General features: G+C 34.9%; 2 protein-coding genes across 9 annotated transcripts in view; one reads left to right on the top strand and one right to left on the bottom strand.

Annotated features, from left to right (window-relative positions):
* Positions 1–50,234: 50,234 nt before the first annotated feature.
* Positions 50,235–124,538, top strand: LOC145688116 (solute carrier family 41 member 1-like). Of its 5 annotated transcripts, none has more exons than XM_081761874.1 (11): positions 50,243–50,391; positions 71,623–71,673; positions 80,077–80,371; positions 83,759–83,938; positions 89,971–90,115; positions 91,450–91,596; positions 92,384–92,531; positions 97,296–97,501; positions 98,231–98,391; positions 102,522–102,712; positions 120,802–124,538. In XM_081761874.1, the coding sequence occupies exons 2-10, from the start codon at positions 71,627–71,629 to the stop codon at positions 102,702–102,704; spliced, it is 1,512 nt and encodes a 503-aa protein (XP_081618000.1). In that variant the 5' UTR covers positions 50,243–50,391; positions 71,623–71,626; the 3' UTR covers positions 102,705–102,712; positions 120,802–124,538. The 5 variants fall into 5 exon arrangements, with proteins under 5 accessions (XP_081618001.1, XP_081618000.1, XP_081617999.1 ...); XM_081761873.1 differs by having other exon boundaries at positions 120,799–124,538; XM_081761875.1 differs by lacking the exon at positions 71,623–71,673 and having other exon boundaries at positions 50,235–50,391; positions 120,799–124,538.
* Positions 124,539–138,936: 14,398 nt separating this feature from the next.
* Positions 138,937–144,179, bottom strand: part of LOC145688115 (solute carrier family 41 member 1) — a 227,352-nt gene continuing 222,109 nt past the window's right edge. For all 4 annotated transcript variants that reach the window (XM_081761870.1, XM_081761869.1, XM_081761872.1 and 1 more), the window contains 2 exons: positions 142,076–142,224; positions 138,937–139,436 (listed from right to left, as the gene is read on the bottom strand). In XM_081761870.1, coding sequence (XP_081617996.1) covers positions 139,257–139,436; positions 142,076–142,224 — 329 coding nt within the window. In that variant the 3' untranslated portion in view covers positions 138,937–139,256. The remainder of the gene's footprint in view (positions 139,437–142,075; positions 142,225–144,179) is intronic.

Below are 144,179 nucleotides of genomic sequence, written 5' to 3'. Positions count from 1 at the left end.
CTATCACTTAACTCAGTATGATGTGGTTATTCCGTAAATAGTACGAAAACTCGATTTAGGGACCTGCAAATCTTCTATGGCCCCTGATCCAAAAAACACCGATATATTTCAATCAAAAATTTTCTTGTACGCCTTATATCTGGACAACTACATACTGTATAGCCAAACTCAAACTATCACTTAACTCCGTTGGATGTGCTTATTCCGTAGAAAAAAGAAAATTCGATTTGGGAACCATTCAAAAAAATGTTTGACCCCTGATCCAAAATCTAGTTATTGGCAAAGATCTTAATCTTTTGATGCATTTTTTTGGGATCATTCCTAAAATTCATGGCCAAGTTCGCAATCTTTTGATCCATTTTTTTTATCATTCCTAAAATTCTTGTTTCTTTCCTTCTATGAGAATACTTATAAAAAGAAACGCTGAAGCACGTCTTTAATTCTTTTAAATGAAGATTCTAAACACCAAATTTCATGTCTCTAACCTTAAAGGATTTCGAGATATTGTCATCCCGTAATTACAATTGTTATCCCACCAATTTTTTCTTCCCCCTAGGAAAGAAACAATTATAAATGTGCCAAATTGTTTTAAATGGGTAGTCCATATACCAAATTTCATGTCTCTACCGTTCAGAGATTTGGAGATATGGACATATTACTATAACAATTACTATTCCCATTTTACCGTTCCTTAATGGTACCTTACGTCACAAATCCTGTGCACTTTCAAAATTTCAAATGTCTAGCTTAAGCGGTTTGACCTGGGCATTGATCTTGTCAGTTAGTCAATCGGCTAGTCGCTCACTCACTCAGGACCTCTTTTATGTAAAGAGATGAACCATAAAAGAGAAAATAATTCCAAGAAATATAAAAGGTACGGGACACCACACTAAACTTTTTCATTCAACTTTCTTGAACTAAACCATGTTGTGTTGCAGTCATTAATGTTACATTTTTTTGTCAAATAGCTACAAACAAAATTGTAAGGTATTTTTGAAAAAAAAATTGCCCAACTGTAGATTTTCTATAAGAAAATTAATTATCGAAGAAGTCATATTTCACAAAGCAATCAAAATTCTCAGCCAAGATAAACTACCCCTTGTGGATATTTTCATGGAAGTTATTCTAACAACATTATAGGGATATTAACGAAATATTTATTTATAAAGTATGAACAAAATTGCCGAAGTCATTTTTGAGAAAATTGTACGAGAAAAACTCACCCCCAAGAATAAACTACTTCTTATACACTTTTCAGAACAAATGGGTTATGCCATATTGGTGGTTATTAATGAAATATTTATTTATGAAATATGAATAATATCACCTGATCCATTTTTTTAGAAATCGTCCGAAAAAACTCATTCCAAAAATATCTACACCTCGCATTTTTTTTTTTTTTTTTTTTTTTTTGCAAGGCAAATAAGTTATGACGTATTATCAGAATATTAATGAAATATTTGTTTATGAAATATGGATAAAATCGGTTGTGTCGTTTTCGCGAAAATCGTACAAAAAACTTACCCCTAAGTATAAACTACATCTCGTATATTTTTTCAGGACAACCAAGTTATCCCATTCCTAAGGTTGCTAATGACGTATTAATTTATGAAATATGAACAAAATCACCTGAGTCCTTTCTGAGAAAATCGTTCGAAAATATCACCTTCAAGAATAAAGTACATTTTTTTTCATTTTTTCAGAACAAATTAGCTATGTCATATAGTCAGATAATTAATGAAATATTTATTTAGGAAATATGAACATAATCGTCTGAGTCGATTTCGAGAAAATGGCATCCATAAGAGTAAACTATCCCTTCTCTATTTTTCCCAGGAAAATGACTTATACCCCAGTAGGGGGTTGTTATTGAAAAATTGATTTATAAAATATGAGCAAAATTGTTAAAGCCATTTTTGAGAAAATCGCAAATTTTCATTTTCACCCTTCAGTAAACTATCCTTATTTTTTAGGGGTAGGAAGAAAATTCTTTTTTAAAAAAAACATGGAAAATTACATAAAACCTTGAGTTTAAAATTTGGTCTCGATACATTCAATGGTATCGTCTCTAGGAGAATGTAATACATCAGGACAAACGGACGAACAGATTAAAGGACAAACGGTCGATGTCGAAAAATCACTTTTTCGGTATATATAGGCTGTGTAAATCTGTTGAATTCTCGAATTTGATTTTTTTCATGATCACCATGTTTCCTTCTCTTCTCTCGTCGCTCAAAAGTAAAAATAAGGATGAACTCAGAAAATGCTCTGTCAAATTCTAGTAATAAATTCCCAGTTGTTCATTAACAGCATAAACTCTCTTTAAGGTTTTATTAGGGGATTTTTAGGATTTATATTTATGGGCTTTCGGCATCTAGGCCATTTAGCTCTTCACGATTTGAGGGATGACAACCCTCGGCGAGCAGACAATCCGGGGAAAGGGAAGGAAGAAAGGATTGGGGAAGGAAGGAAGCGGCCTGGGACCTATAAGTTAGGTACCACCCCGGCATTTGCCTGGTGTGAATGAGGAAAACCCAGGAAACCCTCATTCAGGGTAGCTGGCTTGAGTTTAGCCGGGCACGCTTTGTGTTACACTTTTTCGACCGAGTGACCCCACCGGGAATCGAACCCGGGACCGCTCTTAATGTTTTATTGTTCAATGTGTATTTCATGAGACTCATTATTTTTGAATAGTTTTATTTTATTTAGCTACATTTTGTTTACATTAGCTAATTGGAATGACAAAACAAAGATTACGTCTATTTAATGATACAAATTCCTAATGTATAAAATGTCCAAATGTTCACATATCTAATAGAAATAAATTCATTATTTACTAGATTATATATATCGTATAAGATATATCGCAAAATCAATAAGGAAAAAGTATGTTTGGAAATTAGACAACCCTAATGCGAAATAAGAAAGGACAACTGCGAAATTAGGACTTACTGCAGTCTGAATTTCAAGGCAAAATTATTCAATTTCTAAAAGAAAAAATCTATTCATATTAGAATGGACCTATAAAATAAGCTGGTCTCTTATTATTTGCTCATATTATTGTTTGTAATATATGGCAAAACATATTACAATGTGCTGTATAATTGATCATACTTACCCTATTTTTTTCTCGTTTTCTATTACTGTATAATCATTCTTCATTTACTGTGTTTAGTGAATTCAGTAAACACATATAAGAGACGAACCCCATCTAGGAGATCAGGATATTCATTTGGTGGGCCGGGCCCACACTTGCCATCTCCCTCCGTGGCTATACCCCTGTCTCTGGATGATGATACATAAAATTTTCTCTTCCTATAGTCGTCCCTATGTTGCTTGTGGTTAGTTGAAAATAATTTCTTCAAGTTCATTATAATCAACTCCTTACCTTGACTTTGTAGTGTAACAGTGCACAACGGCTTCTAAAGGAAAATAATGGCGTTTGCAAGATTGTTTCAAAAAGGATTTTAAAATTAAACGAGTGTATCAAGAACGTTTTTTTCTTTTTTCTTTTTTTTCTTTTTTTTGTTTTGTTTTGTTTTGTTTTGTTTTGTTCCCGACGCCCTCTTTCAACGCAAAGCGATGACACAGCCACAATTCAGTCACAACACCTGACTGATAGCAAGTTCGAAGTCGGCTATCGAATGCTTTTATTTTTTCCTTGTTTTGAGATAACCGCGTAAGAACGCGTGACGTCTTTTAAGATTTTCTTCTTCTTTCAGCTTCTTCTTCTTCCTCAAACATTATTGCATAACCTCCGTGCATACTAAAAACACGTAAAGGAGTCTGTTTACATTTTACTTCTTTCCAAAGAACATACTACAGAATTGGAATATGAAAAGAAGAAAGAGCAATGTATTTTAGCAGTGCTCAGTGTTAGAGTGCTAATCTCTGATATGAAAGGTCTTCCATTCGATCCCAGCTGGTGAGAAGTTTGTGATGACGAGCATCCTTTGTGTGGGATTTTCCATGTTCTGCAGTGTCATTTTTACTACGGTCATTCTGGTAGTTGTTTTATAGGCATGGGCCGCGGTGGTTCAATGGTAGACCATTCACCTCTGATGCGCGTGGTCCTTGGTTTGATCCTAGTTCGAGCCAAGGTAACTTTATGGTGGACAAACGCCATGCGCGTGAGTTTCCTCGGGCTTCTCCCGTTCCCTCCCACTTTCTTCATTCCACCATTTCATTCATTTATTATCATCACCGTCTCCTATAGTCTAACCGGCATAACCGTGGGGCTTAAAACTCGAAGATTTCATTTTTATAAACATTCAGTACTCTTACTATTAGGCGTTCAACTAAAGATTTTATTTTATAACTATGAACAAAACTTCAACTTATTTCTTAATATAATTACTACCTTATTTAAATTGTCATATAGCAAAATAAGCTGAGTTTAATACTTATAAGAACCTGCTGACATCTCGTCAGTTCATTAAATCTAAACGTTAGCTAAAGTTTAGGTCTGGATTGAGAAAACTCATTACATTTTCTTTCATAATAATAGAGTGACCACAGTTTGAAACTATTGACTTGCAAGCAACATTGACTTTGAAGCATATTTAAAATACGTTGACGTGATTTTAATGAAACAACAAAACATATTGGTCATATTTGTCCATCCATCTGTAACTTTAGATACGAGAAGAGTTAAAGAGAAGCAAATTCTGATTGGAAATTCAACAGGTCGTCCGAGACTCAAGGGATTACCGAGAACGTATTTTTAAAATCCATTATTATCCGTTACTTCCGTGAAAAAAGGAGTATTTTGTTCAAATTTTACGTTTTAACTATAAGTAGTTATTTAGCATGGATGTTAATGAGTAAATAGACGGGTCACTTTAGCTGCTTATATAATAGTATAGGTTAGTGATGTATTTCCCTTATTAGACCTACCACATTGTGTAATTCTTTTGTTTTGCCGAGTTTTGATAGGTCACAAAGTCAACTTTAAAAACTATGTTTTACGCAGAACAATGTGTTGTATGACCTCATCGGTACATCAGTGTCCACTTTGTGTTCTGTTTGTATATAGAAATAAAGATGAAATTCTAGTTTTACGTCACTGAATTATTCTCTATAGGATAAAACAAACAGGCAGCTATACATAGGTACAAGAGTTCAAAGTCGAGACACATACCAATTAATAGATCACATTGGGTGAACAAAGTGATATGGGTGAGTATCAACCCTGATGTGCAGTTTTTGAAAAATAATTTTTACAAACGTAGAAATTGATGATGTGCGATTACCATGCCATCTACTTAGATAAAATTGATAATGAAGTCAAGGGCGCCCATGTTGTGGTTTCCAAGGGGGGCAAGTATAAGCGACGTTTCAAAAATAGTTTCAAATTTTGCTGTAACTAATGTAAAAATTCTATTGGATTTTCGATATTCTGAAGTACAATTTCCTCTAGGGGGGAGCAAGCGCCCCACCTTGCCCCCCTGATGGGCGCCCTTGAATGAAGTATGTAATACACCCTCATCAAGTTTTTTTCATGACACTCTGAAGAGACAGGATATATGATTAACGAGATATAGCTCAAAATTATCAACGTTAACAAATTATTAATGCTAACTTTTAAACATTAATTTTTGTTTATCTATATTGCCCAGAAATTATATATATATAAGTATATCAATTAAAAGATCATATCCAGCTGAAATAAATGTGTTTTCAAACTTTTCAAGAAGATTGAGAAAAATGAATTTTTATAGCGCTGAAAGGGATGTTGTTCGTTGCCAATAATAAATGAACAAATTATTTATCTATCTATTAATTTAGTTCTTTGTGATGTACAACAGGGTAACAAAATTCTTTAGTTTTGAGGTCTATCTTTCATAAATCACCGGCGGTCAACTTACCTGTTCACTAGCTCGCTACAGGAAATCATAAAAATAATAACAGTAATACAGACAGTATGACCCATGTCATCACGGGCTACCTGTCGTGACTTGTCGATCGATTAGTAGACTGCGGTCGCCGCATTGCCTACCACTAGTATACAGTACGTCAGAAAACAAAATGTTAAGTAGTTGAAGATATCTTCATATATACCATGTAGGGAATGCCTTGCATACCCATTGCGCATTGATGAAATAAGTACTTTTAGATTGTGCATATATGACTTCATTTACGCTGAGATCGGCTGCCAGCCCACGGTTTCTCGAACCCGAAATAGTGCGTGTTGAAATTCAAGTTTTCCACGGTTTTGGACAGCCCTAGCTCAAAAACTATGCACTTCATTCCACAGGTCCATAAAAACTTTTTGTCTTACTTTGATGTGAGGTATTACCGATTTCAGTTTGGCTCTATAATTCATTAACACATTGTGTGTGTATATATTAGGGTGTCGCTTATTTTTTTATTTATTTTTTAAGTATTTATTTATTTATTTTGACTTATTTTACATGTCGAGGTTAAGGCTATATGTAGCCTTATCTACCACCTAAACATGACACAAAATTGAAAAATCAAAGGATATAGCTAACAATAGCAAAAGAAAAAAGTTAGAAAGTAAAAAAAACACACAAGAAATAGACTGTCACTTGGACACACAGACACACACACACACACACACACACACACACACACACACACACACACACACACACACACACACAAATATAATATAGTGCTACACGAAAGTACATACATGTTATAATATGTAATAAGTGTTGAGTTTCATATCTTTATGACAGGCTTCTCTATTGGCTCTTCTGTCTCTGTGTCCATTCAACCCTGCTTCGATAACAATAAATTATAAACTGCTCTTTTAAAAGATGCTAAAGATTTTGACTCACGTACTGAGGTTGGCAAAGTATTCCAAACACGACACGTTGAAATTATATATGATTTGGATGAATAAGTTGATCTATGAATAGGAATTGCAAGTTGGCTATTAAAACGTGATCTTGTGTCCCTCTCATGGAAATCGCTTAAAAAGTTAAGATGTTTTAGAAGATAGGAAGATTCTGTAAAAGTAAGTGTTTTATACAGCAGTACCAACGAGTGCAATTTTCGCCGTTGCTGCATCTTCAGCCATTGCAGCTTTTTAAAGAACATGATTTGAGACTTTTAAGTTAAAAATAAAACGTATACAAGCATTTTGTACTCGCTGCAAACGCTTTTGTAAATGTATATCAGCGTCAGTTAAGGCGGTGTCAATTTCGTGTTGCGATACCCCCCAAATGTATTCTATGTGACCATAAACACGCATTAGTGAAATAGCAGCTCTCTACGAGAACGTTAACCCGTGCCGACTTGACGACAAAGTCATGAAATGATGTTGTCTTGTCTTAGGATGGCAACACTGTTCATCCGGTGATGTTCATCAATACACGGGCAGATGTCGTCCTTTCTCTAGTAGCTTCGTGCAAAGTTTCGTTTCTCTGTCTCTTTTGATTTCTCCGTTATCACGGTTGGACATTCTAAATTATATTATATTGTGGAAATGTCATTTCATGGCTTTGTCGTCAAGTCGGCACGGGTTAACGTTCTCGTAGAGAGCTGCTATTTCACTAATGTTTGTTTACGGTCACATAGAATACATTTCGCGAGTATGCGTGACAAAACACGAAATTACCCTAAATAAGGGACACCTCAATATATGTATATCTTCTCCTAACGTTGGTGCACCACACACTCCTAACAGTGACACGTATTTTCAACAGTGACGTTCAAGCTACTTGTAAATTGTGAGGAACGATATTTAGGAATTAGTAGAATGAAGATGGTTTACATGGCCTAGGATGAAAACAAAAATCCTTGAGATCAAAGTTATGTACTCCTGTATATTCTATACTAGGTCTATGAACACTTTCCACTAGTTTCTATATACAGGCTATATATATATATTTTAAAATTGTTCTAATGTACACACTTGTTTTAAAATAAATCTAATTACCTACGTTTCTTGAAAATAGTTGTACTCTTATACAAAACCGGAACTAAACAGATAAAACGCAAATTTTCTTTAGCTACCTTGAATCTTTATAGCAAAATATGGATATACTACAACTTGGGTGAGTATAGAACTTTTAAAACAAAAGTGAGTGTCTAAGATTTTATTTATTTATTTTTGAAATTCGGTTGTACTTAAATGTTTAGTTAGTGCTACAAATATATAAAGGAATGCGTGTATCTGTGTGCCTGTCGCAAGATTTTCCTAAAGAAGGAGGAACCTAGAGCCACCAAATTTTGTATGCACATAGATTTTCAAGATGTCTAATCGCGTACCAAGCCTTTTTTCGATTTCCTATTTGAGGAATATTTGGAGGCCCAAAATTTATGTAAAAATTAAATAGTGCCTGTGACGTGGGCAACCCAAGCAATTTTCCTGTGGTCCACCTTGCACACATTTCGAATCTTTGAATTCTCTTGCATTAACCATATTCTTCGCATGCAAAAAATGCGCACGTCGGCTGATCCGAAAATACATAAGGGCATTGTTCGTCGTTATATATTTCAAGCATTTCTTTATTTTCAAAGAGTCTGCATAAACATTATTCTTCCCGTGTGGCGAACGGGTACTTCTGCTAGTCAGAAAATAAAATCCAACTTTCATTGATACTGGAGAACGGAAAACTTTAATTTAAAATTTTAAATTTTTTAAAAATATGTCAACTGCTTAGACTCTTTTGACGGGAGATTGTTTTCTTGTGGTAAAATAGTTAATGTTTCTAACTTTCATATGGGACACCCGATAGAAGATCTGTGGTTAAATTACAGGTCAATGCCTCATGTAGCCTTGTTTTGACAAAGAGCACAAATGACAACTAAACATTTCCAACAGAGCAAAATACATATTTAACAATTTGTTGGCTCTTACTTTAAAGAAAAATTATAATTATACTTCTACGAAATGTTTACTTATCACAAAATGTTCGTCGAAAGTGCTCACCCGATGTCCCCATTTCATATCTAACATTGGATCTCTTCCTGAACATTATAAAATACGTTGTGATTTTTCGTAAATTATATTACGTATTAATAATTTAAGAGTTGAATGATTCCCTAATTGAGAACAAACAAGTTAAAATTTTCGTGACTAATTACCAAGCAAGAATCGTAACATTGATTCACCATGTGTAACTAATGAATGCAACGTTAGTGGCAACCATGAAAGTGCGCAAGCCGAGGAAATTTATCCGTAAGCGAAGGCTTCCTGAATTTCTAAATCCATTTGTTTGACCTTCTGTGGTACGTAAATTTTGTCTTACGGAATCAGGAAAAGAACAGGAAATGACAAATAAGGAAGCATACAATTAATCGAATTTGAATTACGGCTTTGTTGCTTTAAGATAAAATTGTTGTCGTGTTTTAAATAATGGAATATTTCATTATAAAAGATACACTTATGTCCAGCTTTGGAGTAGGAATTAATTTTAAAAAGTATATTTCCACGTTACAACTGCATAACATACACGAGGTTTAGCTTGAAAGTGAATGAATTATTTTCTTCGTTTTAATAAATTATTTTCTTCAAACCTTATCAAATAAGTCTATTGTTCGTTTAAGGTTGATATTCGTCTAGAGTAAGGCCATACACGTACGTAATGTAACAATGAAATAATAATCAAGGATAACTTACGTAAAATAGTACCGATTTTCATACAATATGATGTGTATATATTATTTAAGCTTTTTCAATTATCTCTGTGGCTTGTGATTCAAATTGGTGAAGGGTAAGAGTTAAAAAGGGTAAATTTCACCCTAAGATTGAAACTTTTACATTTATATAATAATTTCTGCAATGTTGTTGTTGGATATCCAGTGTAAAATGACCTCTGAGCTGTATCTGGTGACTGTTAAATAAATAAATAAATAAATAAATATATATCAAATATGAACTCCATTTTCATTTTCATACTCCATTTTCAAAATTATGCACGGCAAATTTCGCCAAAAAGAGAAAAAAAACTTCTATTATCATGAAACAAAGTAACTTTGAGGTCTTAAGACACTTTTATTGTGATATTCATGAAACATGGGGCGTGCTTTCTTTCTAGCTTCCGAAAGGGACCGACTGCTTGGTGTTGAAATCACTCGAGAGATTTTACTCCCAACTTAAAGAAATGTTTCAAGGTAATTTTCGTTTTTTTTTTTTTTTTTTTGATCCATTATTCATGAAACAGTATGTGCATTTTCTTTCTAGCTTAAAAATTACTCTTATTTGTTGGGGCTGAAATTGATCAAGGTTAAGATGATAAAAGTCCTCTAACTTAACAAATAATCTTTCGATTGCTTCTACTGTGCCCGGCACCACTAGCACAAAAATAATTATTGCATGAGTGAACTTTAAGCTTTCTTCTCCGATCTGATATACAACAGCTAACATATTCCATTACGTAGAATCGATAAAAGTCCATTTACCATTTAGTTTCTCAATTTTTCCTCGACATCAAGAGTAATGTAACAGATGTGGCGTATGAATGCTATTGACTGAAAAGTATTTATATTGTCCATATGTCGATCCATTTCCTTTATTGAACTTGAAATTGCTTGGACTGAGTATCACGATTCAATCACACATGTTGAGAAAGGACAGAGTGACCTTACTCTCCATTAGCTGATAGGTTAGAGTGAAACACGCAGAAACTAATAGGTCAAAATGTGACAACAAAGGAAATAAAGAAACCAATAAATCTATAGTTCTCTGCAATGCAATAAAATTAAAACAGTTAAAATTGTAGTACTCTATCAGTCACTGCTACAGCAGAGGATTTTGAAGTAATAATAATAATAATAATAATAATAATAATAATAATAATAATAATAATAATAATAATAATAATAATGCAGTATCAGATTAAATTATAATTCCTTATCAAATTAATGCCAAATCTTTTTATTCTCAAAATAGACACATCGTCCAAAATACTACAAATAATATTTGTCAAACATTAAAATTTATGCTTCTGTACTGATAAAAAATATATATTTCAAATTAGATTGAAAGAATATTCCATTCTTCTTAAAATTACAGATTTTGGATTCAAGGGAACTAATGTTGATCCACTTCTCATATTATACATTGAAACACTTACACCTATATTATGTAAGCAGTATTCAACTATGATATATGTTGTCTAGTATTTTCTGAATAAAATCTCATTCAATAAGTTCTCTCCTGTTAGTATGACCCTGAAAGACTCTTGACGGATAAGACTACAAAACATCGTCATAACGTTATACGACGTGGAGGACATGTAAAGCGTGTCCCATACAGAATGTAACTTTTGAAATGTCGGCCATTTCTGTTACAGTAAGTTAACAACATTGAACATTACACGATTTTCATGTATTGTCTTTGTGGTTAGTAGTCACGAAGCACCGAATATTGAATGATCGTCATCTGTTTTCCGTACGAGTAGGAATGGAGAGCTTCACTACCGAATAGAGTGTTGTCATAGTGAAAACTTATTGCAAATGTGACGAATGTTGTGCAGAGGTTGTTCACAAACTCCGTGAAATGTTTGGTGAATGTAATGCACTGTACAAGTTCACTATGATGACGTTGACCAAATGTATGTTTCAGCTGCTCCCAAGTCATCTGGTCTGTCTGGGATTCCGTGTCAGATCGGGTATAAAAAGCGAAACCCAACCCCAGACGAAACTCTTGACCCAAATGACAGAAGTGACCCTGTGACATGTAGTCCTTCTCATAAGTGACACTTTATAACACAGGCTTACTGCAGTCTTCAGTCTTATAGCTACAACACTCAACTTTGCTGTGTGCGATCCCGAGTTGAATTCCTAAAAAGGTTACATTCGAACTCTGATATCTCTCGTGATTCGGATCCCACTTTAAATATAGGTCTACGATATTCCGTTTCTTATACTAATTTATAAGGTTGTATACTACATATAGATATCCTGATTTTCTTCTTTCACTTAATGATATGAATAGTTCCAAATTGCCGTATGCTTTCGTGCATAAAGTTTTCTCGACTCATAATTCTCTTTTGTACATCTCTCTTCTCGTTTCCATACTTCGGAAGCTTATATCATATCGTTTTATTTTGTATATTTATGTATAAAATGTATGCCCTGATTTTTTTCTCTTAACTTCATATAGAAGTTATTAGAATCCTTCTGTTTCACTAGAAGTCTACGAAGGGTGTGGTATAACTTACTGGGAATATTTTGTAATTAACTTGCATATCCTTAAACGTTGCTGAATCCTCTTCTTTATGTTTGTATAATCAGTTATCGATTTAAACTTTTTATACTATGAATCATGTCTACGAGACTCGATAAATTTATTGTCTCGTCTCCATTCCGATATCGAAAACGACCCGAGAATTGTCATGTTTGTCTCATGTCGAATTTAAAACTTTACTTCTCTCCTCGACTGTCGTTGAATTTTGAAGACGAGAATGGAGACAACACATTAAAAATTCTCGCCTTGTGAGCAACACTAATTGCACTGATATAGTGTGCTTTCGAGTTCTATGTTCTACCATTCAGTCCTTTAGGCTAAAGTAAATGATAAGAAATGATTATAACGTAAGATGAAAGTAAAATACGTAACACCATACTCTGAGCCCGCGACAGACAGGTTTTGTGGTCTTCAATCTTGTGCGTTAGATCGCTAGACCATGTCAGTAGTGATCCGTATATTATTTAGAACAAAAATAGAATTGATACTGACATTGAGAAAAATCCTCTTGCTCTATCTGTAGTAATCAAGATCTCATAAATTATTTGTTGGGCTGAAAGTATGTTCGGTTTGCCTTACGATAGCTTTAGTAATGCTTAATTGTCTCTAACTTTATTCCAACCAATTTTGAAATGAAGCAAAATGAAATTTTAAATTTTAAGTCCCACGCTTATGCCGGCTATGCTAAAGGAGATGGTGATGATGAGAAATGAACTAAATGGTGGAATGAAGAAAGTGGGAAGAAACAGGAGAACCCTGAGAAAACCCACGCACATAGTGATTGTCCACCCCAAATTTCGCTTGGCGCGAGCTGGGATCGAACCAAGGATCCTATGCAGCAGAGATGAACGCTTTACCACTGAGCCATCGCGGCCCTCAAATCAATATCGTTAATTTTTATTATGACAGCTGTAATATCGTGAACGTTTATAAGATCTTGTCCAAACTGTTTCAGTTTTGTATAGCTCCATTACTATTAAAGTTGGAAGAAAATAAGCCACATTTCCATCATATCCTGCTTTATTATTATTAAAAAAAAAAGATTTAAGACGCAACTAAGAAACATACACACACTAAAACAGAAACTTCAATTCTTCCCATACGATCATTTCCAAGAATGTAACCAGGAGCTAAAGGTGTGGTTTATACGAATAAAAGATAAAAAGTATGTATTATACAGCCTGGAATTCAAACAAAAGATAATAAAATTTGTAGAAACTCACATGATCTGGAATTGAACTTGTGACCTCTCGAACAAGAAATAAGCGCTCTACCACTGAATATTGTGCCCTCCACATCTTGTAATACAGTAATATTTACTTGCTACATGTACTTGAAGTCTGAATCATTTTTGTTGTTGAATTAATGCTGCCTGGCAGTAGTAGCGTTATTTCAGGTTTTGATAAGGAAGGGGACACGATTATCCACTGACATAAGAGTTACACGTTTTTAATTAGTATATTAATATAGAGTTTATTAAAAAGCATGTACTTCTCAAATTCAGGGTGACAATTACTCTCTGCCTTCTCAAATGAAGCACTAAGAACTTGCTTGGGAGTCAGTTTCAGTGGGAATAGTTAGCAGGCGTATGGTTGTACGTACAACCAACTTTCTTTTTATTTCAAGTGTTTCTGAAGAGTATTTCTTTTAGTAAAAATAAAACTTTCCTCCTCAGCGCAACACAATATTGATGTATCTCTCAAGAAGCATATTTAGAAATCTTAGAAGAAGCGGAATGACTTACATTTATAATTGGATGAGTGCAGCAACTATATCCAGGAAGACTGAGCACTTGGCAAGGAGTTACGATTTCTTAACGCCCAAAAAATACTTTGACATCTACATCGCTTCTATTTACCTGTATTGTCGACAAGTGATTGCAGTCACTTGACAACTGCCAATCTATTTCCATAATAGTTTCAAATTTCTCCACCTTGCAGTGCTTCAATCAACCCTTTTTATCCCTTGTTGGCATGTAACAGAAGAGTGGGAAACAAAAATAGAATTAATGGTAGACAAAACGCATACTCCCTAAAACGAACAACTCTGATTGCAGTGGTGCTTGTAATTAAATTCGAGTTATTTTCACAAGGTCAGAGAGACATGGTTTAGAAGGTCTCAAGTGTGTTTTAAAACCATCCTATCAAAAGTTGAGTACAATGCATTGTTATTGTTCAATTTTATTGTATGTATGCCAGGAGAAGGGGAAGTTCCTTTTTTTTTTAATTTCGTAAATGATGTTCAGTATGTGTGAAAGTGAATAATATCATTACTGAATATTATAGTAATGAAAGCGAATGTAAACTTAAACCAACAAAAATGAAAATAAGGAAGGTATTTTCTAAATATAAATGTATTAGGTAGGTGTGAATGAAATGTTTGCCTTGATATCTTGAAGAAAACTGATCTCAACAATACAACGCTGTGATGTACTAAGATTACGCGACTAAAGTCACAAACTCAGTACACGTCCAGCAAACAGCTGATGCACCAAGATATTTAACAAGCAGTAAGTTGTACAAGGATCGTATGAAAAAGCGTCAATTAGAACATACAATTGCTATTATATATATATTTTTTTATTGCGAACTGAAACTGTGACACTCCGAACAGCAAACCGAAGAAAAACCCAGGAATGGCGAATGAGCGCACTATTCGCCATTGTTTGTCAAATTTCGTGCCTACGACACAACATTGCAAACTGAGCCCCGCGGGGACAGAAAAATATCATGTTCGGATGAGGTCCTGAGGAACACTGTGCAAGTATACTCTCAGAAAAGTCTTCGTGCAATTGCAGAGGAATCAGGCATACACCATACCACTGTCGTTTGGTGGCTCCCTCCAATCGGTGAAATGAAAGATTTGATTCATGGGTGTCACATAAGTTGAGGCTGGCAAACAGAAGACGCCGTCTGGAAGTGAGACCGGCCGTTTGTTGACCATAGGACAATAGAGCGGAGCCGAGGTTCAGTACGGTGAGCAACGCAACAAAGCCTTCATATTCACTAAGCACGTGGTAGACAAAGGCCTCTTGAAAGTTGTAACTGACACACACAATCAAAGCACTCAAGCTTCTTTCTCACCTCCCCCCCCCCTGTGGCCAATATGCAGCCGGCCTAAAGAATAATGGGAAAGTTTCGTACATTGGATTATCACCTTAGATGAAAAATGCTTCTGCCATTACAATCATAAACGTCAGGACAGTGATTGGATCGTGACCAACGTCCGGGATCACCTCTCCGTCCACAGAAGGTGTTGCTGCTATGATGTTGTATGGTGAGTGTGATCCAGCATTTCTATTGCAGGAAAGGGTTTGATGTTTATAGTGCTGAACTCCGTGAAATGTACTGCAAACGTGTCCGCAAGCATTCAGCAATAGTCAACAGGCATAGTGTTGTCTTACTGCACAACACTGCTCTCCAACATGTCTCGCAAAGGACGATGCAGTGTTCTCCATGCAGTATGAAACTCTTCCTCACGCACCGTATTCCTCCGATATTTCTCCCACTGACTACCACCTTGTTCGTCATCTCGATCACTTCTTGGGAGGAAAGAACTTCTCTGATGATTGGGCGGTGCAACATGCGGCTGAGGACTTCTTCGCATCACAGACTCCAAACTTCTTTCGCCACGGAATCTAATTGTTGTCTAAGCAATGGAAAAGGTATGTAGTTTTCAGATGGTGATTATTTTAATTATCCAAGTTTTGAAGTTTTTTTTTTCTTTTTTGTTTTAACCTTTGAAAATGACGTGCCTGGGAGGACATTTCATTTGCACCAACACAATACAACAACACTCGGGAGTAAGAAATGCACCTGAGTGAACACACGTGTCTTTGATATTGCAGCTACTACTTCCAGGCCACCTAGGCAGCAGTTGGCACTATTTTTGATCCTTTTAAGACGAAATCGTTTTGCTAAAATAAAGTTTCGTGCAAGTCAAGAAGAAGTATTTTTATTCTCAAGTGTTTCCACGGAGGTAAGACTTGTAAATACTTTTTAAATACTGCAATAATAATTTCTAAAAATATATTGAAACCATGAAACTGTAGCTAAGGTTGCTCAAAAAATTATATTCACATATCTACAAACCCAGTTTAAATATTCATTTAGCAGAATAGTGTGGTCCATGCGTAGTGAATTTTCGATTAAGGGAAAGAGATTTGTAAGGATTGTCAGCAATTACTCAACTCGCAATTATTTGTTAAGTGGGTACTCCAAGATTCACAAATATAGATAAATTGTAAATGTAAACAATTTCGTATACCACGTTATTCATAATTAATAGAAATGATCGAGCAAGATTTTGTAGTTTTCAAGCTATGGCAACTCAGAATCTATGTTTTGATACTTTCGGATACTTTGAGAGGACTTTATATATATATATATATATATATATATATATATATATATATATATATATATATATATATAAATGTTGTATAAGGTGATGCTATTTTTCCTCATTCCATACATGGAAGGAAAAGTCATTTCACAACTCTCTACGTATCGTGTTATTAGCAGTTTCTTGTATAGTACGTGTGACCATCTTCATGATGTGTTACACCACAGTAACCAAAAGTGCATTTGTGTTTATCATTACTAATTTATGTTGATAACTCTAAAATTAACCTATAGTATATCGAACACATGTTTCATAAGGTTTCCTTAGCTTATCTTAGAAATTTTGTGTACTCCAAAAGGATTGGCTTGTGTTAAAACATCATGTCTATAAAAAAAAGCGCCTGAATCATCAAAATGTTATGCATGTCTGTTATTTCAAGGTTAATGAGATCACTCTTAACTCTGTTTTTTTAAATGCTATTCTTCAAATATCAATTTTTCAAAAAACATTTTACTTTCTTTATCTCACCCAACTTCAAGTACAAGTTAAACTTTGGTCGTATGACGAGAAAACCTTTACTTTTGTTAAAAAAAAGAAAAGTGAACTTGACATTGGACAAAGATAAAACACTTGGAAAATTCCCTGAACTAAGGTATATGTATTATGTGTATGTGTTCGATGCAAAGTTTAGCAAAATGTTAAAAAATTATTATCAAGTCCTAGTGACGGCGGATTTGTTTGTAACACCTTTTATCATCCAACACGCTAATTAAAAGTAATAGGAAAAGCATACACTGCTGTAACACTAACTTATCCATTAAAACTTTTCCAAATACTGTATCAGTTAAAACACTGTGACGTGGTATGTTGATGTTTTGATTGAAAGAAATGATTCACACTTCGTTGTTGCATATCTACTAATTTTCGCTTTTCTGAAATAACCAGGTTCAAGGACGAAGAGAAAATGAGCTTTTCCATAAAGAGAAAAAACTAGTTGTTGGACAGATAGGAAATGCATTTGTACTAAAGGACCTCTTCTTTCTCTCAGACTTGTTTGTGGTACTTTGATGAACAATAATTACAAAACATGATTATGTTTTGGTAATATAGTACCTTAACAAGTTTTGTAGTGTCACGTATATTAATATTCATCAGCATGTCACACGTACTCCAAAAATATATAGGGACTCCAAAAATATATAGTAAAAGTACATAAATGGATCTTTGATTTGTAGATAAAAAAGTCAATATCTTTCTTTCCGAGGTATGAAATCTCCCAACATTGAGTTATTGTAAGAAATCACAGCCAACATTTACACAGTTCTGCATAGCTTAAGTCGCTTGGAATGTGTAAAATCTAGGGAATGTTTGCAACATTAGCTAATCGATGTTTTTATATATATATATATAAAACTCTAACGTAAAGTTTCATTGTTTGCAATTAGTAATTTTATTATTAACTTCATGACTCAATCATTTTATCATTTTATGCTTTATTTGAAAGCTTATATTATAATCCACAGATTCAGAGAACGTATTACATTTCATTATGTGACATATGAATCTTATCAATCTTGAAAAATTGAACGTCAGATGAAACGAATTTCACTTACGAAATTACTTGCGTGTTTTCTGCGAGTCAATCATCATTGTGCAAGTAAATTTATACACATTTTCATTCCTTTGTTATAAACATGAAATACATTATTCGTTGGATATTCGGTGAGCTAGAACTTGTGTGAAATTTCACACTGTTTAACTTTTGCTTTTATTCACGTGTTTGGTAGTCTCTTTTCGGGTCATTTTCTAAATCATTGGTTTGGAAGCGCTCTGTGTGAAGCAGATACCAAAGTTTAATCCATACAATAAAACGGGTGGAATTAAGATTTGAGGAGCGTTTTTTTTTAAACTAGAAAGAGCACAAATTTTTTTGAAACGGAGGTATATATGGAATATGTGTGCCTTTTATGCTGCCAATCGAGCTGTGAAATCAGAATTGACAAATCTCATTATGTGCCGTGTGTATATAGCATACTAAATCATGAACATTTTGTCAGAATTCGATAGAGCGGATGCACAGCGATTTCTCAAAATTCGCTACAGCACATAGCCGAAACATCGACCCGACAACATGGTCTTGCACGCCTGTCACTAGTGTTACATAGAATGAATCAGTCTCTCGAAAGCACAACCAAAGTAATGGATGAACGTACAGGATTGTATCTGCTTTGTTGCATTTTCTGTTAGACCTTCAAAGAAAAATGGAAACATGTCCATCCACTATTTATCTTTTCTCAGATTTATGTCCAGGTCAAAATAAGAACAGCGCAGTAATGACCATGCTTATTGCCTTTTTCAAAAGAAGTGCAAAATTTACGTTTATACGTTATTTCTTACCCATCTGAGGACACAGTTACATGGGTCCTGATCGTATGTTCGGTAGGGTTGAGCAGGAGTACAGAAGAAAGGAAGTTATTTTGTCACCCAATAAATACTACCGAATCCTGTAATCCCATGCAGTTGTCAAAGTTCTCAACAGGGACTGGCAAATCAAAACACTGAAGAAGACTTGTCGGAAGATTTTGAAAGCAAAGTTCCAATTTCACATAAAGATGCAACGTGTCATATCGTACAAAAAGTCTTCTACAGAAGTATGTACTGTTTCTGTAAGTGTACTGAAAACTTACACTGGGTTGCCTGTGAAGGTTTCTATTTCAAATCTGAAATTAGAACAGGCAAAAAAGAAATCCTCATGCTTACAGAAGTTGAGCATAGTGCCCAGTGAGAAGAAGGACGTAAAGAAACTCATGCACTTTTTTGAAATGCCAGAAGAAGCAAAAGGATTTTATGAAGATTTTCTCAGATACTACTAACTACAAAGCAAATGTACGCTGCATTACTTACTACTGTAATCACTTTGTATTCTTACATTTTGGTATTACGTTTTGAAATTTTCCATGTCTATTATTTTTTCATTCATGTAGTTATGTAGATGTAACCCATTGCACTATACACAAAAAACAATTCAATGAAACAAAATACTATGAAAAACTAAATAAAGAATACATCCTGATGAAATAAAAATAAAATCAGAACAGTAATAAAAACAATAATTCTAGCAGAAAATTCACATTCAGTCACATTACTTTGTTTCCCGTCCATGTTCTCTATCGAGTTTTGAAAAAAAAAAACTGCATTCTTTAAGTGGCCAATTCTATGACAAATATTTGTATCCTCTAGGAGATTCACGCTGTCTGAACTGGTTCCAGGATAATAACTAGTTTTACCTACAATTACATTTCTGTAATGAAAGATTATGTACAATAATAACAAAAATGTAATTCCTATAAAAATGATGTTTTGTGCTTTATCGAGTTTTGAAAAAAAACGCTACTCATTTCTTTTTTTTTAATTTTACGGTCCCACGGTTATGACGGCTAGGCTAAAGGAGACGGTGATGATGAGAAATGAATGAAATGGTGGAATGAAGAAAGTGGGAGGAAACGGGAGAACCCCGAGGAAACCCACGCACACAGTGTTTGTCCACCACAAAGTTCACTTGTAGGGATGAGCACGAGCGAGTTCGAGCGAGTTTTCTTTGAAAGTCGACTCGACTAGATACATACTCGACTAGAAACTAGAAACTCGAGAACTCGACTCGAAATATTTTCTCCAACTCAACTCGAAACTTAACTCGAATTTGTTTCGAGTTTCGAGTCGAGTCGAGCCAAAACGAGCCAAATCCTGCGTGTAGTTCTAAATAGTCTCTATTATTATTATTATTATTATTATTATTATTATTATTATTATTATTATTATTATTATTATTATTATTATTATTATTATAACAACACTATGTATAATCATGAAAGATGGGCGGTTTGTATATGAATACTAAAAACTAGTTGACTACCGATCTCGGTAGTCGTAAAGTCTAAGAGGCAAGAACATCGTTCACAAAGTTCCGGGTTTATATTCCGGAGGAGGTGATGGGGTCATACGTATATAGGACCCTCCAAATTAATTGCGCTAAGACATAAAGTACATTCCCAGGGGAAGTGCATATCTTGGCATCTCTTCACCCAGAAGCTCGTAGACCTCGGATCAGCTTAATTTCCTGCGTAATGATTGTAGACAGTATAGTATTATACAATGAAAACTCTCTTCGGTGCAAGCGGTCCCGGGTTTCCCGGTGGGGTCACTCAGTCGAAAATATGTAAAAAGCTTTTTTAGGCCAACTATCCTGAATGAGGTTTCCCTCATTCGCACCAGGCCAATGCCGGGGTGGTACCTAATATATAGGTCCCATGCTGCTTCCTTCCTTCCCTTTCCCCGGACACTGTGCTCGTCGAGGAACGTCATGCCTCAAACGTGACGGGCTAAATGGCCATAGATGCCGAAAGCCCAGAAATCTAAAATCCATCCATTCATCCACAATGGAAATTCTGGCACCTTTTCTGTTTCTAACTGTTCACTCTCCCTTATACTAATAGCTTAGATAGCAGAATAGATTTAAAATAAAAGAATGTTTAATTGTTTAAAGAGATCTAATGTCATGTGCATTGTTGTTCTGCGTTCCCCTCTCTACTTCCACAATATGCACTGACTGAAATTTCACCGAGAAGCATTCAAAAGACTGATAGCTCTAGATCATGACAAATCTATTACACGAGATTTCTTTGCGTAAGACAATTGGAAGTTACTTTTAATTTCAGAACTATAATTTGTGATGCTTTTGATCTTCACTTAATTTATAACTTCAATGATATTTTCCTCGAAAAACTGGGGGTGCGGAGAGTCACTCAGGGCAACCACTATTTCGGGGCAAAATTTGAGAAACTTAAATAAAAAACACTTCTAGTGTCCTTTTGTGTTATAAAGAATCATTTTATCAATATATTTTTACAGCTTTCAGACTATAAAACTTCCTCATTCCACACAATCTATTGGATTATTCAATATTTTAATGTTCGTGGCAAACGCTACGTATTATTACCAGAAAAATAATATAGTGATGTCCTTTGGACAAACCATCTAGGTGGGCCGCGGTGGCTCAGTAGTAGAGCGTTCATCTCTGGTGCATGGTGGTCCGTGGATCGATCCCAGCTCGCGCCAAGTTAACTTTGTAGTGGCAAACACTGTGTACGTGGGTTTTCTCGGGGTTCTCCCGTTTCCTCCCACTTTCCTCATTCTCCCATTTCCTTCATTTCTCATTATCACTGTCTCCTTTAGCCTAGTTGGCATAATCGTGGAACGTAAAACTTAAATATTAAATTTCATTTCCTTTCAAATCAGTTAGGCCGCTACTTAGACAAGCTTCTAAGTATTTTCTTTCCGCATCTTTCTGTTAATTGTTTGTGGCCCAATCCTTTCACTATCTAGAAGTTGGGAGGTTTTACCGCTTCAAACAAATGTACAGGGCACACAAAAAAGAAAGAGCATTTTGTCCGATTTACCGATGGTAGATTCATAAAGTACGAAACAAATGAGCAAATACATTGTTCCAAACAGCATATTGTAAATCATAACCAGTCGGTCTCCAGAGAAAGAGTTTTTTCCCCTTCCAATCGCGTATAACAGTGCTCGTCAAAATACTCAGGAACACAGATAAAATATATAACCGCTGTTTGCAGAAGCGGATATAACAGATTGCCAGATCTACATATTTATCTTTAGATCTAGAGATTTTTCGTCGCAATGCGGAAAACCAGATTTTTTAAGTATGGTTTACAGATTTTCTGCAGTGTAGGAGAATATACTCAAAAATATTGTGTAGCACATAGTTTTTTTTTCTCTGAGGTCAATGAACTACAGTATACAGGGTCTATATTTTACTCCTTGAAAGTATCTCGCTAGGGAGAAAATGCTAGGACGGACTATTGTCAAAAGAATGTTTCGCTGTCTTCTCCTATTCTTCGCGGTCTCTTCTATCCTACAAGAGATTGTTCATAAATAGAAAATAATGACCGTAGATCAAACTCGACCTTGGTTTCACATTATGTAGATGTCAACTGTTGAACCTGCCGCTATTCTAACATTATTACATTGCTGCACGAAGCATTGTTGTTAGCAGATGAGTGACAAACAGTTAAACCTAAGATCTATAGAGTCTCTCCTATAGGTTTCTCTATTATTATTGCATTGACTTAATTTCTTGATGAATGCATTTCCTACCTATATATGCGTTCGTTTGCTACCTATATATGCGTTCGTTTGCTACTTATATGTGCGTTCGTTTGCTACCTATATATGCGTTTGTATCTATAATTGAGTATTGTATACAGATCTAAAGTGAAAATTAATTGTTACGTTAAGAAACTTTTTAAGAACAGTTTTGTTGCTACCCCTTCCCCGCCAAGTAACGAAAATACTTGCCTTCTATGTGTGCGGTCCCGGCTCTATTCTTGACAAGTTTGCTTGCCTCGGTTTCAACAAGCGGTAGAAGCAAATTTATTATTCTTTTCCAGTTGATTTTGTGTATGCGCAGAAAACTCTCAAAGTTAAGGAGACGATTTAGAGTACCAGAGTCATACAGAAAGAGAGGGCAAGGGGCACATGGGTCACCCAACTGAATCAACGTAAACTACTAATCACTGCTTATATCTATTAATTCTTCAAGATTGCTTACAAGAAATTTATCTAGTTGGAAATTTACACCTGACTGTACAAGAACTTAGTTTCGTAATAGTCTTCTTCACAGCCGAACCAATAATTTCTTTAAACGAAGGCCCAGATGCAAGATATATTGAGCCAGATATACAGTTACTTCAATAAAAGCGACATCTGACTTCTAGCGAACAAACAACTCAATCCATTTGATCATGTTGAATCATTTGTGCCAACTTTAATGAAGCAATTGGTTTAAATGGGTCGGCTCACGGCTTGTTCACCACAGAGCGGAGCTCAGAAAAAACGTTAACATGTCATGTCTACTGAGCCGATGGCTAACTTCAAGCAAGCCGGCTCGAGCTGATGGCTCACCTGAGCCGAACCGAACCGAGCTTATGGATCATCCAACCGAGCCGGCTCGAGCCATCGGTTCAGTTGAGCCGAGTCTATGGCTCATCCCAACCAAACCGGCTTAAGCTATCGACTTAATTGAACCGAGCCGATGGATCTTCCCAACCGAGCCGGCTCAGCTCAATTGAACCGAGCTGAGCCAGTTGACATCACTGCCAGGGTTGGGCTTCTGCTTGGGCTCAAACATTCGACCGTATAGTTCTCAGCCGTGATAATGAGAACTACAGTATAAACTTATATTGGTGCTCACGACATTTGAGACTGTCACATTATAAAAATCTATTGTTGTCTCGTTATTGAGACGAGACAAGACGTGAGCAATGTCCCCTCTCGTGAGCAACATTAAAAGTAATCCACATTACTACGTATATTTCTCATGGCTTTCCATTCTAGTCAGGCCATGATTTCAAAAAGAGCTAAAACGAGCTGAATGAGCGAGCCATGTATCAAACTCAACTCGACCTTTAAACAGTGACTCGACTCGAGAAAATTACCTTTGACTCGACTCGCAACTCGACTCGAATCCGAGTTGAGTCGAGTTTTAGCTCGACTCGTGCCCATCCCTATTCACTTGGCGGGAGCAGGGTTTGAACCCGTGACCCCATGCACCAGAGGTGAACGCTCCACCACTGAGCCACCGGGCCCCCACTCATTTCTAAAGAGCATGTAGAAAATTCCATTAAAATCCTCCTGCAATAGGGAAACCGTGTTAGACATGGAGTTATTGGATGCGGGTGGTAGCGTTGGAAAGGTCCCGGGCGCAGCAGTGATGTCAGATATTGAGCCCTGGCCCCATAAATGAGGTTCCAAAGTTTTGGATACGGGACCTCCCTATTTGACTATTAAATATGGAGTTGTTGTACTACATTGGTAGCGTTGGAAAGGTCTTAGTCTTTTGAGCACTGTGGTGATGTCAGAAATTAGGTGCGGTCCCCAAAGTTCTGGGTTGTGTTGTAAACTGTTCCTTTGGCTCTGCAGAATCAGGTATTAAGATTAAGAGGGAATCGGCTCCATGACCTTTATACTTCTGTTTCTTTGATATTAAACGCAACAAGATGCAACTAAAGAAAGTTTGTAACAAAAGTCTGGGGTCATAATCCAATTATGTTATAAGTAAAGATACAAAAAAAAAAAAAAAAAAAAGGAAATTGGGAAGCTATTGGAAATTGGTTGTTTTAAACCTAAAATGATGGAATGTTTTTCAACCACACCAGTCATTTGGGGTTGAGCTGAAAAAGCGGCCTCTGTTAAATGAAGAAAAAAAGAAACGCAAGGGTACAGAAAAAGAACACTGCAAACTTGTACATTGTTATATGACGGAATCTAGAAGGCTTCAAATTCGTCTTTCAACAATATAATATTGTTGGTATGGTTAGGACCCAAGGGAACAGCCTGCTGGAACTGGTAGTCACTTTTTCATTTAACATTCGGCGTCTTAGCAGTGTACGGACCAAACGGTGGTGTGATTTAAAAAAATATATAGAAAATTTTCTATGTAAAATATCTTATTGTTCCACATTTTCACTCATAAAAGAATTCGCCTATAGTCCCGGAGTTTTGGTGCAATCTTGTCTCTTTAAATATGTTTTGTTTTGTTTTCTTTTCTTTTTTTTTTTTTTTTTTTTTGAGTGCTTTCACACTCTTCATGTGTACAGCTGAAAGTTTCAAATACATTTTTCCTCATATATTGGCAGTCCATAATGCAGGGATGTATAGCAATTTTACTATATATATATATACTCGCATAATTCCCTGCCCTTTTTTACTAATTTTACGACAAAAATTAGAACAAAAGTTAAACTGGAATTCCAAATCAGAAAGAAGACTTGGGGGAAGAATTTGGATAATCAATTAAGTCTATATCAAGAAATATCTCTACTGTATTATCTAATTAAAGAAAATTTACAGCCTGATATATGGTACTTGTCTCTCTTTCTACATTACTGTCTCTTTAAGGATGCCTTAAACCAAAATTACGCGAGTAACATTAAAAATACATTCTGCTAAAGACGATAAAGTGGATCAATCGAAGTTTCAATTTCATCTTGTAGATGTCAACCGCTGGAAAATGTTTGCTGCCGTCTAACAGCAAGATGTGTAACTCCTAGCATTCTACAATTAAACCTCCTTGCTTCAATAGTAGAAAATGAGACATGCATAGCCAATGTCAAGGTCACCTTTACCCGTGAAAATGTTAATAGATTAGTTGCGTTAACAAGCTCGACCGAGATAATTCCTTTGGCTATCTAAAGCAAACAACATAATTTAAAAATTTATTTTTGTTCCAGAATTATTGTGTGGAGTAACGGACGAACTAAGTCACTGTTACTCCAAAGATGTTGACTCTATTGACTTTATTAACGAACGAGGGTGAGATAATCGTTCTAACTATCTATTGCGAAGAACATAATTTAATAATTCTTTTTCATTCTGGTATTATCGAGTGGAGTAACGAACGTAAGGAAAACAAAGGAAAAGAAGCATATTAGAGTTGAATAAAAACTAGAATTAAGAAAGAAAAGAAAGCAACAATCGGCATTGAATAGCGACTTTTTCATGAGTACCCCCTATTTATATGCAGTAGTTGTATGTAGAGGTCCAACAATCACTTAAGATTATCAGCGAAAAATTTGGCTTTTTTTCTGTCGTTTTTAAATATAGCTTATTGTTCTTAGAATAACTATTCAAAAATTACCTTGCTATAAATATACTACTCCTACTACTACTAATACTACTGCTAATAATAATAATAATAATAATAAGTGAATTTCCTTTCATAATGTGAAACTACAGTAGACTTCCAAACAATGGGAATTCAATACTCAAAGTAGTACATCTAAAACTACTGGTTGCAATAGATTAATAAAATCAAAGATAGAACCTGCTCCTTAGATGCTCAATTCATATCAAAAAACTGAATGCTGAATGAATCCATATGCTGAATCCATCTTGAAGTATGTATCGATAAAAAGAGAGAGTTTGTTGAGAAATAAACACAGGTTATTTCCTTGTATTTCATTGTTCTTGGAAATCAGAACGAAACGACACTTACTTTTGGTGTGCACCTCGTACATGTCAAAACATACCAATTTGCTCTCACATACTATAATACTTAATATATTTATAGTAAATACTATAGTGCTACATATGGTTTAGTAGCTGTAGTTAATAAGTACAGGACATGATGTATTATGTGTACGCGTACATCAAAGTGTGTGTACTCCCGACTGTGCTTGTGTATTAGTCTTTTGCTCCCTGTTTTAATCGTTCTTTTGTCTGCTTGGAAAAAATAGTGCCGGTGTTCCTGCTATCAATATTTCCATTTCTAATTTCAATTTCATAAAATCGAACATGTTATAGAGCAATAAATGTTAAAATGTCTAGTAGAGCTTTCCAACTCGGGTGTCGCGACACCCTGGGGTGTTACTTGGTAATACCAAGGGTGAAGCGAGATCTTTTGTTATAAATTCAAACTTGTGTTCAAATAATATTAAATTTTCTTCTTTTCGTTAAACGTGCATGACCGGGACATTGATTTCTACAATTTTGTGTAACATTCAATGATGGTACTACAAATGTCTGTATTTTGATAATGTACACTGGTGCCATCAGTTAGTTTCTGTTTGAACTCTTCGAGTCTTAACATCTCAGCGAGCAGAAAGACTGCGAGATTGTAACACTTGCCAAGCCAATGCGAGTAATTGAACTAATACATAAAAATACAACTTCTGAACACTATTGTGAATGTGTAAACGCAAAGTTTTGTATCTGTGAAAATGGTGTTAGCTGCAGATCTCGTATAGGAATGAGCACTTCTTTCAAATTATCCACTTTTGCTCCAACATAATGTATGCGTCATTATAATTAATATTGGCAAATTAGTGTCGTGGGAAAATATGTATACTTAATATGGTGTCGCCTTAAGAAAAGGATTGTAAAAAAATGGTCTAGAATAATTAGCCTCAAGTTGAAATTTGATCCACTGCTAGATCACAGACAGAGAAGTATTTTCCTGCAAGTTCCTTGCCCTTCTTTTTCCCTTCATAAAGTTCGTACAAATTCAAGAATGTATAGATAATGATTATTTGCTATGTAACATCATAAGTTATACAGTATAAAGTTGTTTAATATGTAATCGATACGCAGAAATAACTGTTGTGAAATTCATTTGCTTTTAAGATGATATTGTTTAAGTGATCTGCATGTATTGCTATAACTTTTTCATTGTTGTTTCTACTGATATTTTTTACAATATCAGAAAGTTATGTCAGAATATAGCTGTAAAACCTCTTCCATTGCGCAAGTCTTAACGTGGCACCAATGAAACCTACAAACTATGTTGTAAACTATATCGTATGCATATTTCCCAGGACTTCTCTACTTGTTTTTCAGTTGCTACCCATATGATAGAAATAACAATTGCTTTAAACGGTCATTTAGTCGCATCTAAGTATCGAAAGAGGTTCATTGTCAAGATTTACATTAAAAAAAAATCGCAATATATACATACTTCTCTGTTTAGCCCCCCTTGAATCCTCTTCAGTTCAAATTCCTTATAACGAGATTTTATGCCTATCAATGCAAATGGAATTTTCACATCTCTCTTGGATATTCGTTTCAATATCATTATCATCTGTAAATTAAAATAGCTCACAGCATGGAATTCTGCAGCTTGCTTTAAGATCTCATGTCTTGTTATATATGATGTTTATATCTGAATCTTCTGTCAACCGATTTCTTGCTAGATCACATTAATTTTCATGAGTAAATGAGAATGTGCTCTGGAATACGCTTAGGTCACGTGTGTCTTTAAAAAAGATGGATAACTGCATCAACTCTTTTGGCATTTCGTTATCTTTAACTATTCACGTGTATGCAACAACACTTTTCAGTACGTAATAAAATCTGATAACAGATTTTGACAATTTTGACGTTAAGTATCACAATAAACGTCGAATAACACAACCATTTAACCACCAACAATTCAATTCTTTACGGGACTCCATGATTCATGGGTTAAGTATTTATATTGGTCATGTCTAGTACGGCCGGGTGATTATTCTTCAAATAAACTCTTTTAATTAAAATAACACATAAATTAAAATATTATTTCGAATACAAAACTATTTTCGAATAACGAATGCCTCACACAGTATTATTAATAAACTATTTAATACTACCGTAAGCACTCGTCGTTACCTTGTCTTAATAAAGAATCTGGATGAAACGAGTGAGCATAAGCACCCATTGCGTTGCCCAGCCTTAATTCAGAGACTGACAGGAAGAAGGATGTTTCCATAATCATTCCGTTACTTATGTGTTTATCCTTTTTCCCTATGTACGCCTGCAACTCCAAAAAGTTATGTTGGTTGCGTACAGGCCAGGCGTTCTTAGAAAAAGAGCAAAAATGTGGATACGTTTCCACCATTACTCCCGGATAACCTCACAAGCCGAAAGCAGAGAAAAAGATTCATATGAGATTGGAGTTGGAAAGGGCCCATCCGTGTTTCAAATTTGTTTGTATAGGTCACTCTTTTCTACACGAAAATCTGATGGCAGAAGGACACATTATTTTATTCATAATATTAAAGGTTGCTCTGGCATAATCTAGTAGGATCTGTAAGACAATGTGTTTCTGACATAATATCTTAAATGGTGTATTCTCTTGACAAGTTAGGTCATCTTATGGCCATTTCACTTTTTTTACTGTTCTGTTCGTACGTTTTATGATGGATTACCAGGAACGTAGACAGAGCTCTGAGTTTGAGGGGGCCATATTTGCAAATGGAATAACCCCCATATATATACAGTATGGGGATATGGGGGATATATAGTGTACTCCCGATAATTTGAGGACTCTTTCCCTCTCAGCCGCAGTGTTGCCAGCACAGATAAAGGTATAAATATTTGACATATTTTATTCTCTGTTTTGCCAGAATCGTTGTTGAACATAATAAAAATAAGGAAGTAAATCTACATTCAATACTTCTCGTAAAACAAAACATAAAGTACTATATTGCAAAACCCAGTAATGAGGAAGCATCCTCCTAGCCTCTGAGTCGAATCGACCTTTCAGTTGTGTCTTAGTCAGTTACAAAACGTGCATTCCCATAGATTTTTTAGCCCTTAGTACCTCAAGGCGACAATAAAGTTGGAATCACTCTAAGGGCTGGAAGACTCTCGCAATATTAACGAAGGTGACGCCCGGCCAACAAAGTTATTGATCTTATATTCTTATTGCTGTTCATTTAACGTTTAAGGAATAGCCTATAAATGGATTTAAAAAATAACTTTTTCTTACAAGGTACACCCATGTCCAAAATTATTGTCGCGTGTCTATAAATATATTGTTGTAGGAATATAATTTGATAACGAATTCGCCCGGTGTTTCTTAATGTTGCTATGAGTATAATCAGCAAAGACATGTATGTGGCAAATTTCATGTTAAAAGAGCAGTAAATAAGAACAATAAAACTAAAATAAAACTTTCTTGTCCATTTAGCAACATTTTGATTTACTCATTCTAATTTTCGTGTTTATAATTGTTTTCCTATGAAATTTACCACAAATATACAATTCTCGATTATACACATAGTATCAGTACTACAACTACCCTGCAAAATCATTATCAAATTATACTCTTACAAGAAGACAGTTATAGATATGCGACAATCATTTTGGACATGAGTGTATACTCCCCAAGTGTCCCCCCGGGATTCGTGTAAAATTGATTCAAATGCAAAGTTCTCCCCGACCCAATGTGAATTGTACTAATTTTACCCGCCATACTGGTAATTTCCATATTTATGGGCCTTCACATATCCAGAATTCAATCATACACTACAATAACGCTCGGACACAAAATTGCTTTTAGTTTCTTTAGATTAACTGGACATGAATGTGGGCATATGCAAAACAAATTGGATCAAGTACTCCTTTTTTTGACATATGTTACCCACCCCGGCCAACATATTAGATTCAACTTTCGGTTTTTCAAATGGGAATACGTGCAAGTGATTCATCAAATTCATGTATAATTTTCTTGGAAATTCACTGATGTGATGAATTTTACCGTAGCTTGTACCGTTTGCAAGGTATTGCATGTTAAATGTCAGGCACTTCACGAATATTGAACCACAATGGAAAGTTGTACAGAGCCCCGTGTGTATGTGTAATCTTTTAAGTGATTTATCATTGACGAAATATTCTTTGAACGTACATACAGACACCCAGACGTCAAAGCGGAAATGGTAGGTTTTCACCCAAATCTGGTACTATCTAGATCTACATTAAGAATTTTCACCGCAATACAATACTTCCTTGACATAGAATAACATCGAAGTAATATCAATCACTCACAGAAATGTAATAAGATTATGTCAAAAATGTTGTAAAGAGTTTTTTTCAGTTAGAAATTCTTTTGATTTTTCAACATCAAAAACGTAAGCGTAACTGATATTACTCTGTAATGTCTATTCACGAAGTGAGTGGAGGAATTTAATATGTAGTACCTTCCAAACGGTACAAGCTACGGTAAAATTCACTACATCAGTAAATTTCCGAGAAAATTGGACATCAATTTGATGTATCACTTGGACCTATTCCCATTTGAAAAATCGAAAGTTGAATCTAATATGGCGGATTCAAGATGGCGGCCGGAGTACGTAACATGTGTCAGAGAAGTAGTACTTGATCTAATTTGATTTCGCATATGCTCACATTCATTTCCAGTTACATCTAAAGAAACTAAAAACAATTTTGTGTCCGAGTGTTATAGTAGTATATGATTGAATTCCGGATATATGGAGACTCCTAAATATGCAAATTAACGGTATGGGCCGCTAAAATTAGTACAATACACATTGGATCGTGGAGAACTTTGCATTGCATTTGAATCGATTTTACACGAATTCGAGGTGACACTTCACGAATGTACCTTGTTAGAAGTATGAGTAATTTAAGTTTAGTGTGGGTGTTATTTTTTTATTTATTGTCGGATAAAAGTAATCTGTAACATGTAATTTTAGATAAATGTTTGAAGGGGCCAAGCCAAGATTTAGGAGACCGGTGCCCCCCCATGCCCCCCATAGCTACGTCCCTGCTGATTACGGTGAAGTGTGTTCTAAAGCAGTGGTTCATAATACACTTTACTGAAACTCTACGGCTTCGCGACACACTTACTTGATATTTTATTAATCTATATGCAAGGAAAATCGAAATAACTTTGAGCTTACTGATTTATTGCCAGATTACAAACTATAAACGAGGAACAAGGTATATATAATATTCTAAGCACATCTATCTATTTTCTCACACAACCATCACATCTGTTGAGGCACAATTCACTACACCACCGTACCACAATGTTCCTCGATGTCTGCTGCGTAGAGGAAGACCGGCTGATCATGGAACCAATGGGAACGAACAACGTTCTGCGCTTCGGTGTTCGTTCGTGAAGTTTTATCCTGCAAGAACTGCTTCAATGGACCAAAAAGATGGTAATCACTGGGGCAGGATCTGAAAGAGGTATTCTTCTTAATCTCCTACCCATTGTTTTATTTGTCACGTGCTGTTTGACGTTATCATAAAAAAATCACATCTTCAACATCTCGAATACCCTGATGTTTTTTATCCTAATAACTGCTTGCAGATGGAAGAGTGTGTTACAGTAGCATTCTATGTTAATAGTTTGGTTCTAGTTCTTTTCACGGGGAAATCCAGTAGAAGTGGTCCCTGACTGTCGTCTACCAGTCGATGGTGTTGTTCGGAATTTCTTCGTTACTGGAGGGCCGAGATGTTTCCACGCCAAACTCTGTTGTTTTGACTCGAAAGTGTAATGCATATCCATGTTTCGTCACTAGTGACAATCAGATCCAGGAAACTTCGCCCTCGACTTATATCTCGATTTTATATTAAAATGTATTACATGCTCAAAAAAAAAAAAAAAAAAAAAAAAAAAGGAGGCGCAAAGATTTTTAGATTTTTCTTGTATAGGGTGTTTCAAAACAATACCGACAACGTTTGAGAGATGATTCCTGACACCAAGATAAACAAAAAGTATAGACAAACCTGGGTGCACAAATGCTTCCTTTTGAAGTTATAGGCTGCCGAAAACATGAAAAAATAAACTTTAAAGGTCCTTAGCTCCAAAAGTATGGGACCTACCCCATGCTGTAAACGTCGCCAACATCTAGTGGCCCACCTGCCGGTGAATATCGATCGTCCATTTAGCGACATGTCTAAGGGTTAGTGCTGGTGTGCCACTGGCGGCAGAGTTTCGTCGAATCAAAATAGATATCTAGACCACAAATCCTCAGCGTATCACAAGTGTTACCGTTGATATACTGTAAAACTTCTTTAGTTGGATTTTTTATTATATCTAACACCCTTCATTACATATATACAAGTTGGTTTGAAACAAAAAGTGCTCTACCTGATGGTGTGTATTCATAAAGTTATCTGATCGTATGGACCACGAGATCGCTGAGATGAATGGATCGTATGGATCGTTGAGATGAACAGTGACAACCCCGATGCCGTTTAAGTGCATCAGCCATCAGTGAGGATAAGGCACCCCTAGCACTCCTAGAGATGTAAGTGATAAGGAGGTGACATGCAAAAATAATTGAAAACGACCGATATTAGTGTTGAACTTATAGGAACTTATGGTGTGATATTAGTGATGTTAGGAAGTAAAATGCTTTGCTTTGTTCTGATTTTTCCACAACGAAATGTCGAATGATTTTGTGCATGTCTTATTTAAACCAAGTGTGTGTATCTTTACTTGATCAGTTTCTGTTGCACATCAAGTACTTTGGTTATATTTGTAGCTGTATAAGGTTCAAGTTAGTTGATATTGGGTAAATGCATTGCAGATATTAAAAATGCAACATCAAAAAGGAGACATCGGATTGACTCTCATTCGCAGAATGAGTAGCTTAATAAATATTGCTGATGGCAATAAAAATCACAAACTTGAAGAAGTGTTTTAAGAGCGCAGTATCCACCCTGATCAATACGATCTGAAGTTCCTTTCAATGTTCCACTGTTTGACTAGTGTTCGTATACGGAACAGCCACCGCATAATCCTTAGCTTTACCATTCCAAAGTTCCAAACACCTACATGATATTTATTTATGAAGTTCACAAAACTGAAAATCATTATTCTTACTAAACTAGAAAAAAAAATCTGATGATGTCAGAAATGCACCTGTACTGCCAGATACATTAAGTCATAAACAACGATGACCACCCATGCTTCAAAACTAAGTTGATATTTTTCTGAAATAAAATTTATTAATACGTAACAAATGATTCTCGAGTACTAGACATTCCAAGATGCAAACTAAGAATAGCTGAGAAACCATTCTTTATTACTGATGTAAGAGCTTCGGAATTCATTACCTCTCGATATTATTGAGTCAGAGGTTTCTTGGTTATAGTTCTTTTTATTAGGCATGGTTCTTTTTATTGGTTGACTAGGCTTTTATCATCTTATGCGCTGTAACCGTGAATAAATCTGACATCATAGTCAATTCTTGCAAGACGTCATATACTGATATTATTCCTGGACCTAACAATTTTGGAATCGCAAATCTTTCTCTTAAACCACGAAATGATGCTTATTTTCCTATCTTGCAATGAGTGGATCGCGCTGATGATCCTGAAGTAGTTGCAATCCTACCAGAATAGCCAATAATTTGTTCTTTCAGAAACTGCATAATTAGACCTGATTCTTCTAATGGTCCACATTACTTAGGAGACAAACTGCTTTATTAGACAATTTGTTCATAAAAGCTTTGAAATCACCAGTTTCCCGGACACGATTATTAGCATCAGACATTTTGAGATCCAACATGTGGTTTAGACACAGTGCTATGAAAACAATTGAGGTTGGAACGAGCTTTTTCAATCAGATAAAGTAGAAGTTGAAATGAAATGATGCAACTTTTATTTTCGTGAGATCTATCCATTATTTTGATAAGTATCTGTACGTAGGTGACTGTATACTATTAGTAATTTGATTAGAGTATTTGGATTTTTGGAGGTAGTTTTCATAGAAAAAGTGAAGGGAAATATTGCTTTAAAAATGGTGAAAAGGGGGAGGTGCTATTTCCCTCAACAACTTTGACGATTACTCTTTTTTTTAATAGAAAACAAGTTAATAAAAAGAAACTGTGAACTATGTACGTTTCTCTAACATAGCTCCCCCTCTCTCTTTTTACACACACACACACACACACACACACACACACACATATATATATATATATATATATATATATATATATATATATATATATATAGAGAGAGAGAGAGAGAGAGAGAGAGAGTAGATTAGCCTAAAAAAGGAAAGAAGAATAAAGCTGTTGTACTTAACAACATTGAGCACTTTAGATGTTAAATGTTAAACGTATGTTTCTATTTAGAGATAAAACGTCTTTGTAGGTGCTAAAAAGCAGCTGGCCTGGGGCAATTTTAAATTGTGATCAACAAGGGTTAACAGTAGATTCACTGTACTACTTTAACCCCCTGCATACTGAAATCCCCCTGCGGGAGAAATTGTCTGTAAATTCGACAACGTGCGAATTTCTCTGATTAATTATCTCAAGTACTTCTTTTTCTTCCGCAAAACCATAAGATAAAGCACAAACTGCTTGATCTTATCAAAACTCTCAAACAGGAAGATAACACATTCAATCGATGATCCTCAGCGAGTAATGAACAAGAAATTTGAAAGGATCACTACTGCGGTTTCATTGCGGGTAACGATGAAATTTGAGTCATTCAGAAGAAATTTCTTTCGGGATAGAGATAAAGTGATTCGTGATATCATATTCGTTACTAATGGGATCTCAAACTCTATGACTTAAATATGTCGAACATGTTAAATTATTTAAATATAGAAACATAGGTTTCAGTTGGTACTTGGTCCATATCCATCAAGATACTTTTACGCACTTTACTTTGCATTGTACTGGCCTTAGGGTTCTCCATCCTATTCATACATCTTGCACCACATGGACTTCATTTCCTCACCTGTGAGGGGAACATCAAAACGCTCAAGACATACCTGTGCAATTGTGTCTGTAGTTTCATCTAGTGTGACTCCCATATCGAAGTGGCCGTATAATTCTTTGTACGGTTTCATGGCTTAATACAGTGTTTTCTTAAAGTACTCTCATCGGTACTGACATTCGTATATTTTTTTCGAGAAATTACGTACTTGAAGACAGGATAATTTGCCTTATTGAGTGGACACACAAATCAGTATTACATACTTATAAGTTTCGTCTTCAGAAAACAAGTTGTTTAAAGACAATTCATAACAGAATTGTCGAATTTTTCTTCTTGAAGACTTTAGAATGTAGCAGTGAAAAGGAGAGAAAAGTGGATGACGGGTAGATTAAGGGAAAAGGAAAAAAATTAAAATTTTCAGTTTAAAGATCCATGATTATGTCCTTTAGGCTAAGGGAGACGGGTGATTTAGGCGAGTGAATTATGATGGAAGAATTGGTGGAATGATAATGTGGATGGAAACTGGAGTACCCAGAGAAAACCCACGAACGCGATGTTAATGGGAAAAAGGTCGAAAATGGGAGGAAAGGAATAAAAGAAGATAAGGAGGCAGAAAAGCAGGAAAAAGGTATTAGAAAATCATCTATATTCTCATCTGGAGGCAACATTTGGTATAAGCTAATAGGTACTTCATGAGAACCCATTCTTGCCCTAAAAGCAAAAAGTTGCTTAGGCCCTACCTGAAAATCTAAACCTATTCATTACATTAGAGATTGATATTTGATTTTATTGATTGATTTTAACGTCCCTTTCAGCAGGGAATCCATATGAGACTTGGACCTACAGCTTAAAGTGGGATCCTAATCACATGAGACCGAATGGTACTTTAGACTGTCTAAAATGAATTTCTAATTGTTTATCGTATCTCTTAATTGATTCTATTCACAGTTATCGATTACATTATATTGCCATTTGTACCTCGTGTTTCTTTATAGTTTAATATCACACCAATATGTAGCTTGCTATTAGGTGAGTGTTTCTGCAAACATTATTGTTTTACTCACATAACACAAAGCTCATAAAATTAAATGTTTGTTATATTAAACGATTTCATTTTATATTTTGATTTTTACGCAGGATAACTTATCAATAGACTTATTAACACTCTTTAGGTATTCATCTCGTAAACTATATATTTTGTTAAAATTAATGTTTGATCTGAACAGAATACACAAAAGCTTTTAGTTTTCCTATATCTATTTCAGAAGGTGACTCTTGGGGGAAAGGGGCTGTATAACCAAGCCAAAATTCTCAAACTTATATTGAATGTAATAGTACAATTTCATTTACTTCTAATGAATGTTTTACTTTTTTTTAGATAGTCCAACCCTCCCGATATCTTCTGGATACGCCCTTGCGTTTGCATTTCTTTAGCTCTCTGTTATTGGAAAAGTAGACTGTATAAGAAGAATAAGCTAGACATTAACTTGGATTTCCGTATGTTGACCTTGGTGTAAAAATTTCCGCAAGGTATGCTGCTTATGTTACCTTACAAAATCATGCCTATTTTAATATTTTACTGCACTGTTCAGCTTGCTGTTTGCGCAAACATTCGAGATAAGTTAGTTAACACAGAGACTACGAGAAAATATTTGCATTGATGTCGATATTATGCTTATGCAAAATTGATCTCATTCTTTTCCCCCTCTTTGTCTTTCTCTCTCTCTCTCTCTCTCTCTCTCTCTCTATATATATATATATATATATATATATATATATATATATATATATATATCTTTATATGTCTACTCAATTTGTTTCAAGTGAATCGTAATGTTTGTTTTGTGATCGTTGTTATCAGATAGTCGAAGTAAATTTAAAAATCTTAAATAAGTAAATTTAACGGCAAAGTCAAAGGTTGATGAGACATCTGTTACGGGCGCGGCCAATTTGATTTGATTTATAAATTTCAATTGATGAAAACATTTGATGAAATTCAACTATCCCTGTTAACGAAGTCTACAGTTTCGTAACTAAAGATTATCTTATCTTTGTCGATTCTATGTAATGGAGAATTTTCATGTACACGCTAGTCGCAAGCAAAGAGACTGTTTTTTGAAATTAAATGAAATGGAATCTTCCAGTTTAACGTCCCACGATTATGCCCTTTGGGCTAAGAGTGACAATGATTAAGGCAGGCGAATGATCATGCTCGCTTCCGAGTTGCTATTAGTGCAACTCTAACCGGAAATGATACCGTGTGCTGTCAAAAACAACAAAATCGGTATCTGTATAGAAAATACCAAAATGGCAATATTACTAATACCGAATTATTGATGAGGGGAAATACCACATCATGCTGAACCCCGCCCCCTCCCCAAAAAAAAAACGAAATAGCGAACCATATCAAAGTAAAAACGATACTAAAATATTTAAGTTAGAAGGCAACTATTAGAATTTGGAGGAAGGAAAGATACCGATATTTGATTGATGTAGTTTTTCTCAATACAGAATAAACTCTCCGATTAATATCTGAAGTGAAAGGAAGTATAACGTTCCACAGTTATGTCATTTATGCTAATGAAGATGGATGTGGTAAATGAAAGATATTTATTGCAAAAGAATTCGTGGAATGATACTTTAGGAGAAGACGGGAAAACTCCGAGAAAACTCACGGATATGATGACATCTACCAACTTTCATGATCTGTGTGCGAATAAGGGACCTGTAACACCAAAAGATCACGCTCTATCACCGAGCTACGTGCCTCCACTTTGGAGGATGAACTGTAATTCCGATAGATATATGTGTCAAATATAAATACTATGTGTGATAAATTAATGCATAAAAAGTACTGACGCTGAAAATGTGAAATTCGTAGAATTTTCTTCGTCTGGAAACGGTAAGTAGGTTTTTCATGGTCATTGTTATTCTCAGCTCATGGGTCACTTTCCTCCAGAGATCGGGACAATTTGTCGGTGGGTTACCGTTAAGATTGGTTTTAATATATTTTATTATTGTTGTTATTATTTGTAAGGAAGAACGGGTAGTTGGTAGTTGGATTATAGTTTAGCTTCCCTTTCGGCAGCGAGGCTACATGAGACATGAACCTACAGCTTAAAGTGGAATCCGAACCATATGAGCTGCTCTCCCTAGGAGAAAAAGGAGTTGTATGAAGCTAGCAAAAAGGGGATCATAACGTTCAAAAGGCTGAAGATTGCAGTTTTTGGTCAATTGTAAGAAAATTCAAATTGCATGAACAGCGTAGAAAGACCTTAAGTAAATTCGATTTATGAGTCTTAAGCATTATTAGTCGTATCATGGATAACGAAGTGCTTCAGATAGTTTTATGATGGTGGAGAGACGGGAAAATAGAATTCCACGATGCCGAAATAAGGGACCTTGTAGCCATATGGTGGTGAAACACGTTGTAGTGGTAGAAGACTGCGTCAGGAAATAGTACAGGTATCTTCAATTCATATCTGATAAGATCTAGAAAGTTAATATGAGAATATTTACTGGGCGCCTTTCGTATTAACGTACTTCAAATTACGATGCACAACATTTTAAGATCAATTCTACAAGTCCTACATAGTTAAAAGTGGTAACCACAGTTCTATTGATTGCTTCATTAGTCACAATTACTATTTCTTAACCTGTAAAACAATCAGTGAAAAATATTTTAAATTCGTAAGAAATTAATACGGAAACACACTGAAAGATTCTTAACAGTGTTAACGCCAGTTATAATTTCTTAAATAAGGGGAAAGGACAAGTTCAGCCAGGGATTCTGTCTTGATTTCCTTTAAAACTGATATTGCATTGATTTGCCAAAAAGTACAAATTATGCAACCCAGCATATCACAAGTGTCGTTTTGGTTGCCTAACCATCTTATAAAGTGCCTGAAAGTTATACATCTTCATATATGTTTTTCACTTGTTTCCTAAGTTCAAACTGTTAGGAAAGAAGAACAGTACAATAAACCAAGTAACAGATACAAAATCATTTTTATTTTAGTATAAAATTTTGCTTACATCTTATTCTCCGTTCCGAAAACACCTTCTTCTAAGCTTCAGAATTGTATTAGAATATTTTATAAGTTCAAGTTACAAAATTAAATCAATAGATAGCTATTTTGTAATGTATTAATAAAATTAAGCTGATCAAAGCACTAATAAATATATTAACTACATTTGTGTAATAATGTAACATCGCCTTCATTCGATAAGTTACCATTACTACATGGGATTGAAGTTCCATTTGATCAGAACTATGCTAACCTTTATACGATCAAATTGGAGAATTGATATTATATCTTTTGTATGTATTTGGTACTGTTTTTACTTATTTTTTAAAAGTTTTATTTCATGATAATTTAAGGAATAGATTTAAAATAAGATCACTATCATTCCTTATGCAAATGGAGAATGTTATTCGCATTCTGATTTTATTGCTTCATAAAGTTGGTATTCCTTCTCCTTACAAATTATTCCTTATTATTTGCAAATGCTATTCCCAATTTAACTTAAATATTACCAGAAATATTAAATCTTCAAAACAAAACCAAAACAAAACAAAAATCTTCAAAACAAACAAATTCATCTGGTCGTTTCGGAACTTCCATTCGAAATCTGAACATCATTTCCTTTATTCACAAAAATTAGTATTTTCGAGAAGCATTTTACAATAAGTATACATTGCGCACCATAATAATGGGCGTAAATTTAATATTAGTTCGTAAGATTACGTTATATAATCGAGATGACCTTAAACATGTAACGTGAGGTTTCAAGAACTTAAATCTCTGCTTTCTATCAAATGAGAATCTGACAAAGGCGAGAATACTAACCAATAAGTCACTGTTATTAAAAAGTAATACTTTGTGCTTTTTCTTCTTCTTTCAACATACAAATGGTTAATGATTATCATCAGGGTAATGATGGATAATTAATTAAATCATATTTCAAACTCTGCTTTTAATAAAAGTCACAATGTAATGAACCGTTGTGAAAGAAAGGAACAAGTTTTATTTTATCACGTGACTGTTGTATGGGTGCTTACTTATTCTTGGGAAAGATGTGCAAAGGGAGACCAAACTTCAAGCAACTCTTTTCACAGTTTACATTTTACTTTCCCGAACACTTGCAGATAACACAAACAAATATTAACTCGAAGAAGTGAATTGTTCTTGAATGCAGCTTCGAGATAGGTGAACCTTGAAACAAGCAACTTCGCAGATAATAATCTGAGAAAAGACCGCAACACTATCGTTACTAAAAGAAATTAGTTATTTCTCGCGACAACAGGAGAAAACATGCATGGAAAATGATGATCCGTTTGATGCTGGGACGGGTAAATTTTATCAATTTTCATCTATATTTTTTGTTCTATTTAATTTTAATTTCTCAATACAATTTAAGATTACGCAATTTTGTTTTGGTTTCAAGCATACCTAAGTTATGTCTTATTAGTTTGATCCAATCTCAGAATTATTTTGCTTGAATATTATCTCTGCTACAGTGGTGTCAGCATGAATTTGCTTCAGAGGGAACTTGGCCAGAGGTGGTTCAGGTTCAAGTTGGGGTCAGTTTTGGAATACTCCAGGTTTGTTTATTTTTTCTTCAGTCTGTAGATTTTCCAATGTATCCTTTTTTAATGTTACCAATTGTTGTTTGCTAGCCCTTCATTGCACATTATGTTCCCGTGTGTATCTGTTTTAATAATTTATTAAAATGTTTTTTATTGTATTTAATTTTTAAGCCCCTTTGACAAGTTAGCAGTTCAAGTTATGAACATTTTTACTAATAAACATTTCCACCTGTGACTCTGACTAATGTGATATTATGATTTATATTTGATCACAAGATAGAAAGCTATGAATTTATTTCACAAATGTTACGATTTTCAATTCAGAAATGTCTTGCATAGAAATAAAATTATTTACTCTGGCCATTGTATGTCTAGATATTTAGAAGAAAGGGTGAAATGTATTTGAGGAAAAAGAGCCACACGATATAATTTATACACCCATATATACCCATCTCCGAGCAATGATTCTTATTCATTCCAAAGAAAACATGATTTTTATTCATTACTTTCTCTAGGCTGGGGACCCCATTCATGTTCCCGGTAAATCGCAAACTAAATAACCTTAAACATTGCAATTGGAAATTAACCCCTATCAAAAAATCTGACGATGCTATTATTATTATTATTATTATTATTATTATTATTATTATTATTATTATTATTATTATTATTATTATTATTATTATTATTATTATTATCTTTTACACTAACCGTTGCTTAATTTAGATTTTCCATCCAGACAATTTCACATTGTTTCGCAACTCCTACATTTCAAAGGTTGAAAATGAATGAGAAATCTTAGTATAGAAGGTCTCGTGTATACAATTTGAAGATAATAGCTATGACGAAGTTGTTCGTAATAGATACTCTTATTAATTCGTTAAGTACTTATTGAACTTTCAAGAATAAATATATATATATATATACCTAAACGTCAGAAACGTAGTAAGGTCGTATAGTCATACGGAAATACCGTGAATGTGCGCTGTGTGCACTGACGAATATCTCATACCGGCGTTACGATTGGTCGGCTTCTTGGCTTTTAGCGTGTACTTGGGGTTAGTGTTGCCAAATGAGAGTTGTTTCAACTAGTTTCAGATTTTGAAAAGCGTAAAAAACTAATTCGTCTAAAAGTTTACACATTTGGTCTTAAACATGTTTACTAATAACTTGATTTTCTTATTTCATTGAAGAGTGTCTTTTTCTAACACAAATAAAATTCAAATTAACGTTTTAAATTTGATTCACATAGAACTCACTCGTAGCTATAAAATTATCTCGAAGCTATGGTCAGAGCACGGTCCTTTGGCGCAAGAGACGCGGGTTTGATTGCCTGTGGGAGTTCCTCTGGTTTGAATTTCATGAGGTTAAGCTAAAGATCCACGTCATGTGTAATTTCGACCTAAAAACAGACATCCAACTAATCCAGAAATGTGTATATTTTCGCCCAACTTCAAGATTCAGTGTGTTTCGTAACGAATAAATCAATCTGAATGCAGTTCCTTGTGAATTAAAGAGGGAGTGATTTTTTGTATTCGGAGAATGTTTTAACAAGGTTGGCTGTTATAACAAGGTTCATTCGTTGAGAAAAAAATTAAGAATATTGGTCTTAATTTTTAGAAAATATTCAATTTTTGCTCAACTCCAATAATCTTTTCCTGTTAATATTGTTTTGTTTTGTTTATTTTGTTTGGTTTAACGTACTAGATTTATATCATATATGTTAGCAATAACCAGTGGTGCAACCAGCTATGATCTCGAGGGGCCCAGGGCTCTCCCGAAACTAATCTGGCCTATTCTATACAGCAGCACTGCAAACAAATTTTGGTGAAATTTCCTTTTTAAAAAATATCATTATTGCTTGTCATTTGTCCAGTATCTTTAAAAATATGCAAACTCTCTATCTCTCACACACACGCACCGTTCGTGAAGAGTGCTATTAAGTCTTAATGTGCATTGAAGCATGAGACATCACGTCCTTTTCGAATAACTGGACTTCCAAAGAAGCCAACGAGATTTGATATCAAACTGCAAATATGGAAAACTTCTCAAATTATGAATTAATTGTAGAATATTGTACTGAATAGCTTTGGGGGTCATTTAATAAGGCGTATTTCTTTGCTTAACAAGAATGTGCTATGTATGAATTTGTTAATCTGTCGAGGTATATGTGCCAAATGATAAGACATTTTTTTTTTTTACCTTTCTTATATAATTTTGTGAAGTTATATACATGAACAATAATTGAAATTGATAGCCTATATATTGTTCATAATATTGTAGTATTTAACGGTATTTTCATAGCTATTAAAGTGTTTGATCTTGGAAAGTACCTGCACCTGTATCACAAGGTTTGAAAATTTAGATTAGTTCACGGCTACATGCAAAAGTCCGTTGTTATAAAATTATAAAGTGTATTTTTTGTACATTTTATTCAGTAGTATCAATAAACCTAAAATAGATCAATGTATAAATGAATATTGAATTAAGTTCAAGCACTGTATAAAGGAAACAACAGTGAAAACCCTAAATTAATTTCTTAGAGCAATAAATGTTAGTAAAGAGCGCGTAATCACATGCAAAAAATAAAGATGTACAAAATAACAATTAGAGTGCAAGTTTTAAAAGTTGTAGTCGTTAATGATAGGGAATTTGTGAATTTGAATTTTTATTTTAAAGCTCTTTAGCATGTTAATAATACGGATAACTAAATTTCTTGTAGTGGAGAGAATTCTAACTTTCAATTTTGTCCATATCAGATGATGCAATACGTCGTTGGCAAACCACCGTACTAGGTAGTTTTGGCTCCTCCCGAAATAAAATCCTGATTGCGCCACTGGCAATAACCGGATTCCTAACGCGAATCAAACTCCACCAGTGAATCATGAGAGAGTGTGCTGATAACTTTCGGGTAATTTGTTGACATTTTCTTCTAACAAATTAATTAATCTATAATTGTCTGTATTTGAGAAAATTACGATGCATTCACTTCAAAGAAAACTCAAAAACATTTCTTAGTTGGCGTGATCTTGTTAAACTTACGTTGTCATGAATTAGGCAGTTTTGCTCTGTCATGCTCAACCGGAACAAAATGAAATATCTTACGCATTATTAAACAGTAAAACACTTTCAAACTTTACTGAGCATCTGGCTTTAATATAGTATGTTTTGATAACAGTGATCCGTTATTGAAGTAAACTTATTTCTAAAGTCTTCTCACGCTCCGTCTTCAACACATAGTCTTTCCTGGACTTAACACTAGGGATGTCTCATATAGGACATTAAACTCTAATCAATTTCTAGTTTATTTCCTCCCTCGTGTCATTCAATACTACATACCAGATAACGCATTAGGTTGCAACAAAACTATTTATTAGAATCGTAAAGCAAATTTTACGATTTTCATTTATGATCCATTACACATTTCTTTGACTGCTGTTGATCACAGAAAATCATGCTTATTGTCATGAATGGACATTATGTTTTATTTTAAGTGGCCAAAGTGGTTTATTATCGTTTTACTTTTTCGAGTTTAGTTGATATTTTATAAAACAAATTAATGGTAAACAAAATGAAAAATAAGAATATAAATACTAAAATCAATCATAGTAGACACAATATCCTGATGTTTGAATTTGATTTTCTTTTTCAATATTCTGTAAATGTATGTTTTCTCCCTGATTACATCTTAAATTAACAGCCTAGATTTTCCTCTTTTCCTGTACTAAAATAAATTACTTGAAACACTGGGCTAAATATGCATTAATAATTATCGTTAAAAGTTGTGTCAGAATGAGCACTTTAATCAGAGTAGGTTGATTACGCACCATACAATGTTCAACTCACCCTCATAATCCGTTAAAATGTTCACTTTCTGCAAATCTGTAAGAAGTAGGGGAGGGTTGGATAAACTGATCCCCTTAAGACTTATTGGCCTCCAGATCTTAGTTCTGATGATCAATATTGTGGTAATTTTGTCGATATTATAAAGTCTTATCTCAGGTTTCTAACGTGTAATTTTGAACATTGTCAATAAACATATTCGATATTATTTTGACACAAATTTGAACCTATTGCGAAAGGATAATTTTGCCTTAGGGAATAGGTAAAATGATACCTTCATTAAAAATAAGAGAAAAATCTTGTGAACTTACAAAATGATTATCTTTTTCTTTTTAAAAATGGAGTACAGAATGTAGTAATACTGTTAGTATTTATAGTTTGTTGAAGTAGGCTAATATATTGCTCAATATAGAAAACGTTTCTTGAACACCCCAGAAGGATTTCAAGGATACCCAAGGATTTCATTATTGTGCTCATCTGGATTACCTCGAGTCAAAATACATGCGTAAACAGAAACGGCAAAAATTATCCCTAAGCAAATGGAATAATCCTAAGATAAAATGTTATTCCCGGGATCGTTTTCCCTTTTCATATGACTTCCATTAAATACGTTCTTGTATAACAAAACATGGAGAAGACTTCCACCTGCATTGCTACATGTATAGCATTAAACACTGATTTTCCAACTCATTTACGTTCTAATTCATGCGTTAGTACGATTACAGCAAAAACTAGCATTTACTTCATAAACAATGTTATGAAAAAGTTATTTTTTTTCGTCTGGAAGACAAATAAAACGTTTCTCATTAAAAGATAACTTATGGACAAGAACAGCTTCTTTTGTGTGACGTAGCAACCACGTGATACTACAGGCAGCGCCACCAGCTTCCGCTGTAGGGGAGGGATCATTTAACCTGAAGGGACCATTTTACCCACCTTTCCCCTACTTTCTTTAAAAAATTAGAGATTCTACGGTTTGTTTAGTCGGTAAAGCGTCTAACTACCAACAGGACAGCCTAATTTTGATCTTTGATGTGGCGGGATTTATGCTTACGTTTTACCCTTGTTCAAACATGTCTCAGGGTTTACTCAGCTCTTTTAAATGGGCACCTGGGGTAAAATTGAGTTATAGGCGGCTGGAACGTGATGCTGAACACATCACCTCCTCTCAATATGGAGGTCAGAGAAGTGAAAAGTCGTATCTTCACACCACCCGTAGATCGTATTGGCCTGACGCGAATGGAGAGCATACATGCATTTTCTACTTCCATAAAAGTAACGTCCTTCATCATGTGTCTGATCTTCATACAACTGCCGAATTAAAGATGAATATTAAAGGTATCGCAGAGTAAGTAATCAGAAATACGTTTTATTATTTAATGGATGTAGAAACGTTCATTCTACAGTGAAATAACGTTAACAATTTGTAAACATTCGTTGAAATTCTACAATTTAAATCAATTTCTAATTATAGGAAAAAATTGACACCCAACTTAAAAGCAGTAAGATACAGAGCTGCTAGGAAACATGAATTCCCAATAATATAGCACATACTGTTCTGAGTTTTTATTAAACATTTAGAGAATTTAAGAAAAAGAGATGCAATGAGTTAACAACTCTCCTGGCTATCAGTCTAATACTATGGTTGGGACAAGTGTGGCCATATCTAGGCGAGAATTACATTTTTGTGTTTAAAAGAGTTTAAAAGTACCCCTAATTCTAATACAATTTTTAGGATTATATCTCAAAGTACAACCTGCAGAAGGAGAAAAAATCTTTTAGTACTCCTGTTAGAAATTGTTCTTTTAGAAATATTAATACACTTAGGGATTAAAAGTGATAACTGCCCCCCCCCCTCATTTTGCTTGTGTATAACTAGTATGATTATGGTCACCTAAATATAATCGTTCTATTACGTTGCATATTAGCTGACAAGGCAACAAATTTTGAGTAAAGGTGATTTCAATATATACTATATATATATTCAATATTGATTGAGCTTAGTTTAGTCTAGAACAGTTCTCGATATATTGAGTCTCGGTCTCGTCTCGATTTATAAAATATTCATCTGATTCGGTATCATTCCTACTTAACGCTGGGACGTTTTGTCTCCAAGATATTATGTGCCAGAAAATAATTGGAATACAATTAGGATCAGTCATACTATAAAATAGATATAAGATCTATTCTCTATTAATGAACTTTGTGATCTAAATTTAGGTATGAAACTGGAGCTACTTTGGAATTTGAGTTTATTGAAGTCTACTTTTGTGACCGAGTGTATAGAGCACACGTACACAAATTGTATTATTGAAGATTTGACGCATTGAAGATTTGACGCACTGTTATTCGTTAGTTGATATACTTATGTGTAAACAAGTTTTCTTTGACTCCATTGGCGAAATATATTTAGAGAGAACCAAGGCAAATGCAAGGAAACGCCTTTAATACAATCAGATAAAGTAGGTCTGCTTTTGTTACCTAAAGGAATATTACTAAGAAAAAAAATGCATTTGTAACTGTCACTAGGATAATAGCGAGTAAAGGAATTAATAATTAAATGGAAATAAAAAATTGAAATGAAATAAAATTAAATTTCTAGTTTTAAGTCTCTTGGTTATGCTCTTTAGGACAGAGAAGATAGATGGTTGATGAGGCGAATTAAAATGAAAAAGTTGGTGGAATGAGAATGTGGAAGGAAATGGGAGAACCTCGAGAAATCACATGGAAACGATGTTGCCCACTACAAACTCACTTGCCTGGGATCGAACTGGGGAACCCTTGCACTTGAATGTTCTACCCTTAGCCACTATGCTCTTTGTACATAAAAATTACATGCTGAAAAGTCAGAACTAAAGTTTATGTAAGCCAATGGGCGCCATTTTAGCATATACAGAAACGTTACAAAAATATATTGAACATGCAGACATAAATCTTCGCATAAAACAATATTAATTCATCTATAGCTATCTGATGAAAGTATTTATACATTGAAGTGATAAGACTGTTCTGAAAATCGAATTAAACAATAGAACGTGAATAACCTATATTCTGTAAAATGGGCATGGATATTCTTTATGTTATTTAAATGGGCCTATTTTTGTATCTATAATATCATATTTTAGATACTCGGAATTGGGATAAAAATTTGAAATTCGGTATGCTTATATGTTTAAGTTAGCATTAGCTAAGTAAATCACAAAAAGTAAAAATCTCCAACTTTAGAGTGGTTTTATGGGGAACTGAAAAATCTTGACCATGTTATTTATGTGAGACATCTTCTACACCCCAAAATATTTGGCACTCTTGGCAGGATTAAAACGATAGCATTTGGCATAATTGTAGCCTTCCTACACTAACCCACAGGAAAATTGCCAAAAGTGAATATTTTTAGTTTTGAAGGGGTCTCAAGGGGGGATGAAGAAATTCAGATGTTATTTAAGTGGACATTTTCATGGTATACAAAATATTATCTTTTAGATAGTTGAAATATGAAAAGAAACTTGAAATTTGATGAAATTGTGGGTTAAAGATGTGCGAGGCCGTAGCCCCGGGTTAACGCGGGGGTCAGGGGGCGTAGTCCCAGCTGGGTCAAATTCAGGACATGTAATTAAAGAACAAATGTACGAAATTCACTTTTGATACAAAGGCTGATAGACTAAATAAGAGATGCGAGGCCGTAGGCCGAGCAAACGCTGGGGCCTGGGGGCGGGGCCCCCAGCTAGTCCAAAGGTTAGTCATTATATATAACGTATTACTAGAGAAACTTCATTGCTATGGTATCAGAGGCTTAGCAAATAAACGGGTTGTATCATACCTTAAAGATTGGAGGTTCAAGATTAAAGATTTTTAAATTTTAGAAATTTTAGAATTTTAATAATAATTAGTTAAAATAGAGACAGACTGTACCAGTCAACACCTCCAGTGGTAGCAATAATGCTCAGTGAGAATCATATCAAAGAGAGGAGGAAGCGAAACTATATAGTCATTATAAAAAGTAATAGGTTTCACTATTATTATTATTATTATTATTATTATTATTATTATTATTATTATTATTATTATTATTATTATTATTATTATTGTTATTATTTATAATAAAAATATCAAACAAGTGTGTCACGATGTAATGGACGTTCAGCAGTAAAGTGTGACGTCAATCAAAATAGGTCGAGAACCAATGCACTATTATACAATGTGCTTCTACCATGTACATAAAAAAATCAAGTTTCTGTAAATAACTTCAGAATCAAACTTGAAAGGTATTTGATAGATCAATGGTTTTATTTTGTTGAAGAATATGTTTACAATAATTTGTATACGTAAAAATAAAATGTATAGTAAGGTATATTAGTGAATTTAGAATATTCTAAATTTAATAGTTGTATATATGTTTATGTATATATTTCAAACTGGCATGTCCAATTTTGTTGTATGGCGGTGAACGGATCCAATAAATGAATTAATACTCGACTGGTCCCTACAGATGTACCTCCGCAGGCCCAAAAACTTCACCCTGCCGTGACTCGGTTGGATAGCGTACGTGCTTTTGTGACCACCTAGCACAGGTTGGTTTGTGTTTGCGCTATAGGTTTTACGGCATATTTTCGGACTCTGTATTTATCATACTTTCGCACGCAAATCGTGAAAGAATTCTAGTTTTTCAGCAATTATTACTGGTCCCTTGAAAACCATCTATGCTCTGTGGGGTATTGTCATGTCGTCCAACACGAATATTTTGGAGGGCAATAAGAAATTAGTGAAAGAATTATAAATTTTCAACAACTGTTTTGAGTGATGTTCTTAAACGTAGGTTCCACGGGAAAGGTGCAATATCTTTAAGTAATAACTTCAAAAATAAACATTCAATATTAAGACCACATTTTTGAAATCAGGATAGGCTGGTATATATTTTAGAGCCATTGGGCCTTATGCAGAGTCATTTTGACGCATGATTAGTGCTATACTAAAGACTTTGACTAATGTAAGTGTCCTGCAGTAGTCAGGTCTTTAATAAGACGCTAATCACACTTCAAAACGACACTGCAAAAGGCGGATTAAGTTTTATTAGCCCTCTTCCATTTCTTTGATACCTTCATATTAAATATGATTCTGAACTTATTAAAAGAAGAACCAACTCTATTTTGATCTTGTTTCATTTACATCGGTTTAGGTTAACTTACATTTGTTAACATGTAGGAACGTTTCAATATTTATGGTTAGCACCACTGAAAGGTTTGCGATAGGTTTTGTAACGAAGACGAGGCGACCAGAAGAGCAGTATACAGCATGGTGCACACAGCCTTGCGGCTGCAGGTTGTGGATTAGTGTGTTGCGTAGTGTGATGTGAATAAGATGTTATTTAATCGTGTGCTAACTTATGATTTAAATTATTACTACTTATAAAAAGGTGAGTTTGAGTACACATCATCCAGTTGTCAAAACTGGAAGTTACTGTTAATAGCATAACCTGATCAGAGGTTCGTGACGAGTTTCCGAATTTAAATCATACGATCTTAAGATTTGTAATATCTAATATTGAAAGTTTTGGAAGTTAGTGATGTAGTTGTAACACCTTGTCAAGTAAGTCACTACTATTTCTTCCCTTCTGATATTTAGAAATAACCGCGATCGACGTAAAGGGAGATGGATGCAATCTTCGTCGATCCGTATGCGTAGGTGTTTAGCTCGTGAAATCGTTAGGTCCTCGCAATGATGCTGTCAATCACAGTGGTACATCTCGATTAACATCTAGCATCCCTTTGCTATCTATTTAGAATTACTAGCCAAGTAGGAGTAGCTGCCTGTCCAGGGTGTCGGAAGATACTGCGAACCGAATTCAAAATTCTCCGAATTGGCCATGCCTCTTAGAAATGTGGTTTTGCCTCTGAGTCAACGGAGCTGGAATTGTGTGATGCGAATTACTGAGAAAAACGTTTATCGAAAGTTTTTCTTCAGTGAGGGTTGCTGAAGGAACAGTTCGCATCTTATTAGAAATATGAGATAGAATACGGGAACAGTGGTAATTCGGCTAGTTTGTATTTCACAATAAAGCACAGGAACATTCAATAAACGTATGCGTTTGGTGAGTACTTAATAATCATAGCACTCGTGTTGTATTAAATATTGCAAAGAAATTGTTTACGGCGTTTCTTTTTACATCAGCAGTGGTAATACTGGATTTGTAATATTGATTTCTCTAAATACTTGGTTTGTAATGAGGTGTCAGGTTGTTACATTTGTGGAAATACACAGTCTGTTATTAGCTTAAGCTCCACAGATGGGAGCAGAATAGTAGGTTAGAAAAATATATAGGGATAGTTTTAGTGAATTTCAGTGCTTTCATAGCATATACACGTTCCGTGATATGGCATTTATTTTGTTAAACCCCGCCGGATTTTGAACATGGCAATGAATACTTGTAAATAGGTTAGGTTAGGTTTATGTAAGGTTAAGTTTTGTTCACTTTCCTTAGTACATTGGTTTGGCGTGACGGGACTTATTAAAAATCAACCCATACCAAATATTTATTCAATTGTATAATACAAGAGTCTTGTGTTATGGTTCTTTTTTAAAAAATCGTACGGAACAGTTAGTTACGTATTTCAAGTTGATCACAGTACATCTTTTTTTATTGATAATGATATGAATACAGATTTAAAAGTGAAATTTAAATAAAATCTGCAAAGTGAAAAGAATTATATAAATATATATAATTAACTTACGGGTAAAAGTTTACTGATATATGATCCTTGAATTTTAATGTATAAAAGAAGAGTGGTTAATGCAGAATACGTTCGTGGGGCAAAATCGTGAAATGAAACAGAACTAGTAAAATTAGTCACAGTCCCGTTGAGTTCTCTCGAATGTTTTCAATATCTACACATGAAACAAATATACAAGTGCTTAAACCCCCCTTTTTTTGGAGCGGGGGGGGGGGAGTTAATTTGCACATCAGATTGTTCATATTCTTACAACAAATCACATTGTAATAACGCCATTACTTGATTTTAGGAATGCAATGCAGGGATGTGATATATCTTACATTCATTTCTACTAAAATAATCTCTGTAATTGTTTTTGAACAGAACATAAAAGCAGATCATGTCCCATAAGGTTCATACACATTCCTGAAAGGTAAAATTATTTCTTTTTGCAAATTTATAGTTTTTTTTTCTTTTATTTATTTATTTATTTATTTATTCATTTTCTTTGAGGGACTCCTTTAGAATTGTTCTCGTGAAAGTTTCTGATGTAAATAGTTTTACTTTTAGGCTTAGGTAGCTTTAATGTGATAGAAATGGCAATATTGTTATTAGCACAAGTATAAACTATTTCTCTTTCTTTATTTATTGGCGTTTGAAAGATAAAAATTACCGTGCACTCTTGTATAGCAGTTACATCAGGATTGTATACGGCACAGATGACGAGTTTATTATATGAAAAATACAACTACAATAAAATTTTTCTGGTCTAAGTACAGTGGGGATTTAGATATGTATGCGAAAAGAAAAATTGATCTGTTTTCAAATGTTGTATTTGAGATATCTTTTCAACGAATCGGTAATAATATATATAATTTAATCGTTTTTTATTTTTCTGTGGTAAGGTTTTCTCTCAATGAGACATCTTTTCTACAATTTTAAAACTTATTGGCGTGCCTTATATTCTGACATTCGTTACTAATTGTAAATTGATCATATATTTTGACATAAAACACCAAGTTTTACTTTATGCCGAATCAGTTCTTTACATTTGCAGTAATTTGTAAAGGTCAGTATTGGGCGGGATTTATAATTTCCATGTTAACAGAAAGAAAAGGACTGATCAGAGTTATACTCTTTTAGTGTAAATCAGTAAGTGCACATCCGGAAAGTTTACTCGTTAATGATAGTTTTGTTATTATTAATTATTTCAAGTCACTGGTTTCACACAGCAAAAGCAATGAGCCAGCAAGTTTGCTTGTTTACTGATCTTGTTTACAAAGTCAAAACACGCTTTAGACTGTTATTGAATGGAGCTCCGTTATGACTGTATGGTTAACATACGTGCCTTCAGCCCCGGAGCCTCGGCTTTGATTCCCGGTTGGAGCATGTGTGGTACGGAACCTATGTTAAGCTGTAAGTTTACGTCTCATATAGCCTTGGTGCTGAACGGAACGCTGAACTCAAATTAAGCTACTATTATTGAAGGCTTTAATTACGTTGTCTTCCAGAGTTTCTCTTTTATTATAAATTTTATTTATTAATTACTGTTGCTAATTTTATAATTTGAAATAATATATGTCGTAGAATATAGTAAACCAAACATATATCAGAGCACGAAATTTCAGATCTGAATCCAGTAGCCAGATCAGAGAGTTTGGTTGTTTTTGGCATTGGCAAACAAAGTAATACCAAATGATTATTACCAACTAGAAATTCGCGCCCTGATATTATAATAATAATAATAATAATAATAATAATAATAATGTTTTCCACTTACCACTTTGATAGCGTGCATCTACCTTTTAACCAATAAATGCATACACATTGTTATTTTACAATTATTATTCATATTACTAATAATTTATTTGCTCTAATTAGTGCATTCGTCTTTCCCCTTGAACAATCTTAGACCAAACCACACCATTGAAAATCAATGGGGAGGGGCATAACCGTCTCTGGTATACTTAAGAAAAAGAAAAGATAAACCAAAGTAGATGTCTTCAGTCCAATATAGTAGATGTTTAGAGGAAACCAGTTAAAAGTACTTTAGTACTAACATAATAATAATACATGTATATTTAAAAAAAAAATAGTCTAATCAATTTCGTATTTGTCTGCAATTAATAACATAAAATATGTGAGCATTATTCGTATCAATTATACGTGGTAGAATGTTCTTGCATATCATAAGTACTCTTACTGGGTCGTACTAAGCTTAGATGATTAAATTTTCTTGACACTCATGGTATAAAATTTTCGGGTGTTTATTTTTTAATATTTTTTTCTGTTTATCAAATATTTTCGTCTATATTGTGTCACATATTTTATGGAATGTAGAAATAGTTGTTATGTTTAATACAACAACCACATAATTTATTCATATTCAGGATCGCATAAATGAAGTCTATTTTGAATAAATATCTTTATTTTTCCTATGTACTGATATACATATACGGTATATAGGGTGTTTCAACGATAACGTTTGGAAGGTGATTCCTGACAGCAAGATAAGACGAAAAGTATAGACTAACCTGGGTGCACAGATGCTTCCTTTCGGAGTTATAGGCTACCGAAAAAAATGAACTTTAAAGGTCCATAGCTCCAATACTATGAGACTAGCGGAGTCGGGTCAAGACTTTATTTAGGAACTAGTATGTGCCCTATCCAAATATCCATGTGTCAGAATAATGCGCTACTTTCGCAACAATTTTTATAGAGGTAGTTAGTGAGTACTTCAGATTATATGCCCGTAACCAAATTGCCTGTACAAAAATTGTTGCGTGAGTACCTTAGGATTCTGAAACATGTACTGTTGGATAGAGCACGTATTAGTTCCTAAGTAAAGTTTTGACCTGACTACGGTAGGTCCCATAGTTTTGGAGCTATGGACCTCTAAAGTTCATTTTTTCATGTTTTCGGCAGCCTATAACTCCGAAAGGAAGCATTTGTGCACCTAGGTTGGTCTATACTTTTCGTCTTATCTTAGTGTCAGGAATCACGACCCAAACGTTGTCGTGGTGTTGTTTTGAAACACCATATATATAATGAGTAATATATATAATGGAGTTGTCAAATGTTTATCTTCCCGATAACAAGTCTTCCACATTCACAGTAGCACACTCCTATTTGATCTATATAGTTAGTTTTCCCTTGCCGTTTTTTCTCTCTAGTTTAGGTTTGAAGTGCCGGCACAGTGAAACCTGTCAATTTGGCCACCTACTTATCTTGGCCTAGTTTGTCTTGAACCTGCATTTTCCCATAAGACATTCGTTACTTACTACTCTGTAAGTTGGCCACCTGTCTTGGGTCTATCTTGGAAGTTGGCCACACTGAAGCAATGTTTATCCTATGATGATAATGATAAGTTTACCTGCGTATCTTGGCCACGCAAAATACCGTACTGTTATTTTTCTTAACTCTTTCGTATTCCCATATGAGAGGCAGATGTTCTGTATTTTTAATTGGAGAAAAGAAGCAAGGATTCGCGCGATTTGCTCTTGGAAGTCAATGGCCAGAAGACTTCCCTGATAAAGGGGTGGTGAAGGAAGATGTGAATAAGAAAAAGCACGTACATGAATTCAGGAAATGGTTGTACGTATTTGTTTTCCCTGTCTGTTTTGGTAAAACCATTAGCTATATCAGCTCCTCTCATCAGTGGGGAGCTTTAGTAATGCCGGAAAATTCTCAAGGTTAAAACTAACCATCTCAATGGTCAACTATTGGCACCTGTCGGCTTGTCAAAAGATGGCGGAGTTTTTGAGATATGAATTCCCTCAAGATTTTCTCAAAACATCTTTTGCTCCGAGGGAAACACTTCTAGCTCATTAACAAAAGGTAGTTAACTACAATATTAGAATGTGCATATCTGCCAAAAAGAACAAAACAAATACGTCTAGAATGAACCACCGTTCAGTAACAACTGAAAAGAAGTCATATAAATTGCATATGAATTTCTCAATTTATAACAACTTTTCTTGTTTTCAATCTGAATAACTCAGTGTGCTATACTATCAATTTCAATAAACTGCGTACATACGCTTCTATTTCATGGTTGTTTGTTTTATTGTGTTTTCAATCCGAATAATCAAATGTGCCAGACTAGTTTTCAGGAAGAGAAAGATATACACATATATTAAATATAGTAATATTTTCTAGTACTATATATTTTTATGATTACTTTATATACATTATTTACAAGTAGCTGTCGTGCCACTGCTTATTAAAATTTTACAATCAAGTAATTCTAGAAATCCCATTCTAAAAATACACCAAACACACTTGTTTTCTGTAAGTTGGCCACTTTTCGATGGAACCGATGGTGGCCAACATACACAGGTTTCACTGTATATATATCTCTTTTGAATTTGTATACACTTTTAATTCTGGTAATAAGTCGTATCCATTGTATAAATGACTATTTTTAAAGATGCGCGCTTTCGAAACACATCACTTTGTCTTCATATCAATTTCTATATTCATAGTTATTTTCTTTAAATTGTGCGTCATATATACTCAAATAGGAAAATATCGGTCATACGTGCGCTGATCTAGGTAGATTTATGTAAATGGGTCTAGAAAAGACTTTATTGACATCAAATGTTACATGACTTTAAATAAGTTATCTTGTGTTACAGCAATTCTTTTTTTGTTTGTTCCTAAAAGTCAAGTGAAACGTGTTTATCAATTTACTCCGCATTTTTAGTACTATTCTATTCATATGTTCTTTTTGAGACATTTTCCATTCTCTTTGATCATATTTTTTCATCGGTACATTAAGAAATAAGGAAGGGAGTGGAGTTGAGTTGATTTTGAGTTTAACGTCCCGTTCAGCAGCTAGGCTATATGAGACGTGGACCTACTGATTAACGTGGAATCCGAACCACATGAGCTCCCGCCGGGAATCGAAAAGGAAGGGAGTGGGTCTGACTAATTATCCTAGCATGTTCCTTTCTGTCTAAAGCAGGTCAGTTAAAATTTGGGAAGATTATTTAGTGTTAATATCATTCCTCTTGATTAATGAAGCTACTTCACCTGTACTGAGCCATCTTGTTTACTTAACGAAGCGTAATTTATATACTTCCATTACTTTTTGCTGATAATACAGTAAAACCTGTCTTCAACGGACCCTTCATTAAACGGAAATATTTCATCGTCCCTTGAATTTAGGGGCGAAGAACTTCTTGAATTCCCACCATTAAACGGAAACTGTGGTACGCTGACAACGGAAATCAAAACAAGTCCTTTGACAGAAAATTTCAAGTTCCAGAATGCAGTTTGGAAAGTTTTTAAACATTCCGTTAGAAGTATGCATTACGTTGTCAGCAAAACAGATAATGATGAGCAAACCGAAGAGACACAACGGATATGGGTGCCTTAATTGAGAATTATACGGTAAGTCTGAAAAGAGGTCGTAGAGATTAGAGGAATATGGCATTGAATTGGGAGAAGAATGTAGACTAAAAACATATCCAAGATGCTGTCAGAAGTTTAGACGAACTGCAAGAAATTGCCTTACGTCGAAACAACACTGATATGCATACTGTGATTTCTCAAGCTAAAATGTTGATGAGCAGCCAAGCAGTAATGTGTAAAGGAGACCCTGCTCTAACTGCTGGAAGAAAATAAAGTTAATGTGTGTACAGTATTTTTTTTCTTTCCAGTGTAATTTTTGCATTATTAATTCGTAGTAGATATAAGTACTGTAAATTGACTAACATACGTACAGCATCTTATTTTATTTCAGCATGTCCATTATAAGCATGCACTTTTTCTGTGCATGGATATACATTCTTTAACCGGAAACTATTTTTAACAAAAATTTTTGAGAGACTCGTTCGGTTCCGGTAAAGGAAGGTTTTACTGTAGTTTTAACAGCTTTCTGGATGTAAACAGAAAACAGATCTATCATTATTCATTCAAGTGATGGCACACGACAGGCATACCAGTGTGGGTTGTTTGTTGCTGCGACGTGTAAGCAGAGTAACCTCAAAGTTCAGATTCAAAAAGAAACCGGCACTACATGACTGATGCCTTCTTTCTTTCTCTCTCTCTCTCTCTCTCCTTGCTACCTTTCTCATAGACTACTGCTGTTGATTTGGACTTTTAAAAGTCTTTATGATAGTTGGTTATATTTTTTTCCTTCCTTTTTCTTAAGAAAAGTTTAATTTTGTACGTCTGCTTTTCATTAACTTAAATGATCAACTTAATGCCCGATTAAGTTTAAACCTTGTATACATATGTAAGATGACAGTATTGAAATCATACATATGGTTTTAATTGTTGGTTAGATTCGAGTTTTGTGTCCCTTTCAGCTCCGAGGTCATGAGAGACTCAGTCCTGCAGCGTAACCTGGGATCCGAACAACATGAGCTCGCACCGGAAATCGAATCCGAGTCTCCCACGGCGAAGATGCCTACATAACTATATAGCCACGGGGAAGATATAGGATTTAATGTAGTCATATATACAAATGGTTATCAAAATAATGGTAACATCTGTTGTTTGCAACACGTAAGATGTATAAGGTGGTAACATTGAGGATGCGTTCTTAGCGGTGTTAGGCGTTCGTCTATAGTATGGCAGGCGGGATAGACCTGAAGCGTGCGCTGTAAGTGCACGTCTTATATGTCCTAGGTATTGAAAGAGATATTAAGCCCCGAATTAATAAACCAAATACCACATAGTAGAAATTATATGGTAGAATGAATCCTTATGTATACAAGGTGTTAATGAACTATACAGACAAACTGTTACAGATTATTCCTCACTTCAATATAAAATACGTTTATGTGGGAGAAAAGTGCATAGTTCCGAGCTAGAGCCGTCCAAAACGTAAAAAGTACATCGCAACACGCGTTATTTCGAAAACGAGCTACCATGAAGCCGGCGTCCCATGTACTTAAGACTTCCCACCTATGCATTCCGTGTTCACTGCTGGGGGTGCACGGTGGCTCAGTGGAAGAGCGCTTACCTCTGCCGCGTGGGATCCCTGGTTCGAGGGGGCGCGGTGGCTCAGTGGTAGAGCGTTCACCTCCGGTGCTTGGGGTCCCTGGTTCGATCCCAGCTCGCGCCGTGTGGACTTTGTGGTGGACAAACACCGTGCTCGTGGGTTTTCTCGGGGTTCTCCCGTTTCCTCCCACTTTCTTCAGTCCACAATTTCATTCATTTCTCATCATCACCGTCTCCTTTAGCCTAACCGGCATAACCGTGGGACGTAAAACTCAAAGATCTCATTTCAGTTCCCTGGTTCAATCCTCGGCTAAGTAAGTTTGTGATGGAAATATCGTGTCCATTGGTTTTGTCGGGTACTGCTGTTTCCTCCTATTTTCTCATTCCACCAATTCTTGCATCATCATTCCCGTACTTTAATCATCCTCTCCCTTAACCTAAAGGGCATAGTCGCGGGACTTTAAACTCAAAGATTTAATTACATTTTTTCCGTGTTCACTGCTATCAGGGCTTACTTTTTGCCTACTTTAGACCAAGATGGTTGGAAATTTCCTCACCTCGGCGAAACTTAAAATAATATATATAACTAAAATTATGTTTCAAAACGTGGATTGAAATGATAGCTTTGATGTGATCATAATTATTTTCTTCAATTGTGTTTCTCAGTACACGCCTACTTTCAGAATTAGCTTTAACTATGTATTTATCAAGGAAATATCCAGAACAAAGTACTATTGAGGAAAAGAAATACGTGTTTGGGAATCGTGCATTGCGATTTTAGTTCACGCTTTTTCAAAGTCGCTGTACCTGTGTTCATCTGTAATCTGAGGCAAAAAGCCATACAACAACATTCCCTTTGTCTTTGTAATATACACTAATAATGTCTTTCTTTATGTGTCAGTTAATTACAATTCGAAAATACTTTACTTGGCAAGGATTTCTCAACACTACAATTAGATAATTGTATATTAAGAAGAGTAAGAGTTAAATTAGAAAGGAAGTAAAACCTCTTATAATGATTACAAATGCACCGATCAGATTTTTGTTTGTTTCTTGTAATACCATAATTTTAATCAAAGACCATAAAGGCTTCTCTTTAAAAAAGAAATTACTAAACCTCTATTTTCTCAACTTTTCACCTTGATAATTACACACACAAAATCGGAAAATAAATGCGTTAATTACCCAAAATTAACCCTAAAGATGTTGATAAATCCTACTGGATCTTGGTTTTTCGAGTGTGAGAAGGCGATTTAGCTAGGTCTCGACACCAAACGAAGCTGTTGTTCACTTGACTTTTAATCACTTCATATTGTTCAATTGGGTTCCATAAGTATCACAGAAGCGTAGGATGCGAAATAAATAAATTAAAAAAAAAAAAAAAAAAAAAAAAAGATAGATAGAGAAGATGAAAACTTGAGATATAGAACTTTGTAGTGCATGGTAAAGTGAACTTTAGAAAAATGCCTGTATAGAACTTCTAAATTAATATAAACTTTTTTTCTTCTTTTTAAAGTGAACTAAAAAATAGAAAATGTACCAATATTTATGTAACTCAACTAAAATAAAAGCGTTAGGGGCTTGTGGAAAGTGTTGTTGCTGATGTTAAAAGTAGTTGCCTCCACTATTATTGATTCAGGAATTTAGAGATATATTTTCTAAGTAACGTAAACTGAAGTTTAACAAAATTAAGTGAAGTACACATAATGTTTACCTTATCAGAAGCGAGAATCCTCCAACAACTTACCATTTTGTTTCCTGGTTTCGTTTTTATGACGTCCATAAACTAAAGATAAATCCTCCACTAAGCAACACACACAAAAGCTGGTAATTGTCTGGCACTTTCTTTTGTTCATTTCTTGTTCATCATATTTCAAAACCATTTAATTGTTCTAGAAATATCAAATTGGTATAAGCATGATATAGTCAGCTGCTTATAATAGTATGAGTTACTTTGGACCACATGAAGTTTTGTGTTGAAATACCGTAGAATATAGCCATTATATGGAAAACGACGCTAAATTTATCGTCGAAATTTGTAGTCCACATCGGCACTGGAGACCCAGGTTCGATTTTCGGTGGGAGGTCATGTGGTTCGGATTTCACGTTAAGCTGTAGTTCCCTATCTGATATAGTCTCGCTGCTGAAAGGGACAATAAACAGCTAACAAGGACAAGAATGTTTTTAAATACCGATTTTTCGAGTTTTCTCTAATGTAATTTTAGTTCGATTTGTTGCAATATTCACCATGTTGGATCATAGGTAAGTTTCAAAGAGCTAAAAAATCTGTGTACCCACATGAATACCGCAGCTACGGGTAATTTTGTAAATATGTATGTAAATGTGTATTTGAGAATGAACACAATGTTATTCTGTGCTATGTTTATATTGGAAGTTGCTTCACATCGTTGTAGATTTTAATTATTTTCTGATAGAATATGGTTAGCACAACAATTTTTCATTAGCAACCAGTTGTAGAGTGGCACATTACAAAGATTTATAAATATGTAGTAAGGTGAAGTTAGATGCAGTTAGTTAGTTATATAATGAAATGATTGTCTATATTTAAAAAACTCTAAACTTGAAAAATAAGTTTGTTACTAATAAATTATTTAGAATGTGTTCTCCAAACTAGTTTTATCCAATTTTCTTCAATATTCTTTCCCGTGAAAGTGTTTTCTTGAATATCATTGAGAAAGAAGGTGGAAGTGGACAGAGACTATGAAGTTTAACAAATAACAAGTAATTTTCAAAGTAGTTCAGGAATTGTTGGTATGGGACGAATGCGAATTGTGAATGTGTGCAGTTTGTTGCGAATAGTAATTTGTAATGTGGATAGCGGTCCGATTCGATTGTATTGTATTTTGAGTTGTACGTTCTATTGTTCTATCCTTTAGGCTAAAGAAGACTTTGAGAAATAAATAGAAAATGGCAGTAATTCTTCGCGCCCTGATAGGGTTCGAACTTGAAACCGATAGGTCTTACGATCGCCAGCCTAATACCTTAGAGAGCTCGATGATGCCATCTGCCAGCGGTTCGGTTTCGGTACAGTGTAATACATATAGGTCAATGTGAATGCGAATATGTAAGATTTTACTCCTGTGTATTCGTCAGTGGACTTGTGCGGTCTGTTATCTTCTCCACATTCTCCTGTCACATTAATTAATCCCTTTGTTAGAACGAGGCAAGATCTGCATGCTGGATTTTTTTTTTTTTTTTTTTTTTTGTGACATGTATTTCACGCACGTTGTTCTGTAAATTAGCTAAATTTGAGTTTAGAGTCTTTTCAAAAGCGACGATATATGAGACGTGGACTTGCAGCTTTACGTGGGACCCCAATCACATGAACTCCAACCTGGAATTGAATTTGGGTGTCCTTCGCCAAAGGCACATATGCTATCCACTGAACTACGAGGGAGCTAAGTTCTGTAAATTTAAGCACCAAGTCAGACCATATCATTCTGAAATGATATGTTTGTTAAACAGTACGAGAAGTGAAGTAGTATGTTGTATAATACCTTGGAGACTTGATAGTTGTTTAAAGATAGGTTATGTAATAGAACTTTATAGCGTTTACTTTTAGACAAAGTGGTGTAGTGTAAAGATGTGTATAAGCACACTGTCCACTGTTCTTTGTAACTCTTAATGAAGTAAGCAATTAGAGAAATTACTTTTGGATCTATAATATACACAGATATACATGCATGCATACATATATATATTATATATATATATGTAGAGAGAGAGAGAAATATCATTATCGGTATGTAGCTCAAGGAAAATCGGAAGAGGATTTCATCATATAACTGGAAGAAGGAAGAAAACTATTGTCTCTACAATTTGGAGAGTATTAAAACTGTTTCAGTTGTACTTCTTCCCTCTATATGAGTCTAGACAAGTTTTTGTTCATTTTGTTTATTTTCAGTGGTATGCTTAATGTAGGTACGAAATCAGAACTTCGTAAGGTCTTTTGTGTTACACAGGCACCAGCGAAAGCTCATAGCTCCTATTCTATGTTCTCTTTAACAATATTGTCGGACCGATTTGAGCACAGATTGTAGTATTTAGAGAGGATTATGTCACCTCTACATGAAAGAAAACTGAAGTTCGGCCATTCACCTCGAAGTTATTAAGCGGAGAACATGTAGGAGGAGAACGTAGATACTTTTGCTGCCAATGTGCACACGCTTGTATTTCGAAGTCTCCATTTCTTTTAAAAAAAAAATCACTAGGAAATGTTTAAATTATTTGGTGTAGTTAATAGAGTGTATAAATAAAAACTTCATTAGTATAGCTGTCCTTTCATTTAGATTTTGTACACACCAAGAGAAAGGATTACATTGAAATATGAGAGACAGCTTATATGTTTGCGTTAAAAAGAAAAATAAATTGAACAGCAACTTTTCCTTTTAAAGTTTTTTTTCTATGTATACATTGGTAGGTTATTTCAACACATATTCTTACATATGTAAAAGTAAACAAGTGGTAGGGACGAGAGGGCTGAAAACTTCAAAATAGAATAAAGCACCTGGAAAATAGCTTCAAGAAAATAGTTTTGGCATCAAAGCGTTTGGAACATTTAGAAGTTTTGTGAGATACTAAAATATTGTAAACCTTGTCAAATTAAGGACTATTACTTGTATTTTATTTGCTAGTTTCATTGAATATGTGCATTATTTCTGATCATCTTCGTGAACATACACGTTGCTCATGTCGTTCCTTTGAGACGCCGAACCGTTTATGAATGTGTCGCACGTGCACGGTTTTGATTAATGTGAAGAACATAAGAGTCCCTTGTGCAGATGCAAGATCTGTGGTTTTAAAATGCTCGCATGTCGTGACCTTGACCCTGCATTCGTGATCAAGAGATACAACTTCCGTTGGTTGGAATAAACTCTTGACGAAAATATTTATTTTGTTTTCTTTTTATTTTATTTCTTTATCATTTTAAATAACTCAAAATGAAAACTACAAATATGAAATTAAACAACACATTGTTGACATTAATTATGTTTTATTTATTAAGTACTGCGAAACTACTGTATGAAGTATGTTTGGTGCACGTGTTCTCGGATTTAGTTCTTAATGAGAGTTCTGTGTGCATTATTTTATAGGATTGAAAGACGTAAAACTAAAATTGTGAGATGCTGCTTACTGCCGTAAATTTTGACTTTAAGCCTTTATTACGAAATTGGAATACAAATTTCTCAATCATAAATAAGATTTTGATAGGTTTAATTCATTGTACACATATATTTAAAAAAAATAGTTAAACGTGTATATCTGCCAGATATTTTAGATTGACGTGATTAAAAATTACGATTTCAACAGATTTAGACCTCTTTCTTTCATGCCTAGTATCAAATACGAGTGAGTGAGTAAAGTTTCTGAAAGAAGTGGGTGCTGGAATAAGTTGTGGTTTCTAATTATTATTATTATTATTATTATTATTATTATTATTATTATTATTATTATTATTATTATTATTATTATTACTAAGCTGTGGAAAAATGGTGTGGTAACTTGATCTGATCTTAAGTCAATATTTCCCTTGTTAGATCTGAAATGTTAAGGGTTTAGTAATATGTAGTTATGAAAATTGCTTTATTATGTAGTGAACTAACGTGGTGATAGATTTGTAAGTGTATAGGATTTGTATAGTACACTCTTCTATCACTGTTTTTTACTGAAGCCTTTGATAAAGTCAAAAGTGAATGCTTCAGATGGTTAGTTATCTTGTTTGGTATACGAGTGTATGGATGGTAATTTTTATGGTAGTTGGTCTCGTGTGTTTCATTTTTAATCAAAGATACCGAATAAATAATAATAATAATAATAATAATAATAAAAACAAGCTATTTAGCGATACTAATCTCGTTTTAACTAATGTAAGAGGGAAACCTTGTGATCGGTTTTATTAAATTTTGCACGTTGTTCAAAGCCATATTCCTACTTAAAATACCATATGAGCATTCATGTTTTATTGTACAAATGAAACTATGAAATTGCTCGTGGGGCCGCAGTGATTCACCTCTGGCGCGGGTTCCCAGTTCGATCCCAACTTTCGCCAAGTACGCTTTGTAGTGGACAAATACCGTGTGCATGGGTTTCCTCGGGGCTCACCCGTTCCGTCCCATTTTCCCTTATGCCATCATTATCATCCATCTCATCATCACAGTCTCCTTAGACTCGGTGCATAGTCATGGGATATTTACTAAACTTAAAAATAACAAAGAAAAATGTTGCGAAATCCGTGAAGCCAATCCACGTTTCGTGGAACACATCTTGCGCCACTAACACTCGCTTATATTTCTCAGTATGGACACTCGTTTGGAAGTATAAAAGCTAGTGTTGGAAAATTTCATGAAAAGTTTAAACATGAAAAGTTCGCGCGAAAGTTCGGCTCATTTTTTTTACATTGTCCATTTAAAAATCCCTGTAAAATTACAAACATTTTGGTATATAACATGGCTATATTACAAATCGAAGTAAATTTATTTTAGTTTCTTTTTTCTCTTTCTAATAGTACATAATTTTCACATTTTTTCAAAAGACGTTACAAGCATGTATTTCAAATTCCAAGCCTATATCATAAAGCAGTATGTTTTCGGCAGAAACCTTCAGTTTTACAAGATGCTGACAACCGTAAACTTAAATTTGACTTGCACAAACAAGTTTATATCATAAACTCACGCATTACCAATACAAAATTAATCATTTTATTTAATATTTTTTTTTTTTTTTTTTTCTGTGTGGAAAGCACTGATTCAGTTACAATGATGTGTTTTACGTGCTTATCCATCTAATGTATAATGTCAATGTTTAATATGTGTCAGTCTATCTTGTATCATTATGGTGCAAATAACTATACTGTATAACACATAGCTAGCTCACAGTCATCACACAATGTTCAGAATAAGTTATTATAGAAATGAGTGTCGCTAATTAGTAAATAAAAGAAAGCGAAAGTTCGGGAAAAGTTGCTTATGAAAAGTTCGGAAACGAACTTTCGAAAATGAAAGTTCGCCTGAAAAGTTCGCTCATTTACATCTCTAATAAAAGCTTTTTCAGGTCAACCATCCTGAGTGAGATTTGCCTGGGCTTTCCTCATTCACACCACGCAAGTACCGGGATTGTACCTAGCATATATGTCTCAACGCAACCCCAATCCTTTGTTCCTTTCCTTTCTTCGTATAGTGTGATCGGCTAGGGACATAATGCTCATACGTGACGGACTAAAACGGCCATAGATACCAAAAGCCCATAAATCTAAATCCTAATCTAACTCAGTTATATTTCGATTTCCTAGAAAGAAGGAAGTACACGATTTTTTGAGTAACAAAGTGGTGGGTAATTTTATGTAATACAGAATAGAAATAAAAATCCCCTCTTACACTCAGGATCCAAACCCTTGAGCCAGCCGTCCTGACTAAAGATTATTTTATTTTCCCTCAAAGCACGCCAGGCAAATACTGGGATAGTACCTCAAGTTCAGGAGTCAGAGATGAAAATGGCTCTATTGAATCGATGATGTTTTTCTAAAAGAAATAAAAAAGTGTTTGTTTAAGAACTGAAATCTTGGAAATGGATTTTTTCCCCCTAATTTTCAGTTCCAGATTTGCTTTCTTACAATAGATTTTACGATTGAGGGGCTTTTGCGATATACAATAATTACACTGTACTTCACATGCTCCACCAGATAAACTGGAAGAATTAGGAAGCTTCACGATCTGATTACCGTTAGTGTTGAAAAGATAGAGGTACATCTTTAGTAATTTCCTTTTTCAACTGAAAAGTTCACTATTTGTAATTAACTGACGTATGGAGGAAGACGTTTTATTATCTGTTTATGTTAAAACTTAATATTTTAGTATTAAGTTTTATATTAATACACAAGTGTACACTACAAAAACAAAGGAAATGTAGTCGCATTACTTCTTATTCTATACTAGCTGAAATGCCCATTCTTTGCACGGAGAGAATTACGTTCATGGGAAATATTTGACCCTCCCCTCCCCCTTACAATACGCATATCAAGGAAAGTATTGCAATAAAAAACTCCATAAGATATTCCATTTTTGGCATGAATTCTATATCCCTTTCTCCCTTGGCATAAGCTCTTTAAGAAAAGTTACATGAGAAAATCCGAGCTTGAGGTAGGTACTAACTATATTGAAAAACTCATTTCAAACTGTTCAACCATTTCCCTGTGACGCGATCACAAACTGGAATCGTCATTTTAAATATGAAAAAATAAATTGTAGAAAACGCTCTCTTTCTTTCCTTCAAAAACAGAAGTGGTATGCCCTTTTGTTTGTAGTGAGATGTTTCTATGCCGAATCTCATCTTCTAACATGACGTGCTCATGAGATACTATAATTTTGGTTGAAGTTTAGAACCTTCTCTACTTCCATTACCATGCGTTCTTTAAGCAAAATAACAAATATATAACAATAACTTATGTTCCATGATTCATTTCAAACTGTTCAAACGTTTCCCTTGTTGCGATCACAAACAACATGCAACATCGCTTTCAATGTAAACAGTGGAATAACAAAATCACTTCCTCTCCTTGAAACGAACATTTTCAAAAACGTTGGAACACATGCCCACTTTTTTAATGACCAGTTTTTATTCCGAGTTTCATCTTCCTAATTTGGCGGACTCGTGTCATACTATATTTTTTTTTTACATGAATTCTAAACCTCCTTCCCCCAGGATGCGCCCTTGAATAGAAATAATGTGATAAAGACCCAGCTCAGGGTAGGTACTAACTACTGTATGTTCAAAAGTTAATTTAAAACTGCTTAACCGTTTCCCCGTGATATGATCAGAAACAACAGGCAACATCGCTTTCAAATTATAGAAAGTGCTCCCCTTTCCCCACTTAAAATGGAAATTCTTAACGCTAGGACACGGGTTCACTTATTTTTAATGAGGAGTTTATATAAAAAGTTTTATCCTCCTAACTTGAAAAGACCGTGAGATGCAAGTTCCTCACATAGATTTTGACCCCCCCCCCCACTCCCTCGTAGAATATGATTAAAAACCCATTTCGAGGTACGTGGTAACTACATCCGAAAATTCCTTCCAAATAGTTAAGCCATTTCCCCATGATCTAAGCACAAAAGAAGAAGATTCCTTTCATTTTTATGTAATAGATTAAATTGAGCACTGTTACAGAGTACTTGATCGAGTGCAAACAAAATTTTATATACATGTTTCCCAAACCATTTTTGTTTTCAGGGAAACTCTGTTTTGTTGACAAAGACACATTTTAACCCAATTCTGATACTAGATGCATACTAATAAGTACGATTAAAAACAGTAATTATGATCACATTTAGGCTGTTATTCATTCATGTTTTGAAGTAAATCTTTTTGAGATGGGCTTTTTTTTTTTGAGTTTTATTGTGTTTTTTATGTGGTTTTACCCCCCCCTCCCCCCCAAAAACACTGGGGGAATTTTGGGCTGGGGAAAATTTCAACAACCCTGTAATGAAGAGAAGATTGACCATTACTTAATTCGTTTGATTATCAATGTCTCTTTTCATACTCCCCCAGAATAAAGAATAACTGTAAACTTGATATTTAAAATTTGAATACTTGATAGTAATTAATGCTTATAGAGGGAATCTTTTTCACTATCGCTTTGCATGTAGTTCTTTTTTATTTTGTTTTCGGTTGATTTGAAGTTTAGCGTTCCTCTCAGCACCAAGGCTATATGGCACGTGGAGTACAGTTTAACATGAAATTCGAACTACATTGAATTTTAATAAATAAACTCTTGCGGAAATGTTACAAAGGTCTACCTAAATCAAATTAAGTGTATTATTAGTTATTTCACAGGGTTGCCACAGACCTGGAAAGTCAGGGAAAGTCATGGAAATTGAAAGTGGTCAGGGAAAGTCATGGAAACAAGGTCAAAAGGGATAAAAGTCATGGAAAATTGTATGAAGATGTATGTTTTAAATTTTTTTTGCTGTTTTAATACTTTTTTTACAGACTAAGTGGGTATCTTAGTAACGATAGTAGTACAAAGTTTTTGTTTCTGTGACGACAATAAGTCTTCTTGAAATTACAACATACAAACAACCCAGTGGTGACAGAAGAAATAATAAAGCAAATGTTCTTAAGAGACTCTTGAGTTTAAACAGAATAAGTGGAAGTGTTGCAGAAAAGACAAAGCATCAATATTTTCAACTATGTTTTGAGACAAACGTTTTTTTGAAAAACATATTGGAGGAACATGCTAATAAACCACAGCGATTAGATTACTTCTATGTACGTATTCTTCAGAATAAAAAGTATGCTGAACTGTGGCAAGTTGTAAAGCTAGTGTTGATTGTTTCGCATTGTAATGAATCTGTGGAGTCTGGATTTTCGTTATCAACAAATACTTCATGGTTGAGAATCAGAGTGAGTTCAGCATCACAGCACAGAGAACTGTTTAAGAGGCCATCCAGTTTCACGGTGGTAGAGAACATGTAACCATTAGAAGTAAAATGTTGGGATCTGTTCGAGCAGCAAGACAGAGGTATGAAAGTTTTTTGGAAGAAGCACGAAAGCAGAAGACAGAGGAGAAGAAATAGAAAAATGATAAACTTAGGATTGCAAAGGAACTACAGAAACTGCAACAAGAGAGAAAGGTCATTAGGATGAAAGCCCGGATAGAAGAGGAAGCAGTTGCAGAGAAAATCCTACGGTTGGAGAATGAAGGGGAAAAGTGAACCACGGTTATTCATAACAGATCACTTGTTAACACATAACAAATCATTTAGACTTCATAGTGAGCATTCAAGACAAGAATTTTTCTTGCTCTCACACAAAACTTATTGTATCCAGAAAAGTGAATCATTGTTTTTCTTAAAACGCATGTTCAAACACATGCTTAACGAATCATTTAGACTGCATAGTGATCATTTTCTTTCTCTCATACAAAACATATTATATCCAAATGTTATATGCATGTAAATATATTTTGTAAAGTGTACAAAAGAAATAAAATAAATAAGGTGTCCGTTGGGCGCTATGGGAATGCTGGGGGCCGTAAAAAAAATGTATTATTTTAATTTTTCATCTAGCGATCATGGAAAATAAGTACAAAACAGCTGGAAAGTCATGGAAAATTATTTTAAAAATTTTGTGGCAACCTTGTTTGTTTCGTTTTCCAAAATTTCTTTTGCATGTAACGAAATGCTACAATTGCTTACAATTTTTAAGGTCGTCTTCACCTCGTGCAGGTGTGCACGTACCTATTACCTTCAAATATTTGAATTATGTTTGGTGTCATTAATTTTCGATTAACACCATAGCTCGGTGTTAACACTCTTAAGTTCAAGTAATTGCTATGACTGAGGGTTGCAAATTGAAGAATCCTATATTTATAAATAATGTGTGTATTGTAGTGGTATATTACAATTGGTGCTGACCTTGAATGTTCTGTTAATATTGAATGGATGTTTCTTAGAGCAATGCATTGTGTGAATTGATTTTGACAAACGTTTATTTTTTATATATATATATGTAAGACATATTATTAAAATTGTCCTTTAAGTTTATGTCGTGTTGCATTCAGCAATATAAGCAATGTGTTATTAGCAGTAAATGTGACAATACGTTGAGTCTTCAGTGTTTATGGTTTGATTCATTCTCCAGGAAATTTGAAGTATTTTATATTGTGATGATTTATGGAACGTGTATAAGGTAGAATACCGCTTAGTTGTGAGTTGTATTCCGTGTAATATAGGTCTAAAGGAAACTAAATGTTACCCGAGTAGATGGCGAAAGTAGTTTGGAGTTGATTGGATAATCACAAACTTGATCATCACTATTTAGATATAAAAAATTCATTGTTTATGTATTACAGAAGTTGGGCCGAAATAAGTGCACTCATCTGCAGTTATTGGCGTTAAACCATTTCGGAGAGGGATGTGTCTTTTGTACCCTTTTTATGTTAATTTGCATCTTCTAAGATCCATTAAGTTTAAAATCTTTTAATTTCATTAATCCATTAAGAACTATTAATTTCAGTTGTAACAGTGCAAAATATTTAAGATCATTTTGCAGTTCCGTCTGTGGATTCAAATTTTCATCGTCATCATGTTGGTTCTTCAAATTTTCTCTCTCTATTTCGTTACCACACTTTCATTGTGATACCTCATGTATTTTTTTTTTTTTTTAATGACTTAATAAGTGTAATTGAGTTTAGAATTTTCTAAAATTGTTGAATCAATTCAATTATTTGCTGTTTTACTTACCTGTCATACTTGTTTTCCATGAGTCGTGTTTTTTGTTATGGCTGACAATGGTAATTTCAGCTGTGACATTTCTTGTGAATTTCTATTTTCGAATAAATAAGAAGCATTTTAGGTATCAAATATCTAATATGATCCCCTCACCCATATTTTCTCTATCCAATACTTTTGGAGTGATTGGGCAGTCTCGGAAGAGTTTTCTGCTTCTTACGAAAAATATAGTTTAACACGTGAATTAGTTTAATTTTATTTAGTTGAATTAGTTCAGATAGTATTGACAAACTAATTATAACCAGAGGAATCTGCTTTTGAACGTGACAGCAAAAATAGAACTGATGCTGCAAAAATCTTAAGATGGAGTTATTTCTCTGTAATGAGAATGTAATTCTTAAATTTTCATAATTCTTCCTATTATTTCGTGTTTAGTTTATCTTCTACTCCAGATATTAAAAGTAGTTTTTTTTTTTTTTTTTTTTTTTATGTAAGTCCAACCGGGCTTTCTTTCTTTCTTTTCAGATACTTATTTATAAAATATGGTAAAAGGTAGTTATTTCAGCATTTCTTTCATTTATTTTTTAAACTTCACTATCATTATTACCCAGTCTAGGCATTTTTTCTTTATTATTCCGAATTTTGTAAACTTGATTGTAGTTATACAGGTGCATGGGAAATTTAGTTATTCTGATTTTTTCTTTCTTTAAATTTATTTTGTCTTTTCTGTTTTTGAAGCTCCATGTTTATGGTGCCTTCCGTGTTGATAAGCTTTCCAGGAAAAATGGAGTAAGTTTGTCTTTTTTTTCTTTTAGTGCTACAGTTTCTTAAAAAGCAATGCTTGTTAAATGCACGTTTAATTAGGCTTATAGTCAGCAATTTGCGTTATTTGTCGTTCTTACTTATGTGTTATGACTGAGAGAAAGACGATAAATCACAGAGAGAAATTTTCAATAGGACGAGGAAGTAGATGGTAAGAGATCAGTTGAACTAATGTGTTTTACGACATTGGTTCCTTGACCACTGATTCTGTAGTTTTTCTACGTGATTTTCATTTTTTGATACAACACTTTCTTGTTACCTTTCTTAACAGTGTTTATGCTTTTCATTAACGCGGCTTTTTGTTCTTCCTGCAGATGGGTTATAAAATCTACAGAGTCTTGGGGTATTATAACTAAGCATGAGTGGAATGAAAAAAGCTCCTTCATTTTTTCAAAAAATCCACCTAATTTTTTCTTACCTATTTACACATAAATTCCTCCACAAGAGATTTTAATACTAAAATGTGATTAAATGCTTCTTTATGTAAGTTTTGTTTTTCTCCTTGAAGCTTAAGTTTAACCCAGAATTCGTAATATACAGGGTGGATCGGAATTAACTCCCTACTGAAAATTGTATATATATATATATATATAATATTTAACCAGTTGTAATGAAACAAAAAGCATATCTTTTTTGTGTCATTGCAGGTATCATTTACGGACCATGATGCAATCTCTAATCTTGCGTGAGCGGGCTTAATTGGCATCCCGGTACGAAGTATGTCAGTCCGTCGTACAAGCAGAAAGAGGGTAGCGAAGTGTGAAAGGACCTTGTGCCTCGGTAGATACAAAGAAAGTAAAGAATTGGCATTCGAAGCTAATAGACACGGGTTCTGTAGGAGATAGAAGACGCGGTCGCCCTTTAACATCCAGGACAGAGAAAAATGCTCAAATGGTTCAGTAAATGTTCACTCGAAGTCCTCAGAAATCACAAAGACAAGCGTCTCGCGAAAGTGGTTTAATCTTACACACAACCCGAACTGTTCAGAAAGTAGAATTGAATTATTGTCCATGGAAACCGCATTATTGCCAGAAATTATGACCAGAAGAGTGATCATCGATTGGAGTACGAGATGATGATGCTTGTTTGATATGAAAACTGGTCCGATCTTTTTGGTAATACACTATGGTCAGATGAAGTCATATTTCATGTTGGGAGGTTTGCAACAGTTATTAGGAAGGAGAGTGTTCGGAGGGTGATTGTTGAAAAATGCGAACATCGCCTAAAGGTCACAGTGTGGTGCGGCATGGCATCTACGAAAATTATGGGTCCATACATCATTCGGGACACAATGAATGCAGAACGGTACCTTGCTATGCTTGAAGATTACATTCACTGTATTGTATCTACCTGGGACAATTACAACTAGCTAGTATTTATGCAAGATGGGGTCCCGCCTTATTTCGCACGTCCTGTCCGCGCGTGGCTCGACACCCATTTTCTAGGACGCTTGTTGGGACGACGTGGCACCCTTGATTGGCCAGCAAGGAACTGTGACCTAACGCCCTGCAACTTCTTCCTCTGGGGGCGGGTGAAAGAGGAGTTTTGTCGCACAAAATCAGTAAGCCTTTGGTTAATTGGAAGAGCAAATTCGCCAAATTCTTGCGAACGTACCACTGGAGTATCTACAGAAGTCTGTCGCAGACATTCCCAACTGTTTACGAAAACTGGTGGATAATAGTGGTATTTATGTGGAATTTTAGCAATACACAACAATTCTACTGCTGTAAAGAACAAAATGCTTTTTGTTTGATGAAAATTGGTTTAGTATTAAAAAAACGTATAGTTTTCGATAGTGAGTTAATTCCCGCTCACCCTGTACATGTCTCATCAAAAGTAGTGAACAATTTAATATCAATAAGAATTATGCAATTATTAGTTACTAATTTTTATAAAGTGAATATGCAGGACTTTGTTTCAAGGATTTTTTTTACATTACATATTCGTATTACTGCTAAATCTGTAAATACATTATGCCTACTATAACTAGCTACATTTTAAGTATATCTTATTACTACATAACATACATTTACTACTTCTAATAATTTGTATTAAGTGTTAGTGTTCATACTACCACGACAATTTCAATTCGTCACGAGAAACTTCGTTTATTTTCCTGATAGTACGTTCACAGCACGGCTTTTGGTTAATGTATTTTATCGGTAGAGATATTTGTCCCTTTTTTTTCTTTATTCATATTACATCTCATTATATGTAACGTACCACCAATTGATTGCTATAATTATTTGAGGAGGCTTTATTATTATTAACTAGCATATATTACTCGCTTCGCTGGGTTGAAATGAAAATTTAAATGCATAACTCCGTATCTCATGTGTTTAGTAATCGTGAAATATGCTGTTTTCGTTTTTAATGGCATCGATTTAAACAGCATCGAAAAGATCATTGATCATCTTGGCGACCCCGAAAAACATGGATTCGACACTAATATTGGCCATTTTGGATCATATATACTTTCCCCGTCCCCAAGTTACGGGGTTGAATTTGAATTTAAACGGGATCGAAAGTATCACTGTTCATCTAAGCGACCCAGAAAACTATAAATTCGACGCTGATACTAGCCATTTTCGATCATTTATATATATATATATATATATATATATATATATATATATATATATATATATATATATATATATATATATATATATATATATATATCTCCCCTCCCAAGAGGCGAGGTTGATTTTGAATTTAAACCAGATCAGAAATGTCACTGTTCATTTGAATGATCTCGAAAACTATGGATTAGACACTAATATTGGTCAATTTCGATTACTATTATTATATATAGCTCCCCCTCCTCCGTGCTGCGCACATGGCATCAGAATTGGCACTTTTAATCTCAGCTACTCCTAAAACTATGGATTCCACACTAATATTAGTCATTTTCGATCATTTTTAAATGTTTATCTCCCTCCCCTACGTTGTACTCTCCCCTCCCAACTATCAGCGCTGGATTTGGATTGAAACAGCATCAGAAGTGTCACTGTTTTTCACATCGACCCCAAATACTATGGATTCAACACTAATATCAGTCATTTTTTATCATTTTTAACTTTCTGTTCCCCTCCCCTACGTTGCATCGTCAAAGTGAATAGCCTAAAGTAATCCCTGTCCCTAAACTCATGAATGTTGAAAATTTCATTGAGATCGGTCGGGTGGTTCAAGAGTGAAGAAGTTCACAAAGGCAGTCATTTTAATTTTAATTTTTTTAACACATATATACATACATATATATATATATATATATATATATATATATATATATATATATATATATATATATATATATCCCCCTCCCCTAGGTTGGCTCGTCAAAGTGAAACGATAAAAAAAACACTCAAGGTCCGACCCTCATATATGTTGAAAATTTGATCGAAATTGGTTGGGTGGTTCAAAAGTTATTAGGTTTTATTAGTTTTTATTTATACGCCCCCCTCCCTAGGATCTACCGTTAAAATGAAATTACAAAAATGTTTCCAGATCCGAACCTCATGTATCTTGAAAATTTGATTGAGATCGTTCATATAGTTCAAAAGTTATTAAGTTACAAAAATAGTAACTTTCAGTCTTATATACACATTGATTTATATATATATATATATATATATATATATATATATATATATATCCCTCCTTCTCATCCACTACGTTGCTCTGTCAAATATAAATCATCAAAACGATCCCAGGCCTGAACCCCATCTAATTTGATCTGTTGAAAATTTGATAAAGATCGGTCGAGTTGTTCAGGAGTTATTAAGTTTTATTTATTTTTTAATACCCCCTCCCCCAACCCTCAGTTCTACCATCAAAGTGAATAGCCTAAAACCAGCCCAACCTCGAACCTCATTCATGTTACAAATTTGATCGAGATTGGTCGGGCCATTCAGGAGATTTAGAGTCACAAACATAGTGATTTTCAATTTTATATATATAGATTATTCGCTGACGTTTGATAAAAACATTGGTTGTCAGAATTTGTTCTTTAGTCCGAAGTTGAAGTAGAGATTTGTTATACGTATAAATGGCCCGTGACAAGACCAGTAGATATGCTTTGGTTTTGAGTTTTGTGACGTTTATTGAATGTTTTTATCCAACATGGTTCACATGTGATCTGTTTGGTTCTTATCCATTCTCTGTCTTCGCCATGTCAGTTTTCGTAATTTTTCATACTATGTTCAGGTCTATTTTGCACCGTGACATGGAACCTCATCATCCATGAACAAAAAAATAGTCTCGGACATCTGACTACTGGAAAATATTGGTAGGAGGCTCAGTGCAAGGATAGAAACAAACATTTTGGGCAGTGATTCAATGAGGTTCGAATAACTTGTTTTCCTTTGACTTTCCATACCATTGTATATGTATAAAACACGATGCACAGCTGCTGAGGATGATTCAAGCTAAATTCGCGGCTGGCAGTTACCACATGAATACCTTTCCACAGTCTAGAACCGTGCAAATCAGGAGTGAACGAAGAAAATGACAGTGTGGCAAAATGTCAAGGGTCTGTTAATCATGTCCGTGGCCCATGCTAATATGTGTTCAATAGTTGCTGCCCGGAGTAGATGATTTCGACGAGCCACCATCTAGCCCAATCGATGCAGATAGTTGACTACAGTCGTGGAACGCATCTGTAGCTATGCAACAGCGACAGACTTACGAAGATCAGTTCTCCAGCACGCTTGACAGTTCGAAGATGTATCTGGGACAGTCCAGGTTAACCCGAGTGTGGTTGTGATTCCTTGCAAGTCCTGAAGCTCACCGGCAACTGTGACAAGAGAAATGTGTGGATTTGCTGCACCTGATAATGACTGGCACTAAGATCTGCCTGGTTGATGATGCAGCCTCTCTGTATGTTGCTTAATCTCATAATCTCATAATTCAGTTCGATCGTGGCTTGTTTTTCCTCCCACTCTTAGTCTTCTTGCACCAGACAAGAAAAATTGTCAGCATAAATTGCATTCTGGACGTAATAACAAAACACATTTAGACAACTGTCGATGTAATTCTTGCATGTTTTTGTACAGACGACTAATACAGTACTTTTTTCTGTAAACAACTTCGAAGGGAGTGGCTGATTTGTAACTTCCTATAACTAAAGAAAAGTTTGATTTTCCTATAAACCGATGAGACGTAATTCTTAATTGATTGCATCAATTCACAATAATCACATTAACAAGAGAAATAGTATTGGGGAATACTCTTTCAGCCGATTGTACCAGGATTATTTTTGTTTCTTTGTTTGCATTTAAATCTTTTATTAATTGCAAATAATTGGTTTCTGTAACTAACAGTTTGTATTGTAACTTGTATGTGTGTGAGCTTGGAGGTTTAACATTGTTAAGCAATGAAGTTTATAACAATTAACTACGTGTGCAAACTGAGAATATTGCATATATATATTAATTCAGCTAATATAGAATATAATAAAAGTACCGAAGATACAGACGGAAGGGAAGTGTGACATGGGAATGTGCTGATAAGCTTGATTGTACGTTGTTTAGTACTCAGTCTGTAATGTGTGGTGAAAAAAAAAAAAATGTTAAGCAAGTCAGAAGTGATTAAATTGAACACTTGATACCGATAAAATCCTTAAACGCTTTTTATAGAGGACAAAGGTATCAGTGCGTCACGGTAGTTTTTAGTAGTTAACAGTCACACTAATAAGTGTCGCTGTTTGCTCTGCCTGGTGCCAATAGGTGTTGCTAGCGTTCAGGCAGTTTGTCGATTTAAAATTATTGTAACGATTAAATTGCAACTTAAAACCCACATTGTCTCAGTTTAATTATTTCTGGATAGAACAAGGGCCGTAATCATATTTAGATCTGAGTATTAATGTTTCTGTATTTGTACACTAATATTGTGATTTAATCGTAACTTTAACTGTATTGCTTCAGTTTAATTATTTCTAAGTGAATAGCGATGATATTGAATGTCAACGTGATTTTTAAATCTAAATATGATTAAGGTCCCTGTCTAAATAAGCATTTAGACAAGGACTATAATCATATTTAGATTTAAACAATAATATTTGTATAAGCGCATGTGGGTGGGAAAAAGTTAAATAATTAGATGTTTTAATTGAGTACGATTTTAACCTATAGTATAAAGCAGGCCGAAGACTTAGGCGCAACAATTACACTAGTGTGCAAAACTTAAGGACGAAAGTAAGTTTCGAATGCTGTCACTCTCAAGTAGCATACATGAAAAGTAGTGCCACAGTATGATAGAGTATGCAAGAAACAAAAACACCTGATTAGAGAAACAAAAATGATGCTTTTATACAGAAACAACTAATACATACTGAAGATACTGCGACACATGATGCCCCCCTCCCCCTCCTTGACATTACAGAACGAGCGAAATGGTCCTTAAAAGGGTGTGATCACCATGGACAGTAATACATGCTTTGTAATGTGCTCCTATGCTGCTCGAAAGGTTGATATGGAGTTATTGCGGTAAGGAGTTCCATTCCACCACCAGCGGTATTAACAACTGGTGGATATTTCGTGCTGGATCTGGACGTGCTGCAAGACACCTTCCTATAACATTCTACACGTGCTCGATGAGATTCAACTCGGAGGGGTCTGGCCAGTCTATCCGCCGAATATCCTCTTGTTCCAATGAACCTGCCACCTGTGTTGTTCAATGCTGTCGCACATTATCATCTATACAGATTAAGTCGTGGACGACTGCACCGCTGAAGAGAGACGCGTGGGGAAGGAGTACAGTGTCACAATAACGTTGGCCGGTGAGTGTACCGCGTTCAAAGATTTGGAAGTCGGTATGCCCTTTGCTCTCATCTGTAAAGACAATGGAACCCCACTTTACGGTCCAGTTATGATGTTCTTTGTACCACTGGAAGCGGTGCCACTGATACGCGGTCTCAACGTAACACAACATAATGACTGTCGGGCAAAGAGACCACGCCCATACCGCTATAAACCGTAAGATTGGGCGTTTTGCAGTCCTGCTAAATGTATTTTCAATTTCACCCATTGTTTGGCGTCGATAACTTCTTGCCTGTTGCATAATGTAGCGGTTGCTGTAGTTGACCGTGGTCGACCACCACCTCTTCTTCGCACAGCGTTGCCTGGGTTCGGAACGTTCCCCTTGCATGTGAAGCAATGCTATGGACAATACCATACCACTGGTACACTCGTCACACTTTGTCCTTCTTCTGGTTTCGTGATTCTTCCCCCGTGTTAAGTCATCCAAATATTGTCTCCGTGCCGTGTTGTTGTAACACAGCCACAATGCAGTTTAAAAGAGTATTGACTGGCATATGCTGTCTTAACTCTTTCATTCAACTCCTTGTTGGGCGAGCAGACCCACTCTGCTTTACAGTCACATTGGAAACGTCTAACTCCATGTGTACGTGTATGAGACCGCTGCTTATTCATTTCCACCGACTATGGAATGTTTTGTGTTAATTTATATATATCTCAACCTTAAGCTTTGCACACGAATGCAATATGACTTTTTTTTTTTCCATTTTAATGAGATGTCAGGTTCACAGCTGAGAAGTATTAATATGATTCATTGTCTTTGATGAAATACTACGTATGGTTACACTTTTTTTTTTCTAAGTTAGTATTCTCTCTTTTGACATGAAATGTATCCACTATAGTGAATTGGGGTCATTATTTGCTTAATCTAGACATACACAAAAGTACAGATTCAACGGCTGATTGACTTGATAATGATTCACTTGATAATAATATCTCCATTGTCTATATTAGTGCTTTTGATTATATTGATGGGTTCTGATTTTGTCTAGCTCCATATTTATTTAATTTCTTGTGTTTGCTTGAACAGTAGTGCGAAGAAGAACTTATGTTGAAAATTCAAGTTTGCCTTTATTGTTTCAGTATTTTTTATTTATTTATTTATTTTTACTTTCCATTTGGATCTTCTTTAAACTATTATTTTGCTTTCTTTTTACTTATTTGTTTATTAAAATATAGGGAACATATTATTTGTTATACAGAGGAATTATTGACTATCAGTGTATTAATGTGTAATAAAACTCTATTAGAGTATTCCGATATGCTGTAAATACTTTCTGGTGAGGTAACTGTTAGTTGCCTATGATACGAAGAGCTCCCTCGTGACTATATGTTTAGCGGTTGCAGGAGAACCGGGTTCAATTCCTGGCTGAAACTCATATGGTTCAGATTTCGCGTTAAGCTGTAGATCCACGTTTCATTGAGCCTTGCTACTCCAAAGGATGCCAAACTCAAATCAAACCAAATTATCTAAGTTAAGAAAGAATCATGAGGAATATTTTGCAGGTGAAATGTCTTAATATTTTTGTCTTATATTTCTGACTTTAATTTTCAGGCTCTTCAGAAGCCCAGGGAATGTGCGATCCCCAGCCTCCATAAAGTGCAAATATTTCAACATCAAAATGATAACGAAGCCTGACAATACCACGGCTGAGGAAGCCGTTGAACTGACATTGGTAGAAGAACCAGAGAATGGCCGTTTGCCTGATGTTGTCGTTGACTCCAAAATGTTTGACGAACATCATGAGATTAAGGAAACTTACTTATCCATTGCCCTGCAAGTATCCATCCCATTCCTTATTGCTGGTCTGGGAATGGTTGGTGCAGGGTTGGTTTTACATATAGTACAAGTAAGTACGTAATTTAGATTTTAATGTATGTTCAGATAGCAAAGAATTCTAGAAATGCTGATTAGATAATACATATTAGCTCAGTGGTAAAACGCTTACCTGTGATAAACGAGGGCACCGGATTTATCCCAGACCATGTGAGTTTGAGGTGGACGTCTTTTCTATCGAAAGCTTAGTTTTAAATAATGAAATAGATATTCCCTTTAGCAAATATGTATCAAATTCTTTTAAATGTTTCGGCATTTTTAGCTTTCAATTGATGTCCTTTCTTTGTTTTTGTTTATAGCTCCACTTAAGTTCATCTTTCTCTAGTAAGTGTTAGCAAATTCAATTTCTACACTCAGCTTTTCCTTAGAATCATACACACATAATAAACTTAAAATTCAAAAGTACGTTTGAACGTGGATATGGAAACAAAACATATAGGGGGAAAATATACTAGAGGAAATTTGTGAACAGATCACTTGATTGGATATATTATATTAAAAATTATTATAATATCCTTTAAAAAATGTCAATTTTTAAAATACTTTGCAGTTCGCTTGCCCAACGTTGAAGTGCAGTAGGCATTACCATTGATTATAGATGGGCGAAAGGGAAAAAAACAATGGGAGGGAAAATATATTTTGGGTTTAAACCCGGGTTTTAGCTTATGTTCATTGATTTTAATTTTCAGAATCTTTACCAGTGTAATCTGCGTCAATTTTAATCACAACTTTTTTTAATCAAGTGAGACTGGAAACGTTATTCACTTACGCAGACGCTGACAGTTTGTCTGGTTGTGTAGTCAGTGTCATTTTTATTGCTGGTATTTAATAAACGTTTAGCTCTGAGAACGGGACGGCATAAAAGTGATATCTGGAAAGTGTACACAGAGAAAGGAAATAAATCGGTGAAATGTCAATTTTGTTAAAAGACCCATAGAGCTGCAAATATGGAGAAAATGTCAGCCCACATATTAAGGTGCTATTCAGCCGGTTCCCCCGAACCGAATGTTAAAATTTCTCAGGTTCCCAGAACCGTCTCTTTACCTCTAGATTCAGCACTTACAAATAGTAATAGTAATTGTCTAGTAGTATTTCTTTTTCTGAAAATCAGTATACAAAACATGAATTTACAGATGCTATATGAATGAATGCTAGTCACTTGCTAGTATCATTTTAATAAATAATAATAATATAATCATATAGTAATAATATTAATACTAAGTTAATTACAGAACTGGTTGTTAAATGATTTGAATGACACCACTGGCTACAGGTGTTCATAAGATGTAAAAAGAAAAAAGCATCTGCAAACAAGCTGGAAGCGTACATCTCTTATTTAGTAGGATTATTCGGAACCAAGGAACAGATACAAATACTCGATCACCAAATTTATACCAATTTGTAGATTCTATTACATTCTCAACGTGTAGTTCGAGTGGAACTGCATCACCACAGCTAACTGAATTAGACTCACAACAACAATTAGAAACAACTCGGAAGAACATTTACAATCTTCTGTGAAGTCAAGAGAGCATGAGTTTGTTTGTTTGTTTGTTTGTTTGTTTGTTTTGTTTGTTTGTTTGTATATATATATATATATATATATATATATATATATAGCATGGGTGAAGGAGAAACGGTAAGAGCATATTTTGTGCGTAAGAAAAAGCTTTTAGAATCGAAGTTTAAGAAAGGGTAAAGAAAACTTTTCCACCTTACTTACATATTACATATTACTTCAAGTTAGGTAATGTTAGATTACTTTGCTTAAGAATGATAAAATACATCTACAAATGATGTAATAAATGTGATTTAGTGATACTTTGCCTCTCGTTCATGAGAAAAGTATAGAATTCTTATAATTTTATACGTGTGATTTTACATAATTTTCTTGATTCTTGCATAAGTTTACATCATAATAGGCTTTTTACTAGTTATGCTCCGTTTACCAAAACAAGCTAACTTAACCTGAACCTAATTCTCATAATCGGAAGTCCAGCTGAGATTTACTTTGCTAATATGAAAATATATAAAGTATTTATATTAACAAACTATTCAGGTTCTTCTGCTATTTCTTACTAAAATTAACATAATTTTAATTAACGTAGAGAGAAGTTATCTTCAGTGCGGGCTAGTCAACCACTATCTTCCCAATCTAACCCGAAATTATTGATATTTGTGTTCGAAGGTCCTTCGTAAGCATTATTTATTAGTCATTAGGCAACTTAATGTTACAATGGATTTCATCAATCAATTCAAATTACAAACTTTAAAACGTACTATTATTAGCACACTTGGTATTCTCCTAATTCACACAAAAATAATTTGGCTTAGGTTGTTTTGCGTGATACTTAGTTTGGCTCAAACACGTAACACGTCCATAGGCTACTATTTTTGTTTCTTATATCGTATGTAGCATTGTATTCAGATGGGTGTTTAGTGATAAGTCCTGAGAAATATTTCTTATTTTTTATAAAATAGTAAAATTTATGAAAATTGTATTATTATATTCCGAAAAATCCTGTAATTTTTTTCCACGCCAAGAGATATACATTTATAAATAATTTAAAAAAGTGTAGATAAAAGATATATTGTTTCTCGTCGTTGTACGAAAAACCACCATATTTTCCCAAAACGGAAATAAACCCAGAGCAAAAAAAATATTTTCCCGGTATTTTGCCCATCACTACCACTGAATAATGATGTTGAAGATTCTTTACTACTCTTCTTATCACTTATTATTATTATTATTATTATTATTATTATTATTATTATTATTATTATTATTATTATTATTAGTGAGAAACACACAGATGATGATGATAATAAAAAAAGAAAAAACAAACATTTCAAATTAAGTATGGTGGGGGAACCCTGGTCACTTTTGCTAAAACTGTTTGGCGTGGGAGACCCGGGTTCGATTCCCGGCAGTAGCTCATGTTGTTCGGATTCCACGTTAATCAGTAGGTTCCGTCTCATATAGCCTCACTGCTGAAAGGGACGTTAAACTCAAAATCAGCTCATTGCTGAAACTGGGTCCGCTATCCATAATTTTGACAAAAATGGCTTGCTGTTCATGAGGAATACACCAGACACTAAATCCTTTATATAAAATACTTTTTAAGGGGTAGGATTTTTTTTTTTTTTATTTCTTCAGTTTCTCTTCATATTTCAGATCTTTAAGCTAAACTAGTTGTAAAGACGAAATGACAATATCACATGCCTTTAGTGGTCTACCAGCAGACACGCAACACAAAAATTAAAGCGTCTTTAACCCTAGAAATGGCAAGGTATTTTTTTCAAAAACAGGATGACAAAAAACGTTCTTGTAAAATTAAGAACGTGATTCCTGTGAATAAACTTAAAATTTTATGTGCTTTTATGACTTGTTTCTTTCTAGGATTGGCCCGTTTTCAAAGAAGTTTCTCAAATGATGATTTTAGTTCCCGCATTATTAGGATTAAAAGGTAATTTAGAAATGACTCTAGCATCGAGACTTTCAACTCAGGCAAATTTGGGACATATGGACACTCCTAAAGAACAGTGGAGTATGATCGTTGGAAATCTAACTCTGATCCAGGTACGTAATATAAATCTCTTTTGTTGTATATTAGTTACTGCTTTTAAAGCTCACTTTAGATGTCCAGCTGTGCCAATACACGTCAGTTTTTTTGGCGAATACTAGACACACACAAACTATGATTTTTAATTTTTTTTTTTTTTAATATTTTGGAAGCAGGAATATTGTACAAATTAAACATACGTTCCTAAATTATTCTGTATTTTGGCTAGTGAATGGCTAGCGGATTCATATTATTTTAAACGGAAAAGCCTAGAAGTCCAGTTTTGTTCCGTTAGGTCTATCGATTTAACAAGTAATGCTGTGAATAAAAAGAAGTGTTTTATCTCCCTTTGTTGAGTTCGATGGTAGATTTATATTTACTGAGAGGGAACTCTTGAATAACAAGTTTCTTGCCTCTTTGCAGTTTGAAAATAGCTTCCTTCAGGTTAACAAAAACTAAAATAAAATTAAACGACTTTCTGGTCATTATTGCATTCGTGTAAATTGACAAATTAAAAATTTGTAAACTAGAAACCCCCAAAATTCCCAACTTAATTTAACTTCATGCCGTTACGTCTGGCGGTTGAGAAGTTCCCCCTGTGGTCCAGAAGAATTTCCCGTCCTTTTACCGTATTTAAGAACCGAGTTTGTAACAATCCTTTCTTAGCGAGTGTCTAAGAGTTAAGTATGACAGCTCTGCTAAATCCTATCCTTGTCGTACATGTATAACCAGTTTTCAAAGTAATATTGTGACACAGTAATAGAGTACAGAGAAATCTTGTTAATCTGGACTAATCGGGGATAAGTTCACCGTATTAAAGATAGTCTGGATTAATTGAATAACCTGAAAGAAGAGTGGAAAGTACATTAAAATTATGTTTACAGCAACAATTGGAAGGGCATAGGCCTAAATACGTATACAACACCGTTGAGCGTTCAATAATATCTACAACAATGAGTAAAATACAGTACAGTATTCTTAGCTGCCACTTAGCAAGATGACGAATGCGATTGTTGACTTCTAAGCCTCATTTAGAACCTTGCATTCTGCCTTTCTGTTTTTGTTTGTTTGTCCAGATAAAGAGAATTCCGGCTTATCAAGTGTTTTTTTCAGTTTTACTGTAAGAATAAGGATTTGATTTTTGTGTCAGTTGTTAATATGCTATAGTTGTTTCAATGCTTTGTTTGAATGTTAACTATTCCTATAGTTTTAGGTGTCTTCACAGTTCTCAAGAAAATCAGTTTATTTTATGAAAAGTTGATATACATTGTAGTTCTGTTATTTTATCTATGTGAATATCTTCTCATTGTATTAAAGTACAAGGCATGTTTGATATTTCAAAAACAACTACTACAGTGAAGAAAACACGAAAAACAGTATTGAGTATTATTAAAAAGAAGAAAATAAACCTGTCAGAACACATTAGTGGTGTGTTTTTTAACCTCTAGGATGAATTCTATTGATTTCAGAGTGATGATAGTCATCTAATTCAGTCGTTGTAGGGGTCCGCGGTGGCTGTGGTAGTGCGTTCACCTCTGGTATGTCGGATCCCTGGTTCAATTCCAGCTCCTGCCAACTGGGCTTTGTAGTGGACAAACACTGTGTCTATGGGTTTTCTCGGTGCTCCTGTTCCTTCTCACTTTCCTCATTCCACTGTTTTGTTCATTACCATCATCACAATCTTTATTAGCCTACACGGCATAAAGGTCGGATGTAGAACTTAAATATTTGATTTCATTTAGTTTTCAGTCGTTATAAGTGTTCATTAATATGGTCACTGAGTTCTCTAAGCTCAACAGAAGTTGTACATTCTGAATGGCTAAGCGCCAACATTAAGGGTGAGTGTAACTGTTCAATTTAAGACTGGACTGTGCATCGTAGTGGTTAGCGCATATGCACAGTAGGCTAGTGACAAAAATTCGATCTCCGACCCAGTCGCACTATTTCACTTTTTGAATTTCGTAGTTGGGACTTAGGAAAAAAATTGCAACCGATGGACGTGTGGAAAGTATGGTGGAAGGACAAGATAGAGATAATGATCGCACGAAATGGACTATGTTAAGGAGAAGCAATTCATACCTCAGGGAAAAGACCGACAGTGAATGGAAACTTCTTAATGTACAATCTTTACTTAAAGAAAGAAAAAAAATAGCTTCCCATTTATCTTTGAAAAACACTGCCATTGCAACCGTATATAGGAAATTGTAATGTTTCAACGTGAAATAAGCACCACAGATGACCAAAGGAGATTCAGGTTAGTCTATTTCCACGTATAGATAAGAATCCAGAATTTCTCAGAGATGTGACTTTTGAGTTCTTTTAAGCAAGTACTCAATGTGAACTGCTAACGACAGTAAAATACAATGATGATTCACCATATAACATATATCCACTTGCTAGCATCAGATGCTTTGGATTCAAGGATAGCTGCATCCTATTATAGTTCGTTTTAAAAAAGAAAAGTTATTGTGGAAGAAGAAAAGATAAACTTCGAAAGTAGTGTTACCAGTTGATCTTTATTGTGAAATAACTCTTCTAATCATTTGCCTGATAAATTCTAGTATACTCTGTTTCATTTTACAGGTTGTGTACTGTTTACTAGAGTTAACTCGTAGTAGCATTAAAAGGTTAGTTCAATTATCTGCTAAACGGAATGTGCTCGCGTTTAATTTTGAAACTGGTAAATACGATTTTGGTTGATAGATAGAAGGTGCGGATTTGTTGAGGCAAACTATCATCTACCGTGTTACGGGTACATTCGCAGTACATAATCTACGTATTGTTAATGTTTTTCTTTCTTTCTTTTTTTTTTTTTTTTTCTTAAAGCACCGAAAGTGGTCCATTATTTTCTTACATATGAAAGTAATATAGAAGGATAGAAAGGAAGCTACACTGTTGTGAGCCGTCTGTTATACTGAAATAATGGCCCCTGTAAAAAAAAAAAAAAAAAAAAAAAAAGTGAAAAGGGGGAAAGAAACTAGTAGTTCTGAATTACAGTGACAAAATTATGGTGGTCGATTAACAATTTGCTGCGTACGCCACACCAAGAAAACCTGGGAAAATATTCTTTCATATGATGAATTTCGCATTCTTTAATGCATACGTGCTTTATAACAAACAGATGGAAATAAACCATTCCTTGTGCTCCGTTGAGGAATTGTTAGTGACATTGTAAAGCAGTATCATTCCTCTACAGACAGATACCAGTTTAATGAAAACCTGTCAGATGTCTGGGTTGGCAACGGGCAGGTGACGACAGCAGCTCGGGCTTTTGGTGGTAGGACAAACTCCGTATTACGTAAGCAGCAATAGAGTGGCAGTGTGTAGTGAACTAGACAGGCAGTGATAATGCAAAATGAGCGCCCTCTCTGATTTCCGAAGGGGATTGTTGAAACTCAGTTATGTGGTTCAGAAAGTGGCAGGGTTGGCTGGTTTAAACCAAAAACCGAAAAATGTTCGTAAAAGTGTGTTTGTAAAATCTTGATAAATACACATTTGTGGGTTATCACGTCTCACTCCCGCATATTATTCGTATTATATTCAGACCTAATTCCTCATTCATTACTCAGAGATCATACTACAAAAGCAACTTTTGCTTTCTTTTTTTAATAAGTTTATGAATGTTTCTTCTGTGATTTTTGTAAATAGTTTATTATTGTTATGCAATTGCAATCAAAGAAAAATTCTAAATATTGTTTGGTTTTAATAATGTATACTATATAAAATACATCGAAATACCGTACTTTTTTGTGGGGAGGGGTCATACAAACCCCACGACAGGCATTTATTGAAATCAGAAGTATCTTTGGTATCTATTTATGTATAAATGAGTCTGAGCCAAAGTGGACTCAAATAATTTGTATCTTGATTCACTTTTCTTACTGATATGCAAATTAAGTCGTCGTATTTCTTTAACTTTGAATAATGAAAGTCGTAGTGAACTAACTTGGACTAAATTAGTTCTTCTGTACTCTGCAGTACTTTGAAGTTGTCCATATGTATAATGGTTTCAATTGTGCAACTGTTTATCTTTTTGTCCTTCTGAAATAGCTCTTGACAATTACATTAATAAGTATGTAAAGATCAGTACAACGTATTTTTATCAGGAGTCCTTCGTGAGTGAGTCGGCAGACATTCGCATTTGTGGCCAATTAGTCCCAGTTTCGAGTTCAAATGGAGGACAATTTCTCTCGGATGTAAGCCGAGAAGCGGATTGGATTCCGCTTTAAGCTTATATGACCCCTTCCAACATAACCCGGTTGTTGCATAATAATACCAAGGCGTAGCAAACTTATTTCTGTGCATATGTGATATAAATAAATAGAGCAAATTATTATTATTAAAAAAAAAAAAAAAAAAAGATTTAAACCAAAAAAAGTTGTTTTTTTTTTTTTGTTTGTTTGTTTTGTTTTGTTTTCAATAAAACCCATGGTTTTTGCCAATCCTGGAAAGTGGCTACCGTGTTGGATGTGTTCCAAGGGACAGTGTCTAAGGTGATGATTGCCTACTCAAATGACAACAAAATACGTCGACGAAGAGGAACCGTGATCGGGAGAAAACCCTCAGCGACAAGTCTCGATGTGCATTATATAACAATATTTTCTTCCTGATCCTTAAAATATTATTGAGCTACTATGAATAAATCAAATAATTCACTTACTTTTCACGCAATATGTCGTTTATTCCAAATATTTCAAATATTTAACGTGGAACAACTTAAAACAGTATAACTTACGTCTTTATCAGAAGAATCAACAAGTAAGTCGTCGTCATGGATGCTAAAAACATTCCATTACCTATATTACAAAAATATTTACATCTTCCTCTTCTATCGGAATAGCAGGCTAGTGCATATAAAATTCAAGTATCGCCCAATAAAAATTACAAGCTTATTACAAGAAAATGATACTTATTACAAGAAAATGATACAACGTAATGCCCACATTCATTGTAATTAAAGCTGATTATCTGTCACTCAGAACCATCGTGTGAGTACATTGCAAATGGCTGAGAGCGCAAGCATCACCTCCCATATCCAGTCTGCAGTCCGCCGTGAGTTACATGACATGAACATAGGGGTCAGGTTGCACGGGTGGAACTGCTGATAAGGAAGTATAACGCTTACCACAACACCAATGATGTTGCGAACATGCAACAGGACCACTGATGACTGGAAACATGTGATATAGTCGGATGAGTCATCTTTCACCTCTATAAATTAATGAGCCGTGTTTATATGTGGCGGACGTTCAACGAAGCGTTTGATCTGTAGTGTCTCCGGCCAAGTGTCCGGCTTCGTGATGCTGTAGTCCGCAATATCCTGGATTTCATTGCATACTGTATTGACGCCCACCGGTCACTTTTGTCCTGATTATGTCAGCATTTTAGGGTACCATGTGCGTTCTATAGTTCCGATGTTGTTTTCCGGAATGCCACTATATTCCACTATGGCACTTCACAGAAAACCCTTCCCAACCGAGAAACTCCAAAATCCAGCCAAACAGTGCGCCATATGCTATAGAGTTTGCAATACCCATGAAAGGACCCATTATGTGCTAATGTACAAGTATTATTTTCTAGCATGTGATGGGGTTCTTTGTGTCAACTTATGCTTTTGAGTTTATCACACGGTGGCAAATTCATAATTTGTGAGTACTAGTTTGTAAATTGGTAAAAGAAGTACCTAGATCTGACAGATGTGAAATTTTCAGAGAGAGTAAGGATTGGATTCAATGTTTTTAACTTTACGAATTAACTCTGGTTAATATATATATATATATATATATATATATATATATATATATATATATATATATATATATATATATATATATATATTGCAACTCCATGTGAACCGAATACTTTCATTTTAGGGCGGCACGGTGGCTCAGTGGTAGAGCACTTACCTCTGATGTGTGGTGTACATTGTTTTAGTTATTGATGATGTTTCATGTTTATTATGCATATATTGGATGTGAACATTTAATTTGTAATTTGACAATTTGGCATTTTAGCTTCTTTGATTAATTGCTTTTTTTCTTAATTACAGTGTCAAGCTATTGTTGTAGGCTTCTTGGGATCTATCTTTGCAATTGTCATGGGCGTTATCATGGACCAAAATATGGTGCTAAAACATGCTTTTCTAGTCTGCGCGAGTAGTCTTGTCACAGCTTCTTTGGCTAGTTTCGTTCTTGGTAAGTTTAGTATCCATGCACAATTTTCATTTCTTATTCTCAAGGTTGGTGTAAAGGGTCAAGCATTGCCGATAGATGTCACAACAGACTTCGCATCTCTCGTATGTAGTTTTTACCTTTCACAAAAATTCACGATTTCTCTTACAAGTTTCGGCCTAAAGACTTCAATTTTTTTTTTTTTTTTTTTTATAGAATGAACTTCATAACCTATCGAAGGCAACAATCAATGCCGATTATTTAATTTAGAATTTTCTTCATTGTTGAAACAGTTATATTGTTAAAGGTTTAAATATCCATTTCAACAATGAAGAAAATTCTAAATTAAATAATCAGCATGGATTGTTGCCTTCGATAGGTTATGAAGTTCATTCTATAAAAAAATTGAAGTCTTTAGGCCGAAACTTGTAAGAGAAATCGTGAATTTTTGTGAAAGGTAAAAACTACATAAGAGAGATACGAAGACTGTAGTAACATCTATTGGCAAAACTTGTCCCTTTAAATCAACCTAAGTGAAACATTTGAATTAAAGGAGTTATAATTACTGTTCCGAGTACGTTATGATACCTTGTAATAGCAAGTGCAACTTACTTCCAATCAATTTTGATCAGCCATTTTTTGGTGGTTTTTCAGACATTGGAATTTGAATTTCGAAAGTGTCTTAATTCTAATTGTTGACCTCGTTAAGTAGTTTTTCCCACGCTGTGTAGAAATTTATTTGTTACACGTTACATTACCCCCACCGGGATTCAAATTTTGGGACCATACGAATAGAAAGTACGTGTGACTACAAAGGGACATACTTCATGTATTGTTTTGTGTGAGTATGCACATTTATGTTCCATGAATTGGGGTAAAATGGAATTAATGGAGACATTCCGTAATTATTGTAATATTCTTTCTTTTCCATATTTTCTAAGTCATCACTTATGTTATGTGCTTTAGGTTTGATCCACATTATTGAAAATATGTTCAGTGTAGCCTGTAATTAGTTTTTAAATATGAATATAATATGTTTGTGAGGTTTATGTAGAAGTTAAGGAATATTTCTGTAGCAGCGAAAATGTTAACAATTTTATGGGAAAGATCCATAAAGTGTAACGCAGCACTGCATCTGCTTTAGATAGTTTGATAGTTGCTGCATGTTTACTTGATTTTTGAATGTTTTATGTTAAGCTCCATACAAAGAAGTCGGACGAGTAATGATAAGGGAAAACTTGGATGAATTTAAGTGAGAGGTTTTAAAAAAAAGAACTAAATAATTAAATTCATTAAGAAGTTCCCTTTTGATGTAGAAATTTATGGGTTCATTTTTGTTTCTTTCTTGTTTTTTTAAGGTCTTATTACCGCTGCAGTTATAGTTTTCTCCCGACACTTAAATATCAACCCCGATAATGTTGCTACACCTATTGCTGCCAGTTTAGGTGATGTTACGTCTCTTGCTTTACTTTCTTGGATTTCTACAGTTTTATATGATGCAATAGGTAAGTAGCCAAAATGCGAACTTGATATTGTTGACATCCATTAGTTATATATATATATATATATATATATATATATATATATATATATATATATATATATATATATATATATATATATATATATATAAACTTTGAATATTCCTTTGCGTAATGTTCCAAAGTGACGTGACTGATATATCTATTTTTAAAGTCATTCATGGTCAGTGCATTTTTTAAAATTATTATTATACAAAAAGGATACTTGAGTAAAACAATCCTAATTATAAAAGGAAATGTCTCAGTCTTTATCTCACACTAATTACTAATATTACAGTAATATATGTCGCTGCCTAACAATATTTACATGTCCCTAACAATATTTACATTTGAGGATTAATATTTGTGTATTTCTACAACAGTATATTGTGACGATATTATTGCAACGTAAACTCTATTGTTTCAAATTAATTATTTCAAAGTGGATAGTGATTATACAAAACATGAACGTGCTGTACTGCTTATTATTAGGACAAGGGTCTTAATTATATTTAGATTTGAGCATTAATATATGTGTAACTGTAAGTTAGTTGGTAGCCAAACTTTTTTTTTTTAAAAAAAAAGTTAAATATAAATAATTAGAAATTATAATTAAGTACAATTTTAACCTAATTTAATGAGACAAAATTTTATAAAGTGAAGTATTTTGGAAATTGTTGGCCCATTCCTAATTATCTAGGGAAAATAGATAGATTAAATAAAAGTGTAATTTATTATAACTTTAAATATATGTATTATACATCTTTTATAGATAAAAAGGACTGGCTGGCTCCCTTGATAATAGCAGGTTATGTTTTGGTAACGCCCCTATGGGTATGGATCGCTAAAAAGAATAAACACACCAGGGATGTGCTATACAATGGTTGGGTACCTATTATTGCTGCAATGATCATCAGTAGGTAAGTAAATGGACGTAAATACTTAATATCCGTTTTAATAATTTATATTTCATTGTAAATTATTAGTTTGTCATATACTTAGATAACTTCAGCTTTAAATGATTACTGATGGAGCTTAAGAAGACGGAATTCAGGTTTGTATATGCTTACCGTGTCAGCTCTATATATGCCAATATGTGAATTTGTTAGATTAACGAAAACAAATAATCGTATTCGTAAAATGCAGAAGTGCTGTATGAATTGTCATTTTGGTCATAAGTACTTGCCTTTTTTATATGGCAATTTAAGCTGCAAAATTTATCTCATTGGCACATGAGGCTGCATATAGTTTACCCTCCGCTTTACGTAGATAACAGACTAAATATGACATAATAAATATATATAATTCATATACGAGAGAAGTTGCTACCTGTAGTCAGTCAGTATCTGAACTCCAGTGGTTTGGTACAGTAAAGTTTATATTTCAGAGTTAAATCGTGGTAAAGCTCAAAGACTTTTGCTTGGTGATTTTGAGTGCACTTCATTGCAAAAATTAAGATGAAAATATTTCATTAACCCAGACAGAAAATGCAGGTGGTTTACAGGCGCCTATGAAACATGCATAAACAGGCATATTTTTACAGGCGCCTGTACATGCGCCTAAAAATGGAACACTTTTAAACGCATGAGACAGGTATCGATTTTTTTCACGATCATTGCATGTTCATTTCACGGTAGTTTTCATGTTGATAGGTTTGAAACTTTGCAACGTGAAAAATGCATGTAAACAACATGTAGAGAGTGGAAAGACATGTACGTAACCGCCATATTCCATGTAGTTGACATATACGTTACTTCATAAGAATCTGACTACAGCTGCTTTTCATTTGATAAAAATGTAATTGACATGTTAAATACATGTAAAATACTGGTGTTAGTGAATTATTGGGCGTGTTAGCGGAATATACATGTAAAGTACATCGCATTAAGTATTATACATGTTTCAGGACCTTGCATATGTGCATGACAAACTGGAGACTTGGTGCCTGAATATTACATGTTTCCTATATCTGTAACATTAATGATTCACCCCAATCAACCTTGTTCATTACATGCACCTATTTAACCCATTTATTGGCAATCATTGCATTTTCCGTTTACTTGCACATTGCCTGTACATTGCATATACGTGGGTTCACACTTCGCATGTACACGGAGATAAAACAGGCAGTGCATTCAGTTGTAATCCCATGTATTATACATGTGTCAGGACCTTGCATAGCGAATGTCGAATTGAAGACTTGTGCCTGAATATTACATGTCTCCTACAGTATGTCTATAACGTGAATGTTTAGCTCCAATCCACCTTGTTCACCACACGTATCTGCTGAATTCATTTATTGGCAATCATGATCATTGCATGTTCCCGTTCACCTGTACACTGCACGTAGGGGAGTTACACACTTTGCATGTACAATCCGCGGCAAAAAACCTGCAACATGAGGATGTAAGTTTATTGTGAAACTACGCCTAACAGCACAGGGAATGAACATAACCTCTAAGTGGAACGAATCACGCCAGGATAAACCTCGGCCTCATCCCGTACACACTTATTTTGGAGCAAAAGACTTCGTCATTTCACAATAAACTTATTTGCTCATGTTGCAGGTTTTTTGCCGCGGATTGTACACGAAAATGATAAATGTAAAATAACATTCTACATCATGCGTTTTCCATGCTATACGCTAATACATGGAGTTTACATGTAATGCGAATGCCACACATGTATATTACATGTTGATAAACAGGCACCTTCCTTGCACTTTTCATTGTTACTGTATTGCGAATGTTACCAACAATCCATTCAAGGTACTTTACATGCACATATTCCCTCCATTTACTTGCATGTGAGTGACTACGAGTACATTGCATGTTCTCATTTTAATGTACAGGCTCTGTACAACGCGTGTTTCTGTGCAAAATTTCCAACAGAAGTTTAATACTTTTTCAACATGCATATCACCTAAAGACAATGTGCCTGTAATATTTTCTTTACACATGTTTTCGCCGAAACAGGCGCCTGTATAATGCCTGTCAAAATCTGACAGGCTTTTATAGGCAGTTCCATGTACAAAACATTGCATGTTTCCTAAAAAAAAAAAAAAAAATAGAAAGTCCAGCGTGGTCTTCATTTCGTATTCATTGACTTTCTTGTTTTTCTGAAATAGTTACTCCAACTTTTCCTAACAGATTTTGATTTTATGAACGGGTTGAAATACCAGCTGAAGTGCCCATTGTTCAGTGATGAATAAAGATTATTGGGAAGCACACACAACCCTCTGGTACGTGGTTTAGGAAACTCGAAGACGTGAATTCAAATTCGCTGGAGTTCCTGCGCTCATGTTAAAACCTAGTTATTTATTTATTTTTTTTTAAACATCTGAAAATTGTAGATACATCGCTCCTTTAGTAACATGATAACACAAGTTAGCGTATGATCCAGTCTTGTACCAAAAATTATGAAAGTTGGTCCACGGTCTAAGAGGAATTCAGGAACAAAGATCGGTACATTTATTTATATATATATATATATATATATATATATATATATATATATATAAGATGTCCCCTCGCTCGTCCTTAAGACGGAAAGTTTTAGAAACGCTGAAGCAGGGCCCTATTATTTTAATGAATTTATATACGAAGTTTTATTTTCTTAAATTAAGAGAACCATGAGAAATTCAATTTTGGCGCCCATCTTGCTTCCTCTTAGGATATGCATTTTAATAACAGTAGCGTGATAGAAGCCCAGATTACGTCGTGATTCACAAAAAATAATTAAAATCGGTCCAACGGCCTAATAGGGGTTCGCGGATAAACAATTGCATTTATTTATATATATATAACTGTTCCTCTTAGAACGGGAATTTTTTTTTAAAAAAACTGAACACCTGTCTACTTATCTTAAACGAGGAGTTGATAGGCCGATCGTAATCTTAGTTGACAGGATCGTGAGATACTCAATTATTTGCGTAAATTGTGGACTCCTGCTCTCCTTTAGGATTCGCATTTTAACAAAAGTAACATGATAAAAACTTAAGCTAGGCAAGCGTCATGTGAGGTCAAATTGATCAAGGGGTTTAGGAGGAGTTGAGGGACAAACATCATTACACCCATTTTTTTTATATATATATAGATAGGCGTGAAAGGCTTTGCGAGCTGAAGAGTTAGCGGAATTTCCGTTTAGTGTAAGAAGTTTGGTTTAATTCTTGTTGGGAGTAATCTTGATTAGTCACAGGATAAATCTAGGAAAATAGGGTGAAATTTCGTATCAGGATTGGCTGCTTTAAACCAAAAAACGAAAGATGTTCGTAAAAGTGTGTGTGTTCGTAAAATCTTGATGAACACACATTTATGTGTTATCGCTTTTCACTCCCGCATATTATTCGTATTATATTCCCCCTAAATTCCCCATTCCTTACTCAAAGAGATTATGCTACAAAAGCAACTTTTTTTAAAATAAATTTATGGATGTTTCTTTTGTGATTTTTTATTAGTTTGTTATTATTGCTATGCAATTTCAATCAAAGAAAATTCTAAATATTGTTTCGTTTTAACAATGTTTACTATTGATAAAATACATCGAAATACCGTACTTTTTAGGGGGAGGGGTCATACAAACCCCACGAGAGGCATTTACTGAAATCAGAAGTATCTTTGGTATCTATTTATATAGCCTCTCCGCTGAAAGGGACGCTAAACTAAAATCAACTCACTTAATTAGTTCTTCTGTACTCTGCAGTATCTTGAAATTGTCCATATGTAATTCTGTACAGATGGTTTCACTTGTGCAACTGTTTATGTTTTTGTCCTTCCCAAATGACTCTTGACAATTAGGCAATTAAATTAAAAGTATGTAAAGATCAGTACAACGTATCAGGAGTCCTTCATGAGTGAGTCGGCAGACGTATCGCATTTGTGACCAATTACTCTCGGTTTCGAGTTCAAATGGAGGACAATTTCTCTCGGATGTAAGTCGAGGAACGGTTTGGACTCCGCTTTAAGCTTATGTGACCCCTTTCAGCATAATCCGGTTGTTGCATAATAACACCAAGGTGAAACAAACTTATTTCTGTCCATATGTGATATAAATACATAGAGCAAATTATTTAAACCAAAAAAACAGGGTTTTTTGGTTTTTTCAATAAAAACCATGGTTTTTGTCAACCCTGTTTCGTATTGTAATCATTTTGTTGCTAGCACTAAAGGGCAGGATTTTTCTTTGCCTTCATTTTAACCCCAAATCATTAAAGTACTTAATCACTTACTATGTTTAAGGCTTTTCGTAGCTAAATGGTTAGCATTAGTTCCTTAGGTATAGGAGACCCGATTCGATTCCCGGTGGGAGATCGTGGTTCAGATTCCGTGTTGTAGATCTACGTCCTATATAGTCTCTGTGCTAAAAAGGGACGTTAAACCCGGAAACAAATCAAATTCTATGTAAGACAGCGAGAGATAGTATCTTGTCGAAGAATACGTTGTTTAGCTGTCTGAAATTCCATCAAAATACGTTTTCATATGACGCATGAACTTTACCTTTGTTTGTTTCTTATTTTGTACACCTCAGAGTTTGCGTTTGCGCTCCCTTTCGATTTTATACTGAGTTTCGCATGCATTGTATTGTATTGTATCCCGTTCCTGTTATATTAAACCATTGTTTTGTGAGCAAACTGAGATTCCGTTCACAGTCTGTAGTATTGATTGTATTGTATATTTTAATTGCAGTGTTGGTGGGCTAATTCTGGATAAAATGGTAGCAAAATTTACAAAAATAGCTGTGTTTCAACCTGTCATCAACGGAGTAGGTGGAAATCTTGTTGCAGTGCAGGCGAGTAGGCTTGCAACAGCTCTTCATAGGGATGGTGAATTGGGTTCCTTATCAGATAACATTATGATATGCATTAGCCCAGTAACTTCATTTCTAGGAAAAGGTATGAATCATTTTTAAATTTAATAACATTTTGAGCATATTTTACCATCTTTCTCTTGTTTGGTAGATATCATTTAGTGATTTCTGTTATACATAATATTAAGTTTTTTTTGGTGAGCTTTCCCACAAATTTCGGTTTTTTATTACACCATTTTATAGTTTGAGATTGTTTTTTAAAGTTAACTTTTCACATTGACTGGTTTGTAGTTTAATCAAACGTTTTCGATTAAAAATATAGAACCATGAAGGCAAGTTTGAGCACTCATATGTTTGTAGGTTCTATCAAGTAAAAAGTAAGCTTTCTTCAAGTCTACATTTGAAGCCTACTTATAAGAACTTAGCAATTGGGCTAAGTAAAGGTATACTTTTGAAAAAGAAGCACTGATTGGCCAGCTGTTCATGTTAATAAGATTGTATGATTTAAGTATATGTAAAATTTCCATAATAGGTTGCAATTTCGAAGAGATACGCATTCATAGGTTATATATATTATCGATGGTAGGTTCATAATTCCTTTGCCTGGCCGAGTTGGGCGGTGCAATTAGATCAGTAGATTACGGTTAGGGTGTCGTAGTAGACAGTAGTAATGTGCTTTCACAAATTACTTACAATACCATCCGAACGTTATAACATAACGAAAAAGAACAATTGTTAAAAATATAAATGCAAGTTGGCCGTTTTGTTACATTAAAACTAAGTATTTTTGTTTTCTCTCGTTCTCTTGTTACAGCATCACATTCTAGGACTGCACGAGTGTTGATGTTAATGGTCATTCCAGGTCATCTTACTTTTATCTACACAATTAAAGGCACAATTGGTTATGTTAAAGATGATCAAATCTCATATTCAGTACCTTTCGTCATTGTCTACCTATTGGCAGCAGTCTTACAGGTATGTATTCAATTAATAATTTTGTAAAGTATCTAAACCAGCTGAAATTAGATCAATTAGTGTGTGTGATAATATATCCTACCTCGTGTCATACATATAGAGGTATCTCACTATGGCGAGATCTTACTCTCAAAGTTAGGGGGCGCAGTGGCTCAGTGGCAGAGCGTTTACCTCCGGTGCTTGGGGTCCCTGGTTCGATCCTAGTTCGCGCCATGTGGACTTTGTGGTGGACAAATACCGTGCTCGTGGGTTTTCTCGGGGTTTTCCCGTTTCCTCCCACTTTCATCATTCCACCATTTCATTCATTTCTCATAATCACCGTCTCCTTTAGCCTAACCGGCATAAACGTGGGACGTAAAACTGAAAGAATTCACTTCATTTCATTTTTTACTCTCAAAGTTGTTGGTTTCGTTGTGTAGTTTCGAAGCTACTAAACTTCGGCGCCAATGGAAAAAAAGTGCATACAATGATCCATTAAATGACAAGTTTTGAATGTGACATAAAGAAAGCTACTAAATAAATCTTACTCATTACGCGTAGATCTCTAAAGGAGAGAGAGAGAGAGAGAGAGTGAGAATACCGATGCAATCAAAATTATGTGTACTTTCGTTTGGATTTCTTGCCACTTATTGTTTAGTGTTGAAACCACATGACTTGAGGAAAAACAAAAGTTTCACGCCGCGGAGACAAAAAAATCGCCACGAATCGTGTGCGGTGTCAGTTTGTCAGAATTAGTTAATTTCAAAACATAACTTCCACAATTTCAGGATATCGGAGAACTTAATCTTTCCTCTTCCTTACCACCACTTTAAATAGTAGGAAAAGAAAGAAAGAAAGAAAAAACTTAGAAAGATTTATATTGTTTCTCTTTTGAACATTGTTATTACCCACCTCTTGCCAAGACTCAGTTTTTATATTAATTTGCACCCTTTTTCTTTGACTTGCAAAAGGTTCATTTCTTGTTTCTTAATGGGAACTATACATATAGCAAATATTCCATTTGCAAACGAATGCTCTCACCCACATTTTAACGTTTCGATCTTAATTATCTGCAATGTACTTTGTGTACGTAAAGTTGTGAAATGCCACATTATGTTGCTTTCTTTATTCAGCCATCTGTTCGCCGTCTTTTTAAAAATGAAATAATTTAATGTAATGTTCTACGGTTATGCTCTTTAGGCTAAAAGAGACGAATGATAGTAAAGGAATATGGCATAAGGAAATAAGAGTGTGTGAGGAATCTGGAGAAGCCCGTGAAGTCTCATGGACGCGATTGTTGTCTGATCACGAACTCGCTTATCATGGAATCGAAGCAGGGACCCCTGACAGCATAGGTGAGCGCTCTACCATTGATTCACCATATTTACCTGCTACCTTTCGTACTATTCCTATTGTACAAGGCGTTGTTTCGCTTTGAACTCCAGCCTTTGACTTTCTATATGTTTGTCTTTGAGTGTCAGCCTCAAATTTTCTCATTCATACAGTATTGTTCATGCTATATGTCAACTTCAACATTATATACACACAGACGACTTTGCTCACAAGTATCTCAAACTCAAGCTAAATAAACGTTCGAGACTTGACCAGTCACTTACTATTGCCTTGTCATATTTTTATTTTGTGCCTAAGTTTATAAGAAGTGTAATTTATTTCTCTGCCTTCTTCTTCTCTTTCTTTCTCTCAAACAAGATTGTTCTGTAGTATGAAAAGATCTAATTATCTGTCAGTTTAGTGATACTTGTTTGATCTATTGATTCAGTCGTAGATTCCTAATACATTGAAACCTTCCTTAACGGACACCTCCATATTACGGTCAGATCTCTTTGTCCTGATAATTAATTATATATATAACTGAAATGCCCATTCTTCGCATGAGAAGAATGTTTATGTAAATTGTTTGAACCCAATCCTTTCCTTTGGATACGCATGGAAAATGAATTTGAACTTGAATGGCATCGGCAGAATCACTATTCATCTCATGAATTGGACACCAATATCGAACGTTTCCTATTATTTTAGATGTCACCCTCTTCCTACCCCAGCCTATATCGATGGGGCCGAATTTAAACTTTAGCGATGTCGGGAGTGTCACCAATAATCTCAGCAACCTCAAAAACAATGGATTGGACACCAATATCGATCGGTTTTGATTATTTTTACGTATCACCCCTTCACACCTCCATTACCGAAAATGTACTAAACGCTAAGTTTCCACTCATGTACCAAAAATCACCAGAATTGGTGCAGTAGGGGTAGAACTCTTCCTTTAACGATCACTGACAGCCTTCGTTTCTTCCCAAACCTTTAGTAACCTCTTCATAATGGACAGGAATTATTTTCATTTTATACGTATTTGGACAGAAACTACTTCCTGCACTAAAATCCGTCATACAGACAATACAGCAAATCTCGAACAGAAACTAATACTCGCAGTATGTATACTGCAGAAAACTATTAGAGACTTTTCTCCAAGAAATTCATAATTGTCACGATTAGTGTAATCTACATTTTTAGTAAATATTTAATAATAGTGTCCCCCGTTCCCCTGCGATACTTTGTTTCTTCACAATGGGCATTTCCCTACCATCGTCCCAATAATTAGAACACATAGTATAGCATTTCGATATTAGGCCATAATTATATTGTGTGCAGCATTAAGAGTATACTGCATAAGATTACCGTATCAGCCGTTAGTGCTAAATTTGTATAACCTCTCTGTAACGGAACTTTATTTACGGTATAATAACCATATCCTATCAGTATCCGTTAGTAAGAGATTTCACTAAAATGGCATACTTAGTTCTTGATCTACCACGTCTGATTTTTCCTTTCAGTACTATCTTATGGTACTTTAAATTGTGAATAAAATGGGTCTCTCTCTATCTATCTCTATCTCTATCTCGCTATTACTTATCTTGTTTGTCCATGATACTCACATTATTCTTCCCAAACACCACATCTTGACTGTCTCTGCTTTCTTTTTCCTTTCTTTTTCGAAATGTTTGTAATACAACGTGACACATTATAATACTGTATATGTAATGTCAGTTCTGTCCTAATACCCATTCCTTTCTACTTCTTTCTTCCGAGTTATCATGCTGTTCGAATATTTAAATTTCTCCAGTTTTCTCCCCTGGAGGACCCGGTGGCAGAACGCTGACTTAAGTTTCTACCGTAATCATTTGAGTTTGTGGTGAACATCATTATCCACGAATTTTCTCTTGTTTCCTTCCACTATCTTCACTGCACCAATTTTTTCATTGTTATTCATTTGTATTTGTCGTTCGTCCCGTTTAGCCTACAGGGCATAACCACAGAATTGTTAAACCAGAATTAATTTCATTACATTTTTGTAATTTTATATTCTTCCAGGAAAGTTCTTATTTTCTCTGTTCCTTCTTCATGCACTTGAGAAATTTCCTCTTTTGTCAGTGCAATATGTAAATGTTATTGTACTAAACAACATGCCGCTTATCTGAATACCTGAAAAAAAGTAATTGTTTTTTTGCGTAGTTGGAAACTACGTAACGTAATCTTCGTGTAGCAACTACATTAGGCACTGAATCAGGTTCGTAGTAACATTAATTTTACACGTAGCTCTTTTCCAGCACACTGGCGATTCAGGCGATTCGAAATGTACTTTGAATAATATGTGACTATATAAAATAATAATAATTATTTATCCGGTAAACACATAAACTTCGGTTATTTAAACTTCTTATAAAACTTATTTAAAAAATGCGCCAATTATTTTCCTTAAATAAATACTTATGTTCTCTTTTATTTTAATACTTATATTTTAATGCCGAGTACCAGCCATTAGGAACGAGTATAGTTTTACATCTCTTGCTTCTCTACAGCACGGACTCCCATATGGAATTGAGGTAGGCTCATTACTTTCTGGTTTTGGCCTGTTTACTCTTTATTTGTAGAGTAGGTTGAAAATGTCACTTCAGTTCTCAGCTGCTGATGGTTGACCAACATTTCCCCCTTAGTCTTAAAACAGACACTCTTGTTATCTAAGTAGGCGGGTAATGTTCGCTCCGTTGCTGCTAATAATGAGAGAAATGTATTCTTCATAATAAAATGCAAATAAATAAAACTAATCAATGTGAATTGTTGCTTTGTAGGTTGCTGCTCTCCTGTACATTGCTTATATCATGATTCATTGGATGTGGACTAAAAAAATTGATCCAGACAACTCTGCAATACCATACTTGACTGCACTAGGAGATCTGTTAGGAATTAGTCTTCTGTCAATTGCTTTTGAGTTTCTGTTCCTCATAGGAGATGGGAAGGATGTTGGCGATTAAATCTTTAAGTAAGTATACTGTGGAGTAAGTGTACGTACGTAATACAGGCTATAATGTGGTACCTTTAGCAATATAGGTGGAGAAGTTTTGTGTACTGCAAAAGAGTAATTGGTACTAAAATGACTGTCCTGTCTACTTATTTCAGGCTTTTATTTGACATTTTCAGCGTTTTCTTTTCATTCTTTACTGTGGCACGGGAACATTACTCTTTCGTATTCTAAAGTAATGGTGTCTCAATAATATTTAATTCGCAGAATGTTGTAGCCAATATCAATGTGTCTAAGTTTTTCAGTGAAGAAGCTGTATAGTGTTCGAATATGTCTTATTTTCACTATTTTTGTAGGTTTTTCACATTATTGTAAGCATATATGTTAAATGAAGGCTTTAGTCATTCTTCCCGCGATGAATGTAATCGATGAAGAATGGTATAAGGCCACTCTCGGGAAAGACAAACCATAGACGCAGGTAGTTTTGTTAACACTTTCTTACCTGGACTTATATAGCCAATTTCAGCTTACTGTCAGTTTAGTGCATTTATAAGATGTGTATCAGGTAGTACAAAATAAAAGTAGGTATACGAAATACGTGGTAAATGAATCTTTAAACATTCTGTTTTAAGATTAATACAACGTTCATTGGTATTGTTGGGTGGAATTACTACAATATTACTGAGGTGAAATCGGGCTTTGTCCGTTTGCATTAATAAGTTATCCCGAATCCTTCTCGGACTTAAGTGTTAATTTATACAAAATAAATGTGGGGCATTACTATTGGCAGACGCTGCAGTTTAGTTTAGGCTAGGATAATTTTTTGTCTTCTTTGCATAGTCGTTACGCCAGGGAGAGAACTATACGTTAGGAGTTGGTAAAGGTAGCCCAACCAGAATTTTTTTTCTAATTTGTTTCAAACATATGTTATATTTTGTTTACTCGCGTTGTTTATTTTATTATTATTATTATTATTATTATTATTATTATTATTATTATTATTATTATTACTAGTGATGCTGTACCTTGTTCAGGCGAACGATCTCTGACACTAATTTAAACTCCAAACTAAGGAGTAAATCTTGAATTTCACCGAAGTGGCCCCGCGTAGCGTATTCACTAACGCTCTCGCTTTTGTGTGTGCGGTCCCGAGTTCGATTCTCGGTGGGGAAAAGTGTAAAAGCTTTTTCAGGCCATCCATCGTGAGTGAAGTTTTCGTCATTCACACCAGACAAATGCCGGGGTGGTACGTAACGTAATGGTCCCAGGCCACATCCTTCATACGTGACGGGCTAACATTGGCCATAGATGCCGAAATTCCAGAAATCTAGTTTCTAATTCTAACCTAACCCTAAGTGCGCCAAAAAGCACACAATGTGTTCTATAAACATCTGAGTATTTTTAATAAATATTCAGAAAAATTGTAATAAAACCTTCATGGACAAATATCTCGGGGAAGATCTCTAAAAAATGGTTTTATTAAAATGATTGCAACGGACAGACACTCATTCGAACACCACTCAAAAGAATGAGAAGTAACAAGAACGTATACCTATATATCCATTTTCTCAAAACATGTCTACGTTTGAAATCAAATTCAGACAAAATGTACGTAAATTAGATCGATTTTAATGAAAATTCTATATCCCGCACACACTTAAGATGGTAATATATATATATATATATATATAATATTGTGTAGGCAAGAATGTTGGACGCAAGCTGCTGTTGCATCGAAAATTAGTTGCACAATAACTGCTAACCATTTTGCGTGCGCCTGTCGCCCTGCACATAGTCTTGAACCCAAAGCATTTTCGCCTGGAAACGTAATCTTCACTTCCTTAAATTATGCATTTTTTATTCGAATATCAGTTTCGTTATGTGATACCCGTGAAGAAAAGTCATTGCTAGATATTCTTTCGAATTCCACTTTCACACGAGGGTGTATCCCCCTTGCACTTCCACTATTATTACACGTTCAGTTGTTAGTTGTATCTGATTCACCCTTGTATCCAGCGTATTTGAGCAGCGGTTGAATGAATACCCTGGTGCACTGTTTTCCTATCAGACATAACTCAATGTCGTCGCATCTCACGCAAATTTTCGCTGTTTTACACACATTTGTAATCTATTTAATTTCTCGCAACACAAATTCTCACATTCCTCAACCTTTATATCTCGAAAACTTGTTCTCTAAAAGACGAAGTCAGTTAGTAATATCGGGTAACATTTCACCATACTTAGTATAAGTGATTAATCTCATTAATGTTACTTTCATGATTTTCAACGAAGACCTCGGCATCCTGTATTTCTTCAGAAACGCGCTAACACCGTTTCATTTCAATATTCTACTCACATTCCAATTCAGCTGCACTGACCTTGTCATGTAATTCATTATGCACAACCAAAATAGATTAATGTAATTGCTTACTTTCTTCTTCAGTACTTTGGTTTACTTGGTGCATCTCACTCATCAAATTCTTCGTGCACTTCTGTACATGATCAATGCACACACTGACTTGTAATTTTACTTCCTCCAGGGACCCCAAGCAGCGGATGTGAACGCTCTACCACTGACAAGCAACGTACAGAACAAGGCAGGATCAGATCCGACTCAAACTTTGCCCAGAGGACACAAAACACAAAAGAAGAAAAAATGCCAAATTGGAGCTGCCTCCATTCAAAAACACCGGAGATATGCTCCTCAACATAACTCACCTCGCGACAATATGATATAAGGTAAACGTCGCAAGATACCCTTTTATGTCGAAAACGGAAAGGACGGGTAGCACCAGGATGATATCAAGATATCTGATATGCTATAACACTAACTTGGCGGCCATCTTGAAAGCCGCAATCTTGGATATAGCGTGAGGTATTGAAACGGGAAAGGAGTCGTGTGAAATGTCAGTGTCGGGTAGAATTGAAAACTAAAACCAATGCCCCAACTTCTGATAACTTACCGAGCATGGTATGGATGTGAATAGGAATTCATGCGAGCAGAGGATAGAAAAACAACTGAAGTTATGTTGTTAACGCGATCAATTAGAAACGGAATCCGGAACACATGCATGACGCGACAAAGAAACACATACACATAGAGAGAAAGAAATCCGTGTGAGTCTGTATGCTATACACACACACACATATATATATACAGGGTGGTTCAGTAATGTTGGACAGCCCTGAATAAATCGGAAACCAGAAGAGATATTAGCAAGAGTGTGGTGGATCCATATACTTGTGGAAGGGGGACGTCTTTTGAGGTACCACACAATGTTACCAGGTCAACAGTGTTGCCAGCTCAGTACAAAGTTGTATTTTTTTAAATGGAACATATAGAAGTTTATGCCATCAAAAGAATTAGTACAGAATGTGAATACCAACAAGCGAAACCGCACCTGTCAGTGTTGCCAAATAAGGAAGTTATAAAGCTTCAAAGATCAAGAAATTAAAGTGTCCGTAGAGCAAAACTAGCAAAAAGGCAAGAAAAATAATACTACGGAATGAAAAGGAGTAACCGAAAGAGTAAACCAAAGAACGCACAGCATCCAGTGAGTAACAGGGTTGCCACAGTAAAGGGGGAAAAAATTGAAAATTTTGCAGTTGCTATAGGAGGAAAAGTGCCCATATGACATAATGCTGGAAACACCATAGAAAGTCTATGTAAGATTCAGGAATCCTAATACCGTTTGTTCGAAAGCGATATCTCTAACCGTTTCCGAGATACACCAAAGGTGTGCGGGGTTTGCAACACTGCATAATTGATTTGACGATTAGACCCATGTAGTTCTTACATTTGGTTGGGCGTATCATTTTCATTACTCGTTCCTGTAGTTTGGAGGGCGAGGGAATTATTATGCAGTGTTGCAAACTCCGCACACCTTTGGTGTATCTCGGAAACGGTTAGAGATATTGATTTCGAACAAACGCTATTAGGATTCCTGAATCTTACATGAACTTTCTATGGTGTTTCCAGCATTATGTCATATGGGCACTTTTCCTCCTATAGCAACGGCAAAATTTTCAATTTTTTCCCCCTTTGCTGTGGCAACCCTGTTACTCACTGGATGCTGTGCGTTCTTTGGTTTACTCTTTCGGTTACTCCTTTTCATTCCGTAGTATTATTTTTCTTGCCTTTTTGCTAGTTTTGCTCTACGGACACTTTAATTTCTTGATCTTTGAAGCTTTATAACTTCCTTATTTGGCAACACTGACAGGTGCGGTTTCGCTTGTTGGTATTCACATTCTGTACTAATTCTTTTGATGGCATAAACTTCTATATGTTTCATTTAAAAAAATACAACTTTGTACTGAGCTGGCAACACTGTTGACCTGGTAACATTGTGTGGTACCTCAAAAGACGTCCCCCTTCCACAAGTATATGGATCCACCACACTCTTGCTAATATCTCTTCTGGTTTTCGATTTATTCAGGGCTGTCCAACATTACTGAACCACACTGTATATATATATGGATGGATATATATTGAGATAGAGAGAGAGAGAGAGAGAGAGAGATGTGTGTGTGCATGTGTACGTACAGTATATAATGGACGACCGGAATAAAACAACGGTGTAGATAAGGCAAGACTGTGTTTTCTAGAACATACTACACACTGCTATACAAATCTGCAGACATGCACCATTTGCATATGACAACGCGTGTGGTGTGTCAATATTGTACCTATTGTTGAAAATCTCGGCAGTGGTGGTAGTGAGTAAAACGAATGGGTGACACACAGCTCCCGCAAATACCAAGCACATTTGTTGACAAAAAATTCTGGGCACTCGCCTGTACAACACTCACGCTGTCGTAGATTGAATCATAAGTCAGTTATTTGTACTGATGAAAAGCAACGTCTTCCACTAATTCAGCTAGTTTCCACCCACATTGATGCATCATATGAAATCGTGGACAACAACATTGGTTGTGAATGCAGCTTAAGGACAGTGTCTTGCTGGTGAAGGTTCACGCTGGTATGGTCACGCAATGCCTCCAAAATCCGTCGCACCATGTGTTTATTCAAATGGAAGTAATACAGATCCAACGGTTGGCACTGCGAGGTAGTCTTTTCAGGTATAATATGGATGCGAATATGATCGGCGTTGAAGCCATTTTCATGGAGTAATGGAGTAGCCTTGGAAATGTGTATCTGTCCTTTTGAAGTCCATATGAATTAAGCAGCAGAAGACTGTGCGTTAGTAGCATCTGCTGCTACTTGTAGTATTACGCATTTTTTGATGAAAACCGAATACGCTTCGCTTGCTATTTTACCAAAAAGCGTCCAGAATGGCACTAAATTTGATGGGGCGAACATATTCTCCTGAACCAGAGCACTTAAAGCTACGGGTTCCTGAAGAAGGACCAAGAGTTTATTGGCCACCATCCCTGCTTTCGACTGCAACGGCACGACGTTGCATGCACAGACTGGACACAAGCTTGAATGTGGGATGACCCTCTTCTGGCTTATAGCCGGCCACTTGTCAACTCTTTCGCAAAATCGGATTCATCAACATTCCGTTTTCACTGTCCCAAACGAATCCCAATATCTTCGAAAACCATAATGTGTCAAGGCGGATGCACTTCTATGCACAGACTCTGTCGCAGTTACTTGTTGCGTACTATTGTCGTGGAGTATTGCCCTATTATTCTGCCCTTCGCATACACGTTTGTTTTGCCCAAGTTTTCCACATTGACCCGTTCACATTATTACACATATATTTTTAGCAGTTACATCGCTGGATTTCGTTTTCCATTTTACCTTACATTGATATGTCACACATCCCGCTTCCCATTTCAATACCTCACGCTATATCCAAGATCGCAGCTTTCAAGATGGCCGCCAAGTTAGTGTTATAGCATATCAGATATCTTCCCGATAATCTTATATAATCCCGATACTACCCGTCCTTTCCGTTTTCGACATAAACGGGTATCTTGCGACGTTTACCTTATATCATACTAGCAGCGTTCATCCCGCTTCGCTGCGGTCACCCCGGAACGCAATAAACGTTGTTACTTAGATAATTTTTACTTTTTCGCTTTCAAGTGATATGATAAAAACCATAGAAGATTGCATTAAATGTTAACATTATATCGCCTGTCATTTATGTTAACCCGCCCCGCTTCGCTGCGGTCACCCCGGAACGCAATAAACTTTGTTACTTAGATAATTTTTACTTTTTCGCTTTCAAGTGATTGCAGTAAATGTTAACATTATAGCGCCTGTCATTTATGTTAACCCGCCGAGTGACACGGTCATGCGGGTTGCATATAAATACGTTTATTTTTACCTATGATGATCTAACAAAGGATTTGTACGTTATGGACACTTGAATGGTCAATTATCTCAAGACACTGGTAATTAAAAATTAAAGTGATATGATAAAAACCATCTAGGGTCCAAATCCTAATAACCCCCCAAAAATAAAAGAAATTGGTTCAGCCGTATTAGCGTGATGAGGGAACAAAGGATTTGTACGTTCTCTTTTATATATATAGATTGTCGTGTGGTGAGTTATGCTGAGGAGCATATCTCCGGTGTTTGTGAATGGGGGCAGCTCCAATTCGGGATTTTTTTCTTCTTTTGTATTTTGTATCCCCTGGGCAAAGTTTGAGTCGGACCTGATCCTGCCTTGTTCTGTACGTTGCTTGTGAGCCACCGCGCCCCCTAGGATGATAAAAAGAAAAAAATATATATACGAAGTGAAAGAAATTGTGGAGGCAAGAATGTCGGATGCAAGCTATTGTCACATGGAAAACTGGTTGCGCAATAACTGCTAGCAATTTTGCGTGCGCGCCTGTCGCCGTACACATGGTCTTGAACTCAGGGCGTTTTCGCCAGATAACGTGATCTTCCTTCCTTAAATTATGCAGCTTTTAATCTTCTGTCGTATGCAAGCTTTCATTCCCATTGTCTACACTGACTACCTACCAGAACCAAAGGTCTGGGATCCGTTGGACTTGAATACTCTCACGTTCTTACAGAGATAATTGACAACAATACACTATTGTAGTTCACGAATAAAGAATCTGAGAAAACTTTCCAATACACAAGAAATTATCCCAATACACAGAAATTGTTCTAATAAGTTTATTTCACTAAAATAATGTTCAAAATAACATAAAATAAGACTATTATAAAAATCAAAGTGTCTGAAAAGTTAAAAGAACTTTTGGAGGTAAAAATAAATAAATAAATGAGAATACATTTGTGATTTAAAACTAACATCAGGAAACCACATGTTCACTGTTTTGTTCGATGAACTGTCATTTTTTACGGTAACACCATAATCCCATCGATGTAGAACTTGGTGCTTTCCGTTCAGAAAAATAAAGTGCTTTTTACAAGCCTCTTTTGAAACTAACTAAATACCATTGAGAAAGCTCTGCAGAGACCGAACAAACAATAATATGACGGTGCCAGCTCCAGGCTATGATACATTAAAGCCTCTCAGCCAAGTTCTCTTATTCTCTGACGGGTCTTTAAAGATGTATGGGGTCTGGCGTGGTATACGACACTCTTTCTGTTGACCAATTCTGGCCATTTCTTTTGAATTACTTGGTACACTCACATTAATGGTCGACAGTTCAGGTTCGAGTCTATCGTTCTGTCTGGCGGCTGCAGTTCGTAAGGCACGATCTCCTTCCAATCCCACTAATCTTACAATATAACTTCTGTTCGTCAGTGTGGGCTTTTCCACAGACTGTGGAGCTACTTCTCGCTTTGCTCAAATCTTTTTTGCACATTGTTGACGTAGATTATCACTTGTGATCAACTTCTTCAGAGATGGCTCTAGTTCGTTATGTTTCAGTAAAAATTCGCAAATGGAAATACGGTGAAGTAAAATTTTTTGAGCCAGATCGTATGATACCAAAACGCCGAGTTTCTTTTTGTAGCCAACTGTCTCCAAATGGTTTAACATTGTTTGGTGATAGATGTTTAGGTCTTTGGTGATGTCATGACTGCTTCCGGTCTTGCTTGACTTCTGCTAGAATATCACTTACTTTTTCTGTGATTGGTCGCCCAGTACGAGCAGCATCTTGTACATCGAAATTTCCAGAAGACAAGCAAGTGAACCATCCTTCATCTTTTGCTTTTGATAACGTATCTTACCCATAAACAGTGCAAATTACTTCACGGGTTCGCGTAGCATTTGCGCATTTATTGAATAAAATTGTAAACTGTAGCGCTGTTTTGCGGAAAGTTCACTCATCTTCATGGCGCAATATCTTATGTTTGAGTATAAGAATTCCAACAATATTTATACATCTAGTAGCTTCAGCTGTCAGCTGCCAAATGGCGTTAGGCCTGACCCGCTGTGACGCTGAGATTTGAGACAATAGTGTCCTCTGTTGTACAAAAGACTCAATACTTGTGGACATTAGAGAGAACGAGTTCCCTCATTATTGACCCATTTTAGGTGCAAGCAATTGAGGCAATAGGAATTTCTAAGAAAAAAAGAAATTATACCATATTCGAGGGAATTGTATCTTTCACATAAGTTACCGTAGAACTTTTATTTAAATCTACGGGCGTAGAGGTATTATGAGAGTTCTCATATTTGATCGAATTCAACTACAAGAGTTGGAATTATGTGAAAACCTTAATAAACCCATATAGCAATCATATTGTGTTAATATCGAATAATATATATGAAATTACCGTTGTATAAAAGTAGTAAAAGAGGTCGAAAAGGAGGTTAAGAGTCGTGCGTTTCCACTGTGTAATAGTGCAAAGAGGACTAAAGTACCGGATTCCAGTTTGAACATAGACACAAGTTGATACTTTAAGGAAAGGGGAAGAGAGGAAGAGGATGCAAGAATGGAACACAATGTGAAACTGCCATGTGTCATCAGCAAATAACCAAATACCATAAATATAATTATCCATATGCTCTAAAGTAACGTGAAATCAATACACAAACATATGTAAATGTAGACGTAATCTGATATTCGGGGATATCTCCACCGCTAGCAATGTATGCTAGACATAATACGAAATAGTAATAAATTCTGTAACCAAATATGATAAAACACGCCCGAGACAATGTGATAATTTGACAGATTTCAGCAGCAGTTATATCTTTGTTGAAGAGGTATAGAAAAAGAAGTTACTTGCAAGTTACACTAAATGATGTTCTCTCACCACACCTCAGTCCAAAAATAATCCAATTTGAATACAAGTTCCAAGAGTCTCATATCACTACGAAGTATGTGGTATGAAAATTGTCGTAAATCAGTCAAGAAAGTAAGTTGAAGCTTTTATTTATTTGGATCATGACGTAAAATCGGGTGGTGAGATTGTTGCACATGGTAGTTACTGTGAAGCCATAGTAACTTTTCAAGTTACTTTGTCCTGTTCAGCTGGAAGGCACCTATCCAAGCTTCGAGCTAGCAAATCGTGGCAGAAGATGACTACAGTTCTTCAAAGATAAGCTGGGTTGACACATACCTCAACCAAGATAGAATTCGGTTGTTGACAAGATCTAGTTATCAAGTGTAAGAGAGATGCTTACCAGGTGTTGATGTGTCTGTAGATACGCGATGAAAAGTGCTCAATCACTCTAGGTGGATAACCTGAACAGGTGAGAAATAGTCGTGATCAAAATAGAAAATGTATCAGAAGATATGACATTGAAGGGCGAAGCTGTCAAAGGCTTAAGCTTTGTCCTGTATTGACCTTTGTGTAGACGAAGTAACAGGCGGTGGCAAAGGAGAGCTCGGTAAAGAAATGGTTTTAGGCAACAGGAAAAACAGCTCTTTACTTGCATGTTTATTTTCTTTAATTTACAATAAAAGTATTTCTTTATTGCGTGCAGAAGGCGTAATTGTAATGAACGTTATTTTCTTTGCATAAACAGTTAATTTGCGATGAAATCACTGGAAAAAGAGTAACATCCTCTGTGAAGCAACGTGCAAACTGGGGCGAATGACCAACTAGTTGGTTTCCAATCCAGGGGTGTCATTTGGGAAGGGCAATTGCTCCCTAAGTTTGAAAAATACTTTTAATTGTATACTAAGATACAAATAAAAATCGTGATTTTTTTTTAATTTTTTTTTTTTTATTTTTTATTTTTGTGAATCTTGCCCCCGTCTGGCAAATTCAGAAATGACGCTACTGTTGCAGTCAGCTAGGCTTACAACCTCTTGGGTCTTGAGATCTAAAGGGGTGAAGTTCTAAGCTATGAGGAACAAAGACTTCTGTTCCTCAACAATAGAACTTTTTTAATATGAGAGACTAGGAGGTTCACTCTCGTTCTCGTTTGATTTGAAATTCAAGTAGTGGGAATGATTGTGAAGCCTCAAAACGTATACGCCATGTCCATATTATGACAGAAATCATGGATCACATTTTTTTAATCAGAAGGGGAGAGTAATCGTACTACACTAGGATACTATATTCACCGCCCATTCATGACTGATTTTTATCCCAAATACTGGGGGTTACGGAAAAAGTGAGAGAAAATATTCCTAAAATGTATCAACGTTGAATGAGTGTTACACCAAAATCGAACAGTTGTAACGTAAGTTGTCGTGGAACATGTTTTATAAATAGGGGGATTGATCTTTCCCCATGAAGGGCTGAATTGACCGTACATTCTTGACTGATTTAAATCCCAAGCACTGGGGACTACGGAGAAGAGTCAAAGAAAATGTACATTATATGTGTCAAATCCAAATGAATTTTTTAATATTTATCGTGGAACTCTGAAGGAAATCGGCAGTGGCTGTGGATAGGAAGGTAAACTCACTACTTTATTCCTGACTAATATTAACTTCCTTCAGAGGGGATGCTTGGGAAACCTTAAAACAAGTGAACAACATATGCCAAAACCGAACTTTAAAAAAAAAAAAAAAAAAAAAAAAAAAAAAAAAAAATGTCGGAACAAGCTTTTGGAATTGAGTTTGGAAAGGGAATTCACCCTTTCATTCGTGACAGATTTTAACCCCAAGCTGTGGTGATAAAATGCCATAAAGAAAATATGCACAATTTCGTCATAATCGTTTTTTTTTTTTTTTTTTTTTTTTTTTTTTTTTTTTTTTTTTTTTTTTCTTATGTGATTTATGGTGGAAAAGTCTTACATATGTAGACTTGCAACACGGATTGGATTTTACCCCCTTATACTTGATAAATTGCAATCCCAAACAACAGGGTTATTTCCTCATGTTGAAGGAAGGCACATACCAAGTTTTGTTAAAATCGGATAAGTTTTACGGCAGTTATCGTGGAACAGATGGACAGACACACATACCAATCAAAGCGAATGGTAGAAGCTTAGCTATCGCTTAGCTTAGCTCACTTCAATTAATGAGGTTAAGTTCAAGTATTTAGACGCTAACGCTATGTGCGTATGTAATAACGGGTTTACACTAGTTACGCTATCGAGAATAAATCTTAAGATCAAATTTCGAAAGTAAGTTCCACAAACATTGATTTTAATATTATTTGGACAATCAGTGAATTGAAAAAAAAAAAATCATAAATTAGTGTTCAGTTCCCTGTCGAATTTACAATTTACTTTGCACAATATGTTTGAATGAAACCGAAGCTTCTTGCAATAGTTGGATATCTTGAAAAATGAAGTAATTGAAGATTAAAATAATAATAATAAAACTCTCCATTCCTCACAGTATAAATTTTCTCTGCTTTTTCCAAGACATTTTCACTGTGCGACACCATATAAAGTATATTTGATGTTTGTGAAGTTAGGGAAATCACTAGAAATACCCATGTAAAAATTAAATATTTTGTACAGTTTATTTCGACCAGATTATAGTATAGTCAGTCTCTCTATAAGTAGAAATAATTGAGAATATCACATTAAATTAACTATTAAAATATTTACACATTATATTTTTATCTAAATTTCCGTAAATATTGGTCCTTGGAAAGAATTTGCGAAATTATATTTTGGCCTTAATTTCTGTGGTCCTTAAGAGATTTACACTGCGTGATTTGTGGGTTTGTTTTGAGTTTAGAACACCATTTCAGCACCAAGGCTTCATGAGACTTGGACCTACAATTGTATGTGGTACCTGGACCACATAATTTTGAACTGGAGATAGAACTTAATCTTTCAGCCATGAGGTAGTTCTTTCATTGTGTGAAGGTGGACTTTAGAGAAACTATCAGAAACATTTAAGTGTAATAAATTATTTCCAGTTTATTTCTCTAGTCCGTGTTAACAGCTTTTAACTGTATGATACCTAAAGTTCATTCAACGAACCTTCTGATCCTGATGCAAACATTGCAGAATTGTATTATACTCCGCTAGTCATCGGATGATTGGCTATCGGTCAGCGCTTCTTTCGAGAAGCACGTGCTTGTACCCTGTCGGTGTTTTGCATATTCCCGGCACGCGGCCATATTGTAAACTGTGATTCGCGCGTAAGGTGGGTCAAAGCTACTTTCTACGCATGCGTATTCTCTTTTATTGCATTAATTCAATTTTGATACAGTATTGTTCCTGTTATTTCATGGTAAGGAAATTGCATATCTGGTAGTGAGCCTTGTAAGGGGGAAAAAATGAAAAACAGCTTATTTGACATGGACTGTTTTGTTCTGCCGCATGGATTATCCAAGGCTCTTTAGCAAATAAAATGAAACAATCACCACATGTATTTTGTTTACATGGGGTACTGAACGTTCCTTGAATAAACTATAGGTATAATTTCCTTTCATGCACGGAAATAAATTGTGTTTTTGCTGTATTAGTATTATATGCTTGTCGTGAGATATTGTCTCAGAAAACTGCTCTACTGTTATATCGCATTAGTGAAAATAAGATGGAGGCATAAATTGTACAAATAATTTGTCTGTTTCAGGTGGCTTTCCTGTACTCATTAGTGGTGTTAATTGTTTTTGTAATGTTGTTAGATCTCCTTATGTATTTGGTTCGTACTCCTAAATTCCCCATCATCAATGGACACACACGTGTATTTTGTTTTTGATCATGTAGAAGCTGTGTATGTTTACGTTACGGGTCTTACCAGAAACAGGATTTCAAAAGTTTCAGGCATACCCTAGAAGTACAGAAAATAATAAAGAATGCAACGGTGAGTTAATAAATTTAGGAACGAGAATAAATCTCTCAGAACGTGCTACTTAGGGAATGTTCACAAATTATATACAACGAGGTGATCAAGGCGGCTATTGAGTACACCTACCACTATGGTAAACGGTATAAAGTGGGACGATGAGTTCCACAAGCTGAGTATGGCTTAAAAAGCAAAACGAGATTCTTTTAAGTAGAGGGATCCGTTTTTGGACAGACTGCTGACATGCGATGAGGAGTTGGTTCCTTGCAATACTCCGCGGCCACATCGACATTGGTTGACACAACATAAACCCACAGGCAGTCAAAAGGACTGCTTTATCGATAAGTTATGTTTCGTGTTTTAACTGCTTGTGGTGTCTGTCATCGCGAACTACTTTCCCCCTCCCCCCACACATATTTAATGGAAATTCTAGGCTTAATTACAGAACCAGAAATTGGTTTAAAACTGATTCTGGACGCAGGTATATTAAACAAATAATGTGGGTTTTATTGTTTAATGTGCATAGCTTTTGTCACCTTTTACATAAAGCTCCACAGTACACGGGATCCATTGTTACCAACCTCTTGTCGCCTTACCATCAGAAAAGGCTATAAAACGGCGGACTCGTACAGCTGGTTTTACAATAATTTACACGATTTGCATTTTTTTTTTTTTTTAATTACCTGTCGAATTTTACATTTGATTAGTCAAAAATGCAAAACAAAAAAATTGATTGCATTAAAAGATACATTTTTTCTTTTTAAAAAGCAAATATCAAATAAATCAAAGTAATGCTTAGCTCTTTACTACATACTTCACATAACACAATCTGTAAGCAAGTTTGAATGTCCTTGAATCCATTTCTTAAGGTTGAAACTCCTCTAGCATTTTTTCTTTTGCTATCCTTGTTCAGCGACACTACGTACTACACAACACAAGTTCCCAAACAAGTGAAGTACCCAATAGATGAAATTTAAATTTACTGCGAAGTGCATTGATTCATCACCCCGAAGGAGAGAAATTTAGCAGGTGCAGCTTCGGTTTGTTCGCGTGTGCTTAGAAATCCTTCACTGATGTTTAAACCGATAAGTTATTTTCATTTCTATGGTTTCCCAGTCACTGCAGTAAAACTGAAAATTACTTTTAAAAATGAAATTATCCAGTCAAGCAACCATACAATAGTTATTTTTCTCAAATATGCACCTGTATGCAATATCGTCTTCGATATGAACTATTCATAGAAGTATGCAATTATATGCACTACAAAACTTCGCCTTTAGATCCCTATAGACGATTAAAACAAGCATTAGCCAGGCAAGCAAATCGCTATCGTATCAGATAAAGAATGTGCAAAAATTCGCACTTTACTTACCTCATGAACTATACTATACAGGGTGTAACAAAAAGGTACGGCAAAATTTCGAGGGTGGATTCCTTATGGGTAGACAAACAAAAAAGTTTATATTATCATATGCCGGGAAATGCATCGTTAGAGAGTTACAGCCATTGAGCCGCCTAACGGTGTGAAATAGTCACATTCTGGTCGCTCCTTAATATGACTCAATTTAAACCTCAATAACTCAGACCCTAATTAAGCTAGGAGGATAATTTTGGTATCAATGTATTCCTGAAGGACGACCTTTTCCGCCGATATTCGATGGTAACGGAACAGCATTAAGTTTTTCCGCTATACTTGTAGGCCATTTTGACCCATTTTCGTTGTCGCACTAAAGTGGAAATAGGCGCACAAAACTGTACAAAACAGACACTATACGATGCGAAAGAAACGACCTCTAAATTCGATAGTGGCGGAGCAGTGAGCCATTTAACTCCCACTTTAAACGCCCGTTTAACTCACCTCGGGCGATGCACAAGACGAGAAATAGGTGCAGAAAACTTTTTTGTTTTAAAGGCACTAAACGATGCGAAAGAAACGACCTAGAAATTCGATAGTGTCTGAACAGTGGGTCATTTTCGTCACACATTTGAGGCCCATCTTGACACATTTCTGGTGACGCACAAAACGTGGAAATAGGGGCACAAAACAGGCACTAGTCAATACGAAAGGAAGGACCTTGAAATTCGGTAGTGGCGGAGCAGTAAGTCATTTAAGTCCCACTTTGAAGGCCCGTTTAACTCACTTCCGGTGACGCACAAGACGCAGAGGAAGTAGGCGCAGAAAACTTTTTTTAAAAATAGGCACTAAACGATGCGAAAGAGACGACTTAGAAATTCGATAGTGGCGGAACAGTGTGTCATTTTCGTCACACTTTGGAGGCCCATTTTGACACACTTCTGGTGACGCACAAAACGTCGAAATAGGCTCACAAAAGGGTACGCGATGTGAAATTAACGACCTCGAAATTCGATAGTGGCGGAACTCTTGGTCATTTTCGTCCCATCTTGGAAGCCCATTTTGACCCACTTCCGATGACGCACAAAACGTGAAAATACGCGCTCGAAACGGCAAGAAACTGGCACTAAACGATGCGAAAGGAGCGACCTCGCAATTCGTTGGTGGCGGAACAGTGGGTCATTTTCGTCCAACCTTGGGGACTCATTTTAACCCACTTCCCATGACGCAAAAAACGTGGAAGTAGACGCACAAAACGGCACAAAACGATGTGAAGGAAACAACCTCGAAATTCATTGGTGGCGGAACAGCAATAACTTGTTCCACCATATTTGTAGGCCCATTTTGACCCACTTCCGGTGACGCACAAAATGTGATGATAGGCGCACAAAGCGACACAAAACACGCACAAAAGATGCAAAACAAAGTACCTCGAAATTCGTTGGTTGCAGAACAAGTTAATGACGCCGTGAGCATCAATATAAGTATATACTGTAGTTCTTACCATCAAGGCTGAGAACTGCACGGTTCAATTTTTTCAAAGCAGAAACCCAATCGGGATAGTGTTGTCAACCGGCTTGGCTTGATTCAACTGAACGAACAGATTGAACTGGCTTGGTTGGAATGACCCATTGACTGGGCTCAATTGAGCCGATGGCTTGAGCCGGCTCGGTAGGGACGAGTCATCGACTCGGCTCGATTGGAGCCAATGGCTCGAACCGGCTCGGTTGGGGTAAGCAATCAGCTCGGCTCGGCTCGTGTGAGCCATCGGCTCGATAAGTAAATGAGCTGTGAGCGAGCCACTTGAGTCGTTGACAACCCTAAACTCGGGTCTAGGTGGTTTGAACTTGTTTGGCTGGAGTCCTATAACTTTTAACAATTTTTGGCTCGAGCCCGAATACTTGCTCCTCCTGAACTCAAACCTAGAACCTCATGCCTGATGTCCTTGCCTCTTGAAGATTTCTTAACGACCGAAATCGACAGTCAACTAATTTTTAGTATTCAGATACAAACCGCCTATATTCCATGTTTATACACGGTGTTATAATAATAATTAGTTATAGTAGAAGTATTGTGTTGCCAAAATGTCTTGAGCCGTGGCAAAAATGCGAACTAAAGCTCACACCCTTACACACCCACGCGTTGAGCCAATAAGGGTTCAGCTATTGCTAAGCGAGAGAAAGCGAGTGGAATTTCTTCAGCCGATAGCAGCGCTTGCAACGAAAGACTAGGGATCAAGTCAATGTGGCATATCTTTAGTAGTATCATTGATAATTATATTGTCTATGTAGGATACTTGAAGAGAGTAGTACTTGGAACTACACAAAGGATTTAGCTCGAATTGGCTCGTTTTGGCTCGACTAGACTCGAAACTCGATCCGAATTTGAGTCGAGTTGGGGGAAATTTTTCGAGCCGAGTTCTCGAGTCGAGCTCAAAGGTGTCTGCTTCGAGTCGAGTTGAGTTTTAAAGAAAACTCGCTCGAATTCCCTCGTGCCCATCCCTATTGTATGCATGACGGGCATATAGAGTTCTTTCGAGAGGGATAGAACCATAAACATAATATATTTAAAAAAAATACTTAGTTTCACGGCTTTCTTCTCAGGGGGGCGAAGGGATGGTAGTTATCAAGCATTTCTTATAAGTACCTTATTTGAAATATGTAAAACAGTAACAAGTGGACAACACAATATATACACATCCTCTTATCTTCAGTTTTAATTGCTGATTTCAATTACAATTAACAATTATAAGTTTCAATTGTCAGTTACAATTAACAATTAAATGTTTCATTTGCACCCTTTGCGATTGACAATCAATAATTAAATGTTTCAATTGCACCCTTTGCGATTGACAATTAAATGTTTTAATTGCCTGGTGACCAATTAATAATTGACGAAAATTTAATTGCAGATTTTATAATTAAATTCAATTGCAATTAATTTTCAGAGTAATTACTTCCAATTGATTGATCAATTGCAATTGATTTTGCCCAACACTGATATTATACACTAGCAGAATACCTGTTCTTCGCACGGGGAGAATACGCTTCATTTTGGACATAAAAAGGGAAATTTAGATTTAAAAGGCATCAAAATTATCACTGTTCTTCTCAGCGACCCCAAAAATTATGGAATCGACACTAATATCGGTCATTTTCGATCGTTTTTAAATCTCTTCCCCCTCTCCAGCGTTGTACCGTCAAAGTGAAATGATAAGAAACATTCCAGGCCCGAACTTCACCTATGATGAAAATTTGATCGAGATGGGGCTGCTGGTTCAAGAGTTCTTAAGCCACAAACGTAGTCATTGTCATTTATATATATGGATGGTCATATGCCAGAGTAGTCTATCTACCTTTTTCACCAATTTTGAGTTAATAAATGTTTGTTACGTAAAAAAATGCGCTTTTTCTTATGCCACAATGAGCCAGCGGCCCTTTTATTTTGAAATTAATGCTGATATTGCCTGGCTTATTCTGGCATAAGAAAAAGCGCTTTTTTATGTAACAAACATTCATTAACTCAAAATTGGTGAAAAAGGTAGATAGACTACTCTGGCATATGACCATCCATATATAGGTAGATGCTCGTAGAGAGATAAATAGATAGATATCCTATTTGTAAAACTTCTTCCGTTAAACGCTAATAATATTGTGGTCTTTTACACGTAAAATTATGTTTGACAGTTCTTGGACGTCTTTCCTTTCAGCAGTTTAAAAAAAGGCTGCCATAATTAGATCCATCCTATTCTAGACTGCACAAGAAAAAAATGTGGCGGCGTATGCTGTATTCTTCTCCAGAGTGCTCTGCCCTGTGAAGTGTGAAGAAGTTGTGTGAGCTGTTAGTGCATTACATTGGTAGTGATACGTAAGTCACTGAATGTATATTTGTATGTGTGTGTGTTGTATTTTATTATTTAGTTTTAAACGTTTTCTCGTGACTTGATAAACGTAGTTTTTATTTTTTTGGTAGAAGCAGTATTTTGACTGCTTGATCTACAGTATTAGTACAAAAGAAAGAAAACAAAGAGCCAAAATTAAACGAATATAGCTCTTTACAACATGATAAATATTTTTGAAATCGTATATTATGTGGTATCTTCTTTTCCCTCCATATATGGAGGTTCCACCACCTTTTTAACATATGTACATAAGTGAAACCTATGTAACGTAATGAGTGGTGGTGTTTTGTTACTGCTGATGTTAGTGATGCTTGAATGTAACCTAGAATCAGAAAAGTGAGAAGTTATATCAATGTAAATTTAGAGCAGAAGAGAAACATTCCCCCTAATGCTTGTTCTTTCTCCATATGTCACAGGGCAAACAGGCTTTGAAACTGTTTTGTTTAATTGTACAAAATGTGTAGTTATATAAGATCCTTGTCACACACACAAGAAAACACAAAAGAAAGAAAAAAAAACACACAGGAAAACAGTATTTTTCTCTATATTACTTTCTTTAGATGGAATAAATACATTGTGTTTAATGAAATGCGGAAAAATAATTTAGGACTTCTCTTTACTTCTTGATTGTAGAATGCGGTGTTACGTTTTGTAACTTGGAAACTTATTAATGAGATCTTAATAGTGAAACCCATTTTTTTTCTCAATATTTCGTTTATATGTAAGTCAGAGTATTGTTAAATTTGCAGTTAGTATAAAATGAATTCTGAAAGTGTGTAATAAATGTCTTAAACTAGTTGACTCCAAATTGTCTAAATGTGAGATAATCTTATAGTTCCTGTGCGTAATAGTTGGCCTACAACCAACTTGATGAGTAGCATTTCAGAATAAATGTTTCTTGTAGAAAGTGTGTGTAATTTGAGGGAGAGATAGTGTGTGTGTGTGTGCTGTTTCGCCAAAGATGAACACTAACGTCGACGTTAACACAATGGCTTTACTGTTAGCTCTTCGTTTTAACTTGTAAATAGAATCTGAAGTCCAAGAGTGCTTGGTGGATTTTGTCTCAGAAAAAGATATAAATATTTTTGAATAAATCGCTTGTTGCTATGTTTAAAAAAAAAAGAAAAAAATGTGTGCAGAGAAATTGTATGTACTGTGTCAATTGAAGGCTTAAAGCTCTTGCTTGACCTGTGTGGATAGAGATTCGCGGAATTGCTAGTGTTGAATGTGTTCATGAACTAATGAATTTGGAGTCCTGCTGGACAGGATGGCAGTTTCTTCCGCTAGTATTTCAGACGCCAGATGTATAATTGTTCTATCTTTGGTCTCGATACTATTTGTGTAAAATATTCTTGTGAGCTTTGGAACATTTTATTTTATATTTTGTTATATTTAGACGAATATAACAACGCACCCCAGTGACACTACGTGCCCGTAGGTATAACCTTTTGTAATTTCGTTGCCTTCCCCCCGCCCCTTTCATATTCTGTTCGGTTTTGTCACGAAAGTGTGATTTATTTTTTAATAGCCAGTAAGGTGGTGCTGTCATTAGGATCTGATTTGTGTAGGTTTATAGTTCCTTAGGATATTGACTCCTTGGCATCTGAATTTATTTTTAGTTTGCATCAGATTGCTGTAATCATGTAATAAATCAGTGAAATTATGTACTTATTGCTTTAATTCGTTGAAATACGATGGGCCAAGAATAAACTGTTACTGTTATTCTCATTGAGTCCAACATATTAATTAACATATTTGAGATGACATTTAAAATTGTGTATATACTTGTATATATCATGTTGTGGGAGAAAAGGGTTTACCAGTATAAAAGGTAATTGTATTGACAAGCTCGTGAGGGTGTTTAAATTCCAATAAGATTACTTCTGTGATCTTTGGTAATTCATAACCCCCTTATTTCTAATCTTTGCGTTTGTTGATACTCTTTTTTCGAGAAAAGCATGTAACAAGTAATAGAATATTTATAGTGCTAATTATTAGATGCAGAAAATGTTATGCTTTAGTTATATTTGAGTTGAGAAGTTAATAGCATTTTATAAGTGTATATAGTTACCTGTCACATCAGAAAACCAACTGAAATTGTAATGTAGTGGAAATCATTTAAATGTTTATTATTAAATGTCACTACTTTTCATAGTGATGGCGGAAAGTAAGAAAAATAGCTAACTGAAAATTAGTATCAGATAAAAGCTTTCGTAACACGATTTGAGAGTCGTATGCACAGAATTAAATTCTAAACGTACACATTCAGTCGTTACAAATGTTGCAGTAAAAAGAAAAATAATAATAAAAAATGGATAGCATTTTGTAGAGCTTTTTTAATTTGGAGCTTGCTTTTACCAGAGAAGCTTACTTATAAATAGAGATGTAAAGGCTCGGGAAAAAAATGCCAAAAACCCTTTTTTTTCGGGGGGGGGGGGAGTTTAAACCAGGTTTTTTTATTTAGATATTTTGCTTTATGTATTTATATTACATATTGACAGAAATAAGTTTGTTTCGCCTTGGTGTTATGCAACAACGGGGTTACGCTGGAAGAGGCCCCATAAGCTTAAACAAGTCCGGTCAGTAAATTTCTTAAATCGAGAAACTCCCGCCCTAGCCATCGGGAAAATCCTGTCATTACTTTAAATGTAAAACAATAACGGGAAAATCCTGTTATTGCTTTGCATGTAAAATTGCAACCTTGGCTTCTTTATAAAATAACAGGCATTCAGGCATGCAGAAATATATAATTTGGTTTCATTCCGTATGTTTAGGCTTCACATCCTTACGTAATACCGAGGTTATCAAGGACAAGACTTTCGCAGTGACATCCGAACCGCTACTTTGTTTACACATGAAAGAAGGGTTGTGGTTTGACCGAGAATTGAACATTTGACACCTTGATTAAAAGGTGAAAAGGAAATTAAACTAATGCAGATGGTTTGATATGTGGAAACGTCACCATGAAGTTCACACGATTCGCATTTTTCGTTCCTTTTATTTTTTTTGGTTTAAACCAGTTATTTAAAAAAAAAAAAAAAAAAAAAAAAAACTGGTGTAAACGAGCCAACCCTAAAAGTAAAAACTTCTGTTTTAAAAAATATACAAATAACTAACAAAATTGTTTGTAGTATTTTTACTTCAAAATATTCCATACCCTCTTTTTGAAAGAAAATAAAATTAAAATAAAACATAAGAGAAATACTTAGATTTATATGATACACTTAAAGGCTGCACATCTAGAACTTTTGGTTCTGTGTATTCTTGAAATACACAGTTAAGTTTTTTTATAACCAATATCACGGTTTACCCAATCCTCAAGTTTTCTGAATTTTTAACAAGAGGGATTCAACATATTACGGAACTCCCCCCCCCCCCCCCTAAAAAGAATAAGGACTACGGAATATGTTTAAGTTAAGCTAAATACAACAAACATGACTGAGTAGTTAGCTTTTGCGCTTCTATCGGGAAGTCCGGGATTCAACCCAGCATTCGACCATTCTGACAAATCTTTTCTTCATTCCATCTGTGAATGTAGAAATAGTGCGTGTACTGTGAGATGGCCGACTTCCTTTCTTATTGTTTTTAAATCGTTATTATTACTAATTACCAGCAGTGACGCTTTTGCGGAGGTTAGGGGGTCGGTCTTTCGGACTGAAGCCTATTCCCCAAAGTTGCGGAATGTCTAAAACAAACGAAATATCTATTAGTTATGCCTTTACTCATAAATTTTAAACTCCCGTCAAATAAAAATTACGAAAGTTTAGAAAAACTAAACATCAGTAAGAAAAACCCCTTCCAAAATACTTTTCTAAATTCGCCACTGATTCGTAGTATAAAATGATCTTCAAGGTTGTATCCGGAAGATTATTGCTAAACATATAAACGAAACGAAATATTAGTTATGCCTGTACTCATATACTTTAAGCACCCCCCAAATAAAATTAGGACTTCTTAGAAAACGAAACAATCAGAGAAACTCCTCTCACAGTACTTTTCTAAATCCGCTACTGATTATTTGTATAAATTGGTATTCAAGGTTGTATCCGGAAAATTATTGCTAAATCATTGCACAACTACAGTATAACAGAAATATGGAAGTACGGTTTGACGGACATATTGAAAAACGTATGCTTTGACGGATATATAGAAAAACGTAAGTTCAACTTGTGCTAGAAGCTAGAGTACTAAGCTCTTAGAAATGAAACACGGATGACAAACTAAAATAATCTAGGGAAGTAAAAAAATGTCGATAACTCAAAAGTTAAAATAAAGTTAAATAGCCTGTAAAATTGCCCTCAAATACTACATTCTTAATGTTAGCTTTAATTCGTAAAGCATGTGTTCCATCCATCTTGATGGTGAATTGCAGAGCGAAATATGACATTTAGGTCATGGAATTCTTATCTAACTATAGAATATACTATAAGAAAGCTATTTAGATAGAAGCAGCATGAAAATGAAAAAAAGCCAAAATTTCCAAAATTCTCGATTCAAAAAAGCCAGCTTTTTTGCATCTCTACTTATAAAACCATTCAGGAGAATGAAGTTCCTGTTTATTTTAGAAGCTCTGTATCCGCGTCATTAAGTAGAATATTTAAGGCATTAATAAATACTTGTTAAATGTTGAATGACTACACTAAGTGATTTAAGAAGAATTACTAAATAATCTATAACAATTAAAATGGTCTTATATATTGTCCAATTAAATCAATGACTAGCACACTGCTTTCTTTGCACATTGTTCCGGGTGCCATTGCCAGTGAGGTACACATGGTTTTGGGTTGCTATTTTAAACTCTTAGCAACAATATAGCTTCCATGTTCAAAACAGAAGCTAACTCCCAGCCATGTATAACTGATTATTAATCATATTCATCGTAAATCAGGGTGTCCAATCATTATTATTCCATTATTTGAAAATTAATGCTTTATCCCCTGTCTTGGCAGTTCTGATTTCCCTTACACCAGTACAAAGTTGGTCACACTAACGTACAGTTTTGCACATGGTAAAAAGCAGAGAATTGCTATCAAAAATAGGTATGCACTGATTTGAATAAATGTATTTTAACAGTTTCAGAATATTAAGTGAAAATTTTCAGAGTAGTTTGGGCACTTTTATACTGATTTCTTCTCTGTATAGTACCGTAACATTTTTTCTGTGTTGGGGGGGGGGGGGGATTAATGTATTGATCGAAAAAATTATTTTACTCGTCTGTTTTGATTTTACTTAGTATGAACAAGATACTTGTATCTGTTTTTCTTAATGTTTTGGCCTGGCAAAATTTGATACGTAATTTATTTCCCTTCATAGCAGTATGTGCAGGGAGCATGCGTATTAGATGGATATATATACTTTCCTGAAAGAAAAGAAAAATAACAGATTTTTTATTACACCTTCGTAGACCAATTAAATATGTAAGAAACAGTGAGTAGAAAAGTTATTATCTGAAAACGGCTGATATTGGGAAAGCAGGGAGTTGTTACAGCAGGTCCATAATACGGTGGTATACCATTATTCAGGTGATGTAGGATGACGTGTATAATGTTTTAGTGCGTTCTTTAGAATAATTAATTTGAAATATTTCAATATTTTTCCCTCCTTAAAAATGAGAAGAAAAAGTTAAAAATGGACTGTTAAGGCTTTGCACGTATGAGCAATTATTACTGTTGCTGATGCATGTTTTCAACTAGTATTGCAGGAGGGTAAAAATTTTCTAAAAGCTAGTCGTGGTTGAGTATTGCTAAGCACTTCAATTATGTAGTGCAATTGTTATCGTTTTCATAAATTATTGTACACATAATGTGTTCTTATTTCATTTACATTTATTAAGAATTCGATTAATTTCATGTTCTTTTCTGTACTGCATATGCATCATATAAAAATGTAACGCTTGGAGATTTTGTTCCCTGTAAGATTCATAAAATCAATGAAATTCAGTAAACTAACATGGGTTGCATGATTCTACCGCCGATATCCATGTTGTAAGTTGGGTGAATGTGACCAGCATATTACTCTCATCGCAGATGTTTCTCGGATTCTACAGGAGGTTGCTACCTCTGTCTATAAATTTCTCCAATTGTTTCTAGATGCTGGGTCGAAAGATGTAATAAGAAGTGAAATTAAAGGAGTCAATAAATTTGTATTGAAATTAATTGTATTTTATATTTTTATACCTACACATAAAGTTGGGTACTGGGAACATGTTTTTCACGTAAATTTGCGTTGCAAAGGGACTTTAGTTATACGAATCATATGCTTTTTATTGAAATGTTTTTTCTAAAGTAAATTTAACTATTTAGAAAAATATCACTTTTCGGTAGTCCTATGTATAAAATATACAGTTAAAAATTAGGTGAGGAGATTTTAGTTTAGCGTCCAGTTTAGCAGCGAGGCTATATGAGACGTGGACCTACTGATTAACGTGGAATCCGAACCACATGAGCTCCCGCCGGGAATTGAACCCGGGTCTCCCACAGTTAAAAATTAGCATATATAGATATAGATAGATAGATAAAATTATTTTCGCAATGTCAAACAATGCTTATAACCCAATAAAATTATGAACGAAATACATATTTTGACGCTTAGAGGATTATATGTCTTGCTATATATTAAGTATATATGCGTTTGAAAACACTGGAACAACTTCTTAAAAGAAATTACTTCGAGATATCAATTATTTTACTAAATGACAGCACCATCAATATGGTTTGAGAATTTATTCGTTGCATTGAATAACGTGTGTCTGAAAGAAAATGTCGTGCCTCCTCTTTAATAGTAAGCAAAGAGTGCCCTTCGACACTTGCTGAATTGTTTCGAGTCCCAACAGAAGTGCACTTTTGTCGTTTGTGTAAAGAATCGCTCGGTTGGAAATAATAAAAAGCATTCTGTATGTGTTTTTTGTGCCAATAGTCAAATTGAATCAGGGAGAGAGCATTGTGATAATTAAACAATGTTTATAATGGAGTGTGATATTCCATAATTTATTCTAGTTTCTTGTTTCCTTACTTGCACTATGGTTTCTTCATATATGAAGAAGTGCAACTAACGTTATGTAAACGTGTGAAAGTGGAGTATAAAAGAATAGAATTTTGTCAGAACCAAAGATTTTTTTTTTTCGATTTTTAGAAACTGAAAAATAACAGACTGATGTACTCAAGTAGTAGTAATGTACAATACGCTGTTCGTAATTACTATACTATTATTTGAATATTTAGAACTGAGAAATTGTTCAGTTCGTGGAAAGATACATATATATATATATATATATATATATATATATATATATATATATATATATATATATATATATATATATATATATATATATATATATATATATATATATACTTACATGATTTGTATTCAATTCGTAATAGGATATTGAAAATATTTTCTTCAGTTTATTCCTGATTCGCATGACGTATTGATGACATACTAGAATTGTACAGAACTTAGATAATAAGAGTGCACAATTTTGAAAGTGCAAAGTCAGTATGGAAGAGGAGTATTTCATCCTTTCCCACTTTTTGTGTTTTATCTCTTTCTTATTTATTTTCCGAAGTTTATTTCCTGCGATAAAAAAAATAATAATCTACAGATATTTATTCTTGTGAATAGTGATTTTACTAGAAAATTGGAAGTAACTAGTACAGGGTTATTGACTATTAATAACGAACAATGCACAATTAAACATTTGTCTGATTTAATGTATCTTTCTGTAAATATTTATCAACAGTGTGATTGATTGTGCAGAAGTTCACGCACTAGTTTTTAAATCATACGATTTAAAGTAGGTTGTGTTCTGGTTAGTAAAAAATAATGTTAAACTGTGTTACTTATATTTTGTGCTATGAGTGACTAAATTTTAATGAAGCCATTTCTCATATTATGGTTACTTGTGTTTATAACTGTTCAAACTTGAATTTTAATTTATATATATATTAATAGTTTTCATTGAAGGAGTCCGTCGGCCACGCTTTTATTTCAGCTGAAATTTGACACATTAGTTCTTCATAACGTGCGCATTGTTGTTTCGTAATGCTTGATGTATTACATGCATTCTTGGGCTTTCGGTTAAATTAGATCAGTTATTCCAAACTAACCATTCGAACCGTTAATTTTACACATTTTATTTTCTAGGCAAATAATCACTTCGTAGAACATCTCAAACTGTAAATCTCACGTACTTTGCTTTTATTCACAAGTTTTTTTTTTTCATTCTCGCAAGTTGGACCGTGTATATATGACGTACTAGCTTTTTTAAAGTACTGCTTTACGTTTTATTTTTTTTCGATCATAGTTTTCTTAACCAGTTTGGAGTTCTTATTTTTATCCATATTGTTTTTGGTGACTCTATCTTATTCACTTATTCGAATCGCTCACTCAACAAATTGTTTTCCTTTAAATGTGTTTTGATTTTTGTTCCTTAAAATAGAGGGATTAATAAAAAAAGAAAAAAAAAAAACGTGTTTCTGTGGGGAATGTATGTAATAGCTTGGAGGCATTAATACATATTCTAGAACTGCAACAAGGCTGTGGAAAGACTATTTGGTCATATTTCGAATGTTTTGATGATGTGACTGAGTTCTTGAAACAAGCATACATTTCTGGTTATTGGTGTACTATTGATATTTTCGTTTTCTTGCCTATTAGAAGATTTATGAGAGAAAATTACAGACTTGTATTTTGCAGTAGTTTACTGTAAGGTTTGTTAGTGATATTATGTTATGATCCACGAAAAACGTGTTTCAAATTTATATGAATTTAGTAAACAATTTTATGACAGACACAATTGGGCTCCACATGCTGAAGAGGAGGAGGCTGTTTAAATGAAATCAACTTAGAGTAAATCGTTATAATGCGGTATTTTAAAGGGTAACATTGAACGTAACAAAATGATGAACTTTACATGGCTCTATCTTAAACATCTCGCTCACAGATAAAATAGTATAAAAGATGCCTAACATTCAAAAATAATTAGTATTATTATCATCAGAAACGAAAACAGTTTGAATTTTAAGGTTAGTCTAATTTCTAAAGCATCGTTTTCAAGTCTTTGGTCATGCTAGCCAGCTTGTTTCTCCTAAATATATTAAAGAACGTTCAGATTTATGTTGTATGAAGTGTTAATTTCAGGAAAGATAATGAAGGACCGGTTGTGGAAACAATAAATTGGTTTCGACATTGTCAATAAATGTTACATAGGTACAATGCAATTTTTGGCAGATCTCTTATTGATTACCAGTTGTCTAACTTAGACATTTCTGTAATCCACTCAGTGTTGATTTTGTCGTTGTGCTTGGAAAATATTGTTCGGAAGTTTACCAAAAATCCTCTAAACTTAAGACCTTAACACCTAAGTAGCCAGTGTTACTAATCACTAAACAGGATAAGCATACCCATAATGTGTTTTAGCACATGTGTCATAACGACATTTGTGTTTAATTATGGGTAACGTTTCTGCAATCGGCCCATAGTATTTGCATGTAAATACGACTTCAGTTTCTACCATATGATTGATTCCCATATTTCAGTATTAACAAGGTTGTATTTATATCATGCACACAACTAAAGCAAGAAACTGAGGAGGCTTGTACTTGGTCACGGGAGGGAATATTTTAGAGATTGTGTTAAGTTAGATAGTACCCTCATATGCATTTTTCGAAGTTTTTATATCGTTTCTTGAAACAAATATTTGAATCTTGATAAAGGTTGGATCGTCTAACTTTGGTTAGATAATATAAACTCTCTAGAACAGAAAAAAGAAAAATAAATTGATTACAGCAAAATCCGACTCTACACTTTGACGTTAATTTTTAAAATTTGCAACAGTAGTATTCTTGATATATAAAACAAGAATATACTTCCATGTGGTTGTTGATATAGAATGTTTTCATGTAATCGATAACTACGTAATGTAGCCGATTTAAAGGTCACTATTTCTCAACAGTACTGCTCGACGAACACAACAGAAAGTGTGAATAGTCTTAGTTGTAATTACTACCTCATCTGTTCATGAGACTTTATATAATGACGAGAAACAGCATATTGTTTCAAAGCTGGAACCTCAGTTTGTTGTAACAAGTCAGTGGATGGTACAGATATTCAGAGAAAAAAATATTAAACTAGACTTCAGAATTTTATTCACGAAAGTTGGTGTTACGAAGCTAACATTAAAAAATATTCATGAGATGTACGTTACAATAACTTACGTAAGGAAGGAGTTGGACTTCATATGGAAGAAATTAGCAGCAAAGGGAATTGTCATGACAACAGCACGAGCCCCCGGATTATTGGAACGCGTAATATCTAAAACACTTGATTAATTATACCAATTTTGAATGTAGCATATGCAAGATTTTAACATTATTACAGTTGAATCATTGATCTTCCTCCTCCTCTGCCTCCATGCATATAAAGTCCTGAAAGTGTTAACATTGTTACTAGCTATATAAATCTGCCTATTGTGTTCGTTAGAGGTCTGCATTTCTTAGAGCGTAGTATTTTTTTTTTTCATCATTTTGCATTAAGTAGTTTGTTAGTTCGTATACGTGAATCATTTGTAGAAATATGTATTACGATTTTAAAAAAATGAGCGTTTTACTGGCAATAATATAAATATATAATCAAACAGTAGAAGCCGTTAATAGTATTTTTGTAGGACTGTCCAGTTAAGTTTCATTAGTCTCTTTAATTACATCGTTTTAGTTTTAATCATGTACACATTCATGTTTATTGTAAACAGAACTCTTTCAACAGGATCTAATGTTTCTCATGTATTAATTTGAAAACAATCGTGTTTCGGTATATCATTGTGAACTTAATCGATTTATGGTAAATGTGGCAAGAGTAAGCCTAAGTTAAGAGACTATCTGGAAAAGAAAAACGTATTAAAGAGAGATGGTAAAAATGAACTCTTGGTCTCCACTTAGGTGTAAAAATGTTATTTATTTATTTTATTTTTTAAAAAACGGAAAATCTTTTTGTTTTCTAAATTTTTTGTACGTATATTTCAAACTGATACGAAAGAAGCCAGTGAAAATGAAATTTAATTAACTAAAAAATTGAAAACAAAAAAAAAAAATATTTATATATCTATGCCTTGTATATTTAAAATTATGATTGAAACGAATTTTATTCTTCTATTTGAGTATCTGAAGCTTTGTATCCGTATGTTCCCTTTATAAGTAGAAAACAAAAGTAGACATGAAATGTCCCATATTCGTAATCAACCCTTTCATGTTTTGTAACTGTTTTTCATTGTTAGTCACCTTCCATAAAATCACAATTTCCACCTTGTAACCTGTGTTGAAAGTAATTTTGTTAGGGAAAAAATTGCAGTTGATCGTCATGAGACTTCGACAGTAATCATAGTCAAACGAAGGGGAAAGAAGTACGAAGTTTTATGGAGATCATTTCCAGAAGGTTAAACAATTCCAAAATTCTATGATTCGTTGTTGTTAATGATGATGAACTGTATTGTTGTATTTGTTTGCAATAAATGTAATTCTTCCAAAACTGTCAAAGGTGTTTGTTTAATTTGTCAAACCAGTTAAATGAAGAATGTGTTTTGATACTGTGTAAATTTGATTTTACAGTAAAATTTGCGCATAGCTGAACCTGCTTTCAGTTCAGTATTTTAATGTAAACATTTTAGTGCCCTATGAACTTCCAAATAGTGCAGTTTGAATTATATTAAAATAAAAACATTTGTACAACGGAAGTATAACGTGGAACTGCATGTCAGCTAGAGGCAGTTGTTCAGTCATTGTCAAAAGCCTAAGCACACTACTGATTTAAAAGAAAAAAAAATATCGATACAAAACCCAGTTTGTTGGATTTGTTCTGTAAAATAAACACCATTGCTCATATGAAGAAATTAAAACATATGATCCTGTTCCCACTTACATGTGAGACAAATTTATTAGTTATGTTTGCGTTCAATGAAATGACGATCTTTAGTCTTGATAAGAGCGTTACAAATTCCAGGCATTTGTTTAATTCATCCAACTTTTGCGAAGCTATGAGACTCGACTAGCTCTGAAAAGCCTCCCAAAGACCTTCAGTATTCCTTAGCACTTGGGACTGCTCTGTATAGTTCATCTTAAAAGAGCTCGATATGTAACAAATCCGGTGACTGGCGACTACTCCATTTGTTGGTAATATGAGAGTCTTCTTTGCATTGTAGATAATTACTACATAGCTTGGAAGATGTTTGGGATAGTAGTCCTATTGTGGTAAAAAGTTACTGTGCGAAATCCGCGTTGCTCATGGAATTCAATACCTCACTTAAACATTATGAAACACGTTTCTCCATTATTCTATTAATTGGAATTAAATTATCAACTTAGTAGTCTATAAATCATCCCCAAACAGTGACGCTAACTTCTCCGTGGCTTGCTGTAGGTATTACACGGTAGGAATGAAAGCGTTTTTCGGGACGACGACGACACAAACTTGTCATTGGAAGGCTAAAAGTTGTAATTTATATTCGTCGGTCCACAGTGCTCCCTTCCATTGTTCGTCGTTCCAGTATTTATTTTTTTGGTACAGGAGTATCTTTTTGTAATGTTTCCTGCTTGAGGCTTTCTTTTGGCAATCTTATCACAGACTATAGATCTGAAGACGCTGGGCCACCGTCCTATTTGATACTGATTGGAATTAGTACTAATGGTTCTTCCGGAGCGGTTAGTGTGTGTTCTGTTTGTTTTCCTGTGAACTTATCCTTAAGAGAAGTTATTTTTGGATAATCAGTACGTTTCCGTGTAATATTTACACCACTTTAGGACCTTCTTTCAAGAGTCCGACCCTCACTCCGCCCGATCACTGAGCGATTTTTCGCAGAGAATGACTTTTTGTTTTTTTCTCATAACAATCACTTCAACACGTGCTTCGATCATTAGTTAACAGTTTCTCCTCCGCATTTTATAGTATTTCCATGTTTTTCATACTATTCAACTGGTTCACGCAAATGAAAACAGTAAGGTCGAATGTCAAAAATTTGCATCCAATATTGCCGATATTGCGACACGACTGAATAGCACATACACAACTGTTCGTTGAAGTGAATAGATAACTACCGACAAAGGTCCATCATACACCGTTAGGTGCCGTTAAAACGATGCACAATCAAACAAAACGTGGCGTTTGTTGTCTATTCATTAGTTATCTGTTTGTCAAGCAGCTTTCCTCAATGTGTCTCGATGTCAACAAGACCATGAGTTTTCGTATCGTTATATGAACAACGTTGCTTATTTTCAAAAATCAGTCTTTGAATGGACATAGTGTTTTTTATTTGGAAAATTCTGAAAAATCAATAGTGTGCTCAAACTTTTGACAATGACTGTACGTACCGGCAGTTATGGCAAAATAAAACATCGAAAATGGCAAAATGATTTTTTTAAAATGGCAGTTTATAACTTTTACCTTTGTTAATTTGCTCAAAGGATTAACCTGAGATTGTAAGTAGCAGTAATTAGTAAGTATAACTTTAAAAGTGTCAGTAATCAAAACGATGAAAAGGAAAGAAAATTACAAATCATACAAATATTAATGTAACAAACAAAACTAGAGAGAGAATATGCTAATGAATATCCTGACTAAAAACTACATAAACCAAGTCATAAAGTAGTCATGTTATACAATATACAGTTCACGTCTGGTTACACGATATCTCAAGCATCCCTTGAGGTTGGGAAGTTGTTGATAAAATAGTAAAAGGACAGACAGGTCAACACACTACTGACAACTGTTATAAAATGTGCTAAAGTTTTTTTTTTTTTTTTGTTTTTTTTTTCGTTCTTCAAAGTAGTTTCCATATTTGTTGAATTATTCCCGTACCCTTAGTTACCCCTAATAATATAATATTCTGATGTCCTCCCCGTTGATGTAGTGGCTAGTACACGCACGTTTTGTGTACGGGATACTGGGTTTCATTCCTGGTGGAAGAACCTTGAAACTTAACGCATTACGATGGTTTGGATTCTACCTTACGCTGTAGGTCCACGTCTCACAGCCTCGGAATTGAAGAGGGACGCTAAATTCCATCCAACCAACAATATTCTGGCGTAGGCAGGAAATTCAGTCTGCTAACCTGATTAGTTTTCTCAAATATGTTTTGAAATAGTTTTTTTTTTCCTTTTTGTACAATCCGCGGCAAAAAACCTGCAACATGAGGATGTAAGTTGATTGTGAAACTACGCCTAACAGCACAGGGAATGAACATAACGTCTGAGTGGATGAATCACGCCAGGATAAACCTCGTCCTCCTCCCTAGCACACTTATTTTGGAGCAAAAGACTTCGTCATTTCACAATAAACTTATATGCTCATGTTGCAGGTTTTTTGCCACGGATTGTACCATTTTGAATCATACTGTTTTTCCAGCTAATTAAAGAAAAAAAATAATCAATTATGCTTTGAGATAAAGGATAACTATATTCTTTCATTGTGTACACCAGTGATTTTCAACTGGTTGCTGTATGACATCAGAACTTGTCTTTCTGCTCAGATTAGGTACTTAGAGAATCTACAAGAACTAAGGACTAAGTAGAGTTGTTAAGTAGAGTTACGACGGGTTGATAGTGTGATGATCTCAGGAATCCTAGAACCAATGGTGAATGTTCTACAACCCTTCCTGTATTTATATTTCATGAACTGGTTGTATGACACGTAATTAGTTCGTCTCCTTCGGGTCTCGAAGATAAAGAAAGAAAAGTTCGATTCTCGGAGAAACCGAAGCATAGTAAAATATCCACTAAAAAATTACGTACCAAATACTAACGAACTTTAAGTTACTTTACCTCCATTTGCTGGTGATAACAGTCGTCACACGATCATATCCCAGACAGCACAATGCACGTACAGTATCCGTATAGTACATGTACAATTGCACGGATGCAACATGTGCATCATCTGTATAAATGCACGCCTGTACATGTGATGCACATATACATGCCAGGTCCTGTTCAACATCTTCACGTGCACAGAACATGTGCAATGCACACGTACACGTCCTGCACAAGTGATTTACAAGTGGCATGTATTCGATTTACATGTAGTTCACAGGTGATTTACACGTAGCACACAGGTGATTTACATGTAGGACAGAGATGATTTACACGTAACACACAGGTGATTTACACGCAGTACCCAGATGATTTACATGTACGATAGAGGTGATTTGAAGCAGTGCCCAGATGACTTACATGTAGTATACAGGTGATTTCCTCGTAGTACAGAGGTGATGTAAAAGCATATTCGAGTTGCAACGAAAAATAGGAGTCTATATATTTGGTGTCTTACGCAGTAACACCATCTATAACTGCAGAGACATCACCTTCAAAGTATATGTCAAGTAACTAATAATTGTCAGTGAGAATTTTAGTTTTGGAGTTTATCATTTGCAATGAGCAAAGCTTTAGGTAGTATCCTTGACATGTTTGCCAAGTAACAAATAACGCAACATATTCTGATGTAATAAGTCACGAAAATAATTTTGTAAACCTATGAACTGTCTGACTGTAGTTACATCAGTACAATGCTGCCACCTGTTGATCTTGTATCCTAGCTCAGTGGACGTTATGGAGTTTTTACAATCATTCAGATGTTATTCGTCGAAAAGTGTCTATAACACCGCCTGAAGGAAAAACGACACCTACCAAAAATGGAGGTTACTTTCTGTTGATGAAAATGAAAGTAAAAGTATACACTTGCACAGTATTATGGACGTCTCATACACACGTGCAGTAGCCGTGCAAATACCCATGTGCACACAACGGCTTAAGCACCGGTAATTTGAATATGCTTCATCCACGCAAATGCGCATGTGCACATGCACGGCTCAAGCATGGGTTATGTACATGCGCTGCATCCACGCAAAAGCACATGTGTATATAACGGCTACAGCACGGGTTACGTACGTGCGCTGCATCCATGCAAATGCACATGTGTACATAACGGCTTAAGCACGGGTTATATAAATGTGTTCTTAATTCATGCAAATGCACATTTGCACATAACGGCTTAAGTACGGGTTCTGTACGTGCGCTGTATCCACGCAAATGTACATGTGTACATAACGGCTTAAGCACGGGTTACGTGCGTGTGCTGCATCCACACAAATGCACATGTGTATATAACGGCTACAGCACGGGTTATGTAAATGTGTGCTTCATCCACGCAAATGCACATGTGTATGTAACGGCTTAGGCACGGGTTATGTAAATGTGTAATTTATCCTTGCAAATGCACATGTGCACATGCACGACTTAGTCACTGGTTATGTACGTGTGCATAACCCACGTAAATGCACATGTGCACATACACGGGTTAGGTATGTGTGCTTCATCCACGCAAATGCACATGTGCAAATGTACGGCTTATGCATGGATAGTGCACATGTGTTGTACACGTACGTGTTGTCTGGGATATAGGGTGATCAGAAAGTCACGCAACGCATGGAGATGCTACAAATGATGTTGAAAATGGCCACCATTTACTGCTCACACACGTTCATCCTTCTGATTATGTTCCTCTGGAACGTTGCACGTGAAATTTTGACCACATTGAATGTTGGTCTGCAGTTCTTCCAGAGATGCGGGTGGGTTGAATAAGCTGCTGGTTTCAGATATCACTTAAGAAGTCGTCTGAAGTGAGGTCGAGAGACCGGGGTGGTCACAATGGATTGGAAATGATGTTCCCTGGTAACATCGATTCCAAATACTCCATGGTCACATGAGCGGCATGGGAGGTTGCACTTTTCTGCTGATAACATTCCTTTTCCTCATCAGTCAGGCAGAGTACCAAAACATTGCCTGATCAGCTGAAGGTGTCTGCGCAAGCTTAATCGTCGTGCGGAAGACGAGAACGAAAATTCTTGCGAGATATGGAACATCATACGCCAATATTTTTGGGAGACTCGTGCATTCTATACGGATTGTCAGTCAACCACAAATGCGAATTTTATGAACTCATGTACCTGTCAGGGTGAAACCAAGCCTTTTGTTACCAATACAACACATCCAATTTCTAATCAAGCGGAACACGTTTCATGAACCATTGACAATACTTAATACGCTTGAGAGAATCATCTGGCACTAACTTCTACACAACTGATTTTGTACGTAAACATTTGTAACTATTTCCTCACAGCGGTACGTGGCCTTCTGCAGACTTCTTCATTGCTGCACTGATATCAGTGAATTTATGCTCGGTGAGAATCGTCGATCTGCCTCTTCGAGAAAGCTCTGACACGCTTCCGGTTTTCTAGAATTTATTGTACAGTCTTTTAATGCTTGATTTATTTGGATATGCCATCCTAGGATGTGCCTCTGCATCGTGTGCCGCGGTGGTTTCATGATTAAAACTCTTTATATACCAAGAAAGATTAAATATTCGCGCCATGGGTTGCATGAGTTTTTGATAACTCTGCGTATATATATTGACACACATTATGGTATTACAAGTGCTATTTTTGTGTAATATGACATGCTATAGTTCTTAGAAAATATTTACCACCATGTCAACAATCACCAGGGCTTTAGCAATAGTGTATGGTGTGTTTATTGCTTCAATCCAGATTAGACTACTGTGTACTCTAATCTCAAATTGCACTTCAACTACAAAGATCCTGACGAACATTCACCAGCACATGAACAATATCCAAGCTAAAACCACTAAGATAAAAGACAAGTTACGTACTTCTGCCATGCAGTTTTTCATATATCAAATATTCTTACACCTGTTTGTAAATAGTAAATTCGTAAGTTGCTCCATAAAAGATTCATTAGAAGAATACAATGTACAAAATAGTACGGACGCCAGACGTCTTTTTCATCTCTGATTATACGAAATGATAGGCCTTCAACATAGCCATATATAATGAATATCAATATATAACACTACTAACAAACTCGGAAACTATTTACATTTTAACACAAATTGAAAATAACAAAGTTCTTTTATTTCCGTAACTAAATGAACATTCTCAACTGTTCAAGAATGTGTACATGTAATAATGTTCAAAAATATACTGTGAAATTACAAAGAGGCATAAATATTATCACAGTTTTGTGTTTTTAATGATCATGTTCATATATATCGTGTTCTTATGTGTGTCCAATGAAATATTGAAAAATACACGAGTACATTTGTTCATTGGCATGGCTCTTTTCATTCCGTTGTTTCCTTTGAACACACTTTTGGAACGTCATCGATTAGAAAGCAATTGTATCGCCGCACAAGGATTTTCTCTAATATTATTATCCTGAAGAATACCCATATCCTATTGCTTCTAAAAATATAAATGCTACGGCCAGCAATCCAGAGCCCAAGAGATCACCGAGCGCCGTCATGTAGGGAATAGCTGAATTGTCGGGATCCACCCTGTACGTCCACATGAAGTGAATTAATATATGCGCAATATATAACAGGAGCATAACCTGAAAAGAGAAACAAAGTAGAATTATAATTTAATATTTATTAAAATGTATACGAACTTGGAAATCCTGAACTTTCACCTAAAGCTAAGATTATAATACACAAAAAAATTGAATTACGTCTTTCTGGCTATACTAGGCTATCCTGAAGAATATAACTAATTGATTAATTCAACAAATACATTGTGCTTTTTTTAAAGGATAACCCTGAGACACATGTTACAATTTCAATATTACGACTTTGGATTTTCATAATATAGTGTAGTGGCATCTTTGCAGAAGCACTGATGTTGTGGGTAGATACCTTTTCGTATAATGTTAATTATTCTGCTCCGTGAAAATCCAAGTCCTAGAAAACAAATTAATAAAAAAAACTTACTGCGGTCAATGTGTAATGCATCTAGACAGCGTTAGGAAATCTCACCTAAAATTTACTGTCCTACTGATACAATTACTTTATCGCTCATTAAGTTAATTAAGAGTGCAATGTCTGTTAAATATTGTTTCTCTACTATAACTTTATCTAGCAAGAAAAAGGTAATGGTGCGCCCCCTCATCCACAACACGCCATGAATGCCCACTGACTGCGTAAATGCAAGGCTTCGTATACAAACTTTGTACATACTGGAGGTTTCAGCCGCCTTTATTTCTCAGGTATCCTTATCTGCCCATTTTGTAGAGGCTGGGTGAACCTCTGAGTAGTATTGGAACTATAAATAAATCTCGCCTCATCGGGGACCGAACTCAGGTCGTCTTGGTTAGCAAGGAGACGCTTTACTGACAACGTTACCGCTGCCCTTTTGCTTGCGGAAAACATACTCGGATGCTCTTACTCGTTCCATTTATAAAAGAAAAGTTCTAGCAGAGAGAAAAAAATAGTACACTAAATTTATATATGGCACAATAGAATGATTAGAATGGTTACATATGCTTTTAAATGCACAGGGCGATTCAGAAAGAGCGGTGTACGTTTAATTCCATCCTATTCTGACATTACTTTTTATTTGTTTTACAACAAAAGGAAAAATAATACTTGAAAGGTAATTGTTGAAAGTAAACGATAATAACATGTTTTGTTTTATTGCATCAAATTATTCTCCATTTACATAAGCGGCGTCGGAGTAGTGGAAAGTTGACCATTTTCTATGGTACATGGGATAGGAAGTCTATCAATTTCATCCTAAAGTGCTCGACTTATCATGTCACGTTTGTCTCTTGATTGGAAAGTCTCTCTTAAATATTTTCAAAACTAGTAATCACACACTGTTATTATATTGTATTTATTTCGTCCTTTTTCATACATTTAGCACTGTATTACAACGCATATGAAGTGGATACGTCATTTATATATAAACACAAAAGTAAAAAGGACAAAAATAATGAAAATTACATACTAGGATAATAATTATATCTTACATCTTGTTATACATTACATTTTGCATGACAATATTAAAAATAAAATTAAAGTAATTATTACTTGCAGTGTAGTTAGAAACCCTTAAACATATATCTAGTGTTAAAACAAGTAGATCTAGAGTTATTGCAAACCATTCAGTTAGCCTCCTTTCACCTGTTTCGCAAACAGATGATGTATTTCTCTTTTGGATTGTGGGTTTATCTACACCGTTGCTATATGAGACGTGGGCCTACAGCTTAACGTGGAATATGAACCACATGAGCTCCCGCCGGGAATCGAACCCGGGTCTCCCACGCCAAAGGTGCGTACACTAACCGCTTAGCCACGAGGGAGCTCTGTATTTCTCTTGTCGCAGTCAAAGTAGGTACTGTCGTCACATGGGTTCAAACTCCTGTTGATTTGTTTCAACATTTTTTTCTTTCAAACGACACTAATGGGTTCTTTTTAAATCAAATAGCGTACACTAGCTTAGCGGTAAAACATTAGCGTCTGGTACGAGGAGTTCACGGCTCGATTCCACGTCAGTCGTGTAAAATTGTGCGAGTAATGTTGTGTCCGCACAATTTCTCGGGGTTCTCCCACGTCCTCATTGCATCACTTCTATTAGAATCATTTCCTTTTATTAAACTCCCTAGAACACTACAAATAACTATTTCATTTTATTTTAGATTTAATGTGCAGCTGTATTTTTTGCTCTCCCACACGAATTCTACTAAAACGTGTAAGATTGACACTAACAATGTCCAAATTAATTATTTTCACAGTTATGAAGGTGTACACTCTTCTGACCACATAGGGAGGTGTTCTTAAGGATGAACAACGGAACTACAAATAAGAGATATCTCACAATTGTGCCAGTTGCTTTCCAATCAAAGAGTGTACAATTGTTGGAGAAATAAAACAAAAATAGTTAAAATTTTCAGCAAGAACAAAGAAAGAAGCGATAAGGAACTGTTGTTCATGGTAGAAGGTATGATAACTTACGTAAAACAATATTTTGAAAACGATTAGTCAAAAACTAGGAGCAATCAGACTACAGACTCAGATTAGCCAAGAGAAGCTCAAAACTCTTCTTCTGAAATTGTCAAATTTACTGTAGATGTAAGTCAATCGCAAGCGATTTCTAATGTCAATGGAGTTATCGAGATTATAATATTTGAAAGTACATAGTAAAGTGAACTTACAGTACATAGTATTTAAAAGTACATAGTAAAAGTGAACTCACCTGCAGAACGCTTACGAATAAATAAGACGAAATAAACGGCCATGTAATAGTAGAATATCCTGAACGGCTTAGGTCAGCACAAAATGCAAATAGAATATGACCCGGAATTGACATCGCAATCAGTATTCTTGCTGTTTTTGCGTGAATCGCTGAAAAATAAAAGGTTATATTAATTAATTATATTAATACGAAGTTTATATTTAAGTAATTTCGTTATGTTCCATTTTTAACTACCATACTAAATATTGGTATTTGAGATTGAGATCGAGTTGAGGAACTGGAACTAAAACTTACATGTCTCGGGTATAGATTTGAGCATTAATATTTTGTTCATCTCTACAGTGATATAGTGTAATGATTTAAATGCAACTTGAACTATATTATTTCAGTTTAATTAATTTAAGATTGATAGTTACTAAAACAAACATGAACCTGCTTTGCTATTAATTATTATTATTATTAGAACAAGGGCCGTAACCATGTTTGAAGGTGAGCATTAATATTTGTGTAACCACATGTTGATTGGTGTGTAAAATTTAAAAAAAAAATGGTAAATATAACAAATTAGAACTTTTAATTAAACATTATTTTAACCTATATTGTAAATGGGCTTAAGGTTTGGGCGCAACAATTAGTATCTTACAAATTCAGAGTACGTGAATAAGTCTTTGATGGTGCAGTTCATAGACCTAACTTTATTGTTTTGATTAATAAGTCTTAATTTTGATTAATAATTCTACATTACAAACCATATACCAAATAAATGAGTATAAGTTTCCACACTATTAATTATAAGTTACGCATATTATTTCTACTAGAAACAATATTAATTTTAGCCTTGTAAAAACACAATATCAAGTTGCAGCTAAAATGGTTACTTGATTCTCGCATTGTTTATAGTTACAATATAGATCTACTGTATTTTATTCTATCGTATTTTATAACTTTACTTGCATAGCAAGGAGAATCGTTAGTACGAAAATATGTTCAAACTAAGACAAACGAAAAATAATCTGAGAACAATAAAGGTTACTACTATTATATCAAAATTTACTTGTGAATCAGATGTTTCAGATGTTATATGTATTTAAAACAGTTCACCGACCAGATTAAATTTATCGTAACGATTTGATTTCAGTTAACTTGGCATATTACAAATTACGTTCCTGGTGAGTAAGACACAATTAAATCACGATAACTAAACTATGTCGCATATATTATAAGTAGTTAAAAGCATGACATACTAAAAATAATACAAAATTTATTATTTTTCTTTTGCTTGTTTTTCATAAGTGGAAGAAGATAAATTTACCACAATCATAGATAATGTTTTCTGCAATAGAAAATATGAATCTGAAGAATTTTCAGTGTTGGTATCCATAGAAAGTACGGTGTTGTCAGAATCACAATTTTTCCAAAATCTAAGTTAAGGCAGCGACTAGAGGAACGAACTCAACTGCATTTGAGGGGGCGCGGTAGCTTAGTGGTAGAGCGTTAACCTCCTATGCTTGGGGTTCCTGGTTCGATCCTAGCTCGCGCCGTGTGGACTTTGTGGTGGACAAGCACCGTGCTCGTGGGTTTTCTCGGGGTTCTCCCGTTTCCTCCCACTTTCTTTATTCCACCATTTCACTCATCTCTCATCATCACCGTCCCCTTTAGCCTAACCGGCATAACCGTGGGACGTAAAACAAAGATTTCATTTCATTTCATTTTTCAACTGCATTTGATTACATATTATGTTGTTTTGGTATCCTGTGAACTACTTTTTAAATAATATTACTACTTAACTTTTATAACTGTATGTTAAAACTATTTTGCTTATTACAAACTAAATACAACTATTATTTATTACTATAATATTATTACTTAACTTTTATAACTGTATGTTAAAAGTATTTTGTTTATTACAAACTAAATACAACTATTATTTATTACTATAATATTATTACTTAACTTTTATAACTGTATGTTAGAACTATTTTGTTTATTACAAACTAAATACAACTATTATTTATTACTATAATATTATTACTTAACTTTTATAATGCAGAGATCTTATTAAACGCTTGCAGGGACATGGGTTTAGAAGTAAATGCTGAGAAAA

This window comes from Thermobia domestica, chromosome 6, assembly GCF_964235325.1.
Source record: "Thermobia domestica chromosome 6, izTheDome1.hap1.1, whole genome shotgun sequence".
Classification (NCBI taxonomy): domain Eukaryota; kingdom Metazoa; phylum Arthropoda; class Insecta; order Zygentoma; family Lepismatidae; genus Thermobia; species Thermobia domestica.
Note: the sequence above shows the minus strand (reverse complement) of the source record. Positions and strands in the feature narration are given on the sequence as shown.

Excerpts from the sequence above, each read along its gene's own strand:
- LOC145688116 (XM_081761874.1), top strand. The coding sequence starts at position 71,627 with ATGTTTATGGTGCCTTCCGTGTTGATAAGCTTTCCAGGAAAAATGGA. Across the intron at positions 83,939-89,970 it reads GAAATCTAACTCTGATCCAG|TGTCAAGCTATTGTTGTAGG; the intron begins GTACGTAATATA and ends TCTTAATTACAG. Across the intron at positions 92,532-97,295 it reads GCTGCAATGATCATCAGTAG|TGTTGGTGGGCTAATTCTGG; the intron begins GTAAGTAAATGG and ends TTTTAATTGCAG.